Source organism: Pseudophryne corroboree, chromosome 8 (genome assembly GCF_028390025.1).
Source record: "Pseudophryne corroboree isolate aPseCor3 chromosome 8, aPseCor3.hap2, whole genome shotgun sequence".
NCBI classification, from domain to species: Eukaryota; Metazoa; Chordata; class Amphibia; order Anura; family Myobatrachidae; genus Pseudophryne; species Pseudophryne corroboree.
In genome coordinates this window covers 444,590,397-444,725,484 of record NC_086451.1, presented here as the reverse complement: position 1 = coordinate 444,725,484, position 135,088 = coordinate 444,590,397, and the positions used below count along the sequence as shown (strand labels likewise).

Sequence of the window (135,088 nt, the reverse complement as noted above, 5' to 3'; positions counted from 1 at the left end):
AATGCAGTTACTATAGATATCTGAATAATCATCTCTTATCCTCTGGAAATAGGAAGTGGCATGCTAAGGGCCCTGTCCTAGCAGCGAGGTGTGAAGGACAATACCTTTTGATGTGTAAGTTCCTTAGAGAGAGATGCTAATCACTGGGTCTATGGGCTTGGAATCTGTTTCATGTAGGCGATTTGATATACAATCCCTGAATGGCAGATAAAGGAAGGAAGACCGTTTGTTTGTATTGTAGCCATTCCTGTTGTAATCTTAAACACTGGGATTGCCTGGAGATGTGACTGACCAGAAACATCTGTATTTTGAAGATATGTGATAAATTTATCAATAGTGAATGTTTATCTGATACCAAACGTTGTCTGGGTGACAGGAAGGAGGATATTGTTTTATTGCACTTATATCCTTGTAAAATGTAATTTATTGGTATTTTGTAAAATAACCTGATTGGTTGGAGAAGACAGGGAGGGCTTACCCCCCTGTGGTACTGTGTGGAAAACTGACATAAAAAGGAGACCTGCGTGCCTCCAGAGTAGTAGTATTATTCCATCTTATTCTGCTGAAAACATCTGATTGTATGCTGTTACCCCTAGCAATAGGGAGGAGCCTTTTTAAAGGTTATTTGAGCAATAAACATCTTTGCCTCAAGAAGACTGCTTCATCTTGTGACCAACAGGGTTAGGCCAAACCTAGCCCCGTCCTCCGGCTGTCCAGGGAAGCACCTAGCGTCTCCAAGCTCCGCCTTCCGCCAGCTACCGGTAGAGGCCTAGCAAGTGGCTAGTGGGGATTCGTCAGCACCACACAGCTGTGGTAAGGCAGTGCGTCGGCACATACAGAGCAGAACCGTGGTTCCAAACGCCACGGCAGGTTAGGAGTTTGGTGGTGGCAGCGAGAACCCGCCCACAACGCAGTGGGTGGAGTCAGTAACAGGCGGTTACTGACGGTAAGCGGGAATCCCCTATGTGGTCAGGTCTCGTGCGGCTTGACCTTCCAATCTGTGCGCAGTCAACGGGACGCGAAAGCGGCGAGTGCTTTCGTACGGTACCGTCCTGTCACAGAAATTGGTGGCATAGTGGTGGGATATTCCCAGGCGGCTTTTCATCACCCGATTGGAGAAGCCGAGTTACTTAGGAGAGGAGTAACTGCAGCGCAGGAGATCGCACAAGATGGCGGAATTCAGCGGAATGTCCAAGGATGATCTGGAGATCGTGTGCCAGGAGAAGGGTGTGGATATCCCTTTCAACGCGTCCAGAAGCGTCATGAAGGCGGCGCTCAGGAGCGTGGAAGAGTCCCATCGGGCGGAGGTGGAAAGCACTGACGGCGTCAGCATCGCAGAGGACGGCCCAACAGTGGACCTTCGTAAGGAACCGGTGAGAACCACAAGCCCCGCCCTCTCTCACAGCAGCAATGTTTCCCAGCAATCCCTAGCAGGGCCAGGATCCCAACGTCCCAGGGGCGGCCCGGATACCCTAGCAGATCGGCTAGCGGAATTGGGGGAAAGGGCAACGGAGCAAGAACGCATGCTTGTCATTCGGATGTGGCATGCGGAGCGGGCACCACAGGCTGTGGTACCCCGGGAGCCGTTGCCAGCTGTTGTACACAGATCAGGACGTATACAGTTTGCCAAGTTTGCAGACAGTGAAGGGGACATTGATGGACATTTACAAGTTTTTGAAAGGACTTGCAAACTACACGATCTACCCAAGTCAGAGTGGGTGAGACACCTTGTGCCCACTCTGCATGGAGAGGCCTTGGAGGCCTATCGAGGAGTGGCGACGGAGGACTGTGGGAACTACAACGAAGTCGCGAAGGCCCTCCTCCAGCGATTCTTCATCACTCCAGAGTCTTACAGGAAGAAGTTCAGAGACTTGCCCAAGAATCCTAGCAGCACCCATGAGCAGTTCGCCACCCAGCTGCGGCAGTACGTGGTGAAGTGGGTGAAGGATTCGGAAGCCACTACATGGGACGCACTGATCGACCTGATCTGCAGGGAGCAGTTCTACCGCAGGTGCGCCCAAGAAGTGAAGGAGTGGGTGCTAGATCGGGAGCCACCCAGCTTAAAAATGGCTGCCCAATTAGCCGACAAATATGTGGCAATTCGGCCACGGGGGCAGAAGCGCCCAGCCAGCAGCCAGCTCCAACAGACTGCACCACCAAGGGGACCCCCCTCTTCAGCTCATCAACCCCAAAGACAAGCATCTTCCAACCCGGGTGCTCTTGGCCAGCAACCGCACCGCAGCGTCCCTGCAAGTGATCAGAGATCATCGGTGCCACGACTGGAGAAGAAGTGCTACGGCTGTGGGAAAATCGGACATCTGAGGATGAACTGTCCTGCATCCCAAGCACCCCAGACTCGTGCCCCAAATCCGAGTGCTGGAGCCCGGATCGCTTGTTTGACGAGAGGAGATGAGCCTACAGAGACTGTTCCCCCTACAGTCAGTCCGATGGAGTGTGGCGAGAGACAGGTGCACTCTGCGGAGAGAGTCACCTGCATGGCCAAACAGCCCCTACACAACATGTGGAGGCACCTGCAGCCGGTCCACGTGGGACCCCTGCAGGGAGAAGGCCTAAGAGACTCTGGGGCCTCAATCACTGTGGTGAGCCCCCACCTTATAGATCCTGCTGCAGTATTGCAGGGTCGCACTGCCACGGTCACCCTGGCAGAAGGAACAGAAAAAGCGGTTCCCATGGCAAGAGTCTACCTGGACTGGGGAGCTGGACCAGAGTTGCGAGAAGTTGCCGTCATGGATGGTCTCCCAACTGATGTGGTCCTAGGAAATGACCTGGGTGGTGGGATCGTCACTACGTTTGTTGGCGCCATTCCCCGGAGTCAAGTTCCAAACCCACCGCTGACATCAGCTACTCCAGCACAGCCCAGCCCAGAGGAAAAGACTACAGCTGCTAGACAACTGCCAGCACAGCCAACCACAGCTTCAACCAGCCCAGAGGAAAAGATTACAGCGGCTAGATCAGCACATCGACCCCGCATGCCTTTTGCCTCTGGTATGCCCACATCCACTAGCAACGCAGAGGATGTCGGTTCCAGCTCGTTTGATCCTGTGGGGGTGCCCAATGATGCTCCTGACCCAAGTGGTTTGCCAACTCCGGCGGTGAGTATGAGAAACCACACTGACTTTTCCATGACTGACCCCTACCAGACTGACCCTAGTAGTCCCCACCTAGATCCCCCTGTAGAGTGTCCCAATTTAGGAGAGATTGAGGGCCACAGGCAGGAGTTTAGGGAGGCTCAACTCTCTGACCCATCCCCGAAAGGCATGAGGCGCCACTCTGGCAGCGGCCTTGACAGGGTTGGGGCAGGAAGTTTGACCGGGCGGGAAGGGTTAAGGTACAGGGTAGACAGGAAAGTGGGAGGGGATAGACCAGATAGGGAATGTGTCCAACTGGTCCCCTCAGGGAAAGTTCCTGCGCAACCGGTGTCGGTTGCCAGTGAAACCCCTTTGGACAGTAACCCGGAGACAGACCGTACCCTGAAGTGCCTGACACAGAGCTTACCCTGGTCTGGAATGTCGGATGACGCCCAGACCAACTGTAAGGCTGGTGCCATGCGTTGGCAGCCGGGGCACTCCAGCGGTTGTGTTGTCTCTGGGCCTCTGCCCATAGGAGAACCCTTGCAGCAAGTTGCTGTGGACATAGCAGGTCCCCTGCCTGTGCGCAGTAGATCGGGGAAGACACGCAGCCTCCCTGTAGTGGATGCCACACAGGATACAGAGGCTGGTGGTCTGGCCGCCATCACTGTGGCACAGGTAGCGGACGAGGAGGGAGGAGTAGGCCTAGGTGACAGGGTAGGTTTCCCGAGTCATAGGTCGACAGAAGAGGATTGGAGGGCAGGTCTGACAGTTAGGGCAGACAGTTGCCAGATAGGTATGACGAAGGTGCAGTGCCTGGGGCACCATGTGGGAGGAGACAGGGGTAGGCCCAACCCAGAGGGGGTGGAGGCAACCAGAGGCTGTCCCCGACCCACATCACCCAGACCGGTACTGACCTTAGAACCTGTAAGGCCCTACGGACATGTTGTCATTGACTTTAGTTCTGTAGTGAACCCGTTGACAGAGATGGCTAGGAAGGGCATTCCCAAGTCAGTGGACTTTGCACCCGCTTGCGAGTTGGCATTCCAGTCATTGAAGGAGGCTCGGGTGCCCGCTCCAGTGCTGATGGCGCACCTTCTTGACCAGGACTGTGTGTTACGAACTATTGCGCCACTGCACGGACTGGGAGCAGTACCGAGCCAGAAAGAGCCATATGGGCAGGAGCACCCTGTGGCCTGTTTGAGCAGAAAACTGCTATGGTGGGTGGTGGGGTATGCCACAATTGGGAGACCTTGGGTGGCACTTGTTTGTAACCAGCTCCCCACCGTGGTGACTTACCACCCACCCGTTAGGTGGCGGCAACCTACCTTGGGGAAATTGGACAGACTTTTGTGGTGGAGCCTTGAACTTGGACTTCAGGTGGACTATTTGAACATTGTGCACCCACGAAGAGAGGCCCACTGCACTATGGATGAACTGTCTAGGCCGGAGCCTACACCCCCTAGGTAGCGTCCCCTTCAACACAAGGGACTGCGGGACCAGGACCCAAATCGTTGGGACATGGGTCCCTGGATGACCCGCTTGAATGGGGGGGAAGGAATGTGGCCGGAGAGACTAGCCAGCCACACGTGTAATGGCGTCTGCGGCACTGAAGGGGTTAACCCTCGTGCCCAGCGCCATGTTGCGGACTGTTTAAAAGTTTGTTGAATGATGTGTTTTAACATGTCATATGTAGTGCTCTGTGCACCATTGCAGGAAGACATGTTTAAATGTATTTATTTTATATTCAAGACAGGGTTGGTGTATATTTAAAGGGAAACACGTGTTTAAATGAAATGTATTTAAAGGAAAAATGCAGTTACTATAGATGTCTGAATAATCATCTCTTATCCTCTGGAAATAGGAAGTGGCATGCTAAGGGCCCTGTCCTAGCAGCGAGGTGTGAAGGACAATACCTTTTGATGTGTAAGTTCCTTAGAGAGAGATGCTAATCACTGGGTCTATGGGCTTGGAATCTGTTTCATGTAGGCGATTTGATATACGATCCCTGAATGGCAGATAAAGGAAGGAAGACCGTTTGTTTGTATTGTAGCCATTCCTGTTGTAATCTTAAACACTGGGATTGCCTGGAGATGTGACTGACCAGAAACATCTGTATTTTGAAGATATGTGATAAATTTATCAATAGTGAATGTTAATCTGATACCAAACGTTGTCTGGGTGACAGGAAGGAGGATATTGTTTTATTGCACTTATATCCTTGTAAAATGTAATTTATTGGTATTTTGTAAAATAACCTGATTGGTTGGAGAAGACAGGGAGGGCTTACCCCCCTGTGGTACTGTGTGGAAAACTGACATAAAAAGGAGACCTGCGTGCCTCCAGAGTAGTAGTATTATTCCATCTTATTCTGCTGAAAACATCTGATTGTATGCTGTTACCCCTAGCAATAGGGAGGAGCCTTTTTAAAGGTTATTTGAGCAATAAACATCTTTGCCTCAAGAAGACTGCTTCATCTTGTGACCAACAGGGTTAGGCCAAACCTAGCCCCGTCCTCCGGCTGTCCAGGGAAGCACCTAGCGTCTCCAAGCTCCGCCTTCCGCCAGCTACCGGTAGAGGCCTAGCAAGTGGCTAGTGGGGATTCGTCAGCACCACACAGCTGTGGTAAGGCAGTGCGTCGGCACATACAGAGCAGAACCGTGGTTCCAAACGCCACGGCAGGTTAGGAGGTTGGTGGTGGCAGCGAGAACCCGCCCACAACGCAGTGGGTGGAGTCAGTAACAGGCGGTTACTGACGGTAAGCGGGAATCCCCTATGTGGTCAGGCCTCGTGCGGCTTGACCTTCCAATCTGTGCGCAGTCAACGGGACGCGAAAGCGGCGAGTGCTTTCGTACGGTACCGTCCTGTCACAGCTTCCAACAAGATTGGGGCTCCTGCTTCCAAGCAGACTATTGCACGCTGGATCTGTAATACGATTCACCAGGCTCATTCTACGGCAGGATTGCCGTTACCGAAATCGGTGAAATCCTATTCTACCAGAAAGGTGAGCTCATCCTGGGCGGCTGCTTGAGGATGAGGATGAGCTTTGCCGAGCTGCTACTTGGTCGGGATCAAACACCTTTGCGAAGTTTTACAAGTTTGATACCCTGGCTGAGGAGGACCTCTTGTTTGGTCAATCGGTGCTGCAGAGTCATCCGCACTCTCCCGCCCGTTCTAGAGCTTTGGTATAAACCCCATGGTTCTTGAAGCATCCCCAGCATCCTCTAGGACGTATGAGAAAATAGGATTTTAATACCTACCTTTAAATCCTTTTCTCTTAGTCCGTAGATGATGCTGGGCGCCCGTCCCAGTGCGGGCTGTATCTGCAGTTTGGTTATAGTTATGCTCATGTTGCGTTGAGTTCAGTCAAATCTGTGACTGCTGTTGGTCATGCCGTTGCATGCGTTGTTGTTGAATGCCATGTTGTACGGCGTGTTGGTGGTGTGAGCTGGTATGTATCTCACCTTAGTTTAAAATAATTAAATAAATCCTTTTCCTCGAAATGTCCGTCTCCCTGGGCACAGTTCCTATAACTGGAGTCTGGAGGAGGGGCATAGAGGGAGGAGCCAGTTCACACCCATTCAAAGTCTTATAGTGTGCCCATGTCTCCTGCGGATCCCGTCTATACCCCATGGTTCTTGAAGCACCCCCAGCATCCTCTACGGACTAAGAGAAAAGGATTTACCGGTAGGTATTAAAATCCTATTATATAATGTCTAGGCTTATCATACAAGACCTTTAAACTGAAATACTCATGGATTACACAGGTTCTGTGGCTGATTAAAACCTGGGGAGATGCAGGCTAGCAGTCAGCCAGCCACAGAAACTGTGTAATTCATTCGTGTCCTGATTTAAAGAGATAGGAGGCCAATTTATTGCGGCTCGCATATTAAATTAAATCTGGGCGGAATCTTACCGCCCAGTTGTTAGGATCCCCTGCTCTGTGCTGCCACGTCGCCATGGCAACCGGGAGGCAAGTGTTAGCGAAGTAACCTGAGCGCAGCTGATACTCCGGTCCGGGTTTTTACTGTGTAGTGGTTACAGGCTCTGTGAACGGCAGGGAATCCGGCGCTGGTTTTCTGCTCACAGTCTGTGAGGTCTGAGTGGGGCGTGGACAGCACCTGCTATATAAACCATCCTCTCAGGCTAGGCAAATGCTGCTGAATCTTTGTTTGTTAGTCAGTTCCAGAGAGTTAGCTAGTACTGTGTGACTTTGTATTTACTTGTTGCTTACTGCGAGTAGGCCTTGGGATTCGGTACTTCATTCTGCCAATCCGGACCTAGCAGTAAGACTGGAGTCAGTTGTTTGACCTGCTGGGGTTCTTTTGCTATTCTGTGAACCCAGCAGGTTTGCGGCTGTACTCTCAGACCTGCTTGCTTAATCCTCCCTCACTGTGCAGGGCGTCCAGGTGTCAGTTTAGTGGCAGTAAGCTGAACCTGTGCCCTGCAAGTGGGGGTTAGGATTGTGGATACTCTCCTTGTGTCTATATTTCTATCTCTGACCAAGGAGTTTATTCCCACACCCGTTGGTAACCCTTTGGGGTTTTTCCTGTTGCTCTTAACAACATAATTTCAGGTGCTCCACATGTGAAATCACTACACATCGCTTCATTGTCCGCTCTATTCCATCTGAGCATTCCTGACACTAGGGAGACACCCAATTCCTGAGCCTTTGGGCTTCTCCGTTCACTTTGTGTTTATTAGTTATTCCATCACCTCCTTTGTATGTTATGTTATACTGTCTGTGATTTCGTTTGCTTCGCTTCCCTCTCTGTTCATACACCGGTATACTCCTGTTAGCACTGGTGTGCGTAACACCAGTATCGCATTGTATCACCCGGCACCTGCAGGGACAGGGTCTCTGAAAGGAGCCCGTCCCTGCAGTGTGCTATGCAGGCTGCCGGGGGTCTTGCGCGATGCACTGAGGCCATTTCCGGTAGAGGGTTTACGGGGAAGCCAGACGGAACTTCTTTATGCAACCGTAGCCATAGACCAAAGGTTCCCAAACGCGGTCCTCAAGGCACGCCAACAGTCCAGGCTTTAAATATATCCATGGCTCAGCACAGATGGTTAAATCAAATTGACTTAGGTGCTAATTAAGTCACCTGTGGCCAAGCATGGATACATTGAAAACCAGGACCGTTGGGGTGCCTTGAGGACCGCGTTTGGGAACCTCTGCCATAGGCTACAATGGGCTACCGCAATCAAAAGATTGCAATAGCTACAGGGAACAATGGGGGTCATTCTGACCCGTTCCCACGCAGCGGTTTTTCGCTGCGGTGCGAACGGGTGCGGAATGGGCATGCGCGGCGGCCGCAGTGCGCAACGTTGCCTGGTGACAGGGGTTGCCGGGTTACGTTGCGGCTACCGATGTAAGCGGTCGCAGAGCCGACCGCAAAGAAGATTGACAGGAAGAAGGCGTTCCGGGGCGGATCCGGACCGTTTGGAGCCGTTTTCAGGGAGTGGTGAGTAAAACGCAGGCGTGTCCAGCAGAACGGAGGGCGGAGGTGTGACATCAAAGCCGGGCCCATCATCGCAGGATCCACTGCACAGGGTAAGTATGTCCAGGGCTGGTCTTCTTTTGCTTGAAATTTTTTTAGCTTAGCAGGGCTGCACAAGCGTTCGCAGTCCTGCTAAGCTAAAATACACTCCCCCAAAGACGTGGACTGTTGATCGCAGCAGCATCAAAAAGTTGCTGGCTGCGATCAACTCGGAATGACCACCAATCTCGGATACATCAGACAGCATTGCATTCCCCATTGAAACCTATGGGAGATGCGGCTGCTGGCAGAAAATAGTATTTTGGTACCTACCGGTAAATCCTTTTCTCGTAGTCCGTAGAGGATGCTGGGGTCCACATTAGTACCATGGGGTATAGATGGGTCCACCAGGAGCCATTGGCACTTTATGATTTTGAGAGTGTGGGCTGGCTCCTCCCTCTATGCCCCTCCTACCAGACTCAGTCTAGAAATTGTGCCCGAGGAGACGACATACTTCGAGAGAAGGACTTAACACAGATAGTGGTGAGATTCATACCAGCTCACACATACAAGGCACGTCAAGACAACTAGCTTGAACAACTCAGCAACAGCTGAAACATTACATACCAAGTAACTATGCAGTACTCAACTAAAACGAAGTTGTACTGAACCAAATAACAATTGCAGGAAAACGAAGCGATGGGCGGGCGCCCAGCATCCTCCACGGACTACGAGAAAAGGATTTACCGATAGGTACCAAAATTAGTACCATGGGGATGTACCAAGGCTCCCAGAACGGGAGGGAGAGCGTGGAGGCTCCTGCAGAACTCATTGACTGAACTTCAGATCATCAGAGGCCAAAGTATCGAACTTGTAGAACTTTGCAAACGTGTTCGACCCAGACCAAGTTGCAGCTCGGCAAAGTTGCACTGCCGAGACACCCCGGGCAGCCGCCTAGGAAGACCCCACCTTACGAGTAGAGTGGGCCTTAACAGATTTTGGACACGGCAGTCCTGCCGTAGAATAAGCGTGCTGGATAGTGCACCTAATCCAGCGAGAAATAGTCTGCTTAGAAGCAGGACACCCAATTTTCTTGGGATCATATAGGACAAACAGAGAGTCTGTCTTCCTGTGACGAGAAGTTCTCTTCACATAAATCTTCAGAGCCCTCACGACATCCAAGGACTTTGAAGTAATTGAGGAGTCAGTAGCCACTGGCACCACAATAGGTTGGTTGATATGAAATGCCGACACAACCTTTGGAAGATGCTGCTGACAAGTCCGGAGCTCAGCTCTATCTTCATGGAAGATCAAGTAAGGGCTTTTGCATGATAAAGCCCCCAGCTCGGAGACACGTCTAGCAGAAGCTAAGGCCAACAAAGTGACCGCCTTCCATGTAAGAAATTTGAGCTCCACCTCCTGTAGAGGCTCAAACCAATCAGACTGGAGGAACTGCAACACCACGTTAAGGTCCCATGGCGCCGTAGGCAGTACAAAGGGAGGTTGGATATGCAGAACTCCCTTCAAAAAAGGTCTGAACCTCAGGGAGGGCAGCCAATTGCTTCTGAAAGAAAATGATTAAGGCTGAAATCTGGACCTTCACAGATCTCAACCTCAGACCCATATCCACTCCTGCTTGCAGGAAGAGGAGAAAACGTCACAGTTGAAAGTCCACCGCAGGAAACTTCTTGGACTCACACCAAGAAACATATTTCTTCCAAATATGATGGTAATGTTTTGACGTTACCCTTTTCCTAGCCTGTATGAGGGTAGGAATAACTTTCTTCGGAATGCCCTTCCGAGCAAGAATCAGGCGCTCAACTTCCATGCCGTCAAACATAGCCGCGGTAAGTCTTGATAGGCGAACGGTCCCTGAAGCAGTAGGTCCTCCCGAAGAGGAAGAGGCCTCGGCTCTTCTTGAAGTTGATTCAGAAGGTCCGCGTACCAAGCCCTTCTTGGACAATCTGGGGCAATGAGGATCGCTTGAACCCTCGTTCTCCTTATGAGCTTTAGGATTCTTGGGATGAGTGGGAGTGGAGGAAACACGTACACTGACTGGAACACCCATGGAGACACTGCCTGTGGGTCCCTCGACCTGGAACAATAACGCCGAAGCTTCTTGTTGAGACGAGAGGCCATCATGTCATTTGGGGCAATCCTCAAAGATCTGTTATTTCCCTGAAAACCTCCGGATGGGGTCCCCACTCTCCTGGATGGAGATCGTGTCCGCTGAGGAAGTCTGCTTCCCAGTTGTCTACTCCCAGAATAAAGATGGCTGACAGTGCCAACGCGTGTTTTTCTGTCCACAGGAGTATTCTTGTCACCTCTGACGTTGCCGCCCTGCTCTTCGTTCCACCCTGTCGGTTTATGTAAGCCACTGTTGTTATGTTGTCCGACTGCACTTGAGTGGCCCGATTTCTCAGAAGAGGGACCGCCTGAAGAAGTCCGTTGTAGACGGCTCTTAGTTCCAGGATGTTGATGGGCAGGCCGGCTTCCAGGCTTGACCACCGTCCTTGGAAGGTTACTCCCTGAGTGACTAATCCCCAGCCCCGTAGGCTCGCATCCGTTGTTAGCAGGACCCAGTCCTGAATCCCGAACCTGCGGCCTTCTAGGAGGTGAGGCAATTGGAGCCACCAGAGGAAAGAAATCCTTGGCAACAGACAAATTCTCTGATGCATGTGGAGGTGAGATCCCGACAACTTGTCCAGAAGATCCAGTTGGAAGGGCCGAGCATGGAACCTCCCGTACTGGAGAGCCTCGTAGGAGGCCACCATCTTTCCCAATAGGCGAATGCATTGATGAACCGACACCCAGGGTAGCTTCAAGACACCCCGGACCATGGATTGGATCACCAACGCCTTGTCCCGCGGAAGAAACATCCGCTGCACTTCCGTATCCAGGATCATTCCCAGAAATTACAATCTCTGGGTTGGTTCCAAATGTGACTTTGGAAAATTCAGAATCCACCCATGACTCTGGAGCAGTCGTGTTGTGAGAACAATGGACTGCAGCAGCTTCTCCTTGGATGATGCATTTATCAGGAGATCGTCCAGATAAGGAATGATGTTCACACCCTGCTTGCGGAGTAGCATCATAATTTCCGCCATCAACTTGGTAAACACCCTCGGTGCTGTGGAGAGGCCTAATGGCAGGGCCTGGAACTGAAAATGACAGTCCAGCAATGCGAAGCGGAGATAAGCCTGATGCGGCAGCCAAATCGGAATGTGAAGGTACGCATCCTTGATATCCAGTGATACCAGGAATTCCCCCTCTTCCAGACCCGATATCACCACCCTGAGAGACTCCATCTTGAACTTGAACTCCCTTAGAAAGGGGTTCAATGATTTTAGGTTCAGAATGGGCCTGACCGAATCATCCTGCAGCGGCAGGTTTCTTGGACTTAACCTTACCTCCCCTAAAGAATGTATTGGATGATCTGGCCTTTCTAGGCTTGTTGAGCCGAAAGGACTGCTGCGCAGCTGAGGAGAAGGATTTCTTCGGAGCAGGTGCTGCTGAGGGAAGAAATGGAGACGTACCCGCTGTAGCGGTGGAAATCCACGCGTCTAGAGCTTCCCCAAAGAGAGCCTGACCTGTATAGTGTAGCGACTCCACACTTCTTCTGGATTCCGCGTCGGCCGACCACTGGCGGAGCCACAGTCCTCGACGAGCTGAAACAGACACGGAAGAAATTCCCGCAGCCATGGAACCCTGGTCTGTCATGGATTCTATCAGAAAACCTGCAGAATCATGGATGTTGTGTAAATACAATGCAACGTCATCCCTATCCATAGTATCCCAATCCTCAATTAAGGCAGCCGACCACTTCACTATTGCCTTTGCAATCCATGCACTAGCAATAGTGGGACGTAATATGGCCCTTGAAGCAGTGTACATTGATTTAAGTGTATTATCAATTTTCCTATCTGCCGGCTCCTTTAAGGCGGTAGATCCCGGTACAGGTAAAACCACCTTTTTTGAGAGTCTGGACACAGATGCGTCAACAATTGGCAGGGTTTTCCCACTTTTTCCTATCCTCCTCAGGGAAAAGAAAAGCCACCAGAATCCTCTTAGGGATCTGAAACTTCTTTTCCGGGTTTACCCATGCTTTTTCAAATATAGCAATCCGCTTTTTTGACGCAGGGAAGGTTAGCGAGGCTTTCTTATTTTCAGTGACAAAAAGCCTCCTCAACCTGCTCAGCTGTGGTATCATTAATATTTAACACATCCCTGATAGCCTCTATCAACAATTGCACCCCCCTAGCAAGAGACCGGAACCTGAATATGCAGCCCAGGTATTGCAGACCTCAATGGCTGTATGGCCCTTGTTTGGTACCTCGGGGCACCCCACAATATACCCCCACAAACGTGCGCTTGTGCAGGTAACACAAGACGACACGGATACCGATTCTGACACTACAGTTGGCGATGGGGATGTGTTGCGGGGGTCCGCATCTCGGTTCCGGTATGAATGGTCGGCCATGTTATGGTCGACAGTCATTAGGTCGACCACTATTGGTCGACATTGACATGGTCGACATGGACACATGGTCGACACATGAAAGGTCGACATATGAAAAGGTCGACATGAGTTTTTTTACTTTTTTGTGTCGTTTTTTTTGCGTAAAGTGACTGGGAACCCCAATTAGTGCACCGCGTCCCCTCGCATGGCTCGCTTCGCTCGCCATGCTTCGGGCATGGTGCCTTCGCTTCGCTCGGCACACTTTACCGTTCCAATCGTAGTCCATGTGGATCGTAAAGTATGGAAAAGTTCCCCAAAAGAAAAAAAAGTTAAAAAACTCATGTCGACCTTTTCATGTGTCGACCTTTCATGTGTCGACAATTTTCATGTGTCGACCATGTGTCCATGTCGACCATGTCAATGTCTACCAATAGTGGTCGACCTAATGACTGTCGACCATAACATGGTCGACCATGTGAACGGATACCGCATATTCATTACTGGCAACCCTGTCAGAAATCTGAGAAATCCAAGTCTTGATAGAGGAAAACCACTCTGGTTCCCTTGCTGGAATCTGTGCTAAACCAGTGCTATCCTGATTACTGATTCCCTGGACATTGCTACAAGTGACCAAACACTCCACACACACACAGGTGGGGGTAAGACAGAGTTTCCCCCGAAGAATGGCAAGAGAGAGACAGAGATTGGAGCCAACCCACACACAGTGCTTTTTAGCAAGGAGAAAACCCCTTTTCAGCGCTGACTTGTGCTCCTTAATAGGACACACAAAACCCCTTTTCAGCGCTGACTTGTGCTCCTTAATAGGACACACAGTCAAATAACAGCCTCCCCTCCCTTCTACAACCCCTTGGTACCATATACAGTAAGCTGGAGCTGCTGTGGAGGGACCTGTATCTTCCTTTCAGCTTTGCATGCAGGAAAATGGCGCTGGAACGCTGCAGGGTCCGCTCTGAGGAGAAGCTCCGCCCCCTTAATGGTGCTGTCTTCCCGCTCTTCAGAAGTTTAAACTGGCTTGAGGAGTTTTGCTGGCTGAGATCCCTGGACCCCGACAGGCTTGCTGACCAGTGTGAGGGGTAAGCACTGGCCAAGGGTGCCCCTCACAGCGCCACACTATGTGCCCCTGGTACCATCCAGGAGCGCGGTTAATACCGCGCTCCTTCCCCATTACTGCCATCTTCACACCGGCCCCCCGCTTGCTAGGGGGGTCGGTGACTAACTCACCACCTGCTTCAGCTCTGTAAGGGGTTGGCGGCATGCTGCTGGGGCCCCTGTGACGGAGACCGATCAGACCCCTCTGGAGCTCAGTGTCCAGTCCCTCGCTGCAGGCAGGCTGTTGCCAACAGCCTCCTGTAAAAAAATAAACTCTAAATTAAAACTTTTCCAGGAAAGCTCAGGAGAGCTCCCCTAGCTGTGACCGGCTCCTCTGGGCACATTTTCTAAACTGAGTCTGGTAGGAGGGGCATAGAGGGAGGAGCCAGCCCACACTATTAAACTCTTAAAGCGCCAATGGCTCCTGGTGGGCCCGTCTATACCGCATGGTACTAATGTGGACTCCAGCATCCTCTAGGACGTAAGAGAAATGGAGGGATTGCAGCAGGTATCAGAGATACCCGCTGCCATCCCTCCTTTACACATTCTAGGGATACCTAATATTTGCAGCTAACCCCCGAAAACGGGTGTTTTCTGGGACATAGCTGCAAATATTATTTTATAAATGGGCCTATACCATACTTGCCTACTCTCCCGGAAGTTGCGGGAGACTCACTATTTGTGGAGTAGCCCCCCGCACCCCCGAAAGAGAAGGCAGTTCTCCCGCATCCTGCCCGCACCCTAGTGATGCTGGCAGGATGAAAAGTTACTCGCTGGTATTCGCGAGTCGTGTGCTGAGGGCCCCCCCCCCCCTCAGCTCACGATTTGCTAAAATGACGCAAATCGTGATGTTTTAGACCCGCACCTTCCCGCGGACCAGCAAATTGCGGCATTTTCCCAATGTGGTGGCAGGGCTTGATGATGTCACAACCCAGCCCTGCCCCCCGAAGTTCCCTGCAGAATCTCCTCTCCAGGCTTCTCCCGGAGAGGGGAAATTAAAAGTAGGTAAGTATGACCTATACATGATTCATACTCAGAGGCGGATTGGCCATAGGGCTCACAGGGAAGATTCTCGGTGGGCCGACGTACCCACGGGCCTGTTTTGTTTGAGGACATGTGGTCCTATTTATAGACATAATGAATAAGATGCAAAATAATTTGCATATATGAAAATGACTTTGCCACTTAGCCTGTGATTGCAGATGATCTAGTGTATGCTCTGTCTGCCTGCTTGGCTGACATATAAGATTGAGTGAATAGTGATTGGGATACGGTTGGTGTAATAAGCAAGAAAATATATCTTTCTAAACAATTATATATTTCTAAATTCTGAAGGTGTATCATACAATGTGCTCATAATATTTAATTTTATTTATTTTTAACTTCCCCCTTGATGCTGGACATCCCCACTATCTGAAAAGTCTTGGGGGGAGGGTGCTGCTGCCATGGCCCATGGCTAGACCTTACACCTCTGGTGCTGCCCAAGTGGGGCCACTAGTACAAATTTTTCCAGGGCCGCTTTTTGTTCCCAATCCACCCCTGTTCATACTTACAGGTATATTCAATTACCCCCTAATTATGGTCAGGTGTAATGTATCGCCGCCGGGGGCTTTCTAAATAGCCCCGATAAGCGGGTGTGTGCCGCGGCTTACCGAGGCTTTTGTTTCACCTGCCTCCGGCAGGTGAAGCAACATCCACATTAACAGCCCAATTTTCATCCGAAAACGAGGCTATTTCACCCGAAAACACACACAGGTTTCACTGAACCTGTGTGTTTACGGGTGTAACTGCATCTTTTACCGGCCGAGCTAATCAAACAGCCCGACCGCAGCACCCGAAGAAACATCGGTGGTTTTAACTCCCGATGTCTTTTCTGGGCAAACTGAATATCCCGCTTACGCTTACCACGCTATCCCTTTAAACTGGGACACTTATGAATTACACAGCAATTGACCTACGGTCAAAATCCCGACAAGGTCAAAATACCGACATTTAAAATACCGACAAGGTCAAAATCCCGACATGGACAAAATACAGACAAGGTCAAAATACCGACATGTAAAATGGCAACAGGTCAAAATACCGACATACGTTTTACATTGGTTTTTGTGTGTAGGTCGACATGGACACCATATAAGTGTACCGCGTCCCCTCACATGGCGTGCTGCGCTCGCCATGATTCGGACAAGGCAAAAATACGACATGTAAAATGCCAACAGGTCAAAATACCGACATGCGTTTTCCATTGGTTTTTGTGTGTATGTCGACATAGCCGACATGGACACCATATAAGTGTACCGCGTCCCCTCGCATGGCTCGCTGCACTCGCCATGCTTCGGGCACGGTGCCTCGCTGCGCTCGACACACTATTATATTCCCCCCTCCAGGTCCACTGGGATGGTAAAGTATGAACAAGTTGGCTTCAATGAAAAAATCATGAAAAACTCATGTAGGCATTTTGACCTGTCGGCATTTTACATGTCGGTGTTTTTACCTTGTCTGTACTTTAAATGTCGGTATTCTGTCCATGTCAGGATTTTGACCTTGTCGGGCAATTGCTGTCGGGATTTCGACCGTCGGGATTTTGATTGGAGGTAAATTGACTGCATCCCCTGTGGCTGGCTGACTCCAAGCCTGTATTATGTCCCAGTTTAAAGGGATGGTATAGTAAGCCTGCTGTATACTGTATGTAGCTCGAAACACGTTGCTTAAAACACATCCCTATAATAACAACAATCTGGCCAGAGCATGTCTTTTGTTGTTTTTGTGCAATATTGGGAGGAAAAATGCAAAAAAAAATAAGAATTTACTTACCGATAATTCTATTTCTCGTAGTCCGTAGTGGATGCTGGGGACTCCGTCAGGACCATGGGGTTTAGCGGCTCCGCAGGAGACAGGGCACAATAATAAAAGCTTTAGGATCAGGTGGTGTGCACTGGCTCCTCCCCCTATGACCCTCCTCCAAGCCTCAGTTAGGATACTGTGCCCGGACGAGCGTGCATAATAAGGAAGGATATTGAATCCCGGGTAAGACTCATACCAGCCACACCAATCACACCGTACAACCTGTGATCTGAACCCAGTTAACAGTATGATAACAACGAAGGAGCCTCTGAAAAGATGGCTCACAACAAGAATAACCCGATTTTTGTAACAATAACTATGTACAAGTATTGCAGACAATCCGCACTTGGGATGGGCGCCCAGCATCCACTACGGACTACGAGAAATAGAATTATCGGTAAGTAAATTCTTATTTTCTCTAACGTCCTAAGTGGATGCTGGGGACTCCGTCAGGACCATGGGGATTATACCAAAGCTCCCAAACGGGCGGGAGAGTGCGGATGACTCTGCAGCACCGAATGAGAGAACTCCAGGTCCTCCTCAGTCAGGGTGTGCCCCTGACCAAGTAGCAGCTCGGCAAAGTTGTAAAGCCGAGACCCCTCGGGCAGCCGCCCAAGATGAGCCCACTTCCTTGTGGAATGGGCTTTTACTGATTTTGGCTGTGGCAAGCCTGCCACAGAATGTGCAAGCTGAATTGTACTACAAATCCAGCGAGCAATCGTCTGCTTAGAAGCAGGAACACCCATCTTGTTGGGTGCATACAGGCTAAACAGCGAGTCAGATTTTCTGACTCCAGTCGTCCTGGAAACATATATTTTCAGGGCCCTGACAACGTCAAGTAACTTGGAGTCCTCCAAGTCCCTAGTAGCCGCAGGTACCACAATAGGTTGGTTCATGTGAAAAACAGAAAACACCTTAAGGAGAAATTGAGGACGAGTCCTCAATTCTGCCCTGTCAGAATGAAAAATTAAGTAAGGGCTTTTATATGATAAAGCCGCCCATTCTGACACACGCCTGGCTGAAGCCAGGGCTAATAGAATCTTCACCTTCCATGTGAAATATTTTAATTCCACAGTGGTGAGTGGATCAAACCAATGTGACTTTAGGAAACTCAAAACAACATTGAGATCCCAAGGTGCCACTGGGGGCACAAAAGGAGGCTGTATATGCAGTACCCCTTTTACAAACGTCTGAACTTCAGGCACTGAAGCCAGTTCTTTCTGGAAGAAATTTGACAGGGTCGAAATTTGAACCTTAATGGACCCTAATTTTAGGCCCATAGACAGTCCTGTTTTCAGGAAATGTAGGAAACGACCCAGTTGGAATTCCTCTGTAAGGACCTTCTTGGCCTCACACCACGCAACATATTTTCGCCAAATGCGGTGAAAATGTTTTGCGGTTACATCCTTCCTGGCTTCGACCAGGGTAGGGATGACTTCATCTGGAATGCCCTTTCAGGATCCGGCGTTCAACTGCCATGCCGTCAAACGCAGCCGCGGTAAGTCTTGGAACAGACAAGGCCCCTGCTGGAGCAGGTCCTTTCTTAAAGGTAGAGGCCACGGTTCTTCCGTGAGCATCTCTTGAAGTTCCGGGTACCAAGTCCTTCTTGACCCATCCGGAACCACGAGTATCGTTCTTACTCATCTCCTTCTTATGATTCTCAGTACTTTTGGTATGAGATGCATAGGAGGGAACACATACCCTGACTGGTACACCCACAGTGTTACCAGAGCGTCCACCGCTATTGCCTGAGGGTCCCTTGACCTGGCGCAATATTTGTCTAGTTTTTTGTTCAGGCGGGACGCCATCATGTCCACCTTTGGTTTTTCCCAACGGTTTACAATCATGTGGAAGACTTCCCGCTGAAGTCCCCACTCTCCCGGGTGGAGGTTATGCCTGCTGAGGAAGTTTGCTTCCCAGTTTTCCACTCCCGGAATTAACACTGCTGAGAGTGTTATCACATGATTTTTCGCCCAGCGAAGAATCCTTGCAGTTTCTGCCATTTTCCTCCTGCTTCATGTGCCGCCCTGTCTGTTTACGTGGGCGACTGCCGTGATGTTGTCCCACTGGATCAATACCGGCTGACCTTGAAGCAGAGGTCTTGCTAAGCTTAGAGCCTTGTAAATTGCCCTTAGCTCCAGTATATTTATGTGGAGAGAAGTCTCCAGACTTGATCACACTCCCTGGAAATTTTTTTCCTTGTGTGACTGCTCCCCAGCCACTCAGGCTGGCATCCGTGGTCACCAGGACCCAGTCCTGAATGTCGAATCTGCGGCCCTTTCATAGATGAGCACTCTGCAGCCACCGCAGAAGAAAACACCCTTGTCCTTGGAGACAGGATTATCCGCTGATGCATCTGAAGATGCGATCCGGACCATTTTCCCAGCAGATTCCACTGAAACGTTCTTGCGTGAAATCTACCGAATGGGATCGCTTTGTAAGAAACCACCATTTTTCACAGGACCTTTGTGCAATGATGCACTGATACTTTTCCTGGTTTTAGGAGGTTCCTGACTAGCTCGGATAACTCCCTGGTCTTCTTCTCCGGGAGAAAACATCCTTTTCTGGACTGTGTCCAGAATCATTCCTAGGAACATTAGACGTGTCGTCGGAAAAAGCTGCGATTTTGGAATATTTAGAATCCACTCGTGCTGTCGTAGAACTACTTGAGATAGTGCTACTCCGACCGCCAACTGTTCTCTGGACCTTGCCCTTATCAGGAAAGCGTCCATATTTCTTTTAGGAAGAATCATCATTTCGGCCATTACCATGGTAAAGACCCGGGGTGCCGTGGACAATCCAAACGGCAGCGTCTGAACTGATAGTGACAGTTCTGTACCACGAACCTGAGATACCCTTGGTGAGAAGGGCAAAATTTGGACATGTAGGTAAGCGTCCCTGATATCCAGTGACACCATATCGTCCTGGTTCGCTATCACTGCTCTGAGTGACTCCATCTTGATTTGAACCCTTGTATGTAATTGTTCAAATCTTTTAGATCTCACCGAGCCGTTTGGCTTCAGTACCACAATATAGTGTGGAATAATACCCCTTCCCTTGTTGTAGGAGGGGTACTTTGATTATCACCTGCTGGGAATACAGCCTGTGAATTTTTTTCCAATACTGCCTCCCTGTCGGAGGGAGACGTTGGTAAAGCAGACTTCAGGAACTTGTGAGGGGAAGACGTCTCGAATTTCCAATGTACACCTGGGATACTACGTGTAGGATCCTGGAGTCCACTTGCGAGTGAGCCCACTGCGTGCTGAAACTCTTGAGATGACCCCCCACCGCACCTGAGTCCGCTTGTATGGCCCCAGCGTCATGCTGCGGACTTGGCAGAAGCTGTGGAGGACTTCTGTTCCTGGGAATGGGCTGCCTGCTGCAGTCTTCTTCCCTTTCCTCTAACCCTGGGCAGATATGACTGGCCTTTTGCCCGCCTGCCTTTATGGGTACGAAAGGATTGAGACTGAAAAGACTGTGTCCTTTTCTGCTGAGATGTGACTTGGGGTAACAAAAGTGGATTTTCCAGCTGTTGCCATGGCCACCAGGTCCGATGGACCGCCCCTTTATACGGCAATACTTCCATGTGCCGTCTGGAATCTGCATCACCTGACCACTGTCGTGTCTATAAACATCGTCTGGCAGATATGGACATCACATCTACTCTTGATGCCAGAATGCAAATATCCCTCTGCGCATCTCGCATATATAGAAATGCATCCTTAAAATGCTCTATAGTCAATAAAATATTGTTCCTGTCAAGTGTATCAATATTTTCATTCAGGAAATCCGACCAAGCCCCCCCAGCGCTGCACATCCAGGCTGAGGCGATTGCTGGTCGTAGTATAACACCAGTATGTGTGTATATACTTTTTAGGATATTTTTCAGCTTCCTATCAGCTGGCTCTTGAGGGCGGCCGTATCTGGAGACGGTAACGCCACTTGTTTTTATAAGCGTGTGAGCGCCTTATCCACCCTAAGGTGTGTTTCCCAACTCGCCCTCACTTCTGGCGGGAAAGGGTATACCTCCAATAATTTTCTATCGGAGGAAACCCACGTATCATCACACACTTTAATTTATCTGATTCAGGAAAAACTACAAGTAGATTATTCCCACCCTACATAATACCCTTATTTGTGGTACTTGTAGTATCAGAAATATGTAACACCTCCTTCATTGCCCTTAACATGTAACGTGTGGCCCTAAAGGAAAATACGTTTGTTTCTTCACCGTCGACACTGAAGTCAGTGTCCGTGTCTGTGTCTGTGTCGACCAACTGAGGTAAATGGGCGTTTTTACAAGCCCCTGACGGTGTCTGAGACGCCTGGACAGGTACTAATTTGTTTGCCGGCCGTCTCATGTCGTCAACCGACCTTGCATCGTGTTGACATTATCACGTAATTCCTAAATAAGCCATCCATTCCGGTGTCGACTCCCTAGAGAGTGACATCACCAATACAGGCAATTTGCTCCGCCTCCTCACCAACATCGTCCTCCTACATGTCGACACACACGTACCGACACACAGCACACACACAGGGAATGCTCTGATAGAGGACAGGACCCCACTAGCCCTTTGGGGAGACAGAGGGAGAGTTTGCCAGCACACACCAAAAACGCTATAATTATACAGGGACAACCCCTTATACAAGTGTTTTCCCTTATAGCATTTTCACATATGTAATCATATCGCCAAATAAGTGCCCCCCCTCTCTGTTTTAACCCTGTTTCTGTAGTGCAGTGCAGGGGAGAGCCTGGGAGCCTTCCTCACAGCAGAGCTGAGCAGGAAAATGGCGCCGTGTGCTGAGGAGAATAGGCCCCGCCCCCTAAAACGGCGGGCTCTTCTCCCGGAGTTTGTGAGATCTGGCAGGGGTTAAATACATCCATATAGCCTCAAGGGCTATATGTGATGTATTTTAGCCATAAAAAAGGTATAATACATTGCTGCCCAGGGCGCCCCCCCCCAGCGCCCTGCACCCTCAGTGACCGCTGGTATGAAGTGTGCTGACAACAATGGCGCACAGCTGCAGTGCTGTGCGCTACCTTATGAAGACTGAAAGTCTTCTGCCGCCTGTTTCTGGACCTCTGGACCTCTTCAACTTCGGCATCTGCAAGGGGGGTCGGCGGCACGGCTCCGGGACGAACCCCAGGGTGAGACCTGTGTTCCGACTCCCTCTGGAGCTAATGGTGTCCAGTAGCCTAAGAAGCAAATCCATCCTGCACGCAGGTGAGTTTACTTCTCTCCCCTAAGTCCCTCGTAGCAGTGAGCCTGTTGCCAGCAGGACTCACTGAAAATAAAAAACCTAACTTAAACTTTTATTCTAAGCAGCTCAGGAGAGCCACCTAGATTGCACCCTTCTCGGCCGGGCACAAAAATCTAACTGAGGCTTGGAGGAGGGTCATAGGGGGAGGAGCCAGTGCACACCACCTGATCCTAAAGCTTTTATTATTGTGCCCTGTCTCCTGCGGAGCCGCTAAACCCCATGGTCCTGACGGAGTCCCCAGCATCCACTTAGGACGTTAGAGAAATGCAATTTGTTGCATGTGACGTTTTAAGGTGCGTGGCCTATGTGATACCTGCACAATCTGCAAGAGAAGGAGTTTTTAAAAGTAAGAATATAAACCCTTGGTGAGTCTAATCTCCATCGCTGTAACTCATCAAGCTTTTTGGTCCCAGACATCATGGATGATACTGTACCGGCCAAAAAGGTACAGTTGGAGGAACTGTACCTTTTTGGCCGGTACAGTATCGTTTTTTAGGGTCTGTATCGGCAAAATTGGGCCTTTACCGATTTTTTACTCACCAAGTTTCCATTGAAAGTATAGGAAAAGGTATGCATGGAGAAAAAAAAAAGTTATGACATGATTTTTCTAAAATTACGTCTCCTTACTACAGTAATTATCAAATGTCTAATGTAGGAGATATTGCAGATATCTCCTGCATTAATGTCAGGAGCTTAGCACAATACATCCACATTCAATGGGGGAGATGTATCAAATCTTGGAGAAAGGTAAAGTACTGACCAATCAGCATCTAAAAGTCATTTTACAGGCTGTGTTTGCAAAATGACAGTGATGAGCTGATTGGTTGGTGGTTTATTATCTCTCTCCAAGGCTTGATACATCTCCCCCAATATACGGGGAAAGTTGCAATATTAAGAGCCTGTCTCTGGGCCTTATTGAGAGTTGTTCGCAGTGGCGATATTTACTCAGCTGAGTGAATATGATCTGACTGCGCAAGGCATCACAGTTACACTGCACATGCACCAACGTACCTTAGGGATGCCGATCGCAGTGATGATTTCTTCGCAAAGGGATTGACAGTCAGGGACCCTTTGGGTGCGGTTATGGCATGTTATATCTGCCCCACCTGCAGTGCACATGGGGGTCATTCAGACCCGATTGCTGCTGTATGTTTTCAAACAGCAACAATGGGGTCTGAAGTGCGCATGTGATGGCGTCGCAGTGCGCCGGCGCATGGCTGACAGCCGATGGCTGTCGTAGCCTAGCGATTGCCTCTGCCTGATTGACAGGCAGAGGCGGTCGCTGGGCGGGTGGGGGCGTCGCTTTGCTGACGTTTTGTGGGCACGGTCCGGCCAACGCAGGCATGGCCGGACCGTGCCAGGGGTGGGCCGAAGCGTCTGCGTGACATCACACGCAGCTGCTGCGACGAGGGTAGCGACGAGTAGATCCTGGCCAGCGCAGCTCCTGAAGTACAAAAGTATCGCCGATGTGGAATGCTTTTGTACTTCTGCGGGCCTGACATGTGTGGCGGACTAGCCCTGTGCTGGGCGTCCCCCCGCATGTCTGAGTGCCTGATCGTAGCCCTGCAAAATTTTGCAGGGCTACGATCAGGTCTGAATTAGGCCCATGGCTTTGCCCATTAGAGAGCAATTTTGCTGCTGCGATCATGTCTGAATTAGGCCCTTTGGGCGAAATGTATCAAGCCTCGGAGAGAGATAAAGCACCAACCAATCAGCTCCTCGCTGTCATTTTGCAAAGCCAGCCTGCAAAATGACTTTTAGATGCTGATTGATTAGCACTTTACCTCTCTTCAAGATTTAATACATCTCCCACATTGAATGTGGGTGCATTGTGCTAAGCTCCTGACATTAATGCAGGAGACAGCTGCAATATCTCCTGCATTAGACATTTGAGAATTACTGTAGTCATTTTGAGAAAATCATGTAAAAACCGTTGTTTCCCCCAGGATTTCAAGGACCGAAAAGCGTAATAAGTAGACCTAGGGCGAGATGTAATGAAGTCTGAGCGGCAGGCTTCATGGTCAAGGCCAAACCATGCCTTGTACAGGATTGCCACTTTAAAAAAAACCGTCCGAGTGTGGCCAGCATCCTGCGCGACCGCCGCCAAATATGGACTTCATTACATCCCGCCCCTAAACTATATACATGTTACGAGAATTGAGCCAATGCAACTACTGTTACAGCGATGGAAATTATTTTCCTACTTTTACTCCCTCTCTTGCAGATTGTGCAGGTATCACATAGGCGACGCACCTTAAAACGTCACATGCAACAAATTGCATTTTTCTTGACTTTCTCCTCCCAATATTGCACAAAAACAACAAAAGACTCGCTCCGGATCAGGTTGTTGTTGTTGTTATAGGAATTTGTTTTTAAGCAAGGTGTTTCGAGCTAATGATTACCTTGAGACGACTAGACAAACGGCAATTGCGGAGCAGCTGATAAGGATGTGTACAGTACATACGACTGAGGACTCTTACAGTACTGTACATGCACAGTCACACAGCTGAGTGCTATGGTAAACACTCACTTCTATCTGACTTACACAGTGTCAACAAGCGGACGGGGAAATGACTTAACACACAATTCTCTATGAATTATTGCTACAGTGACATGCGTGCCTACACACAGGTCACAGGGAGTGCACCGCGGGGGGAAAAAAGGTAAACCCCCAATCAAAAGTCATGCCACAGATCAAGAATGTTACGGTCAACAGTCAATAGGTCGACACTAAATTGTTGACATGCTTTAGGTCGACAGGTACAAAATGTCAACAGATGAAAGGTTGACAGTGGTTAAGGTGGACATGACAACGGTCAATACACAAATGGTCGACACATTTTCTGCGTGTGTGTGTGATGGGGGGGGGGGGGGACTACACATTCCACTAATTGGGGTCACATATGGTTAAATATACACGAAAAAAAAAACTTGTGCCAATCTTTTTTGTTTCAGTCATTGTCATGTCGACCTTTTGACTCTGTCACCCTTTGGTACTGTCGACCTTTTGACCCTGCTGATTGTATGCATGTTGACAACATGGTGACGACCTATTGATTGTAGACCTATTCACTGTAGACCTTTAAATCCACACCCGTTACACCTGCCCCACCTGCAGCGCATCATGGTTTAACCTAGGGTAGCCAATCCCGGGCAGTCAATCCCGGGATACCTTGGATTGGTTTGTTTCCTGCCCCCCACCTCATACGCACACATTACTCACCACCATGATACCTGGGAGGGCGGGTGGGTAACTTCCTCCGGTTCGGTGAGGTCCGTGTGGCAGGTGGCGGGCGGCTGGCTGTGCAGTGTGACCTCTGACTTCACGTCACGCTGTGCAAGGGGAGCCGGGCAGCGTCTGGGCCTCCTGAGGACGCTCAATGCTGCCCGGCATTAAAAAACACAAAGGACCGCCTGATCCTGATTTTTGGCCTAAATCCTTGGATCCTGCCGATCCCGATCCCAGGATCCTGCCAGTCCTGATCCCAGGATCCTGCTCATGGCAAAGGGCCTTGTGATAATGTAGGTGGTACAGTGAAGAGGTTACCATCCCGAGCAGGCCTGCAACGTCCATATAATAATCAGATTCTTACACCGCAACATTTTTGAATGGGCAGAGGAACATTACAGGAATGCATTTTACTTTCTCAACACAAGAAGAACATATTGAGACAGCAATATTTCCGGATGGTCGCTTCAAAAACACAGTAACAATTGCTGGGACCCAGAAATCCCATGCTTCCTTACCTGCAGCAACCACAACAGAAGTCTTTGTGAAGACTTTTTACTTCTCATGGAATGAATTGGAACAGACGGTGACAACATCCCAAGAACAGCTCCCACTTGCTGACACCAGGGGGCGTGTAACTGCTGTCTATCACAACTATGGTGTACTTATCAGCCTAAGGGGGTCATTCCGAGTTGTTCGCTAGCGGCATTCGTTCGCTGCGCAGCGATCAGGCAAAAACTCAGCACTTCTGCACATGCGTATGAAGCGCAATGTGCACGCGCGGCATACTGTTACAACGAATTATGTAGTTTTACATAGGGTCTAGCGAAGCTTTTCAGTCGCACAGGCAGCCGCAGAGTGATTGACAGGAAGAGGGTGTTTCTGGGTGTCAACTGACCATTTCCAGGGAGTGTTCGGAAAAATGCAGGCGTGGCTGGGCAAACGCTGGGCGTGCTCGTGACGTCAGATCCGGAAGTGAATAGTCTGAAGTGATCGCAAGCGCTGAGTAGGTCTGGAGCTACTCTGAAACTGCACAAAATTATTTTGTAGCCGCTCTGCGATCCCTTTGTTCCCACTTATGCTAAGCTAAAAAACACTCCCAGTGGGAGGCGGCATAGCATTTGCACGGCTGCAAAAAACTGCTAGCGAGCAATCAACTCGGAATGACCACCTAAAGCCCATACACTAGTGCGATTTTGCCCAATTTCATCCGATTTTGATGCATGGGGCCGAGATATCAAATGAAAAGTGGCAAATCGCAGGTCAATCTGATCCGATGCGTGGTCCCGTGCTCATCGGATCGGGGCCTGTGGATCGCAGAGGCTGCACCATAGATTTCTCAAGGGCGGCGGGCCTTGGCTGGGATCGCATACGATACATCATATGCCAAAGGTCTGCATACGATATACAGTATGCGATCCTGCCGCCGAGAAGCTGCCGTGCAGTTCAAGGGCAACGTATGCGACTTCTCGTCGCACTAGTGTATGGCCGACTTAAGATGTGGGGATTCTTTTTACACCCATTGCAGCATTTATTATTCCAAATGTAATTAAAATTAGAGATTTTTTTTTTATTGTGTTAATTTGATGTGGACTGACCCGGCATAGAAAAAATGGCCGTTCAATAGGAAAGGAAGTCAAAAGGTGAAGGCCAAACCGGCAGAGGATGGGAGAGAGGATGATCGGAGGTGCATGTGCGGCCGGTGTGAGAGTATACACGACGCTCGGCCATAGTAAATGCATCTGTTGTTGTGTCATTTGAGGAGCTCTTTAATTAAAATTTAAATATTGTATTACCAATATAAGCAAATATAGGTCGTAGTATATCAGGCGCTAAAATAATCTGTTATTTATCCTGCAATAACGAAACTAACCAAGAAAGAGAATCTCATTTGTCAAATAATAGAGAAAAAATGGCTTTACAAAGATTGCTACCATGCTCCCTTCCTTCCAACTTGATGACTGAGTGGGTGCCATACTGTATTATAGGATACAATTTACATATTATGGGGAGATTGGGGTAAATTGAGCCAGTGGGGTAAATTGGCCCACCCCTGCAATGTCGGACTGGGGCACGAAGGGCCCAACAGGGGCAAATGCAGTGGTAGATAGCCTCCAGAAGGTGTGTGGCCAGCTACCGCAGAGACTTGGATGGTCTGGGCTCCCTATATACTATAATTATATATTCAGTAAGTACTCATACTACATGCATAATAATGTACCAGAGTAATAACATCAATGCACTATAGAACATACACCATAATCCAGTGTAGTATAATTATATAACAAGTGTACAGTCTGGAATTTGGAGCCTAAATCAGACCTGATCGCTAGGGTGAGTTTTTTGCATCCCTGCAATCAGGTAGTCGCCGCCTACAGGGGGAGGGGGAAATCGCTGTGCAGGGGTGCGATCGTATGTGCAGGAGAGCTGCACAAACAGAAGTTTGTGCAGTCTCTGCACAGACGTCAGAAACCCTCCCTTCAAATGCCTGGTCCCTCCTGCGTTTCTCTGGACACTCCTTAAAAACGGTCAGTTGCCACCCACAAACGGCCTCTTCCTGTCAGTCACCTTGCGATTGCTTTTCTCGCACCATCCCATCGCTGCCCTCCGACCCCCGTCGCTGCGGACCAACGCGCCTGCGCATTGCGGTACATACGCATTCGCAGTTCAGACCTGATCGCAGGCTGTACGAAAACGTAACCTAGCAATCAGGTCTGAATTAGGCCCTAAATCACTAGAGGAGGGGGTGGGCCCTCGGGGCAGTGGGGCCCACCAGGGGTTTCCCCTGTACCGCTGTGGCCCTGTCCGACCCTGCACCACACTATCTAGGCAACTGTACACTTTTGTCGTCATGTGACCATAAATTCAGGAAGCACCCGTCATGGCTGTGGTGGAGAGAAGCACATGGTAAAATCTACCGCAGTTTCTGGGAGAATAGGTAAGTATGGGTAAGTACAGTCTGTTTTTTTCCCCACAGGTTGTTTGCCTATCAAAGTAAATTTTCCACACGTCAAAGCAAAATTGTCCAGGTCTAAAAATATATATCTCATACACGTTGGTGATTTGCCAATGTGTGTGTATATATAAATAAATAAATATATATATATATATATATATATATATATATATATATAAGTGATGTGCACCGGCAATTTTTCGGGTTTTGTGTTTGTGGTTTTGGGTTCGGTTCCGCGGCCGTGTTTTGGGTTCGAACGCGTTTTGGCAAAACCTCACCGAAATTTTTTTGTCGGATTCGGGTGTGTTTTGGATTCGGGTGTTTTTTTCAAAAAAACCTAAAAAACAGCTTAAATCATAAAATGTGGGGGTCATTTTGATCCCATAGTATTATTAACCTCAATAACCATAATTTCCACTCATTTTCAGTCTATTCTGAACACCTCACACCTCACAATATTATTTTTAGTCCTAAAATTTGCACCAAGGTCGCTGGATGACTAAGCTAAGCGACCCAAGTGGCCGACACAAACACCTGGCCCATCTAGGAATGGCACTGCAGTGTCACGCAGGATGGCCCTTCAAAAAAATACTCCCCAAACAGCACATGACGCAAAGAAAAAAGAGGCGCAATGAGGTAGCTGTGTGACTAAGCTAAGCGACCCTAGTGGCCGACACAAACACCTGGCTCATCTAGGAGTGGCACTGCAGTGTCACGCAGGATGGCCCTTCAAAAAAATACTCACCAAACAGCACATGACGCAAAGAAAAAAATAGGCGCAATGAGGTAGCTGTGTGACTAAGATAAGCGACCCAAGTGGCCGACACAAACACCTGGCCCATCTAGGAGTGGCACTGCAGTGTCACGCAGGATGGCCCTTCAAAAAAATACTCCCCAAACAGCACATGACGCAAAGAAAAAAAGAGGCGCAATGAGGTAGCTGTGTGACTAAGCTAAGCGACCCTAGTGGCCGACACAAACACCTGGCCCATCTAGGAGTGTCACTGCAGTGTCACGCAGGATGGCCCTTCAAAAAAATACTCCCCAAACAGCACATGACGCAAAGAAAAAAAGAGGCGCAATGAGGTAGCTGTGTGACTAAGCTAAGCGACCCTAGTGGCCGACACAAACACCTGGCCCATCTAGGAGTGGCACTGCAGTGTCACGCAGGATGGCCCTTCAAAAAAATACTCCCCAAACAGCACATGACGCAAAGAAAAAAAGAGGCGCAATGAGGTAGCTGTGTGACTAAGCTAAGCGACCCTAGTGGCCGACACAAACACCTGGCCCATCTAGGAGTGGCACTGCAGTGTCACGCAGGATGTCCCTTCAAAAAAATACTCCCCAAACAGCACATGACGCAAAGAAAAATTAAAGAAAAAAGAGGTGCAAGATGGAACTGTCCATGGGCCCTCCCACCCACCCTTATGTTGTATAAACAGGACATGCACACTTTAACGAACCCATCATTTCAGCGACAGGGTCTGCCACACGACTGTGACTGAAATTACTGGTTGGTTTGGGCCCCCACCAAAAAAGAAGCAATCAATCTCTCCTTGCACAAACTGGCTCTACGGAGGCAAGATGTCCACCTCATCATCATCGTCCGATTCATCACCCCTTTCACTGTGTACATCCCCCTCCTCACAGATTATTAATTCGTCCCCACTGGAATCCACCATCTCAGGTCCCTGTGTACTTTCTGGAGGCAATTGCTGCTGGTGAATGTCTCCACGGAGGAATTGATTATAATTCATTTTAATGAACATCATCTTCTCCACATTTTCTGGAAGTAACCTCGTACGCCGATTGCTGACAAGGTGAGCGGCGGCACTAAACACTCTTTCGGAGTACACACTGGAGGGAGGGCAACTTAGGTAGAATAAAGCCAGTTTCTGCAAGGGCCTCCAAATTGCCTCTTTTTCCTGCCAGTATACGTACGGACTGTCTGACGTGCCTACTTGGATGCGGTCACTCATATAATCCTCCACCATTCTTTCAATGGTGACAGAATCATATGCAGTGACAGTAGACGACATGTCAGTAATCGTTGGCAGGTCCTTCAGTCCGGACCAGATGTCAGCACTCGCTCCAGACTGCCCTGCATCACCGCCAGCGGGTGGGCTCGGAATTCTTAGCCTTTTCCTCGCACCCCCAGTTGCGGGAGAATGTGAAGGAGGAGATGGTGACGGGTCACGTTCCGCTTGACTTGACAATTTTCTCACCAGCAGGTCTTTGAACCTCTGCAGACTTGTGTCTGCCAGAAAGAGAGATACAACGTAGGTTTTAAATATAGGATCGAGCACGGTGGCCAAAATGTAGTGCTCTGATTTCAACAGATTGACCACCCGTGAATCCTGGTTAAGCGAATGAAGGGCTCCATCCACAAGTCCCACATGCCTAGCGGAATCGCTCTGTTTTAGCTCCTCCTTCAATGCCTATAGCTTCTTCTGCAAAAGCCTGATGAGGGGAATGACCTGACTCAGGCTGGCAGTGTCTGAACTGACTTCACGTGTGGCAAGTTCAAAAGGTTGCAGAACCTTGCACAACGTTGAAATCATTCTCCACTGCGCTTGAGACAGGTGCATTCCACCTCCTTTGCCTATATCGTGGGCAGATGTATAGGCTTGAATGGCCTTTTGCTGCTCCTTCATCCTCTGAAGCATATAGAGGGTTGAATTCCACCTCGTTACCACCTCTTGCTTCAGATGATGGCAGGGCAGGTTCAGGTGTTTTTGGTGGTGCTCCAGTCTTCTGTACGCGGTGCCTGTACGCCGAAAGTGGCCCGCAATTCTTCTGGCCACCGACAGCATCTCTTGCACGCCCCTGTCGTTTTTTAAATAATTCTGCACCACCAAGTTCAAGGTATGTGCAAAACATGGGACGTGCTGGAATTTGCCCAGATGTAATGCACGCACAATATTGCTGGCGTTGTCCGATGCCACAAATCCCCAGGAGAGTCCAATTGGGGTAAGCCATTCTGCGATGATCTTCCTCAGTTGCCGTAAGAGGTTTTCAGCTGTGTGCGTATTCTGGAAAGCGGTGATACAAAGCGTAGTCTGCCTAGGAACGAGTTGGCGTTTGCGAGATGCTGCTACTGGTGCCGCCGCTGCTGTTCTTGCTGCGGGAGGCAATACATCTACCCAGTGGGCTGTCACAGTCATGTAGTCCTGAGTCTGCCCTGCTCCACTTGTCCACATGTCCGTGGTTAAGTGAACATTGGGTACAACTGCATTTTTTAGGACACTGGTGACTCTTTTTTCTGACATCTGTGTACATTCTCGGTATCGCCTGCCTAGAGAAATGGAACCTAGATGGTATTTGGTCCCGGGGACACAGTACCTCAATCAAGTCTATAGTTGGCTCTGAAGTAACGATGGATACCGGAACCACGTTTCTCACCGCCCAGGCTGCCAAGGCCTCAGTTATCCGCTTTGCAGCAGGATGACTGCTGTGATATTTCATCTTCCTCGCAAAGGACTGTTGAACAGTCAATTGCTTACTGGAAGTAGTACAAGTGGTCTTCCGACTTCCCCTCTGGGATGACCATCGACTCCCAGCAGCAACAACAGCAGCGCCAGCAGCAGTAGGCGTTACACTCAAGGATGCATCGGAGGAATCCCAGGCAGGAGAGGACTCGTCAGACTTGCCAGTGACATGGCCTGCAGGACTATTGGCTTTCCTGGGTAAGGAGGAAATTGACACTGAGGGAGTTGATGGTGTGGTTTGCGTGAGCTTGGTTACAAGAGGAAGGGATTTACTGGTCCGTGGACTGCTTCCGCTGTCGCCCAAAGTTTTTGAACTTGTCACTGACTTATGATGAATGCGCTGCAGGTGACGTATAAGGGAGGATGTTCCGAGGTGGTTAACGTCCTTATCCCTACTTATTACAGCTTGACAAAGGCAACACACGGCTTGACACCTGTTGTCCGCATTTGTGTTGAAATAATTCCACACCGAAGAGCTGATTTTTTTTGTATTTTGACCAGGCATGTCAATGGCCATATTCCTCCCACGGACAACAGGTGTCTCCCCGGGTGCCTGACTTAAACAAACCACCTCACCATCAGAATCCTCCTTGTCAATTTCCTCCCCAGCGCCAGCAACACCCATATCCTCATCCTGGTGTACTTCAACACTGACATCTTCAATTTGACTATCAGGAACAGGACTGCGGGTGCTCCTTCCAGCACTTGCAGGGGGCGTGCAAATGGTGGAAGGCGCAAGCTCTTCCCGTCCAGTGTTGGGAAGGTCAGGCATCGCAACCGACACAATTGGACTCTCCTTGGGGATTTGTGATTTCGAAGAACGCACAGTTCTTTGCTGTGCTTTTGCCAGCTTAAGTCTTTTCATTTTTCTAGCGAGAGGCTGAGTGCTTCCATCCTCATGTGAAGCTGAACCACTAGCCATGAACATAGGCCAGGGCCTCAGCCGTTCCTTGCCACTCCGTGTCGTAAATGGCATATTGGCAAGTTTACGCTTCTCCTCAGACGCTTTTAATTTTGATTTTTGGGTCATTTTTTTACTGATCTTTTGTGTTTTGGATTTTACATGCTCTGTACTATGACATTGGGCATCGGCCTTGGCAGACGACGTTGATGGCATTTCATCGTCTCGGCCATGACTAGTGGCAGCAGCTTCAGCACGAGGTGGAAGTGGATCTTGATCTTTCCCTATTTTTTTAACCTCCACATTTTTGTTCTCCATATTGGCCTACCGTACTGCTATATACAGTATAATGGACCTGCTGGACACTGTCAGCAGACTGCGTTTATAGTATAAAGAAAAAAAGACACCACAGGTATACAATGTAGATGGATGGATAGTATACTTTATGTATGACGACGAGTGACTGAAGACACAGAGGTAGGTACAGCAGTGGCCTACCGTACTGCTATATACAGTATAATGGACCTGGTGGACACTGTCAGCAGACTGCGTTTATAGTATAAAGAAAAAATACACCACAGGTATACAATGTAGATGGATGGATAGTATACTTTATGTATGACGACGAGTGACTGAAGACACAGAGGTTGGTACAGCAGTGGCCTACCGTACTGCTATATACAGTATAATGGACCTGGTGGACACTGTCAGCAGACTGCGTTTATAGTATAAAGAAAAAAAGACACCACAGGTATACAATGTAGATGGATGGATATACTACTAGTATACTTTATGTATGACGACGAGTGACGACACAGAGGTAGGTACAGCAGTGGCCTACCGTACTGCTATATACAGTATTATGGACCTGGTGGACACTGTCAGCAGACTGCGTTTATAATTTGTGATTTGTAGCGCTCAACCTATATGAGTATGTAAATGATGAGGCTGTGAAACCACGTGAAATTTCAAAAGTTATTTGGTTTTATTACTAGAGAAAACAAATGCATAATTGGTGTGCATGCATTGCGAAATATCAATTAAAATTGATCTGTTGAGGAAATGTCCTGGGTAGTGATGTAATTATTGTTGGGGATGGTAAAATGCTGGAGCAAAGTTCTGGGGTGCACAACCAGATTGGTATAACTGTAATCTTGGTGGTGTACAGTATCCAGTTAATTCTAAGAAAAAAACTACAAGAAAAAAAGTTTTTTTGTTTTGTTTTGAATGGAAAAGAAAAAGAAAAAGAAAAAATAAATATATATTATTTAGAAAAAATATCCGTAAAGGAAAAAGGTGGGTCTGTTTAGCTGTAACCCAGCTGGTTCCAAATGGTAATATGGAGTGGAAGTCACTTATAGAGTAGTCAGCGGCGTCCCGCTGACTATTTGCTCGAGCTAATGATGGTACCGGCTTACGGTGATTGCGGTGTTTCCCCGGGGTTCAAGGTGCGCCTGGTGCGGGGAGGGTGAGGGGACAGGGAGCACCGGACTGACCAGGCCCCGTGGGAAGGGATTCTCCCCTCTGTCCTGGTTCGGACAGTGATGGGAGATCCGGCCACCACAGGGACTGATCTGGCGGCGATTGGCTAGTGTGGGCTTGTTAAGAGCCGTCACTGCCCACCGTCCGCCGGGACCGGAGCTACTTGAATCACCTGTCTCTCCCCCCTCCTCCGCTATTCGGCTCGAATAACACCCCACCGGCTTACCTCTTCTCCTTCGGGTCTCTCTCCGTCACTGCTGGCTTCTTCCGGGTAGGGGAGTCACGTGACCCCCGCTCGGCTGGTCTCACAAGAGTTCCACGGCCCGTACTGCCTGTCGGTGTCGGTGTGAGTTTAGTAGTAGATGCCCAACGCGTTTCAACCCTCTAGGGGTCTTCTTCCAGGGATTCGTGAGTGATGTTTGAAAGTCGTTTCACCCTTTAAAAAGGGGAAATGGTTCAGTCTCATTGGTTCATATCCCGGTGTACGCCTCCTTGTGGTTTCTTCTGTTTCAATTGGTCTTTCTAAACCTCAATCATGTTATGTAAACATAGAATTGAAGCTTCGAGTGTATTTTGTGTGTAGGATGAGGACGAGAATCCATCAGTTTTTTTCCTATCAATATGGATTGCTACTGATCATAATAGTTTACTTGCTTTATTGGTGGTGTGTCCTAATCTCCCTGTATAACCATCAGTTTGAATATGGTTGTTAGTGATATATGCTCGAGTGTTAATCTGCTGATAAATGACTTGTTCTGGACACATGTTGCATCATCATAATTGCGTCTCCAAAAATGGAGAATGAATGATTGGTTGAGAGTAATGTTTACTTTCTTAAAATTGGGGTATGACATAACTGTAGTGTAATGGTATTGGATAAGGTTAGCCTCATGTACCCGTGTATATATCATGACGCTAATTCATAACTGATTCATATATGCAAGTTTTTCGGTTTATTTGCGCCCATGGTTGAGGTGTGTATTCACTATATATGGAATCCTGATATAATGCCCTATGTGTGTGGCTAGGCAACCCGTGTTGTCATGTGTCACTGGGTACTGGGAATGTACAGTTCTGTTATTGGTGTGTTTTCTCTAGTAATAAAACCAAATAACTTTTGAAATTTCACGTGGTTTCACAGCATCATCATTTACATACTCATATAGGTTGAGCGCTACAAATCACAAATTGTTTACTAGTTCCCGTAGGTCAGTCACCCTACTTTGTAAGCAGCTCGCCTAGCTCATTAAACCCAGTGCGCTGGTACAACCCCCTCCCTGAAGAGACTGCGTTTATAGTATAAAGAAAAAAAGACACCACAGGTATACAATGTAGATGGATGGATAGTATACTTTATGTATGACGACGAGTGACTGAAGACACAGAGGTAGGTACAGCAGTGGCCTACCGTACTGCTAAATACAGTATAATGGACCTGGTGGACACTGTCAGCAGACTGCGTTTATAGTATAAAGAAAAAAAGACACCACAGGTATACAATGTAGATGGATGGATATACTACTAGTATACTTTATGTATGACGACGAGTGACGACACAGAGGTAGGTACAGCAGTGGCCTACCGTACTGCTATATACAGTATAATGGACCTGGTGGACACTGTCAGCAGACTGCGTTTATAGTATAAAAAAAAAAAGACACCACAGGTATACAATGTAGATGGATGGATATACTACTAGTATACTTTATGTATGACGACGAGTGACGACACAGAGGTAGGTACAGCAGTGGCCTACCGTACTGCTATATACAGTATAATGGACCTGGTGGACACTGTCAGCAGACTGCGTTTATAGTATTAAAAAAAAAAGACACCACAGGTATACAATGTAGATGGATGGATATACTACTAGTATACTTTATGTATGACGACGAGTGACGACACAGAGGTAGGTACAGCAGTGGCCTACCGTACTGCTATATACAGTATAATGGACCTGGTGGACACTGTCAGCAGACTGCGTTTATAGTATAAAGAAAAAAAGACACCACAGGAGTGTTTTTCAGGCAGACAAACGTATACTGGTGGTCACTGTCAGCAAAATTCTGCACTGTACTCCTGCTATAGCTGCTCCCCAGTCTCCCCCACAATTAAGCAGTGTGAGCACTCAGCACAGTCAGATATATCATGCAGCACACTAAGGCTGAGCACAGATATGGTATGGAGCGTTTTTTTCAGGCAGAGAACGGATAAAAAAAAAAACTAGCAAAACTCTGCACTGTACTCCTCCTGTCCTAACAGCTGCTCCCCAATCCTCCCCACAATAAGCTAAGCAGTAGCAATCAATCAGATCAACTAACTCTAAGGCTCTATAACTAAACGGAGAGGACGCCAGCCACGTCCTCTCCCTATCAATCTCAATGCACGTGTGAAAATGGCGGCGACGCGCGGCTGCTTATATAGAATCCGAATCTCGCGAGAATCCGACAGCGGGATGATGACGTTCGGGCGCGCTCGGGTTAGCCGAGCAAGGCGGGAGGATCCGAGTCTGCTCGGACCCGTGTAAAAAGAGTGAAGTTCGGGGGGGTTCGGTTTCCGAGAAACCGAACCCGCTCATCACTAATATATATATATATATATATGAGAATAATTTAGCTACAGATTAGCCTGCATTACTAAACTAGGCCGTTTAATGGTGGATGTGGGGGAAATTGAGCCACTTTGAAATTATGGGTGACAAAGTGAGTGCAAGAGTTCTCATAAGAATCCGGGGGAGCACTGGCAAAGGAAAACCCGCTGATGATATGGCATTTTTCCCACAAAGAGATAGATGTATTAAAGCTTGGAGAGAGAGATAACGTGGAGAGAGATAAAGTACAAACCAATAAAGGTAAATATTTTCGTTTTACTTCTGTCTCACTTTTCCGTGCACTAGGGACTGTAAGTAAAAATTGTCTCATCTTACCCCACTCACCCCTATATAAGGCAGTGATTTTCAACCTTTTTCAACTCACGGCACACCAATCAAGATTTTAAAATTGCCAAGGCACACCATCAGCTCCCATGGGAAAAAAACACAGACACATTGTACCCCATGAGCGAAAAAAACACAGACACATTGTACCCCATGAGCGAAAAAACACAGACACATTGTACCCCATGAGCGAAAAAACACAGACACATTGTACCCCATGAGCGAAAAAACACAGACACATTGTACCCCATGACCAAAAAAACACAGACACATTGTACCCCATGACCAAAAAAACACAGACACATTGTACCCCATGAGTGAAAAAACACAGACACATTGTACCCCATGAGCGAAAAAACACAAATCGGCCAAAACGGGGGGGAAAAAACACATACTGTCCCCCACAGTAATTACAGCACACAATGGCCCCCACAGTAACAAAATAAATAAAAATATACTGGAACCTTCTGTACTTCAGTAGGTTAGTAAGACCTGTAGCTACGAATGAGCTGTTTTCCATCTCTCTCCTTCAGTGGTGCAGCCAGCAGTGAGGAGCCAGGAACAACACTGGGCGAGCAGGCAAAGTGGCGTGCGTGACCTATTCGGCTCCACAGGTCACGGGCCGAGCCACCTGGAAGAGCCCAGCGCTGCCCGAGACCAAAATTATGAATTAAAGTGCAGCAGCAGGCATCTCTGGTGGCACATTTTGGTTGAAAAATGCTGCTATAAAGGGGTCTATGTATGGAGCAGTGAAAAGCCACTTATCATTGATAACACGGCTTGTTACTGCTTCGTCCTATTCAGAGAAGGGGTTACTGTGGAGAAATGTCAGATTTCCCCAGCGGTGCCCCTGATGAATGTAGATATCGCTTCCCTATACAGTTATATGGGGGGGGATCAGTACGAAATCCCGCCGGACGGGATCCCGGCGGTCGGAATACCGACACCGAAATCCCGACCGGCACAATCCCGACAGGGGGGCGAGCGCAACGCAGCCGCTTGCGGGCTCGCTGCGCTCGCTACGCTGTGGGCACGGTGCCTCGCTACTCTCGGCACACTAATTTATTCTCCCTCTATGGGTGTCGTGGACACCCACGGAGGGAGAACATTGGGTATATTCAATTAGCAGCGATAACGGATTTTTCGCGCGAAAAATCGGACTTTTCCCGCGAAACGCAATTACAGCCTATTCAATTTTCCGGGAAAATTTATCGGTGATAATTTTTTCACTAATTTCACTTCACCTACTCTGAGCAAGTGAAAAGTTGGGAAAAGTCACTATTTTAAGGTAAAAATGTTAGGATATGGTACAGAACTCCTGGGACACCCCCCTTAATGACTAATTAGGCACGTTCAAGTTTTTAATTATTTTTAATTGGCCAATAATGACATGTCATTTTTGGGGTGAAAAAGTACAAAGTGATGGAAATTGGGGTTCAAGGTATGGGACAGGTATATTGGGGTGCTTTATGAGTGGGACAGGTGTTTTTAGGCTTGCAGGTGGGAGAAATCGGTCTGTTTCCACTTTTTTTTTAAAAGTACCCTAAAATGACCCAAGTATATACTTATACACATTTTCATGTACCCCAAATGTAATGAGAGCATTTATTTTGCACAAAAAAAACTTGCTTTCTTTAATTTTTTTGCATTTAAAAAAAAAATGCATATAACAGCCATTTCACACAATTTAAATCCCCAAAAACTCTCTAATGTGATCTCTTAAACACTTCTCTTCTGTTTTCCTATGTTAGTTTACCATTTTTTGGGGGTACAGGCTGATTTTCCCATTTTCACCTAAACTTTTCACTTCAACAACTTTCACGTGAAACCCGTTTGGAATTAAATAGGTCGAAAAACGGGAGCGCGCATACCCACGAAAAGCCGTTTTCGCTGCAATTTTCGGCCGATTGCCGCAAAAAAATTTTGGGAGAAAAATTGCAGCGAATTTGCGGATAATTGAATACCCTAGTATGTCGGGATTGTGCCGGTCGGGATTCCGGTGTCGGTATTCCGACCGCCGGGATTCCGTCCGGCGGGATCTTGACTGCATCCCATATGGGGAGAGCAAAGCAGAGAAGCACGGAGAGCTCAGCTTTCCATTTTACTTCTCAAAAAAAAAAATTATAATTGCCATCTCAGAATGGCGTAATGAGGTTCCTGATGGGAGAAGAGCAGCCAAGACAGCCGTCTCCCCGCCTCATACCGGATTTCTCTGCCCAATGGCCAATCAGAGGAGCCCAGAGAGAAAGTGGCAGGGGAAAAACAGTCTACTCCTGATCCGTGTGTGACCGGGACACAGACAGGAGAGGTTCCTGGAGAGTATATATTAGTCACCTTAGTCTGCTGATTGCCTGCTGCCACCGCTTCCAGCTTGCTGTACCTCTACCCCCTGCTCTGACCGGTATGTATATATCAGTGAGGTCACCCAGCACATGCATATGCTGGGTCACCTCAGTTTGCTGACTGCCCGCTGCCATCACGGCCGGCTCACTTTGCGCCCAACCCTGCTCTGATTGGTATATATATTAGTGAGGGTAACCTCAGTATGCTATTGGCCTGCTGCCCACACGCCCGTCTCTCTCGGGCCCTACCCCGTCTGTAACCTGTGAGGTGACCCGGTACAAGCACAAAAAATTACCTCCTTTCAAACCACGGTAAAGCGGAAGAACGCAGAAGAGTCCCCATTTTTGGATCTCATAGCAGGACAGGTGAGTATACATGAATTGCAACTTAACAAAGATTTCCATGAACAGACCCTAAGTTTGGCAGATAAACTTACAACCAGGCATATAGAAGAGGGTGTGGCTCGTTGGGACGACAGTAACTAGGTCGACAGTCATTAGGTCAACATGAGTTTTTTAAATTATTTTATTGGTGTTGTTTTCTTCGTAAAGTGACCGGGAACCCCAATTACTGCACCATGGGGGTAATTCAGACCTGATCGCTAGCAGGCGATTTTTGCACTGCTGCGATCAGATAGTCGCCGCCTACAGGGAAAGAGTATTTTAGCTGTGCAAGTGTGCGAACACGTGTAGCAGAGCTGTACAAACAGATTTTGTGCAGTCTCTGCACAGCCCAGGACTTACTCAGCCTCTGCGATCACATCAGCCTGTCCAGGACTGGAATTGACGTCAGACACCCGCCCTGCAAACGCCTGGACACGCCTGCGTTTTACCAACCACTCCCTGAAAACGGTCAGTTGCCACCTACAAACGCCCTCTTCCTGTTAATCTCCTTGCGAACGCCCGTGCGAATGGATTCTTCGCACAAACCCATCGCTGAGCGGCGATCCGCTTTGTACCCGTGCGATGCGCCTGCGCATTGTGGTGCATACGCATGCGCAGTTTAGACCTGATCGCGCGCTGTACGTAAACGCAGCCTAGCGATCAGGTCTAAATTACCCCCCATGTCCCCTCACATGGCTTGCTCCGCGACCGCTGCGCTTGGCACAGTTACTATTCCCAATCGTAGTCCACGTGGATCGGAAAGTACGAAAAAGTTTAAAAAACACAAGTGTAGTCGACCTAAAGGCCGGATACCATAGAAGAGACTCATGCTCCATGGCTGCACTGCAATCAGTTCATCAGAGCAATTATTGCATGGACTATGGATAATTGCAATATGGAACCATGCAACATATGCAAGGTCCCATGCATGTATACCCACACACTAAGCATGCACATGCTGCATGGCTGCATCACTAGTGTGTTGGCTCACACACCTGCAGCTTCCCCTCTGCCATATACTATCAGTATAATATTAATGCAGTCATGTCACATATCATGCAGCCTGTGCAGGTGACACGTCCCTGGTATGCACTGTATGACTGTACTCCTGCTATTATCCTTCATTAACAAGTGTCTCAATCTATGCCAATGGCAGGCTGATTATAGCAGTAACCCAATTACTATATGGGGGACCTGTTGCTAGGGGGGCGGTTGCTAAGGAAGCCCTCCAGGATGGCAAGGGACCGGAAGTGACGTGCGGCAGGGAGGCGTGGCCAGGGCTCAGCATCTGCTGACTGCAGGCACAGTGTAAACAAGGGGGGAGAGAGAGAGAGAGAGAGAGAGACAGCTCAGGTGGAGAGACAGCTGCACAGAGCACACTGACTGACCTCACAGGAGAGGGGCTGCTGCCTATATAGCAGGACACACACAGGGGGGGACATAGAGAGCACCTACATATCCAGGGAGCAGTCACTGCACAGGATGAGACAGACTGGCTGAGAGACAGCTTGGCACAATAGACAGAGGGATTGCATGACCTACAGGCTGCACAGAGAGAGAGGGGTCAGGGGCTAAGAGATATTCACAGAGCTGAAGACTGCTGTGTAGGTCTGGCAGCTGACCCAGAGACCTCTGAAGGTCAGGTAACTGAGACAGTCACATTGGGCACCAGAGATAAGAGACAGCAGGGTAGCTGTGTCTGGAGATTGCCATGGAATCCTAGCTGTCCAAGACCTGGAGAAAATGGGACATCCCTGGAGAATAAAGTAGACTGAGAGATTCCCTGCGTCCCAGGCGGAGGACGAGACAGCAGAGAGTAAGATGTGACAGCCCGCAATACTTGTCGCTTATTCCTGTCTGTCGTTCTTCATTCACACGTCTTCCAGTCCCCTGTCTCTCACCTGGCTTGTACATAATGATCTTATATATTTCTCATCCATTCTTCTATCTCCCTCTCCCCCTCTCCCCAAACTGCTCCGCTAACGCTTGCTTCCTTCATCTGACAATTTGCATGCACTGACCAGCATGTATGGGGTTAATGTCAGCATGCATGGGGTTAATGTGACTTTTCGGGGCAGTATATCTAATCCTTCATTCAAAACAATGGCGTCACTACGAATAATATCTCATCTTTGCATGACCGATGTTATGTGGCCATACGATGGTAATCTGGTACAGCATTGGGATGTGTGGAGCGATGTTCTGGGTTCTAGCTAGGAGATAGCTCCGCAGCAGTGTATAGAGGAGGAAGGATGGCATCCTGGCATTTATGATGATTCACCATCATAATAGACCACCAGGCATAGCGTACATATCACCCCGTGGTGCCCCGATAGTTTATGGCACCGGCATGCAGAGAATATTCTGGTGGATTACTGTGATAGTAAAGGGTTAATAAACTGTTCACTTGTGGGGATTTCTGCACTTTTTGGAAGTGAAGGTGTTAATGAGATCACAGTGCGCGTGTAGTTATATATGTTCATTCTGCAAAACAGACTGATAGGGAAAAATGGTCATGCCAGTGGGGCATAAACCATGTTCCGGAACCGCAAATGATAAATAAATCCATTGGCGGGAGATGTTTTCGTATGCCAAGTAAAGGGTTAATGTAATGTCAGGACAGGTGAGATACAGCGTGTTAGCATGTGGCAAGCGAAGTGTTAATTTGTCAGTACTGGTGGGGTACGGCGCGTTACTATGGTGGCAGGATGGGTAGAGTACGGCATGCTTACATGTGACAAGTGAAGGGTTAATGTGACAGGACAGCGCGCTTGGATATGTCAAGTAAAGGGTTAATGTGGTAGGACAGCTGGGGTACTGCACACTAACGTGATAGGCAAAGGGTTAATGTAGCAGGACAGGTGGGGTACAGCATGCTAACTAACATGGCAAGTGTAGGGTTAATGTGTCAGGACGCCAGATGTGTACAGTGCACGTGGCAAATAAAGAGTTAATGTAACAAAATATTTAGGGTACATGGCTTACATATGGCAAATAAAGGATTAATGTTACAGGACAGCTGGAGTACATCATGCTTACATATAGCAAGTAAAGGGTTAATGTGGTCAGGACAGGTGGTGTATGGTCCCATAGAAAATAATATGTTAATCATGTGACAGGCAGCACAAGTGTGGGCAATGTCTGTCATTCTGGCAGCTGCTGGGTTAATGCAGTGACATGTCAGGAGGGGGACAGTCTTGTTACTGTTGGTTACAGTCTCATTATATGGCAGATAACGGGTTCATGCAGAGCAGGACACTCACATGTCGTTACGGTCTCTTATGGCAGGTAATGGGTTAATGGAGAGACAGGAGGGGCGGGAGGCCGTGTAATCTCTCCCTATGGCTACTGGCAGTCTGTCAAGCTTTATAAAATGATAGCCTGAGTCTACTGGAAACAACTGGATATGTTGGAGGGAGCAGGGGCAAGACTGGGGCAATAGGAAGAGAACAGTGGGCAGAGAGAGTCAGAGGGGCAGAAGGAAGGAAGAGAGCAGGGGGCAGAGATGGGCAGAAGGGAGAGAGCAGGGGGTAGAGTTGGGCAGATGGATGAGAGCAGGAGGCAGAATGGGGCAGTAGGAAGAGATCGGGGTCAGAGGGAGGCAGAAGGGTAAGATCAGGGGGTAGAGTGGGTCAGAAGGGAGAGAGCAGGGGGTAGAGTGGGGCAGAAGGGTAAGAGCAGGGCGTAGAGGGGCAGACGGAAGCAAGCAGGGGGCAGAAGGGAGAGAGCAGGGGGTAGAGTTGGGCAGATGGATGAGAGCAGGAGGCAGAATGGGGCAGTAGGAAGAGATTGGGGTCAGAGGGAGGCAGAAGGGTAAGATCAGGGGGTATAGTGGGCAGAAGTAAGAGATCAGGGAATAGAGTCCTGAGGAGAGTACTGAGACGTGGGAGCCACTTTAGCAGGTGAAGGCTGGAGAAGGAATTTGATAGACAGTATATTAGAATGGGAGGAACGTGGCGGAACTGTCACGTGTCTGAGGGAGATGTTTGTGTGTCTGTATCACCAGCCATTAGTGTCTCTGACTAACGTATAAATAACACTCTCTCATCACTGCAGAGTTGGGTCACTCCATCTCTCTCTTTTTGTTTACAGGTGACTTTAAACATGGCGGCCACATTCCCCTTCTCACTGACCACGCTCCTTTATCTTGTGCCCCTTTTGGCGTGGCTTGTAGACCCCACTCTGGCATACAGGCCGGTTATCTTGGTCCATGGTCTTTTTGACAGTTCTGCCAACTTCCAGCATCTGGTGGAATACATTAATGAGGTGAGCTGAGGCTGCTTATGTGTGCGGTGCGGGATACGGGGGCAGTAATGTGTGTGCAGATAATGGTACATGTGACAGAGAGCGCCTTATGTGTGCGGTGCGGGATACGGGGGCAGTAATGTGTGTGCAGCTACTGGTAGATGTGACAGAGAGCGCCTTATGTGTGCGGTGCGGGATACGGGGGCAGTAATGTGTGTGCAGCTACTGGTACATGTGACAGAGAGCACCTTATGTGTGCGGTGCGGGATACGGGGGCAGTAATGTGGGTGCAGATAATGGTACATGTGACAGAGAGCGCCTTATGTGTGCTGTGCGGGATACGGGGGCAGTAATGTGTGTGCAACTACTGGTACATGTGACAGAGAGCGCCTTATGTGTGCTGTGCGGGATACGGGGGCAGTAATGTGTGTGCAGCTACTGGTACATGTGACAGAGAGCACCTTATGTGTGCGGTGCGGGATACGGGGGCAGTAATGTGGGTGCAGATAATGGTACATGTGACAGAGAGCGCCTTATGTGTGCTGTGCGGGATACGGGGGCAGTAATGTGTGTGCAGCTACTGGTAGATGTGACAGAGAGCGCCTTATGTGTGCTGTGCGGGATACGGGGGCAGTAATGTGTGTGCAGATAATGGTACATGTGACAGAGAGCGCCTTATGTGTGCTGTGCGGGATACGGGGGCAGTAATGTGTGTGCAGCTACTGGTACATGTGACAGAGAGCGCCTTATGTGTGCTGTGCGGGATACGGGGGCAGTAATGTGGGTGCAGCTACTGGTACATGTGACAGAGAGCGCCTTATGTGTGCTGTGCGGGAGGGATACGGGGGCAGTAATGTGTGTGCAGCTACTGGTACTTGTGACAAAGAGCGCCTTATGTGTGCTGTGCGGGATACGGGGGCAGTAATGTGTGTGCAGATAATGGTACATGTGACAGAGAGCGCCTTATGTGTGCTGTGCGGGATACGGGGGCAGTAATGTGGGTGCAGCTACTGGTACTTGTGACAAAGAGCGCCTTATGTGTGCTGTGCGGGATACGGGGGCAGTAATGTGTGTGCAGATAATGGTACATGTGACAGAGAGCGCCTTATGTGTGCTGTGCGGGATACGGGGGCAGTAATGTGTGTGCAGATAATGGTACATGTGACAGAGAGCGCCTTATGTGTGCTGTGCGGGATACGGGGGCAGTTATGTGGGTGCAGCTACTGGTACTTGTGACAAAGAGCGCCTTATGTGTGCAGTGCGGGATACGGGGGCAGTAATGTGTGTGCAGCTACTGGTACATGTGACAGAGAGCGCCTTATGTGTGCTGTACGGGGGCAGTAATGTGTGTGCAGATAATGGTACATGTGACAGAGAGCGCCTTATGTGTGCTGTGCGGGATACGGGGGCAGTAATGTGTGTGCAGATAATGGTACATGTGACAGAGAGCGCCTTATGTGTGCTGTGCCGGATACGGGGACAGTAATGTGTGTGCAGATAATGGTACATGTGACAGAGAGCGCCTTATGTGTGCTGTGCGGGATACGGGGGCAGTAATGTGTGTGCAACTACTGGTACATGTGACAGAGAGCGCCTTATGTGTGCTGTGCGGGATACGGGGGCAGTAATGTGTGTGCAGCTACTGGTACATGTGACAGAGAGCGCCTTATGTGTGCTGTGCGGGATACGGGGGCAGTAATGTGTGTGCAGCTACTGGTACATGTGACAGAGATCGCCTTATGTGTGCTGTGCGGGATACGGGGGCAGTAATGTGTGTGCAGATAATGGTACATGTGACAGAGAGCGCCTTATGTGTGCTGTGCGGGATACGGGGGCAGTAATGTGTGTGCAGCTACTGGTAGATGTGACAGAGAGCGCCTTATGTGTGCTGTGCGGGATACGGGGGCAGTAATGTGTGTGCAGATAATGGTACATGTGACAGAGAGCGCCTTATGTGTGCTGTGCGGGATACGGGGGCAGTAATGTGTGTGCAGATAATGGTACATGTGACAGAGAGCGCCTTATGTGTGCTGTGCGGGATACGGGGGCAGTAATGTGTGTGCAGTTACTGGTACATGTGACAGAGAGCGCCTTATGTGTGCTGTGCGGGATACGGGGGCAGTAATGTGTGTGCAGTTACTGGTACATGTGACAGAGAGCGCCTTATGTGTGCTGTGCGGGATACGGGGGCAGTAATGTGTGTGCAGTTAATGGTACATGTGACAGAGAGCGCCTTATGTGTGCTGTGCGGGATACGGGGGCAGTAATGTGTGTGCAGCTACTGGTAGATGTGACAGAGAGCGCCTTATGTGTGCAGTGCGGGATACGGGGGCAGTAATGTGTGTGCAGATAATGGTACATGTGACAGAGAGCGCCTTATGTGTGCTGTGCGGGATACGGGGGCAGTAATGTGTGTGCAACTACTGGTACATGTGACAGAGAGCGCCTTATGTGTGCTGTGCGGGATACGGGGGCAGTAATGTGTGTGCAGCTACTGGTAGATGTGACAGAGAGCGCCTTATGTGTGCTGTGCGGGGTACGGGGGCAGTAATGTGTGTGCAGATAATGGTACATGTGACAGAGAGCGCCTTATGTGTGCTGTGCGGGATACGGGGGCAGTAATGTGTGTGCAGCTACTGGTACATGTGACAGAGAGCGCCTTATGTGTGCTGTGCGGGATACGGGGGCAGTAATGTGTGTGCAGTTACTGGTACATGTGACAGAGAGCGCCTTATGTGTGCTGTGCGGGATACGGGTGCAGTAATGTGTGTGCAGCTACTGGTACATGTGACAGAGAGCGCCTTATGTGTGCTGTGCGGGATACGGGGACAGTAATGTGTGTGCAGCTACTGGTAGATGTGACAGAGAGCGCCTTATGTGTGCTGTGCGGGATACGGGGGCAGTAATGTGTGTGCAGCTACTGGTACATGTGACAGAGAACGCCTTATGTGTGCTGTGCGGGATACGGGGGCAGTAATGTGTGTGCAGATAATGGTACATGTGACAGAGAGCGCCTTATGTGTGCTGTGCGGGATACGGGGACAGTAATGTGTGTGCAGCTAATGGTACATGTGACAGAGAGCGCCTTATGTGTGCTGTGCGGGAGGGATACGGGGGCAGTAATGTGTGTGCAGCTACTGGTACATGTGACAGAGAGCGCCTTATGTGTGCTGTGCGGGATACGGGGGCAGTAATGTGTGTGCAGCTACTGGTACATGTGACAGAGAGCACCTTATGGGGGTAATTCCAAGTTGATCGCAGCAGGAAATTTTTTAGCAGTTGGGCAAAACCATGGCCCTCATTCCGAGTTGTTCGCTCGCAAGCTGCTTTAAGCAGCATTGCACACGCTAAGCCGCCGCCCTCTGGGAGTGTATCTTAGCTTAGCAAAATTGCGAACGAAAGATTCTCAAAATTGCGATTAGAAATTTCTTAGCAGTTTCTGAGTAGCTCGACACTTACTCTGCCACTGCAATCAGTTCAGTCAGTTTCGTTCCTGGTTTGACGTCTCAAACACACCCACGGTTCGCCCAGGCACTCCCCCGTTTCTCCAGCCACTCCCGCGTTTTTCCCAGAAACGGTAGCGTTTTTTCACACACTCCCATAAAACGGCAAGTTTCCGCCCAGAAACACCCACTTCCTGTCAATCACATTACGATCACCAGAACGAAGAAAAAACCTTGTAATGCCGTGAGTAAAATACCAAACTTCTTAGCAAATTTACTTGGCGCAGTCGCAGTGCGAACATTGCGCATGCGCAATTAGCGGAAAATCGCTGGGATGCGAAGAAAATTACCGAGCGAACAACTCGGAATGAGGGCCCATGTGCACTGCAGGGGGGGAGATATAACATGTGCAGAGAGAGTTAGATTTGGGTGGGTTATTTTGTTTCTGTGCAGGGTAAATACTGGCTGCTTTATTTTTACACTGCAATTTAGATTGCAGATTGAACTCGCCACACCCAAATCTATCTCTCTCTGCACATGTTATACAGGTTGAGTATCCCATATCCAAATATTCCGAAATACGGAATATTCCGAAATACGGAATATTCCGAAATACGGAATTATTTGAGTAAGACTGAGATAGTGAAACCTTTGTTTTCTGATGGCGCAATGTACACAAACTTTGTTTAATACACAGTTATTAAAAATATTGTATTATAAGACCTTCAGGCTGTGTGTATGAGGTGTATATGAAACATAAATGAATTGTGTGAATGTACACACACTTTGTTTAATGCAAAAAGTTATTAACAATATTGGCTAAAATGACCTTCAGGCTGTGTATATAAGGTGTATATGAAACATAAATGTATTCTGTGCTTAGACTTGGGTCCCATCACCATGGTATCTCATTATGGTATGCAATTATTCCAAAATACGGAAAAATCTGATATCCAAAATACGTCTGGTCCCAAGCATTTTGGATAAGGGATACTCAACCTGTATCTGCCTCCCCTGCAGTGCACATGGTTTTGCCCAACTGCTAACAAAAATCCTGCTGCGATCAACTTGGAATTACCCCCTATGTGTGCTGTGCGGGGTACGGGGGCAGTAATGTGTGTGCAGATAATGGTACATGTGACAGAGAGCGCCTTATGTGTGCTGTGCGGGATACGGGGACAGTAATGTGTGTGCAGCTACTGGTAGATGTGACAGAGAGCGCCTTATGTGTGCTGTGCGGGATACGGGGGCAGTAATGTGTGTGCAGCTACTGGTACATGTGACAGAGAGCGCCTTATGTGTGCTGTGCGGGATACGGGGGCAGTAATGTGTGTGCAGATAATGGTACATGTGACAGAGAGCGCCTTATGTGTGCTGTGCGGGATACGGGGACAGTAATGTGTGTGCAGCTACTGGTAGATGTGACAGAGAGCGCCTTATGTGTGCTGTGCGGGATACGGGGGCAGTAATGTGTGTGCAGCTACTGGTACATGTGACAGAGAGCGCCTTATGTGTGCTGTGCGGGATACGGGGGCAGTAATGTGTGTGCAGATAATGGTACATGTGACAGAGAGCGCCTTATGTGTGCTGTGCGGGATACGGGGACAGTAATGTGTGTGCAGCTAATGGTACATGTGACAGAGAGCGCCTTATGTGTGCTGTGCGGGAGGGATACGGGGGCAGTAATGTGTGTGCAGCTACTGGTACATGTGACAGAGAGCGCCTTATGTGTGCTGTGCGGGATACGGGGGCAGTAATGTGTGTGCAGCTACTGGTACATGTGACAGAGAGCACCTTATGGGGGTAATTCCAAGTTGATCGCAGCAGGAATTTTTTTAGCAGTTGGGCAAAACCATGGCCCTCATTCCGAGTTGTTCGCTCGCAAGCTGCTTTAAGCAGCATTGCACACGCTAAGCCGCCGCCCTCTGGGAGTGTATCTTAGCTTAGCAAAATTGCGAACGAAAGATTCTCAAAATTGCGATTAGAAATTTCTTAGCAGTTTCTGAGTAGCTCGACACTTACTCTGCCACTGCAATCAGTTCAGTCAGTTTCGTTCCTGGTTTGACGTCTCAAACACACCCACGGTTCGCCCAGGCACTCCCCCGTTTCTCCAGCCACTCCCGCGTTTTTCCCAGAAACGGCAGCGTTTTTTCACACACTCCCATAAAACGGCAAGTTTCCGCCCAGAAACACCCACTTCCTGTCAATCACATTACGATCACCAGAACGAAGAAAAAACCTCGTAATGCCGTGAGTAAAATACCAAACTTCTTAGCAAATTTACTTGGCGCAGTCGCAGTGCGAACATTGCGCATGCGCAATTAGCGGAAAATCGCTGGGATGCGAAGAAAATTACCGAGCGAACAACTCGGAATGAGGGCCCATGTGCACTGCAGGGGGGGCAGATATAACATGTGCAGAGAGAGTTAGATTTGGGTGGGTTATTTTGTTTCTGTGCAGGGTAAATACTGGCTGCTTTATTTTTACACTGCAATTTAGATTGCAGATTGAACTCGCCACACCCAAATCTATCTCTCTCTGCACATGTTATACAGGTTGAGTATCCCATATCCAAATATTCCGAAATACGGAATATTCCGAAATACGGAATATTCCGAAATACGGAATTATTTGAGTAAGACTGAGATAGTGAAACCTTTGTTTTCTGATGGCGCAATGTACACAAACTTTGTTTAATACACAGTTATTAAAAATATTGTATTATAAGACCTTCAGGCTGTGTGTATGAGGTGTATATGAAACATAAATGAATTGTGTGAATGTACACACACTTTGTTTAATGCAAAAAGTTATTAACAATATTGGCTAAAATGACCTTCAGGCTGTGTATATAAGGTGTATATGAAACATAAATGTATTCTGTGCTTAGACTTGGGTCCCATCACCATGGTATCTCATTATGGTATGCAATTATTCCAAAATACGGAAAAATCTGATATCCAAAATACGTCTGGTCCCAAGCATTTTGGATAAGGGATACTCAACCTGTATCTGCCTCCCCTGCAGTGCACATGGTTTTGCCCAACTGCTAACAAAAATCCTGCTGCGATCAACTTGGAATTACCCCCTATGTGTGCTGTGCGGGGTACGGGGGCAGTAATGTGTGTGCAGATAATGGTACATGTGACAGAGAACGCCTTATGTGTGCTGTGCGGGATATGGGGGCAGTAATGTGTGTGCAGATAATGGTACATGTGACAGAGAGCGCCTTATGTGTGCTGTGCGGGATACGGGGGCAGTAATGTGTGTGCAGATAATGGTACATGTGACAGAGAGCGCCTTATGTGTGCTGTGCGGGATACGGGGGCAGTAATGTGTGTGCAGTCACTGGTACATGTGACAGAGAGCGCCTTATGTGTGCTGTACGGGGGCAGTAATGTGTGTGCAGATAATGGTACATGTGACAGAGAGCGCCTTATGTGTGCTGTGCGGGGGCAGTAATGTGTGTGCAACTAAAGGTACATGTGACAGAGAGCGCCTCTTGTGTGTTGTGCGGGATACGGGGGCAGTAATGTGTGTGCAGCTACTGGTACATGTGACACAGAGCGCCTTATGTGTGCTGTGCTGGATACGGGGGCAGTAATGTGTGTGCAGCTCTGGTACATGTGACAGAGAGCGCCTTATGTGTGCTGTGCGGGGTATTTATGAAAAGCGAGGCTGGTACTGGCGGGGTATTTATGAAAAGCGAGGTTCGTACTGGCAGGGTATCTATGAAAAGCGAGGCTCGTACTGACGGGGTATTTATGAAAAGCGAGGCTCGTACTGGCTGGGTATTTATGAAAAGCGAGGCTCGTACTGGTGGGGTATTTATGAAAAGCGAGGCTCGTACTGGCCGGGTATTTATGAAAAGTGAGGCTGGTACTGACAGGATATTTATGAAAAGCATGGCTGGTACTGACAGGCTATTTATGAAAAGAGAGGCTGGTACTGGCGGAGGAAGGTATGAAAAAAGAGGCTGGTATCGGCGGGGTATTTCTGAAAAACGAGGCTGGTACTGGTGGGGTATTTATGAAAAGAGAGGCGGGTACTGGCGGGGTATTTATGAAAAGCGAGGCGGGTACTTGCGGGGTAGTTATGAAAAGCGAAGCGGATACTGGCGGGGTATTTATGAAAAGTGAGGCTGGTACTGGGAGGGTATTTATGAAAAGCGAGGCTGGTACTAGCGGGGTATTTATGAAAAGTAAGGCGGGTACTGGTGGGGTATTTATGAAAAGCGAGGCTCGTACTGGCGGGGTATTTATGAAAAGAGGAGGTTACTGGCGGGGTATTAAAAGCGTGGCTGGTACTGACGGGGTATTTATGAAAAGAGAGGCTCGTACTGGAAAGTAATTTATGAAAAACAAGGCTGATACTGTCGGGGTATTTATGAAAAGCGAAGCGGGTACTTGCGGGGTATTTATAAAAAGCGAGGCTGGTACTGGTGGGGTATTTATGAAAAGCGAGGCTGGTACTGGCAGGATATTTATGAAAAGCTAGGCTGATACTGTCGGGGTATTTATGAAAAGCGAAGCGGGTACTTGTGGGGTATTTCTAAAAAGTGAGGCTGGTACTGGCGGGGTATTTATGAAAAGCGAGGCTGGTACTGGTGGGGTATTTATGACAAGAAAGGCGGGTACTGGCGGGGTATTTATGAAAAGCAATGCTCTTACTGGCGGGGTATTTATGAAAAGAGAGGCTGGTACTGGCCGGTTATTTATGAAAAGCGAGGAGGTTACTGGCGGGGTATTTATGAAAATCGTGGCTGGTATCGGCGGGGTATTTATGAAAAGGGAGGCTGGTACTGGCCGGGTGTTTATGAAAAGTGAGGCTGTTACTGGTGGGGTATTTATGAAAAGCAAGGCGGGTACTGGCGGGATATTTATGAAAAGCGAGGCTGGTACTGGCGGGGTATTTATCAAAATCGAGGCTGGTACTGACAGGATATTTATGATAAGTGAGGCTGGTACTTTCGGGATATTTATGAAAAGCGAAGCGGGTACTTGCGTGGTATTTATATAAAGCGAGGCTGGTACTGGCGGGGTATTTATGAAAAGAGAGAGGCTGGTACTGGCAGGGTATTTATGAAAAAAGAGGCTGGTACTGGCGTGGTATTTATGAAAAGAGCGGCTGGTACTGGCGTGGTATTTATGAAAAGAGAGTCTGGTACTGGCTGGGTATTTATGAAAAGCAAGGCTGGTACTGGTGGCGTATTTATGAAAAGCGAGGCTCGTACTGGCGGGGTATTTATGAAAAGTGAGGCTGGTACTGGCATGGTATTTATGAAAAGCTTGCGTGGTATTTATAAAGAGCGAGGCTGGTACTGGCGGGGTATTTATAAAAAGCGAGGCTGGTACTGGCAGGGTATTTATGAAAAGTGAGGCTGGTACTGGCGGGATATTTATGAAAAGAGAGGCTGGTACTGGCAGGGTATTTATGAAAAGCAAGGCTGGTACTGGCTGGGTATTTATGAAAAGAGAGGCTGGTACTGGCGGGGTATTTATGAAAAGAGAGGCTGGTACTGGCGGTGGAAGGTATGAAAAATGAGTCTGATATCAGCGGGGTATTTATGAAAAAACGAGACTGGTACTGGTGGGGTATTTATGAAAAGAGAGGTGGGTACTGGCGGGGTATTTATGAAAAGAGAGGTGGGTACTGGCGGGGTATTTATGAAAAGGGAGGCGGGTACTTGCGGGGTAGTTATGAAAAGCGAAGCGGATACTGGCAGGGTATTTATGAAAAGCAAGGAGGGTACTTGCGGGGTGTTTATGAAAAGTGAGGCTGGTACTGGCAGGGTATTTATGAAAAGCGAGGCTGGTACTAGCGGGGTATTTATGAAAAGCGATGCGGGTACTGGTGGGGTATTTATGAAAAGCGAGGCTCGTACTGGCGGGGTATTTATGAAAAGAGGAGGTTACTGGCGGGGTATTTATGAAAAGCGTGGCTGGTACTGACAGGGTATTTATGAAAAGAGAGGCTCGTACTGACAAGTAATTTATGAAAAACAAGGCAGTTACTGGCGGGGTATTTATAAAAAGCGAAGCGGGTACTTGCGGGGTATTTATATAAAGCGAGGCTAGTACTGACAGGGTATTTATGAAAAACGAGGCTGGTACTGTTGGGGTGTTTATAAAAAGTGAAGCGGGTACTTGCAGGGTATTTATAAAAAGCGAGGCTGGTACTGGTGGGGTATTTATGAAAAGCGAGGCTGGTACTGGCGGGGTATTTATGAAAAGCGAGGTTGGTACTGACAGGATATTTATGAAAAGCTAGGCTGATACTGTCGGGGTATTTATGAAAAGCGAAGCGGGTACTTGTGGGGTGTTTCTAAAAAGCGAGGCTGGTACTGGCGGGGTATTTATGAAAAGAGAGTCTGGTACTGGCTGGGTATTTATAAAAAGCAAGGCTGGTACTGGTGGCGTATTTATGAAAAGCGAGGCTCGTACTGGCGGGGTATTTATGAAAAGTGAGGCTGGTACTGGCATGGTATTTATGAAAAGCTTGCGTGGTATTTATAAAGAGCGAGGCTGGTACTGGCGGGGTATTTATAAAAAGCGAGGCTGGTACTGGCAGGGTATTTATGAAAAGTGAGGCTGGTACTGGCGGGATATTTATGAAAAGAGAGGCTGGTACTGGCTGGGTATTTATGAAAAGAGAGGCTGGTACTGGCGGGGGAAGGTATTAAAAAAGAGTCTGGTATCGGCAGGGTATTTTTGAAAAACGAGGCTGGTACTGGTGGGGTATTTATGAAAAGAGAGGCGGGTACTGGCGGGGTATTTATGAAAAGTGAGGTGGGTACTGGCGGGGTATTTATGAAAAGGGAGGCGGGTACTTGCGGGGTAGTTATGAAAAGCGAGGCGGGTACTGGCGGGGTATTTATGAAAAGCAAGGAGGGTACTTGCAGGGTGTTTATGAAAAGTGAGGCTGGTACTGGCAGGGTATTTATGAAAAGCGAGGCTGGCACTAGCGGGGTATTTATGAAAAGCGAGGCGGGTACTGGTGGGGTATTTATGAAAAGCGAGGCTCGTACTGGCGGGGTATTTATGAAAAGAGGAGGTTACTGGCGGGGTATTTATGAAAAGCGTGGCTGGTACTGACGGGGTATTTATGAAAAGAGAGCCTCGTACTGACAAGTAATTTATGAAAAACAAGGCAGTTACAAAAAACGAGGCTGGTACTGTTGGGGTGTTTATAAAAAGTGAAGCGGGTACTTGCGGGGTATTTATAAAAAGCAAGGCTGGTACTGGTGGGGTATTTATGAAAAGCGAGGCTGGTACTGGCGGGGTATTTATGAAAAGCGACGTTGGTACTGACAGGATATTTATGAAAAGCTAGGCTGATACTGTCGGGGTATTTATGAAAAGCGAAGCGGGTACTTGTGGGGTATTTCTAAAAAGTGAGGCTGGTACTGGCGGGGTATTTATGAAAAGCGAGGCTGGTACTGGTGGGGTATTTATGAAAAGCGAGGCTGGTACTGGTGGGGTATTTATGACAAGAAAGGCGGGTACTGGCGGGGTATTTATGAAAAGCAATGCTCTTAATGGCGGGGTATTTATGAAAAGAGAGGCTGGTACAGGCCGGTTATTTATGAAAAGCGAGGAGGTTACTGGCGGGGTATTTATGAAAATCGTGGCTGGTACTGGTGGGGTGTTTATGAAAAGGGAGTCTGGTACTGGTGGGGGAAGGTATGAAAAAAGAGGCTGGTATCGGCGGGGTATTTATGAAAAGGGAGGCTGGTACTGGCCGGGTGTTTATGAAAAGAGAGGCTGTTACTGGTGGGGTATTTATGAAAAGCAAGGCGGATACTGGCGGGATATTTATGAAAAGCGAGGCTGGTACTGGCCAGGTATTTATGAAAAGCGAGGCTGGTACTTTCGGGATATTTATGAAAAGCGAAGCGGGTACTTGCGTGGTATTTATAAAAAGCGAGGCTGGTGCTGGCGGGGTATTTATGAAAGGCGAGGCTGGTACTGGCAGGGTATTTATGAAAAGTGAGGCTGGTACTGGTGGGGTATTTATGAAAAGAGAGAGGCTGGGTATTTATGAAAAAAAGAGGCTGGTACTGGCGTGGTATTTATGAAAAGAGCGGCTGGTACTGGCGTGGTATTTATGAAAAGAGAGTCTGGTACTGGCTGGGTATTTATGAAAAGCAAGCTGGTACTGGTGGCGTATTTATGAAAAGCAAGGCTGGTACTGGCATGGTATTTATAAAAAGCGAGGCTGGTACTGGCAGGGTATTTATGAAAAGTGAGGCTGGTACTGGCGGTGGAAGGTATGAAAAAAGAGTCTGATATCAGCGGGGTATTTATGAAAAAACGAGACTGGTACTGGTGGGGTATTTATGAAAAGAGAGTCTGGTACTGGCTGGGTATTTATGAAAAGCAAGCTGGTACTGGTGGCGTATTTATGAAAAGCAAGGCTGGTACTGGCATGGTATTTATAAAAAGCGAGGCTGGTACTGGCAGGGTATTTATGAAAAGTGAGGCTGGTACTGGCGGTGGAAGGTATGAAAAAAGAGTCTGATATCAGCGGGGTATTTATGAAAAAACGAGACTGGTACTGGTGGGGTATTTATGAAAAGAGAGGCGGGTACTGGCGGGGTATTTATGAAAAGAGAGGTGGGTACTGGCGGGGTATTTATGAAAAGGGAGGCGGGTACTTGCAGGGTAGTTATGAAAAGCGAAGCGGATACTGGCGGGGTATTTATGAAAAGCAAGGAGGGTACTTGCGGGGTGTTTATGAAAAGTGAGGCTGGTACTGGCAAGGTATTTATGAAAAGCGAGGCTGGTACTGGTGGGGTATTTATGAAAAGCGAGGCTCGTACTGGCGGGGTATTTATGAAAAGAGGTTACTGGCGGGGTATTTATGAAAAGCGTGGCTGGTACTGACAGGGTATTTATGAAAAGAGAGGCTCGTACTGACAAGTAATTTATGAAAAACAAGGCAGTTACTGGCGGGGTATTTATAAAAAGCGAAGCGGGTACTTGCGGGGTATTTATATAAAGCGAGGCTAGTACTGGCAGGGTATTTATGAAAAACGAGGCTGGTACTGTTGGGGTGTTTATAAAAAGTGAAGCGGGTACTTGCGGGGTATTTATAAAAAGCGAGGCTGGTACTGGTGGGGTATTTATGAAAAGCGAGGCTGGTACTGGCGGGGTATTTATGAAAAGCTAGGCTGATACTGTCGGGGTATTTATGAAAAGCGAAGCGGGTACTTGTGGGGTGTTTCTAAAAAGCGAGGCTGGTACTGGCGGGGTATTTATGAAAAGCGAGGCTGGTACTGGTGGGGTATTTATGAAAAGCGAGGCTGGTACTGGTGGGGTATTTATGAAAAGCGAGGCTGGTACTGGCTGGGTATTTATGAAAAGCGAGGTTGGTACTGACAGGATATTTATGAAAAGCTAGGCTGATAGTGTCGGGGTATTTATAAAAAAAACGAAGCGGGTACTTGTGGGGTATTTCTAAAAAGTGAGGCTGGTACTGGCGGGGTATTTATAATATAATTACCTCCAGGTATGATTGAGCAGCTTCCAAATTGTTTGTCTGCTTGTGTGCATGAGGCATTGAATGGGAGTAGCATTTGGAAGGCATGCTGTTCCTTGTAGTGCCAATGAGAGATCCTGGATGTGGCTCCCGGGTAAGTTAGCTCTCTGTCTGGAAGTGTTTTAGTAATAGCCTTTATCATGAGGCGTACTGTGACAAATTACATGGCCCTATGTGGGCACTGCTATTATGTAGGTTAGGACTGCTGTATCAGAGAAGCCGTGAAGTGGCCAGCAGCTAAACATGTGTTTGCAAACATTTGTGACGAATTCTCAGAATTTTATTACCAGATAGGTTCAGGGATTGTTACAGGTAATTTTCAGTGTGCGGAAGGGAATTTGGGGGTGGGGATTTGCACCCCCCTTCCTCTTTGTCTGTTGTATTTATGAAAAGCAATGCTCTTACTGGCGGGGTATTTATGAAAAGAGAGGCTGGTACTGGCCTGTTATTTATGAAAAGCGAGGAGGTTACTGGCGGGGTATTTATGAAAATCGTTGCTGGTACTGGTGGGGTGTTTATGTTTTTATGAAAAAAGAGGCTGGTATCGGCGGGGTATTTATGAAAAGGGAGGCTGGTACTGGCCGGGTGTTTATGAAAAGCGAGGCTGTTACTGGTGGGGTATTTATGAAAAGCAAGGCGGGTACTGGCGGGATATTTATGAAAAGCGAGGCTGGTACTGGCCGGGTATTTATCAAAAGCGAGGCTGGTACTTTTGGGATATTTATGAAAAGCGAAGCGGGTACTTGCGTGGTATTTATAAAAAGCGAGGCTGGTACTGGCGGGGTATTTATGAAAAGCGAGGCTGGTACTGGCAGGGTATTTATGAAAAGAGAGGCTGGTACTGGCGTGGTATTTATGAAAAGCGAGGCTGGTACTTGCGTGGTATTTATAAAAAGCGAGGCTGGTACTGGCGGGGTATTTATAAAAAGCGATGCTGGTACTGGCGGGGTATTTATAAAAAGCGAGGCTGGTACTGGCGGTGTATTTATAAAAAGCGAGGCTGGTACTGGCGGGGTATTTATGAAAAGAGAGGCTGGTACTGACAGGGTATTTATAAAAAGCGAGGCTGGTACTGGCAGGGTATTTATGAAAAGAGAGGCTGGTACTGGCGGGGTATTTATGAAAAGAGAGGCTGGTACTGGCAGGGTATTTATGAAAAGCGAGGCTGGTACTGGCTGGGTATTTATGAAAAGAGAGGCTGGTACTGGCTGGGTATTTATAAAAAGCGAGGCTGGTACTGGCGGGGTATTTATAAAAAGCGAGGCTGGTACTGGCGGGGTATTTATGAAAAGAGAGTCTGGTAGTGGCGGGGTATTTATGAAATCAAGGCTGGTACTGGTGGGGTATTTATGAAAAGCAAGGCTGGTACTGACTGGGTATTTATGAAAAGCAAGGCTGGTACTGACGGGGTATCTATGGCGAGGCTGGTACTGGCCGGGTATTTATGAAAAGCGAGGCTGGTTTCGCCATCTGTTTGTGTCAAAAAGACTGGGGTGCTTTAAAGGGAGAGGGAAACTCTTACTGTTGGCGTGCTGATGGGATGAGCTTGGAGGCTGGCACTGTATGTAGAGGTGGGGAGAGCGGCTGCTACTGGCTGGCATGACTGTGTGTATGTACAAGCCTCATATGTATATAACTGTGGACTGCAGTAATGCTGCGTGTTTCAGTATAGTTGATGGGGCGTATATCCCTGTTTGTGTGGCTTTAATATCACTCACTTCTTTATGTTCTGACAGTGTCACCCGGGCACCAATATCTCAGTCCTGGACTTGTTTGACCGCAAGGCGAGTTTACAGCCTCTCTGGAAGCAAGTGATGGGGTTCCGGGAGGCCATCTACCCAATAATGCAGAACGCCGGCAGTGAAGGGGTGCACCTGCTCTGCTACTCACAAGGTGCGAGCTGCTCCTTATATACCGTTTACTGTATATTATTTATATATATATATATATATATATATATATATATATATATATATATATATATATATATATATAATTTCTCTAATGTCCTAGTGGATGCTGGGGACTCCGTAAGGACCATGGGGAATAGACGGGCTCCGCAGGAGACTGGGCACTCTAAAGAAAGATTCAGTACTATCTGGTGTGCACTGGCTCCTCCCTCTATGCCCCTCCTCCAGACCTCAGTTAGAATCTGTGCCCGGCCAGAGCTGGGTGCTCCTAGTGGGCTCTCCTGAGCTTGCTAGAAAAGAAAGTATTTTGTCAGGTTTTTTATTTTCAGAGAGCTTCTGCTGGCAACAGACTCTCTGCTACGAGGGACTGAGGGGAGAGAAGCAAACCTACTCACTGCAGCTAGGTTGCGCTTCTTAGGCTACTGGACACCATTAGCTCCAGAGGGATCGAACACAGGTACCTAACCTTGATCGTCCGTTCCCGGAGCCGCGCTGCCGTCCCCCTCGCAGAGCCAGAAGTACAGAAGCAGCAGAAGCAAGAAGACATCGAAATCGGCGGCAGAAGACTCCTGTCTTCACTTAAGGTAGCGCACAGCACTGCAGCTGTGCGCCATTGCTCCCGCAGCACACCCACACACTCCGGTCACTGTAGGGTGTAGGGCGCAGGGGAGGGGCGCCCTGGGCAGCAATTAAGATACCTGATGGCAAAAGTATACATATATACAGTCAGGCACTGTATATATGTGCGAGCCCCCGCCATTTTTACACATGAGAAGCGGGACAGAAGCTCGCCGCTGAGGGGGCGGGGCCTTCTTCCTCAGCACACCAGCGCCATTTTCTCTTCACAGCTCCGCTGGAAGGACGCTCCCCAAGCTCTCCCCTGCTGTCTACAGGTGCAATAGAGGGTAAAAAAGAGAGGGGGGGCACATAAATTTAGGCGCAGATATATATATATAAAAACAGCAGCTACTGGGTAAACACTAAGGTACAGTATAATCCCTAGGTTATATAGCGCTGGGGTGTGTGCTGGCATACTCTCTCTCTGTCTCCCCAAAAGCCTTTGAGGGGTCCTGTCCTCAGTCAGAGCGTTCCCTGTATGTGTGCGGTGTGTCGGTACGCCTGTGTCGACATGTTTGATGAGGAAGGATACGTGGAGGCAGAACAAGTGCAAATAGATGTGGTGTCGCCCCCGACGGGGCCGACACCTGATTGGATGGATATGTGGAAGGTGTTAAATGATAATGTAAGCTCCTTACATAACAGATTGGATAAAGCTGTAGCCTTGGGACAGTCGGGGTCTCAACCCATGCCTGCTCCCACAGCGCAGAGGCCGTCAGGGTCTCAAAAGCGCCCAATATCCCAGTTAGTTGACACAGACGTCGACACGGAATCTGATTCCAGCAAGAAGTGGCTTTTCCCCCGTCACATGAATTGAATGAATTATGTGAAAAAGCGTGGGATTCCCCTGATAGGAAGGTAGTAATTTCCAAGAGATTGCTGATGGCGTATCCTTTCCCGCCAACGGACAGGTTACGCTGGGAATCCTCCCCCAGGGTAGACAAGGCGTTGACACGCTTATCTAAGAAGGTGGCCCTGCCGTCTCAGGATACGGCCGCCCTAAAGGATCCTGCGGATAGAAAGCAGGAAGCTATCCTGAAGTCTGTTTACACACATCCTGGTACGCTGCTGAGGCCAGCAATTGCTTCGGCCTGGATGTGTAGTGCGGTAGCAGCATGGACGGATACTCTGTCTGAGGAGTTAGATACCCTGGACAGGGACTCTGTTCTAATGACCCTGGCATACATCAAGGACGCGGTCCTATATATGCGGGATGCCCAGAGGGACATTTGCCTGCTGGGCTCTAGAGTAAACGCAATGTCCATTTCTGCCAGAAGGGTCTTATGGACTCGGCAATGAACAGGGGATACCGACTCTAAAAAACACATGGAGGTTTTACCTTATAAGGGTGAGGAATTGTTTGTCCACCGCATGACGCTGGGGCTCCACAGGCGGAGCCAGGAGCCGTGGGGGCGCGTCTCCGACATTTCAGCCACCAGTGGGTTCGCTCACGGGTGGATCCTTGGGCTATACAAGTTGTGTCTCAGGGATACAAACTGGAATTCGAGGTGACGCCCCCTCACCGTTACCTAAAATCGGCCTTGCCAGCTTCCCCCATCGAAAGGGAGGCAGTGCTGGCAGCAATTCACAAGTTATACCTCCAGCAGGTGGTTGTAAAGGTTCCTCTCCTTCAACAGGGAAGGGGTTACTATTCCACTATGTTTGTAGTACCGAAACCGGACGGTTCGGTCAGACCCATCTTGAATTTAAAATCCCTGAACATTTATCTGAAGAAATTCAAGTTCAAAATGGAATCGCTCAGAGCGGTCATTGTAAGCATGGAAGAGGGGGATTTTATGGTGTCTCTGGACATCAAGGATGCTTACTTGCATGTCCCCATTTATCCACCTCATCAGGAGTACCTCAGATTTGTGGTACAGGACTGTCATTACCAATTCCAGACGTTGCCGTTTGGGCTCTCCACGGCACCGAGAATATTTACCAAGGTAATGGCGGAAATGATGGTGCTCCTGAGAAAGCAAGGAGTCACAATTATCCCATATTTGGATGATCTCCTCATAAAGGCGAGGTCCAGAGAGCAGTTGCTGATCAGCGTAGCACACTCTCAGGAAGTGTTGCAACAGCACGGCTGGATTCTGAATATCCCAAAATCGCAGCTGATTCCTACGACGCGTCTGCCCTTTCTGGGCATGATTCTGGACACAGACCAGAAGAAGGTGTTTCTCCCGGCGGAGAAGGCTCAGGAGCTCGTGACTCTAGTCAGAGACCTCTTAAAACCGAAACAGGTGTCTGTGCATCACTGCACGCGAGTCCTAGGAAAGATGGTGGCATCATACGAAGCCATTCCCTTCGGCAGGTTCCATGCGAGGATCTTTCAGTGGGATCTGTTGGACAAGTGGTCCGGATCGCATCTTCAGATGCATCGGCTGATCACCCTGTCCCCCAGGGCCAGGGTGTCTCTTCTGTGGTGGCTGCAGAGTGCTCACCTTCTCGAGGGCCGCAGGCTCGGCATACAGGACTGGGTCCTGGTGACCACGGATGCGAGCCTCCGAGGATGGGGGGCAGTCACTCAGGGAAGAAACTTCCAAGGGTTGTGGTCAAGTCAGGAGGCTTGTCTGCACATAAATATCCTGGAACTAAGGGCCATATACAACGCCCTGAGTCAAGCGGAGCCTCTGCTTCGCAACCAACCGGTGCTGATTCAGTCAGACAACATCACCGCAGTGGCTCATGTAAACAGCCAGGGCGGTACAAGAAGCAGAGTGGCGATGGCGGAAGCCACCAGGATTCTTCGTTGGGCGGAGAATCACGTGCAAGCACTGTCAGCAGTGTTCATTCCGGGAGTGGACAACTGGGAAGCAGACTTCCTCAGCAGGCACGACCTCCACCCGGGAGAGTGGGGACTTCATCAAGAAGTCTTCACGCAGATTGCAAGTCGGTGGGAACTGCCACAGGTGGACATGATGGCGTCCCGCCTCAACAAAAAGCTAAAAAGGTATTGCGCCAGGTCAAGGGACCCTCAGGCGATAGCTGTGGTCGCACTGGTAACACCGTGGGTGTTCCAGTCGGTCTATGTGTTTCCTCCTCTTCCTCTCATACCCACGGTACTGAGAATCGTAAGGAAAAGAAGAGTGAAAACAATACTCATTGTTCCGGACTGGCCAAGAAGGACTTGGTACCCGGAACTGCAAGAAATGCTCACAGAGGAACCATGGCCTCTGCCTCTCAGACAGGACCTGTTGCAACAGGGGCCCTGTCTGTTCCAAGACTTACCGCGGCTGCGTTTGACGGCATGGCGGTTGAACGCCGAATCCTAGCAGAAAAGGGTATTCCGGATGAAGTTATTCCTACGCTGATAAAGGCTAGGAAGGACGTGACAACAAAGCATTATCACCGTATATGGCGAAAATATGTTGCTTGGTGTGAGGCCAGGAAGGCCCCTACAGAGGAATTCCAGCTGGGTCGATTCCTGCACTTCCTACAGTCAGGTGTGACTATGGGCCTAAAATTAGGGTCCATAAAGGTCCAGATTTCGGCCCTATCCATCTTCTTTCAAAAAGAACTGGCTTCACTGCCTGAGGTTCAGACGTTTGTTAAGGGAGTGCTGCATATTCAGGCCCCTTTTGTGCCACCAGTGGCACCTTGGGATCTTAACGTGATATTGGATTTCCTGAAATCCCACTAGTTTGAGCCACTTAAGACCGTGGAACTAAAGTATCTCACGTGGAAAGTGGTCATGCTGTTGGCTTTAGCTTCAGCTAGGCGTGTGTCAGAATTGGCGGCTTTGTCATGTAAAAGCCCCTATCTGGTTTTCCATATGGACAGGGCAGAATTGCGGACTCGTCCGCAGTTTCTGCCAAAGGTGGTGTCATCTTTTCATTTGAACCAACCTATTGTGGTGCCTGCGGCTACTCGTGACTTGGAGGACTCCAAGTTGCTGGACGTAGTCCGGGCTTTGAAGATTTATGTAACCAGAACGGCTGGTGTCAGGAAGACTGACTCGCTGTTTATCCTGTATGCATCCAACAAGCTGGGTGCTCCTGCTTCAAAGCAAACTATTGCTCGCTGGATCTGTAACACGATTCAGCAGGCTCATTCTGCGGCGGGATTGCCGCAGCCGAAATCAGTGAAAGCCCATTCCACAAGGAAAGTGGGCTCTTCTTGGGGCGGCTGCCCGAGGGGTCTTGGCATTACAGCTTTGCCGAGCTGCTACTTGGTCGGGTTCAAACACTTTTGCAAAATTCTACAGGTTTGATACCCTGGCTGAGGAGGACCTTGTGTTTGCCCATTCGGTGCTGCAGAGTCATCCGCACTCTCCCGCCCGTTTGGGAGCTTTGGTATAATCCCCATGGTCATTACGGAGTCCCCAGCATCCACTAGGACGTTAGAGAAAATAAGAATTTACTCACCGGTAATTCTATTTCTCGTAGTCCGTAGTGGATGCTGGGCGCCCGTCCCAAGTGCGGACTTTCTGCAATACGTGTATATAGTTATTGCTTAACAAAGGGTTATGGTTATGTAGCATCGGTTGAGTGATGCTCAGTTGTTGTTCATACTGTTAACTGGGTAAGTTTATCACAAGTTGTACAGTGTGATTGGTGTGGCTGGTATGAGTCTTACCCTGTATTCCAAAATCCTTTCCTTGTAATGTCAGCTCTTCCGGGCACAGTTTCCTTAACTGAGGTCTGGAGGAGGGGCATAGAGGGAGGAGCCAGTGCACACCAGATAGTACTGAATCTTTCTTTAGAGTGCCCAGTCTCCTGCGGAGCCCGTCTATTCCCCATGGTCCTTACGGAGTCCCCAGCATCCACTACGGACTACGAGAAATAGAATTACCGGTGAGTAAATTCTTAAAAAAAAAAAAAAAAAATATATATATATATATATATATATATATATATATATATATATAAACGGGTTATTATTATTTGTAGGTCACTTCTGTCACTGTCACGTGCCTGATCTCTTTTCCATCCTTGTGCTAATATCTGTGACATCCAGTATTTCCGGATAATTCCATTCCTGATCTGTCACCTGACACGACATGCCTGTAACACGTTTATACAATACCCATCACGGTCCCCTCCCTGTTCAATGCTTAGTCTCCTACACTTCCTCTTCCATTATCTCACAATGACGGGCAGTGAGCACAGTTTGTGGCACGTTTGAAATAATGGTGCAATGAAAAAATTAGCATAGGCTTTTTTTTATAGAATGCTTGTTGTTTCTCTAACATCCATGAGGGATATTTGGGACTTAGGGGGTCATTCCGAGTTGATCGCTCGCTAGCAGTTGTTAGCAGCCGTGCAAACGCTATGCCGCCGCCCACTGGGAGTGTATTCTAGCTTAGCAGAAGTGCGAACGGTTGTATCGCGTAGCGCCTGCAAAAATTTTTTTGTGTAGTTTCAGAGTAGCTCAAAACCTACTCGGCGCTTGCGATCACTTCAGACTACTCAGTTCCGGATTTGACGTCAAACACACGCCCAGCGGTCGCCCAGCCACGCCTGCATTTTCCCTGGCACGCCTGCTTTTTTCCGAACACTCCCTGAAAACGGTCAGTTGCCACCTAGAAACGCCCCCTTCATGTCAATCACTTTGCGGCAACCAGTGCGACTGGAATGCATCGCTAGACCCTGTGCAAAACTAAATCGTTCGTTGTGCCCGTACGTCACACGTGCGCATTACGCCGCATACGCATGCGCAGAACTGCTGTTTTTCAGCCTTTTCGCTGCGCTGCGAACAAATGCAGCTAGCATCAACTCTGAATGACCCCCTTAGTACGATGGGGTCCAAAGGAGCCGGGGCTGCGTCAGTGGCTTGCAGACACAGATTCCAAGCGCAGTGTGGATTCTCTTCCTTTCTCAGGGGAGTGGCTATTCGGGGTTGAGTTGGATACGTGGATTTCTAAGGGTACTTCGGTAAAATCTGTTTCTTCCCTCTGGGGCCCCGCAGGCTAGGCGTTCCTACCCGGGGCCGTCTACCCAGTCCTTTCGATCTGCCAGGTTCAGATCAAGAGCCAGAGGCGTCTTCAATGCAGCGAGAGAAACCAGGTGCAAGACAAGAAAACCAACCGCTGCAGGTTCTCAGGAACAAAGCACCAGTTCAGCTTCCACTAAGGCCTCAGCATGACGGTACCCCCCCACCCCGAGGGGATCTCGAGGTGGGAGCTCGGCTGCGTCACTTCAGCCACGTCTGGGAAAGCTCCTGCCAGGATGCCTGGGTAAGGGACCTAATTTCTCAGGGCTACAAGCTGGAGTTTGACGGCGCTCCTCCCCAACGATTTTTCAAAATAAGCTTACCAGTTTTGGGGATACACGAGTTACGTTGCAACAGGCTGTCCTAAAGTTGGTCCAGTCCCACATTATTGTTCCAGTGCCACTACAACAGGGAAAGGGTTACTACTCCAACCTGTTTGTGGTACCAAAACCGGACAGTTCGGTAAGGCCCATTTTGAATCTAAAATCCTTGAACCCTTACCTAAAGGTTTTCAGGTTGAAGATGGAATCCTTGCGAGCAGTGATTGCGGGTCTGGAAGAACAGGAGTTCATGGTTTCGTTGGATATAAAGGATGTTTATCTCCATATCCCGATTTGGCCGCCTCACCAGGCTTACCTGCGGTTTGCCCTGCTGAAGATCACTACCAGTTCCATGCGCTACCCTTTGGTCTGTCCACAGCTCCGAGGGTCTTCACGAAGGTAATGGCAGAGATGATATTCCAGCTCCAAGTCCAGGGGGTCAATATTGTCCCTTACCTAGATGATCTCTTGATAAAAGCGAGATCCAGGGAGCTTCTATTGCTCAATATAGACCGCACTATTCAGCTTCTGTCACAACATGGGTGGATCCTCAATTTACAGAAGTCCCACCTGGAGCCTACTCATCGGCTCCTGTTCCTGGGAATGTTTCTGGATACAGTGGCTCAGAAAATATTCCGCCCAGAGGACAAAGCAAGGACGCTCCAGGAGATAGTCCGAGAGTTCTACGGCCAACTCGGATATCCATCCTTCTTTGCATAAGATTGTTGGGAAAGATGGTAGCCTCATACAAGGCGATCCAGTATGGAAGGTTCCATGCCAGAACATTTCAATTGGATCTCCTGAGCAAGTGGTCCGGATCACATCTTCAGATGCATTGGATTATACATTTATAACCTCAGGCCAGGATTTCCCTCCTGTGGTGGCTACAGTCCTCAAACCTGCTGGAAGGTCGAAGTTTCGGGATTCAGGATTGGATCCTCCTCACGACAGATGCGAGTCTGAGAGGATGTGGAGCTGTCACCCAAGGGGCTCAGTTCCAGGGCAGGCCACGAATCCCTACTTCCGATCAACATTCTGGAACTTCGGGCGATCTACAACGCTCTGCTTATGCCTCTCCTCTGCTCAGGGACCGAGCTGTTCAAGTTCAGTCGGACAACGCCACGGCTGTGGCTTACTGTATATAAATTGACAAGGAGGGACAAAAAGCAGAGCCTGCATGCGAGAAGTGTCAAGGATACTCCTCTGGGAAGAAAAGAAATGCAAGAGCGATGTCGGCCATCTTCATTCCGGGGGTGGAAGCGAACTTCCCAAGTCGTCACGATCTCCATCCGGGAGAGTGGGGCCTACACCAACAGGTGTTTCAACAGATCATCAACCTGTGGGACAGCCCACAGATAGACATGATGGCATCTCGACTCAACAAGAATCTTCGCTGGTATTGTTCAAGAACCAGGGACCATCAGGCGAGGGCAGTAGATACACTGACGGCGCCTTGGCCTTACAGCTGGTCTACCTGTTTCCACCGATTCCAGTGCTCCCGAGGGTGCTAAAGCAAATCAGGAATCAAAGAGTCCAGGCAATTCTGTTTGCCCTGGATTGGCCTCGGAGGGCGTGGTACGCGGATTTTCTGGACATGTCTGTCGAATACCCTTGGCCTCTACCAATGAGAAGAGATCTTCTTCAACAAGGACCGTTCGTCTACCCGGACTTACGGTGACTTAGTTTGACGGCATGGAGGTTGAGCGGAACATCCTAGCTCACAAAGGCCTTTCCAAAAAGGTTATTGCAACCATAGTTCAGGCCAGAAAGCTTGTGACGTCAAAACACTATCATCATATCTGGAGACGATATGTCTCTTGGTGCGAGGATCGCATGTATCCACCTGCGGAGTTCCACTTGGGACGGTTCTTACATTTCCTGCAGGCTGGTGTGGATAAGGGCTTACGTCTGGGTTCCGTTAAGGTCCAGATTTCCGCTTTCTCAATTATCTTTCAGAAGAAGTTGACAGTGTTACCAGAGGTTCAAACCTTCTTGTAAGGGGTACAACTTCCGTTTGTGCCACCCATGGCACCTTGGGATTTGAATGTTGTGTTGGAATTTCTACAGTCCTCCTGGTTTGAACCTCTGACGACGGTAGTAGACAAGTATCTCTCACGTGGAAGACGGTGATGTTACTGGCCCTGGCTTCTGCTAGGCGTGTTTCAGAATTTTGGGGCCATATCGTGTAAAAGCCCCATCTTGGTCTTTTACGAGGACAGAGCAGAGCTAAGGACTAGGCAGCAGTTCCTGCCAAAGGTTGTCTCTGTGTTCCACTTGAATCAGCCGATGGTAGTCCCGTCAAGTTCTGGCACTTCTGCTCCTCCGGAGTCATTGGATGCTGTGTGAGCCTTGAAGATTTATCTCAAAAGGACGGCTCGGATAAGAAAGACGGATTCCTTGTTTGTGCTCTATGATGCGCAGAAAATGGGTTGTCCTGCTTCTAAGCAGTCCATTGCTCATTGTCTTAAGTTGACTATACAACAGTCCTATGTGTCGGCAGTCTTACCTGTTCCGCAGTCTCTGAAGGCCCACTCTACAAGATCGGTGGGGTCTTCCTGAGCAGCTGCCCGTGGAGTCTCTGCCTTGCAATTATGCCGAGCTGCTACCTGATCGGGGAAGAACACCTTTGTGAAGTTCTACAAGTTTGATACCCTGGCCAGTTTGGGCAGGCGGTGCTGCAGACGTCTCCGCACATTCCCGTCCGTTCTGAAAGCTTTGGGACGTCCCCATCGTACTAAGTCCCCAATATCCCCAAATCCTTTTCTCGTAGTCCATAAGGGATATTGGGCGCCAGCCTCAGTGCTTCGACTTTCCTGCAGGTTCTCTTCTGTGGTTACATGTTCAGCTGTTGCTGTTTCGTTACCAGCCATTGCTGGTCGTTTTATGTTATTGGTGTGCTGGTGTGCAAATCTCACCACTCATTGTTGTTATGTTCCTTCTCTCAAGTATGTCCATTCTCCTTCGGGCACAGTTTTACCTATACTGGCTGTAGGAGGAGGCATAGAGGGGAGGAGCCAGCACACCCAGTTGAAGAAATGTAAAGTGCACCGGTTCCTATGGACCCCATCTATACCCCATCGTACTAAGTCCCCAATATTCCTTGTGGACTACGAGAAAAGAGATGTACTGTACAGTATCCATCCCATTGTATCCACATTAGCCGGATAATGTTATATGAGTAATGTATTCTGGTGGCATGAGCCCTGACTGTAGCCTAGATAGGCATTGGGGTGTTGGGTTAGGACTGCTTCATTTTTTTTTAATTCTTTTATATTTATATGGCGCCACTAAGTGTCCGTAGCATGGTACAGGGAGAATTACAATACAATAAAATGGGGTTCCGGATGATAATTCGACAGTTAATAGGTTGAACCTCATATGCTCGACATGCATTAGGTCGGCAGGTACAAAAAGTCTACGTGGTCAAAAGGTGGATAGGTAAAAAGTTGATAGTTCTTAAGGTCGACAGGTACAAAAGGTCATCAAGGTTCAAATGGTCGACATGATATCTTTGACAGAAAGTTTTTTTATTCTTTTCAACCTTTTTCATCCTTTACCATCCACGTAGATTACGATTGGGAATAGTAAACCGTGCCGACCTGAGCCGGGCACCTTGCCGGAAGTGTGGCAAGCAAAGCAGTACACTAATTGGGATCACATTTGGTTTAACATAGAACCCCCCTCCCCCAACAAAAAGAAGTGTCGACCATTTCCATGTCGACTTTTTGACTGTGTCAACATTTAGCACCTGTTGACTTTTTTTTTACATGTCTACCTTTTACATGACCTATTCACCCAGTCGACCTATTGCATACGGGGTTGACCTATTAACTGTTGACCTAATTCTGGTTGACCCAATCATCCACATCCAATAAAAAGTGCTCACACAGAGAGTACAGTTGAAGCCGCGCTCATCTGAGGCGGCTCCATCGCAGGGGTGCACTCCCAGCGTGACTAGGCGATCCGTCCACCTAGTCACGCCGGGAGTGCACAGAGACACTCCCACGGTGAGCGTCTCTGTCAGGGCGCGTGGACGGAGACACTCTCCATTCAAGTGAATGGGGGGCACGTGCGCCCGGCCGGAGACGCTCTCGGTGACAGTCGCGCCGGAGCGGACGCGCCTAGTCACAGACTGAGCCACAACTAGCGTGGCTCCATCTGTATAAGGGGAAAAGTCCTACAGGGAGATATTAAGACTAAAGGTGAGATGAAATTGCGTCTGAGTCTGCTGGCGGTGCGGGATGCAGGCCGAACTTTTTAAAACGGGCAATCATTTACAAGGCGAAACTCTGTAGGCTTTTAGAGAGTCTGGCAGGGTGATGGATGAGAGTTCCAGTGGATGGGAAGAGCATGGGAGAAGTCTTGGATGTGGGAGGAGGTAATTTGTGTGAAGGCAAGGTGACAGTCAGAGGGATGAATGGAGAGTGAGTATGAGTATGGATTAAGATGAGATCTGAGATAGGGGGGGGGGAGACGTTCTGAGTACCATGAAAGTGTGAGGAGCTTAAACAGGATTCTATAGGGAAAGGGGAGATCATGAAGGAGAGGCAATCAGAGCGATGAGCTAGGAAAACAAATGGCAGCATTGAGGCAGGAGAAAGGAAGACAAAAGGTCAGGAGGTTGCAGTAGTTCAGACAGGAGATGACAAGGGCAGATTAGGTAGACTTAGACTTAATTGTCGTTAGCGCCGGTAGGGTAAGCTGGCCGCCACTGTGACAGGCAAAGGCAGGGAATCTCTAATAATCGCACGCCACTGGGATCGGTTTAGGGCGGCCTGCTTGGCATCATCAATATGGAAGTGCAATGGTGAAGGTCTTGGGCAATCTGCTTTAGCCATGTTTTCTTTGGCGCAGCACGTGCTATTTTCCATCCATACGAGCGTGTATTATTTAGGCACTGGTATGATATTCTGCAGACATGTCTGAACCACTTTAACGCTGTCTTTTAATATAGGATTCAGTTGTGGGTTGGTCGTGGCATAGTTTTCGGATGTTTTCATTGTAGTATGTTTCATAAGCACCTCATTTGGAAATATTCCAGCCTTGTTGGGTCGTTTTGAAGGATTGTCTGTGATTCTGATCCATAAAGTAATTTTGTTCTAACCAATGCGTTAAATACCTTAATTTTGAGGCAATGCAAATGTTTTATTGCTTCTAGAGTCCTGTTTTCAGAAATAGATGCCTGTACATGGTCTGATCCTTATCCTCATCCTGGAGATGTTTCAGAGGCGAAAGCAGTAGGATTGCAGATTGCATGAATGTGGGGGGGTGAAGCAGAGGGAGAAGTCAACGATGACAAGGTAGTGAACTTGAGGATCAGGAGAAAGGATAGTGTCATCAGCAGAAAGAGAAGTGATCCTGGAAGGGGGAAAAGGATAAGCACAAGGTTGAGTTTAAGAAAGTTGATAACGTTGAGTTGAAAAAAGCACTTCCAGAGACATCGGGGAAGAGATGGAAGAGAGACAGTTGGAGATATGAGAGAGGGAAGTATATTGGTGTATCATCAGCATAAAGGTGGTGCTGAAGTCCAGAGGAGCTGGTGAGATCACCAAGGGAACCAAGGAAAGCACCTTGGAGGGCACCCACAGGAAGAGGAAGGGAGAAGAGGTATAGTTGGAAGGAGAGACAGAGAAACGGTTAGACATGTAGGAGGATAGCCACGAGAGGATAGTATCACGGAGCCTGAGAGAATGGAGAGTGTGGTCAACAGTGTCAAAGGTAGCTGAGTAGTCAAGAAGGATGTGAATGGAAAATGACCCTTAGGGGTAAGAATGTCACTGGTGACCTTGGCAAAGGCAGTTTCTGTGGAGGGATGGAAGCGAAAGCCAGGTAAGGGCGGGAGTGGGAGGTAAGGAAGGTGGCCAGATGCTAGAAGACAAGTCATTGCAAAAGTCTAGAGGCAAAGATGAGGCGATAGATGGGAAAGGTGTGGGGGGGGGGGGGGGGTGTGTAAGCAGGGAGCCAAGATCTAGAAGTTTTTTTGTAGAGTGGAACAGACAAGGACATGTTTAAATCAGGAGGGAACCAGCGTTGGTGCCACTTACACTGTAGAGTTACTCTTGAAACTAGGATAAAATGTGTGTGAAGGATCTGTCACCGTTCCACATGTAATCTGTATTATATGTAATACTCCCCCCATATCGCTGACATGTCTTTCTCTCTCTCTCTACTCAGGAGGATTAATCTGTCGGGGTCTCCTGGAGACTATTCCAGACCACAATGTGGACACTTTCATTTCCTTGTCCTCCCCTCTGATGGGACAGTATGGAGGTGAGACACTTGTGTTTCTACAAATATGCACAGCATACGGTGTGTGGGAGTAGTTACAGATGCGTTTGCCTGTGGCTCAGACTGTGGAGAATGTCCTATAATGGCCACTGACGTGGAAGCTGTTTCTGTCATTGATCATTAGTGATGTCAGAGCGGGGCAGAGATAACTGTATGTTACACAGCTCTATACAAGGGGATCCGGTCTGAAGGTCGACACTGTCTAGGTCGACAATGTTTAGGTCGACCACTATAGGTCGACAGTCACTAGGTCGACATGGATGGAAGGTCGACAGGTTTTCTAGGTCGACATGTGCTAGGTCGACAGGTCTAAAGGTCGACATGAGTTTTTCAATTTTTTTTCTTTTTTTGAATTTTTTCATACTTAACGATCCACGTGGACTACGATTGGAACGGTAATCTGTGCCGAGCGTAGCGGTAGCGGAGCGAAGGCACCATGCCCGAAGCATGGCGAGCGAAGCGGTGCACTAATTTGGGATCCCGGTCACTCTACGAAGAAAACGACACAAAAAAAATAATTAAACCTCATGTCGACCTTTAGACCTGCCGACCTAGCACATGTCGACCTAGAAACCCTGTCGACTTTCCATCCATGTCGACCTAGTGACTGTCGACCTATAGCGGTCGACCTAAACATTGTCGACCTAGATACTGTCGATTTGATGAACCACACCCCTATACAAGTACTCCCATCGCTTCATGTATTATTAGAACAAGATCCCAACAGCCAGCTTTACTGCCTGCAAGAGACTTGTATGTGTGAGTCCTACGAATGATTTGGTCATGTAATAACGATACAAAGAGCAGTGATGTTGTAACCCATAGCAACTAGGTTTGAGCTTTCAATAAGCCACTGAATGCTGATACCCTATTGGTTGATGTGTGTTACACATCACATTGTTGTGGAGTAACCATGTTGGCAGTAGTGTTCTTTGATAGTCTACCCAATGAAGCATTCCAGTGACACACCTTGGTAATACACCTGTGCGCCGTGGGTGTAGGAAAGGAATACAGTGTACCAATTTTTACCCTATTCACAACCATCATGAATATAAAATTCTAAAACATGTATATACAGTTATGGAGAAATAAACATAAAATGCCCCAGTATCAGTGGTAAGTACTGCAAATAAATGTGCAGTGCCCAATGGTGAGAATAACTCCACAACATCAAACAGTACTGCATCCAGATTGCGTTAATTACTATACATGGGGTAGTGTACGTTTTACAGAACACCTTCAATTTATTTACATTTTTCAATCTTACACCCAAATAATCATTCTGAGCAGAATTCTCAGTTTGGGATAAAGCAAAAAAGAGAGCGAGTAACTTTGCATCGGGACAAACTATGTTGCAATGCAAGGGGAGCAGATACATGTATTATGTTTGCATGCAGGGTAAATACTGGCTGCTTTGGCATGTAGCCCACACATGCTGGAAAGCTGTGTTGTAACACTGCAATTTATATCTGAGTGCGGATACACCCCCTCCCAAATCTAACTCTCTCTGCACATGTTACATCTGCCCCACCTGCAGTGCAGCATGGTTTTACCCAGGTGTGTAGGTACTTTACTCCCAACTGAGAATCAGGCCCCAGGACCCCAAATGAATGTAAGCACCTGCAGTTACAGGATTCAAGGTAATTGTCTTTAATGAGGGAAGTACTAGAGCCAAATGATGGGAATTGTAGTACAAACATTTTGATTCACTAAGCTGCAACTCCCAGGATCCATTGCTCGGTCCCCCGTTCAACTATCTACATGCACCCCCATCATTTCCTAACTGCAGTGCACACCATATATTCTGCAGCTGCAGAGGAGGAGGGAGTATCAGGTTATGTACCAGGGTGTATATACTTCTCCTTTGATGTGTTATCAGACCTGCCTTATGTAACATTACTGTGTGGCTCTTTCATGATTGCAAAGCTATTGTAACTGTACCCTAATGGCTCTCGGACATGGATCTCTCTCCCTGGCTTATATGGCTGAACTCTGTTTGGCCTCCTCTGCCCAGGCCTAGGTTTCTGCAGAGGTCATGCAGGCCCAGGTCTTGGGTGCCGAAGGCTGCCCCTTACATATAGGGGGTCATTCCGAGTTGGTCGTAGCTGTGCTAAATTTAGCACAGCTACGATCATTTTCCATGACATGCGAGGGGACGCCCAGCACAGGGCTAGTCCGCCCCGCATGTCAGTGCCGCCCCGCACAAATACAAAAGCATCGCACAGCGGCTGGCCGGGAGTTGCTTGTCGCTGCCGCTGGCCGCAGCGGCTGTGTGAGACGTCACGCAGCCGCCATGACCCCCCCCCCAACGGTCCTGGCCGGAGCGCGCCTTCTAAACGGCGGCTTAACGCCGCCTCCCGCCCAGCGACCGCCTCTTTCACAGTTCCAACACCGATCGCTGCGCTGCGACAAACTGCAGCGAGCGATCGGGTTGGAATGACCCCCATAGTCCGTGTGTTGTACAGGGGAGCATCTTCCAGCTTTCCCCTTCCCTCATACGTGTAATGTTAGCCCTGTGTGAGAATCAGTGGATAGGTATATACAGTTACTACTATACCTTCTCTGATATCTGTTGTAGCAAAGGGCGACAGTGAAGGTCACAGGAAATATATCCAATCTTGGAGAGAGATAAAGTTAATCATAGTAATCCGTCGGCTTCTAACTGTCATGTTTGGGATGTAGCCAGAATATTCACATCACAGTGTCGGCATTCTGCAGGAATGGGAGGAGGGGGTTAGGGGTAGGCCCCAGGGGGAGGGTTAGAGGTTAGGATTAGCGGTATACTCACCACCAGAAGTGGGGCTGGATCCACCGGAAGTCACCTGACCACCAGACTTGGAAGACACCATTGGAGCCGCCGTACCCGCTATGCCTGGGGAGTCAACACTGGTCCACCAGGGACGTTTCGTCGACATTCCAATCATGTTGACATCAGAGTCAACAACAACCATATTATTTTGACAATGAAAGTGAACATGATGAATGTCGGCAAAATATACAGCCCCCGTCATTATTCTAGCGCAGCATGTAGAAGCTGCTTTAGGCAACTTCAATTTATCTCAAAGATTTGATACATCTCCCACAAAATGTTTTATTGTATCTCCTATACTTCCAAGTTACACAGAGCTGCAGATACGTCTGGTGATTCCATGAAACACGTTGCAGGAGTGTAACGTAGGATGACTGCCTGGTTCCTCATACACACAAGCATCTGTCACACTGTGCGTCCAGGCAGCATGAGATAAGTACCGGCAGGAAGTGCTCAGTCCGGATAACATGTATGTTTTCCCCTCTGTATCGGCAGCTCTGCTTATATAATACTGACCTCTCACTCACTCACCTCACCCCTCCTTACTGTTACAGGGCGGAGTGTTGTCATTTGTGCATTCCCTGTGTATAAAGCTGTGCCGCTTGATTTGATGCCTTACTAACCTGGAGGTATTCTGAGTGTACTGGGAAAAAAGTGTACGTGACGCTGTGCACATCAGCCGGAAAAAATAAATATAAATATATATAATATTTATTCTAAAAGCACATGTATGTATGTGTGTGTATATGTATGTATGTATATATATATATATATATATAGATATAGATATATAGATAGATAGATAATGTACAAAGAAGGCCAACAGCGCCAAAATGCAGTATCCACTAAAAACCACTAGTAGTTGAACCACAAGATGATAATATGTAATGTCTCCTTGTAGACACTCCCTATATAACATAGAGCATCCGCTGAAACCTTAAATTAACTAAGCACCGGTATAAGGGCTTAAACAAGTATTTGAAAAAGAAGGTAAGGTAATATTAAGCGACCAATGGTGCCAATAAAAAATAGGAGACTTAGGGGTCTATGTACTAAGCCTTGGATAAAGTGGATGGAGATAAAGTACCAACAAATCAGCTCCTAATTGCCATGTTACAGGCTGGGTTTGAAAAATGACAGTTAGGAGCTGATTGGCTGGTACTTTATCTCCTCCACTTTATCTCCACCTGAGGCTTAGTAAATAGACCCCTATGCGTATAAATTGATGAAGTCCTGTCAGGACGAAACGCGTTGGTTGCCACTTGATCTAACTCATTCACATAAGTTAAGATATTTATCTCCTCTCTTGGTTTTTTTTTATGTGTTTTGTGCTTTTTAATATTTTTTTTTTTACTTTTTGTATTTTTTAATCTAGTTTTTTTACAGGCGTATGTGATCACTTCCAACTAATTTTATCCAGTGATATTTTGTTTTAGTGCCACGTTCTGTTAATAAATTATTTATTACTTTTATAATTTATACGTATAGTCTCCTATTTTTTATGACACCATTGGTGGCTTAATATTACCTTATCCCCTTTTCTCTGACGTCCTAGTGGATGCTGGGAACTCCGTAAGGACCATGGGGAATAGCGGCTCCGCAGGAGACTGGGCACAACTAAAGAAAGCTTTAGGTCACCTGGTGTGCACTGGCTCCTCCCACTATGACCCTCCTCCAAGCCTCAGTTAGATTTTGTGCCCGGCCGAGGTTGGATGCACACTAGGGGCTCTCCTGAGCTTCTAGAAAGAAAGTATAGAATTAGGTTTTTTATTTTCAGTGAGACCTGCTGGCAACAGGCTCACTGCAGCGAGGGACTAAGGGGAGAAGAAGCGAACCTACCTGCTTGCAGCTAGCTTGGGCTTCTTAGGCTACTGGACACCATTAGATCAGAGGGATCGACCGCAGGCCCAGCCTTGGTGTTCGGTCCCGGAGCCGCGCCGCTGTCCCCCTTACAGAGCCAGAAGCAAGAAGAGGTCCGGAAAATCGGCGGCAGAAGACATCAGTCTTCACCAAGGTAGCGCACAGCACTGCAGCTGTGCGCCATTGCTCCTCATACACACTTCACACTCCGGTCACTGAGGGTGCAGGGCGCTTGGTGGGGGCGCCCTGAGCAGCAATAAAAACACCTTGGCTGGCAAAAATACCACAATATATAGCCCCAGAGGCTATATATGTGGTAAATACCCCTGCCAGAATACAGAAAAAAGCGGGAGAAAAGTCTGCGAAAAAGGGGCGGAGCTATCTCCCTCAGACACACTGGCGCCATTTTCTCTTCACAGTGCAGCTGGAAGAAAAGCTCCCCAGGCTCTCCCCTGTAGTTTTCAGGCTCAAAGGGTTAAAAAGAGAGGGGGGGCACTAAATTTAGGCGCAATATTATATATACAAGCAGCTATTGGGGAAATTTCACTCAGTTATAGTGTTAATCCCTACATTATATAGCGCTCTGGTGTGTGCTGGCATACTCTCTCTCTGTCTCCCCAAAGGGCTTTGTGGGGTCCTGTCCTCAGTCAGAGCATTCCCTGTGTGTGTGCGGTGTGTCGGTACGGCTGTGTCGACATGTTTAATGAGGAGGCTTATATGGTGACGGAGCAGATGCCGATAAATGTGATGTCGCCCCCTGTGGGGCCGACACCAGAGTGGATGGTTAGGTGAAAGGTATTAACCGACAGTGTCAACTCCTTACATAAAAGGGTGGATGGCGTAACAGCTGTGGGACAGCCGGCTTCTCAGTCCGCGCCTGCCCAGGCGTCTCAAAGGCCATCAGGGGCTCAAAAACGCCCGCTCACTCAGATGGCAGACACAGATGTCGACACGGAGTCTGACTCCAGTGTCGACAAGGTTGAGACATATACACAATCCACTAGGAACATCCGTGACTTGATCCCGGCAATAATAAAAAAAAAAAAAAATGTGTTACACATTTCTGACATTAACCCTCTAAAAATGGGTTTTTATGTTGGGGAGAAAAAGCAGGCAGTGTTTTGTTCCCCCATCAGATGAATGAATGAAGTGTGTGAAAAGCGTGGGTTCCCCCCGATAAGAAACTGGTAATTTCTAAAAAGTTACTGATGGCGTACCCTTTCCCGCCAGAGGATAAGTTACGCTGGGAGATATCCCCTAGGGTGGATAAGGCGCTCACACGGTTGTCAAAAAAGGTGGCACTGCCGTTTTAGGAACGGCCACTTTGAAGGTACCTGTTGATAAAAAGCAGGAGGCTATCCTGAAGTCTGTATTTACACACTCAGGTACTAGACTGAGACCTGCAGATCGTGCTCCTGCAGCGTGGTCGGTGACCCTGTCAAACATGAGAACATATTAAAGACGTCGTCTTATATATGAGGGATGCACAGAGGGATATTTTGCCGGCTGGCATCCAAAATGAATGTAATGTCCATTCTGTCAGGAGGGTATTAGAGACCTGTCACTGGACAGGTGATGCTGACTTTATAAGGCGCATAGAGATTCTGCGTTATAAGGGTGAGGAATTATTTGGGGATGGTCTCTGGGACCTCGTATCCATTACCTCAGGTTTCCTCACAGACTAAGAAAGCACTGTATTATCAGGTACAGTCCTTTCGGCTTCAGAAAAGCAAGCGGGTCAAAGGCGCTTCCTTTCTGTACAGAGACATGGGAAGAGGGAAAAAGCTGCACCAGTCAGCCTGTTCCCAGAATCAAAATTCTTCTCTCGCTTCCTCTGAGTCCACAGCATGACGCGGGGGCTCCACAGGTGTAGCCAGGTACGGTGGGGGGCCGTCTCAAAAATTTCAGCGATCAGTGGGCTCGCTCACAGGTGGATCCCTGTTTCATTCAAGTAGTATTTCAGGGGTACAAGCTGGAATTCGAGATGTCTCCCCCCCGCCGTTTCCTCAAATATGCCTTGCCGACAACTCCCTCAGGCAGGGAGGCTGCGCTAGAGGCAATTAATAAGCTGTATTCCCAGCAGGTAATACTCAAGGTGCCCCTACTTCAACAAGGACGGGGTTACTATTCCACACGGTTTGGGGTACCGAAACCGCATGGTTCGGTGTGACCCATTTTATATTTAAAATCCTTGAACACATACATAAAAAAATTCAAGTTCAAGATGGAATCGCTCAGGACGGTTATTGCAAGCCTGGACGAGGGGGATTACATGGGATCCCGGGACATCAAGGATGCTTACCTGCATGTCCCCATTTACCATCCTCGCCAGGAGTACCTCAGATTTGTGGTACAGGATTACCATTACCAAGTCCAGACACTGCCGTTTGGACTGTACATGGCACCGAGGGTGTTTACCAAGGTAATGGCCGAAATGTTGATACTCCTTCGAAAAAAGGGAGTTTTAATTATCCCGTACTTGGACAATCTCCTTATAAGGGCAAGGTCCAAGGAGCAGTTGCTAGTCGGGGTAGCACTATTTTGGAAAGTGCTACAACAGCACGGTTGGATTCTAAACAGTCCAAAGTCACAGCTGGTTCCTACGACACGTCTACTGTTCCTGGGGATGGTTCTGGACACAGAACAGAAATAAGTGTTTCTCCCGGAGGAGAAAGCCAAGGAGCTGTCATCTCTAGTCAGAGACCTCCTGAAGCCAAAACAGGTATCGGTGCATCATTGCACGCGAGTCCTGGGAAAAATGGTAGCTTCCTACGAAGCAATCCCATTCGGCAGGTTCCATGCAAGAACTTTTCAGTGGGACCTGTTGGACAAGTGGTCCGGATCACAGCTTCAGATGCATCGGCTGATAACCCTGTCTTCAAGGACCAGGGTATCTCTACTGTGGTGGCTGCAGAGTGCCCATCTTCAAGAGGGCCGCAGGTTCGGCATACAGGACTAGGTCCTAGTGACCATGGATGCCAGCCTTTGAGGCTGGGGGGCAGTCACACAGGGAAGAAACTTCCAGGGACTTTGGTCAAGTCAGGTGACTTCCCTACACATAAATATTCTGGAACTGAGGGCCATTTACAATGCCCTGAGTCAGGCAAGGCCTCTGCTTCAAAACCAGCCGGTACTGATCCAATCAGACAACATCACGGCAGTCGCCCATGTAAACCAACGGGGCGGCACAAGAAGCAGGATGGCGATGGCAGAAGCCACAAGGATTCTCCGATGGGCGGAAAATCATGTGTTAACACTGTCAGCAGTGTTCATTCCCGGAGTGGACGACTGGGAAGCAGATCGTCTCAGCAGACACGACCTCCACCCAGGAGAGTGGGGATTTCATCCAGAAGTCTTCCAAAGGATTGTACACCATTGGGAAAGGCCACAGGTGGACATGATGGCGTCCCGCCTCAACAAAAAGCTATAAAAGATATTGCGCCAGGTCAAGGGACCCTCAGGCGATAGCTGTGGACGCTCTGGTAACACCGTGGGTGTACCAGTCGGTTTATGTGTTCCCCCCTCTGCCTCTCATACAAAAGGTACTGAGAATAATGGGAAGGCGAGGAGTAAGAACGATACTCATGGTTCCGGATTGGCCAAGAAGAGCTTGGTACCCAGAACTTCAAGAAATTATATCAGAGGACCCATGGCCTCTGCCGCTCAGACAGGACCTGCGGCATCAGGGGCCCTGTCTGTTCCAAGACTTACCGCGGCTACGTTTTGACGGCATGGCGGTTGAACGCCGGATCCTAAAGGAAAAGGGCATTCCGGAGGAAGTCATTCCTACGCTGATTCAAGCCAGGAAAGATGTAACTGCAAAACATTATCACCGCATATGGCGAAAATATGTTGCTTGGTGTGAGGCCAAAAAAGGCCCCAACAGAGGAATTTCAACTAGGTCGATTTCTGCATTTCCTACAAGCAGGAGTGTCTATGGGCCTAAAATTAGGCTCCATTAAGGTACAGATCTCGGCTCTGTCGATTTTCTTTCAGAAAGAACTAGCTTCAGTACCTGAAGTTCAGACATTGTAAAAGGAGTGCTGCATATTCAGCCCCCGGTTGTGCCTACAGTGGCACCTTGGGTTCTCAACGTGGTGTTGAGTTTCTTAAAATCACATTGGTGTGAGCCACTAAAAACCGTGGATCTAAAATATCTCACGCGGAAAGTGGTCATGTTATTGGCCTTGGCTTCGGCCAGGCGTGTATCAGAATTGGCGGCTTTGTCATATAAAAGTCCTTATCTGATTTTCCATATGGATAGGGCAGAATTGAGGACTCGTCCCCAGTTTCTCCCTAAGGTGGTATCAGCTTTTCACTTGAACCAACCTATTGTAGTGCCTGCGGCTACTAGGGACTTGGAGGATTCCAAGTTACTGGACGTAGTCAGGGCCTTGAAAAATTATGTTTCCAGGACGGCTAGAGTCAGGAGAACTGATTCGCTGTTTATCCTGTATGCACCCAGCAAACTGGGTGCTCCTGCTTCTAAGCAGACTATTGCTCGCTGGATTTGTAGCACAATTCAGCTGGCGCATTCTGCGGCTGGACTACCGCAGCCAAAATCTGTAAAAGCCCATTCCACAAGGAAGGTGGGCTCATCTTGGGCAGCTGCCCGAGGGGTCTCGGCTTTCCAACTTTGCCGAGCTGCAACTTGGTCAGGAGCAAACACGTTTGCTAAATTCTACAAAATTGATACCCTGGCTGAGGAGGACCTGGAGTTCTCTCATTCGGTGCTGCAGAGTCATCCGCACTCTCCCGCCCGTTTGGGAGCTTTGGTATAATCCCCATGGTCCTTACGGAGTTCCCAGCATCCACTAGGACGTCAGAGAAAATAAGATTTTACTCACCGGTAAACCTATTTCTCGTAGTCCGTAGTGGATGCTGGGCGCCCATCCCAAGTGCGGATTGTCTGCAATACTTGTATATAGTTATTGCCTAACTAAAGGGTTATTGTTGAGCCATCTGTTGAGAGGCTCAGTTATATTCATACTGTTAACTGGGTATAGTATCACGAGTTATACGGTGTGATTGGTGTGGCTGGTATGAGTCTTACCCGGGATTCAAAATCCTTCCTTATTATGTCAGCTCGTCCGGGCACAGTGTCCTAACTGAGGCTTGGAGGAGGGTCATAGTGGGAGGAGCCAGTGCACACCAGGTGACCTAAAGCTTTCTTTAGTTGTGCCCAGTCTCCTGCGGAGCCGCTATTCCCCATGGTCCTTACGGAGTTCCCAGCATCCACTACGGACTACGAGAAATAGATTTACCGGTGAGTAAAATCTTATTTTTCTAATAAATATAATATATTCAAACCCAAAACAACATACACAATCAGAGGGTGCTGTGTGTGTGTGTGTGTATTTAACAACACAATGTAATTATAAAATGTCACTAACATTCCTGGGAATGAGGTAAAATAAATATATATATATAACCAGGTGATTCATCGCGCCCTACGGGCGCTCTTCACACCGTCGTGAGGGGCTACGCCTCCTTAACCATTGCACACCCTTGTGGCGTGCAATATTTTTATTATATGGAGTTTTACCTCCAATCGTAATTGTGCACGTTTTAAATATTGCACGGACAAAGGGCGTGCGATGGTTAAGGGGTCGTAGCCCCTTGCAACAGCGTGAGCAGCGCATGCAGGGCCTGATGAATCACCTAGTACAGGGGTGGCCAACCCGTGGCTCTCGAGCCGCATGCGGCTCTTTCATTGTGTTAATGAGGCTCCCCGCTCCCTGGCTGCCACTGCTCATAATTACACACATGAAGCCTTCTCTGATTGTTCAGAGGAGGATTCATGTTTTATCAATCTCATCTTCGCTCCGCTCTGTGCGCGCGATGATACTTCCTGACGTCACAGCCGCCCAGTGCATGAGAGGCGGAGCCGCCAGGAGGACGGATGCCAGGAGCCGGTAAAGAAGAAGGTGCAGCAGCAAGGACGGACGGACGCCAGGAGCCGGAGAACGAATGCCAGTAGCAGGCAGAGCAGAAGGTGGATGCCCCAGGCCCAGAGAAGGGAGACCGATCGCCAAGGAATGGTAAGGGGGAGAGCTGCTGTCTGAGAGCTGCAGGGGTGGGAGAGGAGGAGAGCTGAAGTGTGTGCATGAAAAATGGGGCGTGGCCTTGTGCCAGCTAGACCACACCCATTTCTTTTTCATCCACTAGGGGTCACTGGAGTACTCTTGGGATATGGACGGCTTTAGCAAGAACAGGGCCTTGAATATTTAAATTTAGAACACTCCACCCCTCCATATCCCAGAGTACCTCAGTGTTTTTTCTGTGCTCACAGCACTACCCAGGCTTGTGTGGAGGTCCCACACTTAGTTGAATATTTTTATTAATTTCTCTAACGTCCTAAGTGGATGCTGGGGACTCCGTCAGGACCATGGGGATTAGCGGCTCCGCAGGAGACAGGGCACAAAAGTAAAAGCTTTAGGATCAGGTGGTGTGCACTGGCTCCTCCCCCTATGACCCTCCTCCAAGCCTCAGTTAGATTTTTGTGCCCGGCCGAGAAGGGTGCAATCTAGGTGGCTCTCCTAAAGAGCTGCTTAGAGTAAAAGTTTGTTAGGTTTTTTATTTTCAGTGAGTCCTGCTGGCAACAGGCTCACTGCTACGAGGGACTTAGGGGAGAGAAGTGAACTCACCTGCGTGCAGGATGGATTGGCTTCTTAGGCTACTGGACACCATTAGCTCCAGAGGGAGTCGGAACACAGGTCTCACCCTGGGGTTCGTCCCGGAGCCGCGCCGCCGACCCCCCTTGCAGATGCCGAAAAGTGAAGGTCCAGAAACGGCGGCAGAAGACTCTTCAGTCTTCATAAGGTAGCGCACAGCACTGCAGCTGTGCGCCATTGTTGTCAGCACACTTCATAGCAGCGGTCACTGAGGGTGCAGGGCGCTGGGGGGGGGCGCCCTGGGCAGCAATGATAGTACCTTATTCTGGCTAAAAATACATCACATATAGCCCCTGGGGGCTATATGGATGTATTTAACCCCTGCCAGGTCTCAGAAAAACGGGAGAAGAAGCCCGCCGAAAAGGGGGCGGGGCCTATTCTCCTCAGCACACAGCGCCATTTTCCCTCACAGAAATGCTGGTGGGAAGGCTCCCAGGCTCTCCCCTGCACTGCACTACAGAAACAGGGTTAAAACAGAGAGGGGGGGCACTTATTTGGCGATATGTATATATATATATTAAAATGCTATAAGGGAAAAACACTTATATAAAGGTTGTCCCTGTATAATTATAGCGTTTTTGGTGTGTGCTGGCAAACTCTCCCTCTGTCTCCCCAAAGGGCTAGTGGGGTCCTGTCCTCTATCAGAGCATTCCCTGTGTGTGTGCTGTGTGTCGGTACGTGTGTGTCGACATGTATGAGGACGATGTTGGTGAGGAGGCGGAGCAATTGCCTGAAATGGTGATGTCACTCTCTAGGGAGTCGACACCGGAATGGATGGCTTATTTAAGGAATTACGTGATAATGTCAACACGCTGCAAGGTCGGTTGACGACATGAGACGGCCGGCAAACAAATTAGTACCTGTCCAGGCGTCTCAAACACCGTCAGGGGCTGTAAAACGCTCATTTACCTCAGTCGGTCGACACAGACACAGACACTGACACTGACTCCAGTGTCGACGGTGAAGAAACAAACGTATTTTCCTTTAGGGCCACACGTTACATGTTAAGGGCAATGAAGGAGGTGTTACATATTTCTGATACTACAAGTACCACAAGAAGGGTATTATGTGGGGTGTGAAAAAACTACCTGTAGTTTTTCCTGAATCAGATAAATTAAATGAAGTGTGTGATGATGCGTGGGTTTCCCCCGATAGAAAATTATTGGCGGTATACCCTTTCCCGCCAGAAGTTAGGGCGCGTTGGGAAACACCCTTTAGGGTGGATAAGGCGCTCACACGCTTATCAAAACAAGTGGCGGTACCGTCTCCAGATAGGGCCGCCCTCAAGGAGCCAGCTGAGAGGCTGGAAAATATCCTAAAAAGGTATATACACACATACTGGTGTTATACTGCGACCAGCGATCGCCTCAGCCTGGATGTGCAGCGCTGGGGTGGCTTGGTCGGATTCCCTGACTGAAAATATTGATACCCTTGACAGGGACAGTATTTTATTGACTATAGAGCATTTAAAGGATGCATTTCTATATATGCGAGATGCACAGAGGGATATTTGCACTCTGGCATCAAGAGTAAGTGCGATGTCCATATCTGCCAGAAGATGTTTATGGACACGACAGTGGTCAGGTGATGCAGATTCCAAATGGAAGTATTGCCGTATAAAGGGGAGGAGTTATTTGGGGTCGGTCCATCGGACCTGGTGGCCTCGGCAACAGCTGGAAAATCCACCTTTTTTACCCCAAATCACATCTCAGCAGAAAAAGACACCGTCTTTTCAGCCTCAGTCCTTTCGTCCCCATAAGGGCAAGCGGACAAAAGGCCAGTCATATCTGCCCAGGGATAGAGGAAAGGGAAGAAGACTGCAGCAGGCAGCCCATTCCCAGGAACAGAAGCCCTCCACAGCTTCTGCCAAGTCCTCAGCATGACGCTGGGGCCGTACAAGCGGACTCAAGTGCGGTGGGGGGTCGTCTCAAGAGTTTCAGCGCGTAGTGGGCTCACTCGCAAGTGGACCCCTGGATCCTACAAGTAGTATCCCAGGGGTACAGACTGGAGATTCGAGACGTCTCCCCCTCGCAGGCTCCTGATGTCTGCTTTACCAACGTCTTCCTCCGACAGGGAGGCAGTATTGGAAACAATTCACAAGCTGTATTCCCAGCAGGTGATAATCAAAGTACCCCTCCTACAACAAGGAAAGGGGTATTATTCCACACTATATTGTGGTACTGAAGCCAGACGGCTCGGTGAGACCTATTCTAAATGGGAAATCTTTGAACACTTACATACAAAGGTTCAAATCAAGATGGAGTCACTCAGAGCAGTGATAGCGAACCAGGAAGAAGGGGACTATATGGTGTCCCTGGACATCAAGGATGCTTACCTCCATGTCCCAAATTGCCCTTCTCACCAAGGGTACCTCAGGTTCGTGGTACGGAACTGTCACTATCAGTTTCAGACGCTGCCGTTTGGATTGTCCACGGCACCCCGGGTCTTTACCAAAGTAATGGCCGAAATGATGATTCTTCTTCAAAGAAAAGGCGTCTTAATTATCCCTTACTTGGACGATCTCCTGATAAGGGCAAGGTCCAGAGAACAGTTGGAAGTCGGAGTAGCACTATCTCAAGTAGTTCTACGACAGCACGGGTGGATTCTAAATATCCAAAATCGCAGCCGTTTCCGACGACACGTCTGCTGTTCCTAGGGATGGTTCTGGACACAGTCCAGAAAAAGGTGTTTCTCCCGGAGGAGAAAGCCAGGGAGTTATCCGAGCTAGTCAGGAACCTCCTAAAACCAGGAAAAGTGTCAGTGCATCATTGCACAAGAGTCCTGGGAAAAATGGTGGCTTATTACGAAGCGATTCCATTCGGCAGATTCCACGCAAGAACTTTTCAGTGGGATCTGCTGGACAAATGGTCCGGATCGCATTTTCAGATGCATCAGCGGATAACCCTATCTCCAAGGACAAGGGTGTCTCTCCTGTGGTGGTTACAGAGTGCTCATCTTCTAGAGGGCCGCAGATTCGGCATTCAGGATTGGATGCTGGTGACCACGAAGGCCAGCCTGAGAGGCTGGGGAGCAGTCACACAGGGAAATTTTTTTTTTCCAGGGAGTGTGATCAAGTCTGGAGATTTTTCTCCACATAAATATACTGGAGCTAAGGGCAATTTACAATGCTCTAAGCTTAGCAAGACCTCTGCTTCAAGGTCAGCCGGTATTGATCCAGTGGGACAACATCACGGCAGTCGCCCACGTAAACAGACAGGGCGGCACAAGAAGCAGGAGGGCAATGGCAGAAACTGCAAGGATTTTTCGCTGGGCGGAAAATCATGTGATAGCACTGTCAGCAGTGTTCATTCCGGGAGTGGACAACTGGGAAGCAGACTTCCTCAGCAGGCACAACCTCCACCCGGGAGAGTGGGGACTTCATCGGGAAGTCTTCCACATGATTGTGAACCGTTGGAAACCAAAGGTGGACATGATGGCGTCCCGCCTGAACAAAAAACTGGACAAGTATTGCGCCAGGTCAAAAGACCCTCAGGCAATAGCTGTGGACGTTCTGGTAACACCGTGGGTGTACCAGTCGGTGTATGTCTTCCCTCCTCTGCTTCTCATACCCAAGGTATTGAGAATTATAAGACGTAGAGGAGTAAGAACTATACTCGTGGCTCCGGATTGGCCAAGAAGGACTTGGTACCCGGAACTTCAAGAGATGCTCACAGAGGACTCATGGCCTCTGCCGCTAAGAAGGGACTTGCTTCAGCAAGTACCATGTCTGTTCCAAGACTTACCGCGGCTGCGTTTGACGGCATGGCGGTTGAACGCCGGATCCTAAGGGAAAAAGGCATTCAGGAAGAGGTCATTCCTACCCTGGTCAAAGCCAGGAAGGAGGTGACCGCACAACATTATCACCACAGGTGGCGAAAATATGTTGCGTGGTGTGAGGCCAGGAAGGCCCCATGAAGAAATTTCAACTCGGTCGTTTCCTGCATTTCCTGAAAACAGGAGTGTCTATGGGCCTCAAATTGGGGTCCATTAAGGTTCAAATTTCGGCCCTGTCGATTTTCTTCCAGAAAGAATTGGCTTCAGTTCCTGAAGTCCAGAAGTTTGTCAAGGGAGTACTGCATATACAACCCCCTTTTGTGCCTCCAGTGGCACTGTGGGATCTCAACGTAGTTCTGGGATTCCTAAAATCACATTGGTTTAAACCGCTCAAATCTGTGGATTTGAAATATCTCACAGGGAAAGTGACCATGCTGTTGGCCCTGGCCTCGGCCAGGCGAGTGTCAGAATTGGCGGCGTTTGTCTCAAAAAAGCCCATATCTGATTGTCCATTCGGACAGGGCAGAGCTGCGGACTCGTCCCCAGTTTCTCCCTAGGGTGGTGTCAGTGTTTCACCCGAACCAGCTTATTGTGGTACCTGCGGCTACTAGGGACTTGGAGGACTCCAAGTTGCTAGATGTTGTCAGGGCCCTGAAAATATAGTTTCCAGGACGGCTGGAGTCAGGAAAACTGACTTGCTGTTATCCTGTATGCACCCAACAAACTGGGTGCTCTTGCTTCTAAGCAGACGATTGCTAGTTGGATGTGTAGTACAATTCAGCTTGCACATTCTGTGGCAGGCCTGCCACAGCCAAAATATGTAAATGCCCATTCCACAAGGAAGGTGGGCTCATCTTGGGCGGCTGCCCGCGGGGTCTCGGCTTTACAACTTTGCCGAGCTGATACTTGGTCAAGGGCACACCCTGACTGAGGAGGACCTGGAGTTCTCTCATTCGGTGCTGCAGAGTCATCCGCACTCTCCCGCCCGTTTGGGAGCTTTGGTATAATCCCCATGGTCCTGACGGAGTCCCCAGCATCCACTTAGGACGTTAGAGAAAATAAGAATTTACTTACCAATAATTCTATTTCTCGTAGTCCGTAGTGGATGCTGGGCGCCCATCCCAAGTGCGGATTGTCTGCAATACTTGTACATAGTTATTGTTACAAAAATCGGGTTATTATTGTTGTGAGCCATCTTTTCAGATGCTCCGCTGTTATCATGCTGTTAACTGGGTTCAGATCACAGGTTGTACAGTGTGATTGGTGTGGCTGGTATGAGTCTTACCCGGGATTCAAAATCCTTCCTTATTGTGTACGCTCGTCCGGGCACAGTATCCTAACTGAGGCTTGGAGGAGGGTCATAGGGGGAGGAGCCAGTGCACACCACCTGATCCTAAAGCTTTTACTTTTGTGCCCTGTCTCCTGCGGAGCCGCTAATCCCCATGGTCCTGACGGAGTCCCCAGCATCCACTACGGACTACGAGAAATAGAATTATCGGTAAGTAAATTCTTATTTTTTCATTTTTACCTTTAAATTTTTCCTTTTTCCTTTTGCACTTAGCACATCCCTTCCCAGTTTCTGTAAAAACATGGGTCCGGGATAGTGCCGCTGCACGGAGGCAGCGCATGGCGTGTCGGTCCTCACAAAGAGCACCCTCACAGCCACACGCAGCTCCCACCTGCTGGAAAGGCTGGACGGAGCTTACAGAAGAAGCTCCGTCATAGCCCTCACTACATGCGGCACGACGAGCAAGGTATGCTGGGGGGGTCAGGGCGGTCAGCTCACGCTGCCGCCCCGCTGTGTGGGGAAAGTGCTCCTTTACCGCTGGCCCGCCGCTGCTTACATACACCCGAGTATCTATGTACAGCTTCTACTGACGTCTGTCAGCTCACTTCTCGCATTTCATCGTCGCTAGTTACGGCACGACGAGCACTCTGGCTGCGATCTTGGCAAGCGGAGGCAGAGGTTAAGAGAGGTATAGAGGTGTTACCTTACGGGGGCGAGAAGTTGTTTGGTCCTCAATTGGACAAATGGTTTCTGAGGCCACGGGAGGGAAGTCTGTTTTCCTACCATTGCCTCCAACGGTACCTAGACGGAAATACTCTGGCCCGGCGTTCAAATCTTTTAGACCTCAGCCCCGTCGAGGCCGTGGTAGAGGAACAGCACCAACACCAGTCGTCAGGATGCAAAGGTCACCGACAAGCCAGTGGCATGACGGGCTACCTGCCCATCTCTGTTCTCCGATTGTGGGAGCACGCCTTCAGACGTTCCATTTGGCGTGGTTCCAGACATCCATGGATGGGTGGATCCGCAATTTAGTGTTAAGAGGTTACAAAATACAGTTCGACTGTCTTCAGCCACTGCGGTTTTTCAAGACAGGACTGCCTTGTCGGACGACAAGAGGGCGGTTCTGCAAATTGCCATTCAGTCCCTACTGGATTCAGCAGTTTTGATTCCGACCCCTGTACACCAACAGGGTCAGGGTTATTATTCCAGTCTGTTTGTGGTACCGAAGCCGAATGGCTCAGTCAGGCCAATATTGAACTTAAAGGGTCTCAATCCGTTACGTCACTTACTACAGATTCAAGATGGAATCTCTGCGCTCAGTAATTGCAGGTTTAGAGCCAAAGGAATTCATGATTGCGCTAGATCTCAAGGATGCGTACTTACACATTCCGATTTGGCAACCTCATCAGAGGTTCTTGCGTTTTGCAATGCGCCAGAACCATTACCAGTTTCAGGCTCTACCGTTTGGCCTTTCGTCAGCGCCTCGGGTATTCACCAAAGTGATGTCTGTGATGATAGCTCAGATCCCTGGGAGTGATAATAGTTCCGTACTTTGACGATCTGCTCATCAAAGCTCCGTCTCAACAGATGCTCCTCCAACATGCGTTGCTAAAGTACAATGTACTAGTTCAGCACGGTTGGATTGTCAACTTCAAGAAATCACATATAATTCCGTCTCAACTACATAATTTCCTAGGTATGATTCTCGATTCGGTAAATCAAAGAATTTACCTACCAGAACAGAAAGTACAGATTATTCGTCATCTGGTACGATTAGTGCTCAAGCCACGCACAGTCTCTGTACATTTGTACATTCGCCTCTTAGGCACAATGGTGGCGGCTTTCGATGCGCGTCAGTTCAGGAGATTTCACTCAACACAATCTAACCACAGGGAAACGGTTCGGCGCCTGGAATTGGATAATTCTAACGACGGACGCGAGTCTCAGAAGTTGGGGAGCTGTAGTTCAAAATTGTCAGCTCCAGGATCTCTGGGTGGATCACGAAAGATTGCTGTCTATAAATGTCCTGGAACTCCGGCCAATTTACGATGCGCTACGACCAGCAGTGCACATGCTTCGGTCTCAGCCTGTCCAGGTGCAGTCAGACAACGCGACGGCGGTCGCGTACATCAACAAACACGGAGGAACGAGAAGCCGCATGGCAATGCGGGAAGTAGCTCGAATCCTCAATTGGGCCGAGCATCACCAAGTGATATTGTCGGCAGTGTTCATTCCGGGACTGGACAACTGGGAGGCGGATTATCTCAGCCGTCGGGATTTGCAGCCGGGAGAATGGGCATTAAATCCAGAAGTGTTCACATGTTGGTCCAGAGATGGGGTTACCCTCAAGAGGACCTGATGGCATCTCGCCACAATCACCAAACGCCCCAGTATGTGTCCAGAACGAGAGATCCAAAGGCAGTGGCGGTGAATGCTCTCACAATCGCGTGGCTGTACAGCCTCGTGTATCTGTTTCCACCATTGCCGCTGCTCCCTCTGTTGCTAAAACGGTTTAAAAGAGAGTCCGCCACAGTCATACTAGTGGCGCCTCATTGGCCTCGGAGAGCTTGGTTCTCGGATCTCCGCGGACTACTCGCAGACGATCCTTGGCCGCTCCCACGATGTCCGGACTTGTTACCACAGGGTCCGTTCCTTTACCCCAATTTAGCGCGGCTGCGTTTAACGGGGTGGCTGGTGAGACCGCCCTCTTAAGAAGAGAGGGCATTCAAGAATCGGTTATACCAACCATGTTACGAGCTAGGAAGCCAGTTACGGCAGCTCATTATTACACAATTTGGCGTGCCTATATAGGTTGGTGTGAAGCTCGGAAGTTTCCGACTTCATCTTTCAGTTATCCCGTCTTTTGTTATTTCTACAGTCGGGGTTAGATGGAGGTCTGCGTTTATGTACACTTAAGGTGCAGGTATATGATTTATCAAATTACTTTCAAAGTCGATTGGCTCTATTGCCGTCGGTACACACTTTTCTGCAAGGGGTCCTCAGAGTACAGCCTCCATTCATTCCACCTACAGCGCCATGGGACTTGAATCTGGTTTTAGATTTCTTACAGTCTTCATATTTTGAACCCTTACAACAAGTGGATATAAAGTTTCTCACTTGGAAAACAATTTTTCTTCTAGCCTTAGCTTCGGCAGGGCGTGTTTCAGATTTGGGTGCCTTGTCATGCAAGCCACCGTATTTGGTGTTTCATGATGACAGAGCGGAACTTCGGACGAATCCCGCTTTCTTACCAAAGGTAGTGTCATCTTTTCACATTAATCAACCAATAGTAGTTCCTGTGTTAACAGGACATTCTGGAACTCTGGATGTGGTACGCTCATTACGCGTTTATGTATCCCGAACGTCTACAGTTCGTAAGACGGATACGTTGTTTGTTCTCTATGATGCTGCCAAGATGGGTTGGCCAGCGTCTACGCAGACCTTATCCAGATGGATAAAACTGACTATTTGTCAGGCTTACCTTCATGCTAGGTTACAGCCGCCTACATCAGTAACAGCTCATTCCACACGTTCTGTGGGAACTTCATGGGCCGCTGGTCGTGGAGCTTCCACGACGCAGCTTTGCCGTGCGGCTACATGGTCATCAGTGCACACGTTTGTGCGCTTTTACAAGTTTGATACGTTTGCGGCATCAGCTTCTAGCTTTGGCCGCCTAGTGTTACAGGTGCCAAACAGCTCTCCCGCCCAAGGGGGAAGCTTTGGTACGTCCCAAAAGCACTCCAGTGACCCCTAGTGGATGAAAAAGAAAATAGGATTTTGGTACTTACCAGGTAAATCCTTTTCTTTGAATCCGTAGGGGGCACTGGACGCCCACCCAGAGCAGTTTTACCTGGTTTCTGGTAAGTTCAGGGGATCTTATGGTAACACACTCTCACCGACTGGTTCAAATTATCAAGTACTGGTTATGGTGTCAACTGTTTAGTTGTCAGTAACGTTATGTGTCAACTTCATTGTTGTCCGTTATGTTATATGTAATACTCCATTGTCAACCTCTCTATAGCTCCTGTTCGGCTCCGTAAAAAACACTGAGGTACTCTGGGATATGGAGGGGTGGAGTGTTCTAAATTTAAATATTCAGTGCCCTGTTCTTGCTAAATCCGTCCATATCCCAAGAGTACTCCAGTGCCCCCTATGGATTCAAAGAAAAGGATTTACCTGGTAAGTACCAAAATCCTATTTCTTCCACTAGACCACGCCCACTTTTTTGATACCGTCTCTTCGGCTTTCTTAGAGACAATTCTAGGCTCTTTGACTCGGACTAGTTGGCCACCCCTGACCTAGTAGGTGCTGGCGCTGGAGGAGTGGCGGGTGCGGGGGAAACACGGATGGGGTCCAGCGGTTGCGGGGGTGCAGCAGGAGGGGGAGGGGCGGGTGTGTTGGTGCCGCGGGTGGGGGGGTCTGGATCCACCGTGGATGGGGTAGGAGTGGTTGCGAGGGTGCCGCGGGTGGGGGAGAGGCGGGTGCGGGGGTGCTGTGGATGGAGGAGGGGGTCCGGAGCCACCGCGGGTGGTGGAGGGGTGTGTATGGGGGTGCCATGGATGGGGCCCAGAGGTACTGAGAGTGGGGGAGGGGTGGATAATGCTTCTCCTCCTGGAGTCGGGGGCTCTGGGCGCGGCAGTGGCGGGGAGGCACTTCTGTGACATCGCACGCAGAGGAGGCTCCGGGGCTCAGAGAGTATGCGGCGCAGGGAGGGCTATGAAAGCCTTCCGCTGCGCCGCCTTCATACACATCTATGCCGGTGGCCGTAACAGCTTTTGTTCCACCTGCGCCGCGGCTAGGGAGTGGGGATTGTTGATGCCGGAGGGGGCAGGTGGACTGGCAGCAGGACATAGGACACTGCAATAAAAGGATTGTTTTTTCCCTATCTGCAGCGCAGAGACTTGCTCCAGCTGCACCTTTTTGTCAGGTACAGTACTTTTTTTTTTTTTTTTTTTTTATGGTCTGTACCGATTTTTGGCTCTCCAATCTTCCATTGAAAGTATAGGACAAGGGTCGCCCCCTTTTCGAATTTGTAGCGATTTTTATGTGTAAATTGTTGGAGGGTATGTTGCTGCAGATGCAGTGGGCCTATTTTGGGGTGCGGGCCTGGAGCTGCAGCTCCATCAGCACCATTGTTAATCCTGCTCTGGGAACACACAGCAGCCAAAGGGCAGAGCCTGCCATTGGATTTAACCTGTGTGGGAGGGTGTTTCTCGCCCAATCAGCTGTGGACTGGGTGTGATAGACCTGCCGCTAACCCAATGAGAACTCCTAGCCACACCCAGCGTTAGCCACACCGGCACAGACTAACGGATCTGGGCTATTATATAGGAGATAGTCTCCACAATCTGAAGATGAATATTGTCATTCTGTAAACATATCAGGTTATAGCAAATACTGGATAATAAGAATACCCTTTATTGGCAGTTCTCCAATTACTGAACGACTATTAATACTGGGGAGAGTGTTATAAAGCCTCATCCATATGTCAGAATCTCACTGTGACAATAGTGCAAGTAGAGTATGTTCATTAACATTCAAATCTGGAATTTGCAATTAATCAGGGATGTTCCGTATCAGTTAGTTCCGCTGTATGGCTTGCTGGTGGTGATAGATAAGCAGACCCAGTGGCTGTATGCCGACGAGACACCTCAGTTTCAGTGCAGTGGGAACACTGCCTCTGCCTACTCACAGGTGAATCTGCGGCTTGAACTCACCAGTGGTTAAGCAGGTGTCCCTTCTGTGGTCTGCTGGTAGTGTGCAGATGGGATGCCAAGGTACACATAGATCCCAGTCATAAATGATATACTGTTAATGGTGATAGAGAAGTCAGTGGCTCTCAGACCTGTCCTCACTGTATTCCGAATATACAGTAATTAGGTCACTGTATGCCGTGCGATTTGGTCCTTAGGGAGACCTGCGGACTATGGGGGTAATTTAGACCTGATTGCTCGCTAGCATTTTTTGCAGCGCTGCGATCAGGTCAGAACTGCGCATGCGTATGCACCGCAATGCGCAGGCCCGTCGCACAGGTACAAAGCAGATCGCCGCTCAGCGATGGGTTTTGCAAAGAATCCATTCGCACGGGCAATTGCAAGAAGATTGACAGGAAGAGGGCGTTTGTAGGTGGCAACTGACCGTTTTCAGGGAGTGGATGGAAAAACGCAGGCGTGTCCAAGCGTTTGCAGGGAGGGTTCCTTATGTCAATTCCGGTCGCGGAGAGGCTGATGTGATCGCAGCGGCTGAGTAAGTCCTGGGCTGGCTGTGCAGAGACTGCACAAGATCTGTTTGTACAGCTCTGCTACACATGTGATCGCACACTTGCACAGCTAAAATACACTCCCCTATGGGCGGCGACTATGCGGATGCAGGACTGCAAAAAAACCCTAGCAAGCGATCAGGTCTGAATTACCCCCTACTGTATGTTCTGGATAATAAACCTGTCTAAATATAGACTGCAATTAAGGGGGGTATTCAATTAGCAGCAAAATCGCAGCAATTTACCGCGATTGCCCTTTTTCGCGGCAAAAAGTCAGCTTTTGCGGGTATGTGCACTCCCACAATTTGCCCTAGTCATATGAAAATGAGCCAAAATGGGATTGCCGCGAAAATTGGTACCGAAGGTGAGATATGGGTAAATCTGTCCGTGCCTCCCGAAAAAAGCTAAACTAACATCGTACAACAGTGTAAAAGTTTATTACTGGTTATAATAAAAGTATTTCTGGTACTTAAATTGGGTCAAATGGCTATTACAGTATATGCAGTTTTTTTATGTAAAAAAATGCTAGAAAGCAATTTTTTACAGTAAAATAAGTGCTAAAATTAACCTTGGGGTACATAAAAATGGGTATAAGTATATATTTGGGTCATTTTAGGGTACTTTAAAAACACTTGTCTCACTGATAAAGCACCCCAATATACCTGTCCCTTATCTTGTACCCCAAATTCCATCATTTTGCACTTTCACCCCAAATATGACGTCATTATTGGCCAATTAAAAATAATTAAAAACGTCTAAGTGCTGTAATCTTTGGCAGAGTGCAGTGCAGATGCTGTTCTGTGATGTCGCTGCTACTTATATCCAATGGGTTCGCTGGTGCCAGAAAGGTGACATCTGCCGAGTGCAGAGTTTTCCAGTGGGAGGAGTTTACAGATCGGGTGTGCGGGACCCTTTTTGGATCCAGATTAGGAACAAATGTCCCCTCCTTTCCACCCACATGTAGAAATGAGATGTTTGGGAAGGGCACAAGTTCAGGGCGGTCACCCGGGTAGTTGCAGCGGTTTCCCCCGTGCTGAAGAACTTGCATTAGTCCATGCTGTGGACGCAGCACGAGGTGTCTGACCAGAGCGGCGTGTCAGCCTTTGTAAAAGGGGAACTGAAGACTGAAAGGGAAGCAATTGTTTCCTTTTGAGATTTCCTATTTTAGGAATTGTGTCTGCCACTGTGCGCATTGTATCACTGTGGGGCTGACGCTGAGCCTGACGCAGTCACGGTCGTCTTTCCGTCTTTTGCAGCAGTCGCGCCTGTGACATTATGACAATGCTGCTACAGGGCGCCGCCCTGGTGTACGTTTGTGCATCTGTATGAGCAGGGACTGAGACGCCCACTGACGCTGACGTACTGCTTGGCCCACCATCCGTCACACCACTTGCACCAGCTGTATGACAGGTGCAGGTTCTCCATCTCAGTGTGACCTCCGATGTGAGCAGAGGTGTAGGAGTTGGGTGCTATGCACTCTGGAGGCAGACTGCTCATACGCAGGTACCGTTCTGCGCACCCTGAGGTCGCATTGCTATAATGCTGATTGACAGGCAGAGGCATTCGGGGGGTAGGACGGGTGAGGCTGGCATTGAGGAAAACAGGGGGTGTGTCACCCCCATTTTCCGGGAATGGCGAGGGCAAGGACTGCATCCCAGACCCAATTTCCTCAGCCTCGCAAGCTGCACTGCAAAGTAAGCTTACATGTCGATTATGATCTGTCCGTGTATTCTGTCCCTATTACCCCTCTCGCGTGCACCATGCGAACACTACACATGCGCAGTCGTTCGATAATCGCCATAGGTGTGCGCAGGGGGGGGTGCCTGGTGCGCACAGGCACCCCCTAATGTCCAGCACCCCGATCTCACATGCCTGATGCAGCGATTGCCAAGCAGGCTGATTACTGTCCCCTCTGTGTTGCACCCTGTCAGGACTGCATTATTGACTGGACGCCTGGGTTAATCAAGGGTGCCACTGCCACTGGCTTTCAAACTCCTGGCTCCATCTCCATGTACAAAAACTGCGTGATGTGATGCGATGACGTCATGCTGCTCACGCGCCCACCCGTCACACCCACCACACGCCCACCTCTCTCCTTCTATTCTATGCCAACGCCAGCCACTGATGAGGATCAGCATGCAGCCAGCGTTCCTTTTAGGAAGACAAATTCAATACTGGCAGGCGGTCGGCAGCAACATTGACACGTCACTCGTTTTTCCAGCAGCAGTACTAGTCTGCGACTGTCAGTGTCAGTGAGTGACTGACTTGTAAGTAAGCTGCTGCAGCTTGCAGGGGAAAGAGAGGGGGAGCCAGACCAGGCTGAGGAGGAGCAGTGTAATTGCAGTGAGTGCCATCAGGGGTGTTTGTTTGGTGCACACCACAACATCTGACAATGCATCTTCATTACTAGGATTGGTACAAGGGTGGATATTTTATATTGCGTTGACCATCAATAGATGGTGCTAGACACGCCCAAAAGGCGGTGCTAGACACACCCCTCCAACGGTGCACCCCCTAATAAAATGTGCTGCGCACGCCTATGCGAATTCTCTGAATAGCGAACCATGCTGAATTAGGCCCTGAATGCTGTATAGCAGTGCAGGAGACTGATGATTTAGGGGGTTATTTAGAGTTGTTAGCAGACCAAAAAAAGCACACTATTGGGCAAAACCATGTGCACTGCATGTGGGGCAAATGCAACATGTGCAGAGAGTTAGATTTGGGTGGGTTATTTTGTTTCTGTGCAGGGCAAATACTGGCTGCTTTATTTTTACACTGTAATTTAGATTTCAGTTTGAACACACCCCACCCAAATCTAACTCTCACTGCACATGTTACATCTACCACAAATGCCAGTGCAACATGGTTTTACCCACTTGCTTGCTTTTTTGGTCTGCTAACAAGAGGCAGGGCATGCTGGGATGTGTAGTTCCACTGCAGCTGGAGGGCCACAGGTTGAAGACCCATGCTGTATACTCATGCAGGAGACAGGTGACAGAATCATGTGCAGATTGCAGATGGACCCAGGAGACTGATATTCAGAGAAGAGAAGGTGCTCTGGCAAGGGTCACATTGCAAGTCCAGGTTTAAATAGGACATTCTGAGCTGTGTTTGGCTTAGTGCAGCAGGTGACCAATGTTGTTGGAATCTGGTTGGTTGGTCAGTGCAGTCAGGTGATCGGTGCAGATACGGGGATTAAATCTAGAGAGAACGCCAACCAGCATTTCATAAAGCTGAAACATTTTTTCCACTAGAAATCTGTTATACTGTAACTGTCGTGTTACGCCTTACCGAGCATGTCAATGAGTTTTATTCACCTTTCCCAGAGTTTACAGGAGGCCCTACAATATCTCACTGCAAAACAGTCCGCACACTGGGGTTAATTCCAAGTTGATCGCAGCAGGAATTTTTTTAGCAGTTGGGTAAAACCATGTGCACTGCAGGGGGTGCAGATATAACATTTGCAGAGAGAGTTAGATTTGGGTGGGTTATTTTGTTTCTGTGCAGGGTAAATACTGGCTGCTTTATTTTTACACTGCAATTTAGATTTCAGTTTGAACACACCCCACCCAAATCTAACTCTCTCTGCACATGTTATATCTGCCCCCCCCTGCAGTGCACATGGTTTTGCCCATCTGCTAAAAATTTCCTGCTGCGATCAACTTGGAATTACCCCCACTGTGCTATGTATAGAGCATGAAGGACAGACGTTGTTAATGTGTCTAGCTTTTGTATGAAAGGCACAAAGGTTATACAGCGGACATACTTATAAACTTACGAACAGAAAATGAAAAGGAGAAGTAACAGAAAACCTGCACATCACCAATGGTTCTGCACTTCTGTCTGGGTTCAGGGAAGGAGCAGTTTCAGCTCTTCTGTAATCCTGTATATTGTCTGTGCGAGAGGGCAGATTATCTCCAACTAGTGACGTTACAGCTAAACTCGTCGGGCCAGGCCTGGCCAACCTGTGGCCACTCAGCTGTTGTGAAACTACACATCCCAGCATGCCCTGCCACAGTCTTCGCATTCCTTAATAGCAAAACTGTGGCAGGGCATGATGGGATTTGTAGTTTAACAACAGCTGGAGAGCTACAGGTTGGCCAGGCCTGCTCTAGGCATATTGTGACTTGTGAGTATTACTTTTTCTTCCAATATATGCTGCTAATGGATTGTTCATTGCTTATAGCTCGCCGCACTGCGGGATCCCACTGCTAAGTGTAACTGCTTTTATTTCGGAATGCCGAATGTGATGACGTCGACATGGTTGAAATAGCAGGAAGCAGTTGGCTTCCAAACGTATGGGATCACGGCGATTGATTTTATTGAGGCCGGGAACCCGAAGGAGGACGTGATGCCACCGCCGATCGGGATGCTGGCGTCACATTACTAACAGCCGGCATCCCGAATGTCTTCACAGCGGGACACGGAGGGCGGAGGGGGGCAGGAGAAGGGAGGTTAGCGTTCGGGATCAGGGACGGGAAGGTTAGGGTTAGGTTTAGGCACTTAGAGGGGGCGGTTAGGGTTAGGCAGCGGGGAAGGGACTGTTAGGGTTAGGCACCTAGCGGGGAGGGTTAGGGTTAGGCACCCCCAAGGGAGGGTTAGGGTAGGGAAAACTTGAGTTAGGGGCCTCAATTGGCAGCTGGCATCCCGTCCATCGGCAAATCATATTGATCCCAAAATAGCAATATCTAACATGTTCACATCAGCATAATGCCGACATGGACAAATGTTGACTATGACACGTCGGCATAGTGAAAATGTCAATATTACTGTTAGGGTTACCTGAAAAATACATAATTGACATTGTAGCCATGTCGACATTTCATCCATGTTGACATGCTACATTGCACCATGTCTGTCCACATTTGAATATTGACACGGTCACTGCCGACCTAATGTACAGAACCTTGCAGAAGATGTGTCAAAGACAACTGTCAGTTTTCAACCACAGCCTGTGACATGACAGTTAGGAGCTGATTGGCTGGTACTGTATCTCTCTCTGCTTTATCTCCAGGTTTTCATGAATCTCCCCCCTTGAGGGCAAGAGGACCAATGAGAAGCTGCAGTCACATAGATTTCATTGGTCCTCCTGCTCCCGCCCCCTTTCTGCAGCCCTTTTGTTTAACACTTCAGGTTCTAACGCCACTTTAAAGTTTCTTTAAACTTTACTATTATTAACCCTCCAAGTTCCAGAGCGTGGGCTGAGAGATCATAGGTGGCATTCACACGAACATCTGCTCCTCATCAACAAGTGGCAGCAATTTCTGCAGGCGTTGGGTATACTTTTGACAGTCGATTGCAAGCTCTTTAGTGTCCAGGACAAGTTTTTTACTTTATGTGAAAAAACAATTGTGACATTATTTCTGTACAACCTTTTTTCCAGCCATTGACTACTGTATACCAATTATAACCAGCTGAATCACGATTGCTGTACATCACCCTGACATCTTGTACCGTCTTCTGTGTGTATGTAATAACACGCCTTTATTTCATGTCTCAGACACAGATTACCTGCGGTATCTGTTCCCCAGTTATGTGAAAGCCAATCTGTATCGGTTCTGCTACACGCAGTTTGGCCAGGGCGTCTCCATCTGCAACTTCTGGAACGGTGAGATAGCAGTGTGTGTGTGGTGTAGTGTGCGGAACAGTAGGGAGACGGGAGGTGGCGTGTAGGGGTGACATTGCACATCGGGCCTAATTTAGACCTGATCGTAGATGTGCTAAATTTAGCACATCTAAGATCAGATACACAGACATGCGGGGGGACGCCCAGCACAGGGCTAGTCTGCCCCTCATGGCATGCCCCCCCCCCCCCCCTTCCCGCACAAGTACAAAAGCATCGGTACTGGAAGGAGCAACTCGTCACTGTGAGGGTCGCAGCGGCTGCGTGTGACGTCACGCAGACGCCACGGCCCGCCCCCCCCCAACAGTCCGGACCAGAGACCGCCTCTGCCTGTCAATCAGGCAGAGGTGATCGCAGGGCTGAGACAGCCGTTGGTGCTCTGGCATGCGCAGGCGCACTGCGGCGCATGCGCAATTCAGACCTGATTGGCTGCGGTGCAAAAACGCACAGCAGCGATCAGGTCTGAATTAGGCCCATAGTGCAGAGGGGCATCCTGTGTGTTCTTGATAACTTTGCTAAGTGTATTGCATGGGAATCTCTTTCCTTCTGACACATGTTCTTACCGTGTTCCGTTGTATTTACTGACACTCTACTGCACTAGTGTCCCAGATTTCCACAGACTGGCACGCAGATAGAATGAGTGTGAGTGCGAGGTTTGGGTGTAACGTGTACTAATCCCAGGTCTTTGTGTGCACAGATCCACATCACCACGACATGTATGTACAGAGCAGTGATTTCCTGGCACCTTTAAACTCGGAGAGGCCGGAGCCGAACATTACAGGTAAATAAAGCAGAACTGATGACTAGAGATGTGATGGGACACAGAGAAAATGTCGGATCTTGGTCAAAGTATAATTTATTTATTTATTAACAGTTTCTTATATAGCGCTGCGTATTCCATTGCGCTTTACAATTAGAACAACAGTAAGAGAACAAAACGTGGTAAAACCAGACAGACATAGAGGTAGGAAGGCCCTGCTCCCAAGCTTACACTCTATAGGATAATACTTAGCATCTACTGTATTAAAAGAAAAGGAAGCTAACCTACAAATTAAAAAACATAATGACAGACACTTGGACACTTTGGGCGTGATATATCAATTGAATACCGCCCTATCTCCTTTCTAAAGTGATCCCCGTTATCTCGCATATCGCGCCCATAGTAATCAGGTTTAGCTGCGTAAAGGGTTGGGCGTCCTCGCTACCCCGGGTTAGTGAACTGAAATGATTATACCACACCCATCAGCAGAAACAGAATGGGTGTGGTAGGGGGTGAAAAGAATTGAATACCGCCCTTAGGGTGTATCCTATTAGCACTAAAAAAAAAATTGGCAGCGAAAAACGGGGACATTTTTGCTAAAAAATTTTTTTCTTTTTCTTTTTTTTTCCGGGGTATCCAATTTTATATTTTTTCTTGCAAAAACACATAGGATCTTGCAAAAACACATAGGGTTATTTCCCGCGGCTAATAGGATTCTGCCCATAGTAATTTATCTAAATCAGCATGTGTGAGCCCGCCTCTCGATGCGTCCGCAATTAGATTTGCAGCACAGCGGTTGGCGGACATTTTTTTCCGGAGTGGCTGAATGTGACGTAATGCAGATGGTCCGCCCCCGTTCGGGGATGCCCCGCCCTCCCTCTTCTGGGAAGCTCCCAAGTGGAGGGAGCAGAGGGGATCGAGATTAATGCTGCACTACAGCCCTGGTTCTCCGTTTGCTCTCTGTGTCTCTCCAGATTACCAAGAAAGTTTAAGAAACTTTTTGAAAGAAGATAGAAAAAATAAATAGAATTGTTTCTGGGCTCAGTAATTTAATATTATTATTATTATTCTATCATTGGTAAACGTAGCTTCTAATTTTTGGGGTTAAGGTGTGTACACACATTGAGCTAAATATGTAAGATTTTGACTATGCAGTCAAATCTTAAGGAAAGTTAGTGCACATCTCAAGGTGTTAGCCCCCTTGCGATACAGATTTGATCCTGATGCGCGCTCCCGCGGGGTCGGTATCGCAAGGCTAGATAGACTGTGCAGGCAAGTCAATCTTGACTATCTAGTGTACGATCTAGTATAAAGTATAGTCAAAATTGGGTGCCATCTGGGGCGGGGAAGTGGCAGCGGCAGAGCGATCTGATGCTGCGCCATCGGATACAGCAGCGGGTTACAGGAGCCGGCAGAAGGCGTCTTGCGGCTTTAGCATATTTTAGCCCAGCCGCTGCATTAGGATGTAGTTACATTGCCGGCAGTCGGGATCTCAGCGGTCATACTAACCCCCGGAATCCCGACCACTGACAATGCCGCCAGCCAGAATCCCGGCCAATGGGGACTATTCCCACTCGTGGGGGTCCACTACACCCATTGAGTGGGAACAGAACCTGTGGCGAGCGCAGCGAGCCCACAAGGGGCTTCGTTTCGCTTGCCCCCTTGTCGGCATTCTGTCGGCCGGGATGCCGGCATCTGTATGTATGCTGACCGCTGGGACCCCGGCGCTGGGTCCATCTCTGAATCGGATCCTAAGGCACTGAAATAGTCATTGTGATTTCTCCCACTCCTTCTCCCCACAGATTGGAAGAAAAACTTCCTGCGTCTCCACAGATTGGTTCTCATTGGGGGTCCTAACGATGGCGTTATTACTCCGTGGGAGTCCAGGTACGCAGATTGGGGGTCCGGGGCGATTATCACACTCGTCCTGCATTATTATAGCATCTAATAAGGTCACCTTTTGTTTTTCAGTCACTTTGGATTTTACGATGAAAATGAAACCGTTTTGGATATGAAGCAGCAGCAGGTCTGTCTCACATAATCCATTTATCCCTCTGTTAGTGTAATCAAAAGTGTGCGGGAAGCCTCCGATAAACCTAATATTAAAATCAAGGGGAGATGTATCAAGACTTGGAGAGAGATAAACTGGAGAAGTTGCACAAAGCAACTAATCCGCTTCTAACTATTATAATTTGTGCTAGATAAATGACAGGAGCTGATAATCAGCTTCTCCACTTTACAGTATCTCTCTCCAAGGTTAATACATATCCCCCTAAGCCATGGGTCTTCAACCTGCTGCCCTCCAGCAGCTGTGGAACTACACATCCCAGCATGCCCTGCCAAAGTTTTGCTATTAAGGCATGCTAAAACTCAGGCAGAGCATGCTGGCATGTGTAGTTCCACAACAGCTGGAGGGCCGCAGGTTGAAGACCCATTCCCTAAGCGTAAGTCTGTCGCTATGTGGACAATCCAGTTCAGCGTAAGATTTCATAGGATCCATGCACTATGACCCTAGGCGGGATGTTCCTAACAGGAAGTTTTTTACTTACCATAATACCTGGAAGTGCCCGAGGCTCCAGCAGGACCTCACCCAGAAGCGAATCTGGCCCCACATATGTGTTACACGCATAAGATTACACGGATTGTGAGTTTCTGCACATCATCAGCGTATGCCCACAGCTACCTAGACGCTTCTCTCATCTAGGGGTGTTTTACCTTCACTCATGGCATACATCCCCACTGTCCTGGTTTTCTGTTGGACAGTACTGATGTTGATGGGACAGTTCTACTTTCAGGGGCAGGTCCTGCAGTCAGCACATGTGTCCTGAGTCTGCTCGCCACAGGTTCTATTCTATTAGACACCCACAAGTGGAAATCGTCCCTTCTAGATGGCATGCTGACTGACAGTATTTTCAGTGTGCGGGATGCAGGGGGTGGTTATATGACCGTCTGTCTCCTGACCGTGGGTCACATAACTACATCCCAATATGAGAGGTATGGCTTTTGGTTCTACATTCTGTTGAATTATATTTATAAGCAGATAATCAGCATATTACAGTATATCTAGTAAACTTTGCAAAGCACAAAAACAAATCAAACCGCTTCTTTCCTTCCAGTGGCCCTCACTTACCCACTCACTGGTTTTTAAATTGACAGGTCTTTTTTTCTATAACATAACATTGCCGCTGGTTGGCCAAGCTCCGTGATTGGCTGCTGGTTGGTCTAGCTCTCAGTGATTTGGCTGAAGCTTTGTCTAGCTCAGTGATTGGCTGCTGGTTGTTCTAGCTCAGTGATTTGGCTTAAGCTTTATCTAGCTCAGTGATTGGCTGCGGGTTGGTCAAGCCCAGTGATTCCCTACTGGTTAGTCTAGCTCAGTGATTGTTGGCTGAATCTGTGTCAAGCTCAGTGATTGGTTGCGGTTGGGTCTAGCTCAGTGATTGACTGCAGGTTGGCCACGCCCAGTGATTGCCTGCTGGTTGGTCTAGCTCAGTGATTGGATGTGAGTTTATCCAGCTCAATGAATGGCTGCTGTGAACTGTCTAATGCTCTGATTGAGCACCAGTTATAGCATGGTGAAAGTTCTTTCATTTTTTACTATAAAATAGTATCTACTGGGAAAACATTGTACATTCATGGTGTTATTAATGTTTGAACCAAGCAGTACCCTTCACAAACATAATGCTTTTAAAATAAGTAATCCTCTGTACAATGTCCTTCTGATTACTTCCTCTTTATTCCCTAGGTATACATAGATGACGTCTTTGGTCTCCGTACTTTAGATAGGCGTGGAGCAGTCACGGTGTATTCTATCCCGGACGTCATGCATACAATGTGGCACTCGAACGAGACTGTCTTCCATGAGTGCATTGAAAAGTGGCTCACTTAATGTTATCGTGCTCTACATTGGGACTATAAAACCTGTTTCATCATCCTCCAAGCTACAGTTCCTCCCCATTGCAGATTGACTTGGACCTACTACACCTCAGTATTCATCATGCCTGTCCTGTTCTTTGTGGTGTGGTCCACTGCAGGCCTCTCCTATTCCTCCCAAGAACTTGCTCACCCAACCCTTCTACAAACTGTGGGTCATATTTCCTTTATGTCATTGTGCAGTTCAGTCTGCTTCTTCTTTACCCCCCAACGTGAGTCTCCAACCTAATATTTAACTATGAAGCAAACGTAGGTACTTTTATACCCCTTAAACTTGATCGTTTTTTTTTTGAAGGTAGAACGTTTTCTGTTTGCACCTTTTATAACAATGGAAGATTCACTTTGGGAAGCACTTTGCACAATGGGGGTGCCATTATTTAATTGGCAGTGAAATACGTAACCCATAGGGATCTTCTACCTCTGTGCCTCCAATCCTCTGCTGTCAAAATAATGGGGTAACGTTGGATGCTGAAATCATGGGATGTTCATAGCATGCAAGCCTTTTTAATGTTTACTCGCGCAGCGCAGGCGGGCGTTTTCTGGGCCATACAAAAGTTCACCTTGTTAATTCAATAGGTCTAGTGACATCACCAAGGCACACAGAACCTCGTGCCTGAATGACGTCCGAAATGCCTAATGAATTCATAGTCCACGATCTCAAGAATTGTCGTGGAGACCCAAAAATGTCCATGCAGAGGAATAGTACATTTTAAATGACAAGGAATAAAAAATACTCCCTTTGCTGCAAAATACGCCGTTATCAATGCAATTGCTCCCTTCACTCGCAAACGGTTTGAAGCTGGAGAGCGTGTTGTGGTTTTTATAATTTTTTTAAAATAAAAATGTCCGACGAGATCGTGTTTCCGCAGGGATGGACTCGGAAGCTCAGGATGCGGGGTATTTATAATTATGGAAGCCACATTGTCACTGCACCAAGGCACAAGAGCTGACAATGGTGGGCATGAAGAACCGTGTTAGCCGTATTACGTCAGGGAGTTACTACCCAGTTATCGTTGTAATAAGTGTGTATTTTTTCTGCTATTTTTTTTTATTGCCGTTTGTTGTGTTCAATAAAACATTTCTGCAAAACCATAAACTGTGTGTGCATGCAAGATGCGTCAGGTCTGCGGCCATAGCTTATGTCAGCCATACATTGCGATAAACACCTATGATTTCAAATATTTGCTTTGATATCGTAATACATATTCGCTATCGGGTGTGATTAAAAAATAAACAGAACCTTTCGAATGTAGCAGGTGTAACTCTTATTCTTGCAAACAAATTATATATATATATATAGAGTAAAGATACACTCGGCACTCCGCCAAATAAATGTAGACATCTTGCCCAGTGCCTTCCTTCTGAGTTTGATATAAGTATGGTATATAAGAAGGAAGGCACCGGGCAAGATGTCTACATTTATTTGGCGGAGTGCCGAGTGTATCTTTACTCTACTATAGGTTGGACTGCCATATCCACACCATTGCTAAGGCAACCGCACTTCTTTGAACCAAGTGGGTCAGTATATTTTCTTTGATTTTATCCTGCACCTGACCGCACATCATGGATACGATACCAGAGGACGTTCCAGGATATAGAGCAACTACACTACTAACTGGGGAAATTCTATCCTTATCTGATATTGATGCCAACAGGATCCTGATTACAGACAAGCTGGCACAAACTACTGGAGTCAAAACCAGTGAACAAATCTATACTGATTTTCTGAGACTCAGAAACAGGGAAACTGATTTCTACCTACATGGAGTATGCTTATCGGACTATTTTCGGGAGAAAAAAATCCCCAGGGGCTTTCGCATTAAAAACATGCCCACCATTGGACGCTTCAACACAGATTTCTGTCGGAAATGGGCAGCCGTTTTAAATAAAGCCTCGTTTGACTTAATGCTGCTCGTCATTGAAGAATCCACAAGGGAGTTAGCCATCACCAGAGAGAAAATTAAAACTCTGGAGCAGAACAGCCTGGATGCTCTGATCTCAGATACTTCTGTGGACTGGATCGCTAAATTAAACACAGAGGTAGAAAAATACAGATCTGAATTAATTCAATTTAAAACCAAAAAATTGGCTACTGTCAATAGAGACTATGATGAGAACCGGGTATACTACTGGGCGAATCCGCAACCGGGCGGACGGAGACCATATCGCAGGAGGTTCAATAAATTTAATAAACAATCTGGACGATCATCTCAAGATACTGACACCTCCAGTGGAACTTCTCACAGTGAAGCAGAACTACCAAGCACCAGTCGCACCAATTCCAGAGGTCGTTCCCCTTTAGGGGTAAAAACGAGAGCAAAGGAGGACGGCGCAGAAGACAAAGAACCAGACGTGGCGGCCAATGCCAAAGGGAGACCAAAGCGAGCTGCAAAAACAACAAAGAAATGATATATAATTTATCATCACGCACATTGACTGACATTGAGACTGCGGTGTTGAGTAAAGGTTTGAATTTTGTTCCGACTAACCCCCATAATAGTCTCAAAAGCAAAGTTGACCTGAGTCGCCTTAACAGGCAACTGAGACTGAAAGAATTCTTTAGTAAAAATGACTCTGATAAACCTTTAACTAAAATTGATAAACCAGCATGTCCTGTTAAACCAAAATCTAACTTTGACCCCTATTCTTCCAACACAGCCATAAAAGCTTTCACTAGAACTGTCACTAATTGTATTGATTTATGTGAAAAAGAAAATGTCACTAGCACCATGAATTTATCACCTGCTGAATGGCAGGCATTGCGTGATCTTGCGACCTGTAATGACATAACAATACGCCCTGCCGACAAAGGTGGGGGCATTGTGGTGCAAGACTTATGTGATTATAGAGATGAAGCTTACAGACAGTTATGTGATGATAATGTGTATACCAAGCTAGAGGCTGATCCCACTGCTATGTATCTAAGGGAGCTTGAGGATGTCTTGCTGTCTGCGGTTGAGGCTGGACATATTACTGAATCTGTAAAGAATGCCTTGTGTTGTAATTATCCCCGGGTACCCGTATTCAATATGCTTCCCAAATTGCATAAAAACAGTGAGAAGCCACCTGGCAGACCCATTGTGTCTGCCAGGGACTCCTTGTACTATCAAGTATCCAAATATCTTGACTTTTACCTCCAGCCGGTAGTTCAGAATCAATCTACATATCTGAAAGACACGACAATGTTTTTGCATAAACTCAGATCTTTTGGTGTTATACCTGAAGACTGCTGGCTAGGCACTATTGATGTAGTAAGCCTATACACTAGTATTCCTCATGACAGGGGACCCGAGGCTGTACGAAGTTTGATTACCAATAACACCCTCTATCTTGGTCCTAATGTGGATTTTTTTCTTGCAACTTTTGAGGTTGGTTTTGGAGAGAAATTATTTTATTTTTAACAATGAATTTTTCCTGCAGACCCGGGGTTGTGCGATGGGATCTTGTGTCGCACCAACCTACGCGAATGCTTTCATGTTCCTAGTTGAACACCAATTGTTCTTTGATAACCAGGACCTGGCCAATCTCATACCCCTATATACAAGATATATAGACGACGTGTTCCTCCTATGGAGGGGCACATAGGAGGAATTCACTAATATGATGTCACTGGCCAACACTAGGGACAGACACATCAAGTTTACGTGGAACATTCAAAAGGAAAACATACATTTTTTAGATGTAGAGGTAAAAATACGTGGTGTTGACTTCAGTACATCTATTTACCAGAAACCCACTGATTGCAACAATATGCTGCATGCCTCCAGCCACCATCCGAGCTCCCTTAAAAGAGGTCTCCCCTATTCGCAATTCTTACGGGTTCACCGCATTTGCAGTGATCCTGTTGATGAGGTGAATAAAATGGAACTTATGACTAAAAAATTTCTAGAAAGGGGGTACAGCAACAAGGATTTACAATCAGCCAAAATTAAGGCACTCAAAGCACCTAAAGTAAAGAATATCACCTGTCCCAAACCTAATAAAATAGACACTACCATGATTTGGGTCAACAATTACACGGTATCTACTAAGACCATTGTCAGTACCGCTAAAAGGGTTTGGCCAGTAGTCCAAGCAGACCCAGACCTTGCAGAATTGTCTGAAAGTGCGTTACTACCTTGTTATACAAGGGGTAAAAACATCGGGGACCATGTGATACATGTTGACATTGCTAACATGTCACCCACATATCCTAAACACTTCATGACTAAAAAACCAGGAAACTACAGGTGCTTAGGTTGCACTACTTGCACCTATCTGGACACCGGCAATTATATCAGGCATCCACATAGTGGTAAACAGATCAAATTAAAACATGTTTTTACTTGCACCAGCAAATATGTGATCTACTGCATTAGGTGCCCTTGCAGCTTATATTACATAGGCAAAACGGTGTGCCAGTTCAAAGAAAGAATGGCACAACACCGTAGCGCCATTAAGCAGATATTGGAAGGGAAAAACATAGATCAGCCTGTTGCCAAACATTTTAAAACTTGCAAGCACAGTCTCTCCTCATTACGCTACATGATGTTGGACCATGTCAAGGAAGATATCAGGGGGGGTGATAGAGGAAAGATCCTTCTGCAGTTAGAAATTAAATGGATACATCTTTTGAATACTGTTTCCCCGCATGGACTGAATGAAATGATTTCCTTTAATTGTTTCTTATAATGGTTATGTTACTATTTTTTGTAGTATTGCTGTAAGATCATTTGTAGTAATGTCCGTTTGTACAATGTATCATTGTAACCATGGTAACGGTTTTTACTTTCACTTTCATTTTCACTTTGTCCCAGTCACTGCTCAGGCGCCGTCTATTGGTGATGACGTCAGCAGCAGCAGCATGGGGAGTGTTTTTGCACTTACTTTCACTTTCACTTGGTGTTTCTTAACTGCATAAAGGTAAGCTTGATTTCTTGCATTTGTTATATACCTGACGAAGGATAATAAATCCGAAACGTTGTATTCAACCCAGGAGTGTCCGGGTTTCTTATTTGAATTAAGTCCACGAGTGCCGCCTACATACCATACTTATATATATATATATATATATATATATATATATATATATAGGTAAAATATCAGAAAATCATAATATATGTATGAGCAACGCTCCTATATGCTTCAGCGGCGAATCAGCCAATCAGAAGTGGTTAGCTAGTGCTGGCAGTCATTAATCTCACACAGCCTATGTCAGAGCAACGTTGCCGGCACCAGTATGCCAACAATTTTAAAGTAATGTTAGTAGGTTGGAGGGCTTTTTGTTGGATTGCAGGCCTTGCTTCCATAGCTTTCCTGGCTGCTGATAGTTTCCATTATGATGGGGGAACTCTGCTGCGCCTTTTCCTGTTAGTGTGTCTGGTCCAGCCTGCTTACTCTGCTCTAGGATTGGCTCCTACCATATCTCTGACCTTCAGAGGTTGCTAGAACCTTCACTGTTTGGTTCTTAATTGACATCATGCGACTCAGTTGACCTGATTCGTCCAATAATAACTTGCTAGTATTGCACTGGATTATGGGATCTAATCACAAAAAATGTTTTGGTAATTCTCAGTAATTCTCAGTCTCTTTTCTATAATTTAAACTCAAAACAGATCAGAGTACTTTACCTAGTTGATGGTCCCACATTCTAACTCCCGGCATTTTGGTAAGGCATCTTATGCCTCAAGATGTTTCTTACTAAGGCTTACCTCTCGCTCAACTTTTGCAGGCAACTTTAGGTTGTGATCGCCAATCTCTTTGTATTCAATGCTTGTGAAGTAGGTAGCCAATTACCTCCACCTGCACCCAATGATGTGACCATGGCGGACAATGCTGAATCGTCTTTGGTCGAAGTACCTGATAAACCTCCATCCCCACTCCATTCCTTCGGAGAACCAGACTCTGTAATAAGGTACCATGCACACTTGACCAAGATATTCCTCCGACATTCACCATGACTAGCTAAGTGGACTTTGTGATGGCATGTTACAGTAGTGGTTGGAGGATTTCAGTAAGGCTTTCATCTTTGCCTCATTGACTTCCTAGGCACAAAAGTGACCTGTATGTAGTCCCTCTGAAGTACACTATTAGTGACAAGTTACACTACTATGTAATTTGGATGCAAAATTCAGGAAAATGTACATATTCTAGGTAAAAAAAGGCAAAAGACAGAGGTCCTACAGCCTCTACCCGTATGACATAATTTTTTCTGAATTTTTCACCCACTGTTTTGCAAAATTTGCTTTTTTTCTGGATTTTTTTTCTGGATGTACTTTGCACTTGTGAGTTAGATGTTATTGCCAGTACGTAGGAATCATGTCACTTTGTTCCCTCACTGTTTTTCACCTTTATCTTTCACCCCCTTGGATGCTGACCCCTGTTGGTACTGACCAGTGTTTGGATATTGACCTTTGCATGGATACTGATCTCCACTTTGATATTGACCTTTGCCTGACCTCTGCTGGATTCTTTGGGACACCTTCCTTGACTTCAGCCTTAGCACTATAATACTGACACCTTCTCTGGGATACTTCTCTCCCGATTCTCCTCTCTCTACTGGCACTGCCAGCTGTAAACTCTTCACTCCTGTGGTCTCTCCCGGTAGTATCACCTTCAACCCAAAATGGTGGACACTGCTTGTATGTTGTGTTCTCCCATACCTGTGCCACCTCCATCTTCTGAAATTCTGTCTTCCCATTTTCTGACCACAACCTCCTTTCCCTTCTATAGCCATTTAATGAGAAGTAACGTTTTTTCTTTAGCACCTTGCCTCTTGCAGCACAGTCGGCACCCAAATCCATGTGCACACAGCAACATCTAAATAGCTATAGCCTGAACATCTCCTTGCTCATATTGCTTCCCTGTCCTGCCCTGGTGCTACAGTCTTATTCAACACTAGCCCCAGACAAGACAGCTCCAGCAACCCTAACCCTGAGACTTCAGACAGCCCCATTACCTGCAAAGATGCTCCCGTACCACAGCATGAAGATAGAGAAAATTTAGCTCCAATACAGCTTTGCTCTATTATATATTTATCCTGACTTCTTACTATACCACCCTCTCTTTCACCCAGCAAAACTACTTTATATTCTTCTTATTCACCCAGTCTACCAACCCCTGTCACCTTTATCAATTTGCTTCTCAGTCAACTACCACCACTCGCTCCGTCTTCACTCTGCTCAAACTTTTGGCACCTACCTCTTTCCTGTTACTAAGGGTTTCATTCCTCTCCCCTATCAATCGGGTCCCTAGATTCTATTTTATCTCCTTTTATCCCAACTTCTAAACACCCTCACCCAAATGCTTGCCTTCACCCGTCTCTTCAATCTCTCTCTTCTTTCCTGCTACCGCCCCATTTGTGTCCTTCCTTCTGCTTACAAATTACTTGAGCAGCTTGTATACAACTAAAATAAAACAATGCAAATATGACACAGCAGCTGGGCCTGCTGTTTAAAATGATATGCAGCATGCCTATATTCTGTATGTAATGGCAACTGTATCTGCATACAAAATGTTATGCTACACTGTAATCCAGTGAAACACTGTAACATAATTAGGAATGCTGATACAGTTGCAAATACACACAGAATATAGCCATGCCGCATATTATTTAAATCGGCATAAGCTGCTTGTGCGTCCTGGAGGACTGGGGTTTATTTAGCATGTGTGTTGCTTTAATCATGGGACTTTTGGGGGCCAGTGGGTGACTTTCTCTGACACCGAGGGCCTCCTTACTAAAAGACACATTCCGGTTGGTCCGAATAAATCAGACGTTTTCTAGTTTAAATACTGCGACAATTCGGATCCGATACGCAGAAGCCAGGAAACAGACGCACACCATTATATTGCTGGGAAATAGACAGACATTTTAAATGTCTGATGTGGTGCAATAATTTCCCGGGCAGCATTATTGGCTGCCATAACAAACAGGACCAAGTCTTCATACACAGGCGCAGCAGAATGTATTGCTGGAAATTCGGTGAGATGTGTGGATAAGATAGGTGAGAAAGGGGGGGGGAGGGTTTGGGGGGGAGGCACTTTCTTACCTGTCATAGACCTTTTGCTCCAGAGTTTTGACTATCCAAATTATTGGAATAATACAAAGAAGATATTTATGCTATATTCTTTGTTTTTCATATACTTTATATAGTCAAAACTCTGCCATATACTGGAGTATGAAAGAAGAGGCTCTGCCTCACCTCACCACACGTCACTGCTGGGGAGGCACTGGCTAGTATCACAGCTAGATTTACACACGTAAAAATGATTAGTATACTACAAAGATCAGTGACGTGCTGCCTACCCTTCCTACTCTGACAGCACGTTACTGATGATGACTCCAGTCATTGCCTATATGGCCACATATGCTTCTTGTGTCCGACACTCCCCCCCCTCCCCCCCCCCCTCCAGCATCACCACACTGCCACTGACACACACACACACACACACACACACACACACACACACAGTATATATGACAGGACAGTCACTGTAATCAGAGGGGTTTATTACTACAGCAGCATAAGCACAGGTGTAACAATGGGGTTCACTACGGCTGGCCGGCGGTCGGGCTCCCGGCGACCAGCATCCCGGCGCCGGGAGCCCGACCGCCGGCTTACCGACAGCTTGGCGGGCGCAAATGAGCCCCTTGCGGGCTCGCTGCGCTCGCCACGCTACGGGCACGGTGGCGCGCTACGCGCGCCACACTATTTTATTCTCCCTCTATGGGGGTCGTGGACCCCCACGAGGGAAAATAATTGTCGGTATTCCGGCTGTCGGGCTCCCGGCGCCGGTATACTGAGCGCCGGGAGCCCGACCGCCGGCAAACAGAAGACCACCCGTAACAATGTCATCATGTCACAGGTAATAGAATAGCAGATTAGTGGGGGTGGGGGGATACAAGGGGTCAGAGACTTCTCCACCATCCAAAGCTTCCTCACCAGCATCACCTTTGACAATGTAATGTCCATGTTCTCCTTACTGTTCCTGGTCTCATCCATCTGCAGCTGAGATATCACGCATGGTGTGTCGCAGTCTCAGGCAGCATCTGTCAGCCTAGGGAAACACTGAGGCTCCTGTACAGGTGTATCTGTCACAGGTGTGTAGGGAACCACTGAGGCTCCTGTACAGGTGTATCTGCCACAGGTGTGTGCGGAACCACTGAGGCTCCTGTACAGGTGTATCTGCCACAGGTGTGTGGGGAACCCACTGAGGCTCCTGTACAGGTGTATCTGCCACAGGTGTGTGGGGAACCCACTGAGGCTCCTGTACAGGTATATCTTTCACAGGTGAGTGGGGAACCACTGAGGCTTCTGTACAGGTGTATCTGTGGTCACAGTCCGCATGGTAGTGGGAGCAGTCTCACAGAGGGAGTGTGATATAGGCAGGAATCAGGCAGGTGCAGGTGACTGTGGATCATTGAAAGCTTTGTGCACAGGTTTGTGCAGCAATTAGCGAGTCTAGTCTGCTAGGACTGGTGGTTGAGGCTGACATGGCGCCAGAGAGTTCACCTGATCATTCCATCTTAATGGGATGTAGTTGTCTATGTCATCTCCTGCCAGGGTGACCATCTTTCTTCCTTGGAAATTTTCCTGACCATACAGGACCCAGCATCCTGTCTGCACTTTGTGAGATGAGATCATATTATTCAGGTCATAATACTTCAGTGAGCGCGTTTCCTGTTTTATGATCACGCTCTTGCCTCCATAGTAACAGTCTTCATACACAGTGATCTGGGGATTATACAGACCACCTCTAACGATCCTCACAGAAGAGATCTGGTCAGTAAGTCCAGGGAGGGTGCTGTACTTTCCTGGCTTGTAGATGTAAAAGTCTCCCTTGTAGAATTTTTCTGTATAGACGACCCAGGCATCATCCCCAGTGATTCGCAGGGAGGAGGTTTTATTATTGAAGCCATACTCTGACACGGACAGGTCAGAGACATCAGTGGTCAGAGAGGTGGAGGTCCCTTTAAAGTTACTATCTTCAAACAGCTCCAGCTTGTTCATCTTGGCAGAGGAGGTATCAGGATCTCTGACTGTGTTGTTCTGCCCTCAGTGCAGGGCTCCGGTTTATATACTGTGGATCCATGAGTTCCCAAGAAGTAAGTGAGGGAGGGAGCGGTGGGGGGGTCTTTTGAAGGTTGGGGGGACGGGACTGTAGGTGAGTGCTCCAGCCTCGTAAACCACTGCTGCTGTTATTGATAGAAGCAGTAGTAATCCGTATACACATTGACTAAGCTGCTTCCTTCTTAGGAAGGGGGGGAGAGAGATAAAATTACATTTTATATAGTTAATAATTAATTTCCCTTTGCCCAATGGCAATGTTGAGAGGTTATTTATAAAAAAAAAAAAAAAAAAAAAACACAACACTCCATATGTATTATGCAGAGTGTTCCAAATTTGAATGCCTATTTTAATAATCAATTCTGCCTGCCAGAACAGGGCGCAGACCATTATAGCCAGCTGCTCCAGGTTTGGATATGATGCTCTGACCACCTTAGGCAGCCGTGTCGGGGTACTGGCCACCTTAAGCTGGGTGCACTTTGGAGCGATTTCTGGCCTATTTGCCGCTTCGTAATGACAGATCGCCTACATCGCTAAGTGTGTATGGGTGATTGCGTGCTCCCGCGATCACTATCGACGGACGCTGGGTTTGATATGTTGTACATGAAACCTATCGATATCGCTAGCAGCCTTGTTTATGCTTATGAAGGACGGAACCCCTTCATAAAACTTGTTTCAGTGTGTACACAGAATCTGGGCTCAAGGGCATTCGTTCCTATGTCAGAATGAATGCCTGTTTCTCCAGTGTGTACCCAGCATAAAGCCATTACTGCTCCGTCCTACATTAATATGCACCATGCTGCATGCAGTATCGCGCGGCTGGCCATGCAGCACGACCTCCCGAAAGATGACGCATGCAACGCGGAAAATGTGCAATTGAGCGTACACTTCAGACGATATGCACAATTGTCAATCCGATATAGCAAATCATGCCGATATCGGCCTGATGTGTACCCACCCTAAGAATACTGTTAATCAAAACCATAATAATAAACTCTACAATTCAACATGGAGTAAAACTGAGGTTCTTAGCACATGTTTGGGCAAAAATGCGTGCCCACCTACCACGTCACGGTGACCTCATCAGGTACTTTCCTAGTAATAATCTTGGCAGTTGTCTGTTTGGGTCTATGACAATGGGGCTGATTCAGAGATGGTCACCGTTACCACAGCCACTGCGCTGTGCTCCAATAGGCTAACACCGCAGGAGACACCTCCTGCCGGCTTATAGGGTCTGCTGCTGCATCAGAAGACGCACCATCAGATCATCTGAGTGAACATTGGCTATCTGAGTCATTCATACTTCCGGGGTGAGTAAAGCTGTGCCCTAGGACCCACCGCAGTCACTGGCCTCAGCACAATAGGGTCTCCTGTACACCCCCCCCCCCCCCAATCCTGGCCCTCAAATGGCTGCAGCATGTGGGTCATTTTGCGGCTAAGAGGGCAGTGCGGGCTTCAGATGTGCACACCGAATACCATCAGAGATGTATATAAACCATCAGGTTTGCTACATCTGTAAATCAGGCCCAATGTTCTTCTCTCAGTTTCGGGCTTAAGCTTGTAGACTGGTGAATCAGTGTTGTGACGGGAATATCACATGGAACAAAGGAGAAATGACATTATTTTCCAAAGAACTGTAGGTTTAAGTCTGTGAAGGAAATTAAAGATAATAGATCTAATCGGCCACATTTTCAAGAACAGGTTGACCTTGCGGCTTACAGCAGAAAAGCAGCCAACCCTGCAATACTGTCCTCTGCTGATTCTACCACTAATTAGTAGCGTTGGACTTGTACACGGCCCCGGCCAACCTGGCAGTGTTGGTGCACATACATGACCTGAATTCATGCATGCTCACTGCTGCAGGCCCTGACGGGGCGGAATGATCTCATGGGCTCTCTCTTCGTGATCCATAAGAAGGAGCAATGTTCCATGATCCAATGTGTAGCTTCCCATAGGCAAACTGCTAAAACTTTCCATTTTCAAAGATTACTAAATATTATGTGGGTCCTTTAGTGATCATGAATAGGCCCCAGTGAAACCTCTTGTAGTATGTGACCACAGATGAGCTACTTCCTATCATGCAGATGATGCTGAATAACACTGCAAGGTTTACTAACTCTGGAAAACCTAGCAGATAGAACACACCAGCTACCAAAGCCCAGAAATCTAGCTCCAAAGCTGTCAGAGATGAGATTTCTTCAGGTGATGGACAAACTGAAGAGCTGCTTTACAAATAGATCATATTTTCACCAAAGTGCAAAGCAACATCTTTGCATGCAGGCTTATTTCCAGCCACCCTAAACTAGAGCCATCAGTGTGTTCTGGCTGCATTGTGAGATCAGAAGATGCCATTCAAGAGGAGAATCTCTATGTGTCATGTACTGACTCAGAATGGTCTACTGACCACTTTATTTATCCCTGGGGATGTGTTACAGCTTCTCAACAAGTGGCATCTATATATAATTTTGGTGCTACACCCCAGTGTACTATACTATTATTATTATTTTTTCAAATATTTTTATTAGCGATTCTGTAGCTTAATACAACAAAACTTCCAATGACCTTTGTTACATGAATAACAGTGATGTGTGAATAAAATACAACGCATATATTGCTTACAAACAACATGCATAGCACAAAATATCTAATTTAAAACCAAAATAGGAAATAAAATGTAGAACATGCCGCACGAAGACCCAATAAGGAACTACTGTCAGGTCCCGGGGATGCGCATCCCGGCCGTCATCATGGAGCCGGGACGCCGCGCCCCGCCAACCTCCGCCGGCGCCTAGCGATAGGCGGACGCCATGCGCAAAGCTCCCTGGTCCCTGCCCGGCGCCTAGCAACAGGCAGACACCAGACGCTGGGAACCGCCGTGTGCCTAGCATAGGGGACCCTGCAGGCGTACGGCGTTCCCCGTTACCTGGATAATTGGTTCTCTGAATATCAGACGTGCAGCAGGACAGCTGCACATTATTTAGGGTTATTACGGTGTCCTCTAGGATTGGTGCAGCAGCATATTTATTTCCTTCCTGGTCACTCCAACGCCACTGGTGATAGTTCTACGTCAATGTGAACCTTTCAGCTCGTTGGTATCCTGTCGTGTTGTGCCGTGACCTGGCGTCTGTACCTGTTTGATCTTTAAACAGATCTTGTCAGCTGGAGTTCAGGTTTTTTTGTGGAGATTCCATGCTTGACAGTTTATTATTGCATTTCTATCTTAACATCTCTGAGCATTGTTGCTTTCTCTGTTTAGTTGCTTATTACATCTAAGACCATTGTTGGTCTCATTATCACTCGTGATTTTGGTGTTGCAGGGTTAGTTAGGTTATCCCCCTTGCTCACTCGTAGTCTCAGGTGGTGCCTTGTCACCTTATAAGACCGGGGGGCACCAGAGTTTTGGCGGACCTAATTCGCTCATTCAAACACGGCTGCCGTGGGTACAAGAACTTTAGCACCGCAGGCACCATCCGACCACTGCGAGGGGTAACGGAGTCAGGGGTAGAGCACGAGTGATCACAGACGTAAACCACAACTGCTGCCCACCGGTGAGTCCTGGAACTCTTTCCTTGTTTAACACTACCCCGAGGTCCGAGTACCTTATTCGTAACAGTATCACCAGCCTAAAAAAACGTAGCTCCGTGGGTCATTAGTCTCCGGATGGAGCCAACACAGAATCCGGCTCAGGTTCTGGCGAGCCAGATCCAGGGTTTGACCCAGCAGCTACGGGATCTTACTCTTCGAGTGGATACTCAAGAGGAAACTCGCAGGACTCAGTCTGTCTCATTTTCCGTGCCCAAGGAGCCTAAGCTGTACCTACCTGATAGGTTTTCAGGTGAACAGTTTGTGAACTTTCGGGAAAGTTGTAAGCTGTATTTCAAGCTCAGGCCTTTCTCTTCGGGCTCTGAGTCCCAGCACGTAGGGATATTCATTTTCTTGTTACAAGGTGACCCACAATCTTGGGCCTTTGGCCTTTCAGCAGATCATCCTAGTCTGCTTTCTGTGGATACTTTCTTTAATGCCCTAGGTGTCCTCTATGATGATCCAGATCGTGCAGCAACTGCAGAGGCCCATCTTCATTCTCTTAAACAAGGGAGAAACTCTGCTGAGGTGTATTGTGCTGATTATCGCCGATGGGCCAATGATTGTGGCTGGAATGACCCAGCACTTCGGAGTCAGTTCTGGTTAGGATTAACTGAACAAATCAAGGATTTTCTTGTCCAATATACTTCTCCGGCCACCTTGGATGCACTCATGGAGTTAGCCATCAAAGTTGATAGGCGAATTCGGGAACGGAGTTCCCCTCACCTACATCCCGTTGGTCGTTGCCAGAAGTTGTAGGGGATATGGAGGAACCCATGCAAAACGGGGCTTTCCGTTTAACGCCACAAGAGAAGGCGAGACGTTAAACCCGTGGGCTGTGTCTCCATTGTGGAACCAAGGGACATCTGGCAAATAATTGTCCACAGAAGGTGGAAAACTAGTAGACCCGGGAGATTTTGGGAGAGTCTTTTTGGGTCTCTGTTCAATTTCCCCAAATAATTCACTATTGTTACCTGTTAGGATAACAACCCCTTCTGGTCCTTGTGAGGTTACTGCTTTTGTTGATTCTGGGGCTGCCAGAAATTTTATGGACCTGGAATTCACTCTTGCCAGAGGAATTCCTACTGAAACTCTGTGCTCACCTATTTCCATGTGTGGGTTGGATGGTAATCCTCTCCAAAACGGTCGGGTCACTACCCAGACACCAGCTCTCCAGTTTTTTGTCGGAATGTTCTATTGTGAAGAGTTATCATTTTTCCTGGTACATTGTCCCCTATCTCCAATAATTCTGGGCCTGCCTTGGTTTAAGATGAATAATCCAGTATTCAACCGGACTACTGGAGATTTGGTTTCTTGTAATTCGGAATGTGCAATCAAATGCTTGACTATGCCGGTACATTCTGCACTTCCTGTCCCTGAAGGGTTTCCAACCCAGTACATGCCTTTTTTGGATGTTTTCTCCAAACAACAAGTGGAATCGCTGCCTCCTCACCGTCCATATGATTGTGCAATCAATCTTATACCTGGTGCTAGCCTCCCCAAGGGCCGCCTTTACGCTCTGTGCCCGAGACGGAAGCTATGGAGGAATATATCCGGGAGAGTTTAGAAAAAGGCTTCATCAGGCCTTCTAAGTCACCGGTAGGAGACGTTTTTTTCTTCGTCGGTAAAAATTATGGTTCTTTACGGCCATGTATTGACTACAGGGGACTGAATAAATCACAATCAAAAATTCCTACCCTTTACCCCTGATTACAGTCTTATTTGATCAACTCAGAAATGCTACAATATTTTCCAAGATCGATTTACGAGGGGCATATAATCTCATTCGGATTTGGCAGGGAGATAAATGGACGACAGCATTCAATACTCATTCGGGTCATTACGAATATTTGGTCATGCCTTTTGGACTCTCCAACGCTCCTGCGGTCTTCCAGGATCTCGTAAATGATGTTCTTCGGGATTTCCTCAGAAAATTTGTGGTCATCTATTTTAATGATATTCTGATCTATTCTGCCTCACTTAAAGAACATTGAGCTCATGTTAAAGCAGTCCTCACCAAACTAAGAGAGAACCATCTGTATGCAAAATTGGAAAAGTGTGAATCCGAGGTTGAGAAGGTTGCCTTCCTTGGATACATCACTACCTCCAAGGGGTTTTCTATGAATCCTAAGAAGCTTCAGGCAATTGTAGACTGGGTCCATCCTTCCAATTTTAAAGCCATTCAACGTTTTCTTGGTTTTGCAAATTACTATAGGCGATTCATCTCTTCATTTTCCTCAATTGTTGCTCCTATTGTGAGCCTGACTAAGAAAGGTGCAGATCCTACGCATTGGCCACCACAGGCAATAAAGGCTTTTGAGAACCTCAAGAAAACATTTATCTCTGCTCCTGTTCTCCGGCATCCCGACCCAAATCTGCTCTTCATTGTAGACTGTGGATGCCTCCGCGGTAGGCGTTGGAGCTATCCTTTCACAAGAGGATCCACTCAGTCATAAGCTCCATCCCTGCGCCTTTTTCTCTCAAAAATTTTCTTCCACAGAAGTCAATTATGACATAGGGAATCGTGAGCATCTTACAGTCAAATGTGCTTTGGAAGAATGGAGACACTAGCTGGAAGAAGCTAGGCATACAGTAACCATTCTCACTGACCACAAAAATTTTATCTATCTTGAATCTGCTAAAAGACTAAATTATCGACAAGCCAGATGGGCACTGTTTTTTGCTAGATTCAATTTTATCAGTACGTATAGGCCCGGCTCTAAAAACATCAAGGCTAACGCTCTATCCCGAAGTTTTATGTCTTGCCATGAAACCTCTAACTTTCCCCAGGGTGTATCCTTGCTGGCCTAACCATGACTCTTGTCTCTCAAGTCCAGTCAGCACAGATGCAAGTCCCAGCTGAAACTCCTTCAGCATTCCTGTTCGTTCCAGAGAAACTTAGATCAGCTGTGTTATCTGAGTTCCATGACAACAAGACTTCAGGAAATCCAGGGGTTAATAAAACTTTACATCTTCTCTCACGCTCAGTATGGTGGGCAACTATTAAAGAAGACGTTCAAGAATTTGTTAGGGCCTGTCATGTCTGTGCAAAAAACAAGTCTCCTCGTGTTCTTCCCTCTGGAAATTACTTCCTCTGTCTGTACCCTCCAAATCATGGACCCAATTGTCAGTGGATTTTATTGTAGATTTACCAAGATCTTCCAAATGTTCGGTCAACTGGGTGGTGGTTGACCGTTTCAGTAAAATGGCTCATTTCACTCATCTGTTGAAATTACCTAATGCTAAGGATCTTGCTTCTTTATTCATTCAGCACATATTCCGTATTCATGGCCTACCAGAGCACATTGTCTCGGATAGAGGCTCTCAATTCGTAGCCCGTTTCTGGAGATCTTTTTGTGCAGGACTAGGAATCAATATCAGTCTCTCTTCAGGATATCAGTCCAATGGCCAGACAGAATGGGTTAACCAATCTTTGGAACAATATTTACGATGTTACAGTATATCTCTAAATACCAGGATGATTGGGTTGACTATCTACCCTTTGCTGAGTTTGCGTATAATAATTCTGAACATTCCTCTACTTCCATGTCTCCTTTCTTTTGTGTTTCCAGTATTCATCCCAAATTCAATACATTCACTCCATCACAACTGTCTAGTTCTTCTTCTTCTGCTCCTGCGGCAATCCGGTTTAGGAAATTTGCTGACAGATTCCGGAAACCTTGCCCATTTAAAGTGGGAGACATGGTATGGTTATCCACCCAAAACATCAAGCTCCGCCAGAAATCTCAAAAGTTGGGTCCCCATTACATTGGACCATTTCAAATCATCCAGAAAGTCAATCCTGTTGCTTTTCGTCTACAGTTACCCAGGTCTCTGAGAATCAATAATACCTTCCATTGCTCTCTGTTTAAATTGGCATTTGTTTTCTAAAAAAATTAAAGTAAGAGGTTTCAGTAGGCCTTCCCCAGTCCTGGTTCAAGGACAACAAAAATTTGTTGTTGAGAAAATTTTGAACTCTAAGTATGTGCGGGGTCAAGTACATTTTTTAGTTCATTGAAAAGGCTACGGTCCTGAGGAGAGAGCTTGGGGACCTGGGAAGTTCCTTCATCCTCCTGATTTAAAGAGAGCTTTTTTCAAGAAATTCCCCCAGAAGCCTGGATCTAGGGGTTTCTTAACACCTCTTCAAGGGAGGGGTACTGTCAGGTCCCGGGGACGCGCGTCCTGGCCATTGTCATGGAGCTGGGATGCCACACCCCTTGCCGACCTCTGCCCGGCGCCTAGCGGTAGGCAGACGCCAGGCGCAAAGCTCCCTGGTTCCCGCCTGGAGCCTAGCAACAGGCAGACGCCAGGAACCGCCGGGTGCCTAGCAACGGGGACGCTGCAGGCAGACGGCGTTCCCCGTTGCCTGTATAATTGGTTCTCTGAATATCAGACGTGCAGCAGGGCAGCTGCAAGTCATTTAGGGTTATTACTGGGTCCTCCAGGATTGGTGCAACAGCATATTTATTTCCATATTTATTCCCTTCCTGGTCACTCCAACGACGCTGGTGATAGTTCTACTTCAGTGTGAACCTTTCAGCTCTTTGGTATCCTGTTGTGTTGTGCCGTGACCTGCAGTCTGTACCTGATCGATCCTTAAACAGTTCTTGTCAGAGTTCAGGTTTTTTGTGGACTTTCCTCGCTTGACAGTTTATTATTGCATTTTTATCTGCACATCTCTGAGCATTGTTGTTTTCTCTGTTTAGTTGCTTATTACATCTAAGACCATTGTTGGTCTCATTATCACTCATGCTTTTGGTGTTGCAGGGTTAGTTAGGTTATCCCCTTGCTCACTCGTAGTCTCGGTGGTGCCTTGTCACCTTATAAGACCAGGGGGCATCGGAGTTTGGGCGGACCTAATTCAAACGCGGCTGCCGTGGGCACAAGAACTTTAGCACCGCAGGCACCATCCGACCACTGCGAGGGGTAAAGGAGTCAGTGGTAGAGCACGAGTGATCACAGCCATAAACCTCAACTGCTGCCCCTGGTGAGTCCTGGAACTCTTTTCTTGTTTAACACTACCCCGAGGTCCGAGTATAATTTAATGGCGGTCCAAAGCAAGAGGTTTTCCCGTATTCCTCCCGGTATCTCCTGGTCATGGGCATGAAGGAATGAGACTAAGCGAAGATCTTAAAAACTTTCTTCTAATGTGGGATCCGTGTAAATGCTAGTATTATGCAACTAATCTCAAAGGTGACGTAGCAGAGCAGCATGACTGTAAAGGGTTAAATTAGGAAAGTTAATACCCCCATTAAAAGTGGGTTGTTGGAGTCTAAACAAACCTATTCTGTATCATTTTTTAATCCAAATATTTTACGAAGGACTAGTTTACCTTATTTTGGGTCCTCTTTAGTAAGCAGCAGTGGTAGTGATTGGAGAAAATAGAACAATGTGGGGAATTAAATGATTTTGTACAAACTAGCTCTACCCAAGTAGGAGAGCTGGAGACGACACCAACCCTCTAGATCCCTAACCATAGAAGTAATAGCTCTAGTTATATTAATTTGGTAAAGAGAGGAAGGAGTCTTGATAACCAATAAATAAGTAGAGGGGTGTGTGGCCTGGCTGGCAACTGGTGAAGACGTGCCTTAGCAGAGCTCCTGGCTGGAGTCCATATGATTTTAATATTCACACTGGCTGGACGCCGTTGTGGACCCTGGCCCACCTACACTCTATGACCGTTGCCTGCCTGCACTGGGTGTTTCTGGTCTCGGAGCCGGGAGGTGCCTTCTGCACCTCTGCGGGTTGAGGCCTGTGCACCCTATTGAAGCTGGGGCCTCGATTTTTCTGGGCGCCTGGCGGGACATCCCTCGACACGGTGCCCTGGGAGATTGGATTCCCCCCCCCCCCCGCTCTGTGTACCTGCCGATACCTGCTCCTACCTGCTGCCTCCACTGCTGGACGGTGGGCCCGGCTGTCTGCTGCCTCGGAGGTACAGTGCGGTGTAAATCCTCGGCGCCAGCACCCGTGACCGGAAGTGCCACGCTTGAGGAACGTGATCTCAACTGCCCTCCTGTGATCTCTTACAGTGGCTCCTGCCGCTTGTCCCCCTGGCCTGCACTGCCCGGACCAGCCCTGACACCCCCGCCGACGATCGCGCCTCGTATCTCTGCGGCTGCCCGCGGCCACTGCGCCTGACAGCTCCCGCAGCACCGCCCCCTGACGCGGCTCTCCCTGTAAGATTGCTCGACTCGCTGCACTCTGTCCCTGCCGCCTGCCGTCGGGCCACACACGGCGGGACTGTGGAGGAACCCGCTTCTTGAGGCCTCCCTCTCCTCCACACACTACTGGCAGCCATTTTCGTCTGTGATACTGGGGAGCCACATACAAGCCGGTGAGCAGTGTTCTCTCCCATTATTACAGCCACCCCTTAAGAACAAGATTCAAATAGGGGTTCCCTGATCTCTGCTGCAACTGGGGTCACTCTACCCCACTGAGGTCCCCTCAGAGATACTTCTATGCTAGAACCTACCTGCTTTATGGGGGTAATTCCAAGTTGATCGCAGCAGGATTTTTGCTAGCAATTGGGCAAAACCATGTGCACTGCAGGGGGGGCAGATATAACATGTGCAGAGAGAGATAGATTTGGGTGTGGTGTGTTCAATCTGCAATCTAATTTGCAGTGTAAAAATAAAGCAGCCAGTATTTACCCTGCACAGAAACAAAATAACCCACCCAAATCTTACTCTCTCTACACATGTTATATCTGCCTCCCCTGCAGAGCACATGGTTTTGCCCAATTGCTATCAAAAAACCTGCTGCGATCAACCTGGAATTACCCCCTATATTCTCACCATTCTACAATAGATCCCCTATGTGAAGTGCATTTACTGGGTTGGAGCGCCCTCTGGTGTTTTTTCTGCATACTCTGATTTTCCTATACAACTTTATCACTCTCAGTTGTGTATATATATTTATATTGGAAATATATAGGGGCTATTGCAGGACATTTGCTCACAGAAATGTACCTCCCTGGACACGAGTCCTCTGATATCCTACTCGAAGTTACCTGATGACCACCTGAGACCAGGTCATGGGGAGTGACAGCTCCCTAGGAGCCATGTTGCTGTATGTATACGCTTGAATCCGACACATTCTGAGCTTATTGCAAACATCCCCCCTCGCTGATCTCACCGGAGTATGGGGCGAACAACAAAATCTTCTAGAAGGAGCAACAACCAACCTCAAAAAGTTCCGAGACCTCAGGCGGACCTGAGACCTTTCTTTCACCCAACTACCTCTCCACAGATGGACAATCGATCCTCCCCTCATCCCTCGACATCCCCCTCTGCCTCCCCTACCTCAAATCCAGCGAATTATATGGCTGATCCAGCGACGACAGGCGGCCGCAATCTACAGGAGATCTTGACCTTCATGCAGTGCCGTAACTTGGTGTGTGCCGGCGGTGCCTAGCACACAGCGCCTGTGCACTGAGGGCGCAGGACCGCCGGCAACACCTGCAGGTCTGCGCTGCTCAGTGCTTGTCTGCAGGAGTACCATAGCTGCAGCAGCGGATCAGGACGCTGGATGAGACTGCTGTATGTCCGGTCCTGCGCCTCCTCCTCTCCCAGTCAGCCTATCGGTGCTGAAAGGGGGCGTGGCCACGGGTCAGCGATTAGGCCACACCCCCAACTTTGCTGTTTGGTCTGTCGGCGTCCATCTCTGCTACAGCTCCCCTGGAGGTAACACACAGTGGGGACCGGGGGATGGGAGGGAAGGTGTGTGTGTGTGGTGTGACTGGAGGGGACAGGCTGTGTGTGTGTGTGTGTGTGTGTGTGGTCGCTGGATGGGACAAGCTGTGTGTGTGTTTGTGGACTTTCTGCTGTAATGTATAAAAAGGTGACGCTGTCTGCTGTAATGTGTAAAAAGAGGGACGCTGTCTGCCGTAATGTGTAAAAAAGGGGATGCTGTCTGCTGTAATGTGTAAAAAGGGGGACTCTGTCTGCCGTAATGTGTAAAAAGGGGGATTCTGTCTGCCGTAAATTGTAAAAAGGGGGACTGGCTGCCGTAATGTGTAAAAAGGGGGACTGGCTGCCGTAATGTGTAAAAAGGGGATGCTGTCTGCTGTAATGTGTAAAAAGTAGTGATGTGCACCAGAAATTTTTCGGGTTTTGTGTTTTGGTTTTGGATTCGGTTCCACGGCCGTGTTTTGGATTCGGACGCGTTTTGGCAAAACCTCCCTGAAATTTTTTTGTCGGATTCGGGTGTGTTTTGGATTTGGGTGGTTTTTTTACAAAAACCCCTCAAAAACAGCTTAAATCATAGAATTTGGGGGTCATTTTGATCCCATAGTATTATTAACCTCAATAACCATATTTTCCACTCATTTCCAGTCTATTCTGAACACCTCACACCTCACAATATTATTTTTAGTCCTAAAATTTGCACCAAGGTCGCTGGATGGCTAAGCTAAGCGACCCAAGTGGCCGACACAAACACCTGGCCCATCTAGGAGTGGCATTGCAGTGTCAGACAGTATGGCCGATTTAAAAAATAGTCCCCAAACAGCACATGATGCAAAGAAAAAAAAAAGTGCAATGAGGTAGCTGTGTGACTAAGCTAAGCGACCCAAGTGGCCGACACAAACACCTGGCCCATCTGGGAGTGGCACTGCAGTGTCAGACAGGATGGCAGATTTAAAAAATAGTCCCCAAACAGCACATGATGCAAAAAAAAAAAAAAAAAAAGAGTTGCAATGAGGTAGCTGTGTGATTAAGCTAAGCAACCCAAGTGGCCGACACAAACACCTGGCCCATCTACGAGTGGCACTGCAGTGTCAGACAGGATGGCAGATTTAAAAAATAGTCCCCAAACAGCACATGATGCAAAGAAAAAAAGAGGTGCAATGAGGTAGCTGTGTGACTAAGCTAAGCGAACCAAGTGGCCGACACAAACACCTGGCCCATCTAGGAGTGGCACTGCAGTGTCAGACAGGATGGCAGATTTAAAAAATAGTCCCCAAACAGCACATTATGAAAAAAAAAAAAAGAGTCGCAATGAGGTAGCTGTGTGATTAAGCTAAGCAACCCAAGTGGCCGACACGAACACCTGGCCCATCTAGGAGTGGCACTGCAGTGTCAGACAGGATGGCAGATTTAAAAAATAGTCCCCAAACAGCACATGATGCAAAAAAAAAAGAGGTGCAATGAGGTAGCTGTGTGACTAAGCTAAGCGACCCAAGTGGCCGACACAAACACCTGGCCCATCTAGGAGTGGCACTGCAGTTTTCTAGCGAGAGGATGAGTGCTTCCATCCTCATGTGAATCTGAACCACTAGCCATGAACATAGGCCAGGGCCTAAGCCGTTCCTTGCCACTCCATGTCGTAAATGGCATATTGGCAAGTTTCCGCTTCTCATCAGACGCTTTTAATTTTGATTTTTGGGTAATTTTACTGAACTTTTGTAGTATACTTGACGACACAGAGGTAGAGCAATGGACTACTGTACCGTACTGCTATATATATACTGGTGGTCACAGCAACATTCTGCACTGTCCCCTCCTACTATATACTGCGCACAACTAAAATGCAGCACAAGTATGGATGCATAGTATACTTGACGACACAGAGGTAGAGCAGTGGACTACTGTACCGTACTGCTATATATATACTGGTGGTCACAGCAACATTCTGCACTGTCCCCTCCTACTATATACTGCGCACAACTAAAATGCAGCACAGGTATGGATGCATAGTATACTTGACGACACAGAGGTAGAGCAGTGAACTACTGTACCGTGCTGCTATATATATACTGGTGGTCACAGCAACATTCTGCACTGCTCCCTCCTACTATATACTGCGCACAACTAAAATGCAGCACAGGTATGGATGCATAGTATACTTGACGACACAGAGGTAGAGCAGTGGACTACTGTACCGTACTGCTATATATATATACTGGTGGTCACAGCAACATTCTGCACTGTCCCCTCCTACTATATACTGCGCACAACTAAAATGCAGCACAGGTATGGATGCATAGTATACTTGGCGACACAGAGGTAGAGCAGTGGACTACTGTACCGTACTGCTATATATATATACTAGTGGTCACAGCAACATTCTGCACTGTCCCCTCCTACTATATACTGCGCACAACTAAAATGCAGCACAGGTATGGATGCATAGTATACTTGACGACACAGAAGGAGAGCAGTGGACTACTGAACCGTACTGCAATATATATACTGGTGGTCACAGCAACTTTCTGCACTGTCCCCTCCTACTATATACTGCGCACAACTAAAATGCAGCACAGGTATGGATGCATATTATACTTGACGACACAGAGGTAGAGCAGTGGACTACTGTACCGTACTGCTATATATATACTGGTGGTCACAGCAACATTCTGCATCTGCACTGTCCTCCTACTATATATACTACAATGCAGCACAGATATGGAGCATTTTTCAGGCAGAGAACATAGATATTTTCATCACACTGAGCACAGATATTTGCAAGCACACTGAGCACAGATATTTGCAGCACACTGAGCACAGATATTTGCAGCACACTGAACACAGAAACTGAGAGAACGCAGCCACGTCCTCTCGCTATCATCTCCAAAGCACGAGTGAAAATGGCGGCGACGTGCGGCTCCTTATATAGAATACGAATCTTGTGAGAATCCGACAGCGGGATGATGACGTTCGGGCGCGCTCGGGTTAACCGAGCAAGGCGGGAAGATTCGAGTCTGCCTCAGAACCATGTAAAATGGGTGAAGTTCGGTGGGGTTCGGATCCCGAGAAACCAAACCCGCTCATCACTAGTAAAAAGGGGGACTCTGTCTGCCGTTATGTGTAAAAAGAGGGACTCTGTCTGCCGTAATGTGTAAAAAAGGGGATGCTGTCTGCTGTAATGTGTAAAAGGTGGACTCTGGCTGACGTAATGTGTAAAAAAGGGGACTGTCTGCCATAATGTGTAAAAATGGGGATCCTGTCTGCCGTAAATTGTAAAAAGGGGGACTGGCTGCCGTAATGTGTAAAAAGGGGGACTGGCTGCCGTAATGTGTAAAAAGAGGACGCTGTCTGCCGTAATGTGTAAAAAGCGGGACTCTGCCGTAATGTGTAAAAAGGGGGACTCTGTCTGACGTAATGTGTAAAAAAGGGGATGCTGTCTGCCGTAATGTGTGGACTCTGGCTGACGTAATGTGTAAAAAAGGGGACTGTCTGCCATAATGTGTAAAAATGGGGATTCTGTCTGCCGTAAATTGTAAAAAGGGGGACTGGCTGCCGTAATGTTTAAAAAGGGGACGCTGTCTGCCGTAATGTGTAAAAATAGGGACTCTCTCTGCCGTAATGTGTAAAAAGGTGGACTCTGGCTGACGTAATGTGTAAAAGGGTCTCTACCTGGTGTAGTGGCGCTACTGTGTGGTGTAATTTGAATAATGGAGACTACTGTGCACCGTAATATGAATTGGTATTATTCTGTGACCATGCCCTTTCCTCATGAAGCCACACCCCTATATATTTTTGGGCTCGCACAACTCCTGTTTTGCATAGAGGGAGGGGGGGGGGGTCCAAGGCCGTTTCTTGCACACAGCACTAAAATGTCTAGTTACGTCACTGCCTTCATGAGATCCCTCCCCACTAAGCAAGATCTTCAAGACACTATTAGGAATGAGCTTGCCTCCATTAAAGGCGAAATCTCACACTTGTCAAACCGCTTAGTACATTTAGAGGAAGACCAAGAGACAAATGTCTCCTTTATGACCCCATTGAGAGACTCCATCCTTGCTCAGTCCAAAGAAATCCATACCTTACAGTCGAGAATGACCGATATCGACAACAGAGGCAGACGGAATAACATCCGCGTCCGCGGCCTCCCGGAAGATGTACCCCAATCTGGGCTTGTGGACACTCTAACCAAAATATTTAACAAACTCTTGAATAAGGATTCGGATAACGTTATTACTTTTGATAGAGCCCTCAAGCCAAGATGCCTCCCCACTGATCGACCTTGTGACGTAATTTGCCGGCTCCATTATTTCTTTCAGAAAGAAGAAATTATGTCCAAAGCCCATCAACTGACCGGAATCGACTTCAATGGCTCCGACATATGGCTCTATCAAGACCTCTCCTGGCACACACTCCAGCAACGGAAATCCTTGAAACCCCTTACGGACGAAATGCGGAAACGTCAATTACGTTATCGCTGGGGTTTCCCTTTTAACCTTCAAGCCTGTTCTTCGAGAAAGTGGTTCACCCTGTCCTCCCACGCAGACCTCTCATTATTCTGCTCTTCATTAGGTCTACCTCCACTGGACATACTGGATTGGGAGTTCCATCTCCCTGAGATCACTCTCCCTAAACGGGCCCCTAGCTTACAACCCTGGCACGAGGTTCACAGTGCCAAGAAAAAGGCCCAATCGCTCACTTCTCCCTTCAAGAATGGTCTGATGTGAAAGACTCTCTTGTATTGCATTGTATATCCTGGTTTTCTCTAGGGACTCATACTGCTATTACCGTATTGGAGGGTAACCTCCTCTTTGGCGAGAGTTCGCTCATATGTTCTTGTTATGTTACTAATTATTAATGGATGTTTCTGCTAACTATCCAATCCGTACTTTTATAGTAGTTTTGTTGATGGTAGGGGGTGGTGGTTGTACCTGCAACCTTCGTTACCCATCAACTGTTCCTCTTATCGTGGGATTTTCTGTGTCGGTTTAGATATGTTTTTTCATCAGCGTTCCTATTGCGGTTCACTCCCTTTCCCCCATTACACCTGCCCTTGGCTATATGCCGGTAGGGAGGCTGAAGGACATGCTGTTCAGTCTCACTCCTGCGGATTTATTGCTGATGTTATTACATCGTTCTTGTAGTTCTTTCCTCTTTGTCTCTTTTTCTGCTCTTTCTCTTTTTCCCCCTCTTTCTCTCTCCCACCACTTTCAGATTTATGGATGTTTGTGTTATGCACACCAGTGCCAGCAGGAATGTACTGGTGTCTGAACGGAGAGGGATGCAAAACAAATGAACTCACAGACAGACTGGGGAATATGACATTACGTACACAGAAGGTGATAGGGTAACAAAATAAACACAAAGTGAACAGAGAAGCCCAGAGGCTAAGAAACTGGGTGTCTCCCTAGTACTAGAAATGCTCAGATGGAAAGAAGCGAGATGTTGTGTTTTAATACGTAGAGAACCCGAAATGCTGTTGCTAAGGGCAACAACAAAACCCTAAAGGGTTACCAACGGGTGTGGCAGTAAACTCCTTGGTCAGAGATGGAATAATAGACACAAGGAGAGTCTCCACAATCCTAGTCCTCACTTGCAATGCACTGGTTCAGCTTACTGCCACTAAACTGACACCTGAACACCTTGCACAGTGAGAAAGGATTTTGGCAGGCAAGTCTGAGAATACAGCCGCAAACTTGCTAAGTTCACAGAGTAGCAAAAGAACCCCAGCAAGTTAAACGACTGACTCCAGTCTTACTGCTAGGTCTGGATTGGCAGAGTGTAGTACCAAATCCCAAGGCCTATTTGCAGTAAGCAACAAACAAATACAAAGTTACACAGTACTGGCTAACTTTCAGGAACTGACTAACCAACAAAGATTCAGCAGCATCTGCTTAACCTGAGAAGAAGGTTTATATAACAGGTGCTGTCCACGCCCCACTCAGACCTCACAGACTGTGAGCACAAAAACCAGCACCGGATCCCCTGCCGTGCACAAAGCCTGTAACCACTGCACAGCAAAAGACCCGAACCGGAGTATCAGCTGCGCTCAGGTTACTCCGCTAGCACTTGTCTCCTGGTTGCCATGACGACGTGGCAGCACAGGGCAGGAGACCCTAACAGTACCCCCCCTCTGACGAGGGGTCAAAGAACCCCTACCACCGGGTTTATCGGGGAACTGCGAGAAGAAAGAGCGTATCAGTCTGGGGGCATGAAGATCACAACTGCGCACCCACGACCGCTCCTCCGGGCGATACCCCTTCCAGTGCACCAAAAATGACAGCCGACCCCGAACCATCTTGGAGTCAAGAATCCTTTCAACAACAAACTCCCTCTGGCCACGTATCAGAAGAGGAGAAGGTCTTCCACTGGAAGAAGGATTACTAATCGCCCGTTTTAAAAGGGAACAATGAAATGTTTTATTGATACCCAAAGAACGGAGCAGATCTAACTGAAATGCCACCGGATTGATAACCCTAGTGATCTTATAAGGGCCGATGAACCGGGGGCCTAACTTATGAGATGGCTGTCTCAACTTCAAATTCTTGGTAGACAACCAGACGAAGTCTCCTAATTTGAAGCTGCAGGGTCTTTTCCGCTTATCAAAAACCCTTTTGGTCACTAATGACACAGACACAAGGGCTTTCTTCACTTTCCTCCAAATACCCCTAAGGACCGAAACCACAGAGGAACCACCAGGCGTGGAGTCCAGGGGGTCAAAAGAATTGGCCTTAGGATGATGCCCATACACACAAAGGAAGGGAGAGATCCCTGTAGCAGAGTGAGCCGCGTTGTTATAGGCAAACTCCGCCATGGACAGATGAGCAACCCAGTCAGTCTGACACTTGGAGACATAACACCTGAGGAACTGCTCCAAGGACTGGTTCACCCTTTCAGTCTGCCCATTAGACTGCGGATGGTAGCCTGACGACAAGCTGACAGAAATCTGGAGATCGGAACAAAATGCCCTCCAGAATTTGGCCACAAACTGGGATCCGCGGTCAGAGACCACATCAAGTGGCAACCCGTGGAGGCGCACAACATGCAGCATAAATAATTCAGACAGGCGTCTGGCCGATGGCAGCCCAACCAGTGGAACGAAGTGCGCCATCTTCGAAAACCTGTCAACGACAACCCAGATGGCTGTCATCCCCGAGGATTTGGGCAAGTCCACCACAAAATCCATTGAAATGTGGGTCCATGGCTTAGATGGAATAGAGAGTGGATGTAATGGGCCAACAGGAACCCCTCTAGGAATCTTATTTCGGGCACAGATGTCACATGCCCGAACCCACTGATCCACATCCTTAGCCACCGAGGGCCATTACACCGCCCTAGATAGCAACTCCCGAGTTCTGGCAATACCCGGGTGACCTGCCGACTTCTTGGCATGGAATTCCAGGAACACACGCTGTCTTAACCTAGGAGGCACAAACAAAAGACCTACCGGAAGGTCTGGAGGAGCCTGCTCCTGTGCTCTAAGGACTAATGACAAGAGGTCCTGGGTAATGCCCACTTTAATACATGATGGGGACACAATGGGCAATGGCTCCTCGGTGGTCTCCTGGATTGGAGCAAAACTCTGCGAGAGCGCATCAGCCTTGATGTTTTTTGACCCAGGGCGATATGTTATCAAAAAATTAAAGCGAGCAAAAAACAAAGCCCATCGTGCCTGCCTGGCATTGAGACGCTTCGCTGACTCTAAATATGCCAAATTCTTATGGTCGGTGAGAATTGAGACCACAAACTTAGCCCCCTCAAGCCAGTGTCTCCACTCCTCAAGTGCATCCTTAATAGCCAACAATTCCCGGTTACCCACGTCATAATTCATCTCGGCAGGCGAAAATTTACGGGAAAAGTAAGCACAGGGATGAAGGCGATTATCAGACACTCCCATCTGAGAGAGCACTGCCCCAATACCCATCTCAGAGGCATCCACCTCCACCACAAAAGGACGCTCTGGATCTGGGTGTCGCAGCACCTTGGCCGAGACAAATGCCCTTTTGAGACGGGCAAAAGCCGCTTTGGCCTCACAAGACCAGTGAGCAACATCCGCCCCTTTCTTAGTGAGTGCCACCAAGGGCGCCACTATAGACGAAAATCCAGCGATAAATCGTCTATAAAAATTCGCAAAGCCCAGGAAACGCTGAAGCGCCTTCAAACTAGTGGGCTGCACCCAATCCAGGACTGCCTGTACCTTGGAACCCTCCATTTGGAAACCTTCTGGGGAGATAATATATCCTAGAAATGCGATTTGCTGAACTTCAAATTCGCACTTCTCCAGCTTCGCCCCAAGCCGGTGGTCTCTGAGTTTCTGGAGGACTAAGCGTACATGCTTCCGATGTTCCTCCAGGGAATGGGAGAAGATTAGGATGTCATCTAAGTATACAACTAAGAATCTATCCAAATATTCCCTGAGCACATCGTTCATGAAATCCTGGAAGACTGCCGGGGCATTACAGAGCCCAAAAGGCATCACCAAATATTCATAATGCCCTGAGTGGGTATTAAAGGCAGTCTTCCATTCATCCCCCTC

The 135,088-nt window shown here is 48.0% G+C and overlaps 1 protein-coding gene across 3 annotated transcripts; it reads left to right on the top strand.

Annotated features, from left to right (window-relative positions):
* Positions 1-41,250: 41,250 nt before the first annotated feature.
* Positions 41,251-106,494, top strand: PPT2 (palmitoyl-protein thioesterase 2). 3 transcript variants are annotated; one of them, XM_063938147.1, is made up of 9 exons: positions 41,251-41,780; positions 44,057-44,230; positions 58,929-59,085; positions 72,152-72,247; positions 100,430-100,537; positions 101,250-101,333; positions 103,115-103,199; positions 103,284-103,338; positions 105,055-106,494. In XM_063938147.1, exons 2-9 carry the CDS (start codon positions 44,069-44,071, stop codon positions 105,196-105,198), a joined length of 891 nt encoding a protein of 296 aa, XP_063794217.1. In that variant the 5' UTR covers positions 41,251-41,780; positions 44,057-44,068; the 3' UTR covers positions 105,199-106,494. The 3 variants fall into 3 exon arrangements, with proteins under 3 accessions (XP_063794217.1, XP_063794216.1, XP_063794218.1); XM_063938146.1 differs by lacking the exon at positions 41,251-41,780 and adding an exon at positions 43,175-43,252; XM_063938148.1 differs by lacking the exon at positions 41,251-41,780 and adding an exon at positions 43,773-43,866.
* The last annotated feature ends 28,594 nt before the right edge of the window (positions 106,495-135,088 follow it).

Bases quoted from the DNA above. Each gene is read 5' to 3' on its own strand.
- PPT2 (XM_063938146.1), top strand. From the start codon at position 43,190: ATGGCAGATAACGGGTTCATGCAGAGCAGGACACTCACATGTCGTTAC. The intron at 59,086-72,151 runs GTGCGAGCTGCT...CTCTCTACTCAG, and splicing joins CCTGCTCTGCTACTCACAAG to GAGGATTAATCTGTCGGGGT. The intron at 101,334-103,114 runs GTAAATAAAGCA...TTCTCCCCACAG, and splicing joins GCCGGAGCCGAACATTACAG to ATTGGAAGAAAAACTTCCTG.